Source organism: Pipra filicauda, unplaced genomic scaffold, assembly GCF_003945595.2.
Source record: "Pipra filicauda isolate LSUMZ 115617 unplaced genomic scaffold, ASM394559v2 scaffold136_size1984543_pilon, whole genome shotgun sequence".
NCBI lineage: Eukaryota > Metazoa > Chordata > Aves > Passeriformes > Pipridae > Pipra > Pipra filicauda.
In genome coordinates, this window is record NW_024103840.1 from 602,308 (window position 1) to 746,486 (window position 144,179).

Below are 144,179 nucleotides of genomic sequence, written 5' to 3' on the forward strand. Positions count from 1 at the left end.
TTCCAGGGTTGTAATGACATTAAAATCCCCTTCCGTGACTTGTTGTAGTCACCTATGAGTAGAGTTAATGTGCTGAGGCACAAAGCTGAGCCTTCTCCTGTGACAGCTCATCAGTATAAAGAGGCTCTCTGGCCACACAGGGATGTCTGGCAGCTCACAGCCAGTCTCAGGTTTCATGGTGCTGAAAGGTACAGCTCGGACAGAAGCAGGGCTACTGTGGGAGGAGAATGGTGTTCAACTGAGGAACTGGGCACAAGGAAGAGTTTAGGCACCTAAAAGTTAGATCAGCAGCTGTTTCAGGTGCCACATCAGCCTGAGTCTCCTTGAGGCTGCAGTTGCTGCAGTCATGCCTGGAAATGCAACTCTGCTTTCCTGAGACCAGGCTCCTGGGAGCAGGTAGAAAGGCAGAGAAGTGGGTATTGAGACCTGGCTTTCCTGAGCCTCTCCTTGCATCTGTTGTCTGCTTGAGTTTCTGCTGCCTGTTGCAGACATTCATCAGTGGGTCTAATGTGTCCCTGCACTGTCAAAGACTAAGTCAGGCATTGGAATAAGCTGCCCAGGGAAGTGGTAGAATTACCATCCCTGGAAGTGTTCAAAGATCCTGTGGATGTGGCACTTCAGGACAGGGATAGAGGTGAACAGAGCCGTGCTGGGTAAACAGTTGGAGTCGATGATCTTAGTGGTTTTTCTGACCTTAATAATTCTATGATTCTATATTTGTGTGTGTCTGGTTTTATAGAGGTACATTTTTCAATGAAAGTAAGAACTTTTAATAATGAAGCAGAGAGTATTAAAAGTTGCACTTGCTGTATTAAAAATCTGCTTAGTGTTTGCCTCCCAGTTCTGCTGTCTTCACTAAACTGATTAATATTTTTCTTTACTGCTGTGTCAAATCCTTTTTCAGCTAAAGTCCTGGTGACTCTAATGGGAAAGGGAACAAGGACATTTCCCCCCCCAACACAGTCAGCTGATTTATGCTCTATGAAAATGAGTAAGGGACACAGAAGTCTCAAAGGGTGTTATGGTGTGACTCTAGGAGAAAGAGGAGACATCAGCTGTGGTACTGATGGAGGTATTAGTTAGTGTTGCAAGTATGGGTTTGTGATCAGTTTCATCCATTTCCATAAAGTCAAAAGCCTGAATAACTTCTTAATAACTAGCATTCACTAATTATTACTTCTATATAATATATAAATATGTATTATATAAATATAAATATGTTGTCTCCTTCAGAAAGACTCTGCTCCCACGCTTCAGATAAAGACCATTTTCTGCTCTGATAACAGTCTCCATTCTCTCATTTATTCATGCGCACATGCCATTTGGTATCAGTTTTCCATTTGATGGCACAATAAAAGTCACCTAATTAGGTAACAACAACTTAATGTATTAACTACATCCTTGTAAAACCACAAGAAATTTGTGAGACAGCTTTACTGCTGATGTTTTACTACCGTTTGCTTTCTTTTCCTTTAGTTGTGTTTTGACCCTGAACAATATTAAAGGTGAAATTCTGATCCACTGTGGAAAGCAGTAGCAAACCTGAAATGACTTTAAGAGCCTTGGGATTTCTCATCTAGATCTCCATACAGCAATAAGAGGAGTTGTTCTCATGAGAAAGCCCGACTGAACCAGCCCTCCATGAGCAGTAATATTTTATACACAGGATGTGTGGATACACTACTTTTTTAAACAAAGTTAGAAGAACAATAGCAGTCTAAGTCTAGTACTCGGAATATGGGAAATGCCAGAAGGCAGATTCTCCATACAACCTAATTTCAGCCCCTTGTGTGCTTTGGTAATCAGACCTGTTGGTTACTGAGACTTTTTTGTTTTCCCTCAGACCCTAGTGAATCACAGCAACTCTGATAGAATAGCGAGTTGTTCAGTATTTCACTGTGTGGACTTTAACTCCCATCCCTAATGCTATTTAAACACAGTTAAGAGAACTATTTATTTCCTCAGAATTTATATCATGGCACTAGTAATTTTTTCAGTGTATTTATTCTCACAAGACCCATTATTCTCAATTTGCTCTCAGCATTGGACGTTTAGAAATAGGAACATCACGGGGGATAATTTAGGGTGTAGGCTCTGAAATACCTATTCCAAAATACCAAGACCATAGTTATTAGAGTTCAACACCATATGGTAAAAAAAATAACTCTCAGTTAAAAGGTTCAGTGACTTCAGACGTGAATAGGGTCCCTGATAGTGTACATTATGTGCAATATATCTGAGCTCAGCTGAAATAATTAATATCATACTAGAAGCCAGTTTGTCAGAGTAGGATAGAGTTCAGCAGCTTCTGTGTTATTCTTAATTAATATTGCAATCTGTCCTCTGAGTGAAGTGGTAGAAATGTAAGTTTTGTGCAAACTGATCTATAGTATCAGACACCTTGTAAATATGTCGTTATAGAGACAGTAATTCTTTAGGAAGAATGAAGCACTAGTATTACAGAAAGAAACCTCAAGGTTCTCAGTAATTCTTATGACTCATTTTTTCCTCTTGTGGAAATGTTCTGGCTCTTTAGAGTGCCTCTCTAACAATTAAAATGTGTTTCACTTACCCATTCATTTGTCAAGATGTTCTGCTTGATAAATACAAAACATGGCATTGGCTGGATATGTGATAGATATCTGAGCATTGACAGTTCCTCCTCAAGCAAACTGGGATATGGAGATGGCAACAAAAACGTTCCATTTGCCTTGGGAGAGGTCAGAGAGGTCAGCTAGAATGCTAATGGGGAAGGACAGTTCTGTGTAAGCACAGTGTCCTGAGGGTGTTCCAATGTTTTAATACACCATTTGTGAATATGTAGCATCCCAGACACCTGAAAAGGATGCTCTCAGGTTCTAAGGTAGGACCAGAAAGAAAAGATGGATTTGTAAAGGGGTATTGCCCCTATGGTATTTCACATATAATGTGATACATTTAACATTTAAATACAAAGTTGTGGGGTTTTTAAAATTTTCTATAAACATTTCACTGAAGTTTTGGAATGAAAGATCTACAGTAAGATCTGAAAATGAAACAAAATGAACTTTATTAAAGTACTTTACTGAGTACTAAAGCCAAGTGAATTACAGAAAATAAACATGTCATAAGTAGCATGAAGTAAATTAGATTATAATAGGATTACTGATATAGTTTATGAACAAGAAAGAATTTTTTTTATGTTTACCAGAAATACAAGGAAAACTAATGACAAAATGAAGACCAAAACCTGCAATTGCTAATACAGTTTGACTGGCATTTAGCTCTCACACAGCTGGATGGTCAGTTCGTTTTACATTTGGGCTTAGATCTTCAGGACATCTGAATGTTATTTAGTTGAATGCTGTGTACGGGTGGGAGGGAGGAGGATTTGAAGCCATTTTGGAATGAATGTGATCTTCATGCTAAATGAGTTCACTTAAGGGTAGGTTTAGTGGGAACCTGAGTCCATTCCCACAAAACTGTCAGCATATATCCCTTTGACATTAGTAGGAGCAGACAAGAGACCTGGTAGCCCCAGCATCTTGAAGAATCCAAATATACAGCTTGGATCCAGTTTCTCATAAACAATTTTTCTCTTTGGTTACCAACTCTCCGTTTTCTCAGACTTGACACTCTCAGCATGAAAGATGGCATCATAAGATCTGAGAGGCTGAAGATAGAGTAGCCTCCCTAAAATGTAACATAGCACAGATGCTTGCCACATGTCACTCCTTGAATTCACCCATAAACACCTATTCAGTTTTCCCTGAACCTTGAACATAGTCTAGCCACTCATTTTAGGCATCTGGGTAAAATAAATCTCAAATTGAAAGTTGACCTCATCAGCAAATGTCATTTATTTATATTGGATTTCATCCTTTCGAGTGGCCTCTCTGTACGTATTAGAGGATGAACAATTAAAGCCTTTGGTTCAGAGAAAGGAAGGGCATTGGAGGTCACCAGCACTATGTATCAGATTTTATCCAAGAAAACTTCTTTAAGTATGTTATTAAATCACAAAAATTACAGATTAATGCTCTACTAAGAAGTCAAAAAAATGCTGAGCTTGCTTCTGGACTGTTCTCTCATGCACTGGAAGTAAGGCTAGAGACTGGAGACAATTAATCTTGGAACTGAAATTTAAGGGAAAACATTTATGTGAAGGACCCTTAAGACACATTTCTCTAGGTCTTTTTCTAACTTCTCCAGAAGTTCTTGTAATACTCAGAAAAGTCTTTCAAATCATATTTCTTCTCTCATACAGCTGTAAAATTATTTTGTTCCTCTTGGATGACATAGAGGGAAAGTGTCTTCTGCATCAATAAGAATTTGACTACACAGCTATTATATAAAATAACCCTTCCCAAACTTTTTTGCACTCAGTAAACTTTCTAATCTTTGGGGAATAAATAATGCTAAAAATCTTACAATGTAGTACTTCTGCTCATTGGATGAGCTGGAGGATTGGGGTGATGAATGACCAACGCACTTTTCAAAAACACTGAACATTTTTTAAACCGTCATAAGTGCAGTTCCAAAAATTTTAGATAAACCTTGAAGCCATTAGGAACTGGTTCCCAACTAAGCCTACAGGTACTCAAACCACTCAGTAGGAATAAATGTGTGCTTACAGCATTTGGATTTTCATTTGCCATTGGCCGCCGCTGTACAGACCACCTGTGGAGGCTTTTGGAGAAAACCGCTGTCGGAAGAATATGTTAACGAACACTGAGCATGATGATGAGCATGGTTTTAGAGGTCACTAACGTTCTGGATTACAAAGCTGAAAGAAATTAGCATCACACCACTTGGAAATCAAACTTCACAGAGAACAAGTGGTCATGCTGCCTCAGGACACAAGAGACTCTGCCATAAGACATATGTGATGTGTCCTCAGGACTGGAAAATGACCTTTTCATATCAATGAGTTACACAGTGAAGACTTATCCCAAGGGTAGGCCTTGTTAGCAGAGCAAGGAATTGAACCCAAATCTGATTTGGCTTGCTCTTTGATGACTTGCTACCCTAAGAAGGCCAACAGATAAAATAGGCTGGAACATTTAGCTAAGTTCTTCAGCACTGGTAAATTTGACCTCATATAAGTGGGTTAAAACAACCAAGTACTCAGCTCTGAACTCCCATAAGCTGTTTTGTTTCTGAGCCTCTTTCTCCTTTCTCATGTGTGTGTCATAGATAAACAAACTGAGATTGTGAGACTGCAGTAACTGGGGGCATACCGGTAAAATAGACATATTTGGGTAATCCTATCAAATAATGTTGATAACATTTATTTCTGAAGCTAATATCAGAAGGCCTTTCTTGTACTCCAATGCTCTTGAAAACCAATTTTTAGTTTATTGTCTCTTTTAGCCACTGTAGCTGTCACTACTCTCTGTGTATCACTAACTAGAGCTTTGATGGCTTACTTTCAAACTTGAAAAAGTGCCTTTAACAACCTTACACCAAATGGAAAGAGTCACTAGGAAACTGAGTGCAGAGGCTGTGCCCTCACTTTATATAAGATACCAGCTACTAAACCTTTATTTCCTCTGTACTAATGTATAAGGTCTTCAATCAAGAATAAAAATTTGCCATTCAATTTTGTTAGACAGCTAAAAAGGTTAGGGAAAAAATCTTCCAGTTGCTGGTAGAAATTCTGCCAGTTTCTTATAATGAACTCTGGTACAAGAACTAACCTTAAAATGATTAAAAAAAAAAAAAAAAGAGGAAAAAAAAGATTTAAAGTTCACTTTATATCAACTACAAGCAAACAAACAAACAAATCCTCATAACTAACTTCTTGATGGACACATTGTAAAGGACTCGTGTGCATGTCATCATCATCATCATGGCTGGGCTTTGCGAACAAAGATTTGGGAAGGCTCAATCCACATTTGTTACAAGCACACTGGTGGCTAATGAGGCCAATACGAGACAGACATGTCTGATTGCAAAAGGCACAACAGAAAGACTCCTTAGGTGGTATATTCTGCAAGGCATGGTTCTTTCTGTGTTGTCTTTTCTCCTCGAGAGTGATCCTGCGTGTGTTCTCAAAGGAAGCAGCAGCGTTATAGTGTGTGTGTCAACTAGGGCACAAAATTGCTGTCAGCACTTGAAAATCTCCTGTACTTCATACAAGTGATATGTACATGAAAGCCACTTGAAAAACAAAGAGGAGTTCGGGAACAGCACAGTTTGCCCATATAAACATAATTGATGTGCATCTAGAGTTGAGAATGTACTTTTGGGCTAAATCTGTTTTCAGGCTTTCTAAGAAAGCAAAAAAGCAGTGAAGAGCTTCAAAGAATTACTGTAGTTGTTCAAGGGCTTGAAGCCAGCTCATCTTTAAAGTGGCCTAAAACCCATTCAGCCTCTCATGAGATAACAGTTTTCAGAACTCTTCTGCAGCTTTCTGGTGACACAAAGTCAATTTTTTCAACAGTTAAAGGAATTACCAGGAAGGTATGCACATGAATTCTGCTAATTAAATCTCTAATTACATTTCTAATTAGCACACAGCACATGCAGGTACAAGTCAGGATTTCTCTGTCCCAGCACAACCAATTCCACTCACTAAACAAGTCCCAGTGTGTACCAAACCAAAAAGGAACACTCAATTTAGAGGCTGAAGATTGTCTGTCCACAACATTTATGCAACAACCAGAATTAAGCAGCAAGTTACTATGACATTATGTGCATGAAGCTGCTACAGGCAGATCTTATTTCAGTTTAAGCACTGTTCACATCTGATACGAGCAGGTCTGAATGTTCTGGAGGGCTGGCCCCAAAGATGCACTGGGAAATTTGCCATTGCTTTACTGGAGCCTTTGTCTCACCCCAGATCTTGAAACATTTTCTAGAAACAACACTTCCCAGTGTGTTCTCTGGGGCCAGATGGTACAGTAAACATTCCCTAGCTTTAGCATGAATAGCTCTTTTGAAGTAACTGCCCCTTTAGACACACTGAAACAGCCTGAAACTCCACCAAAAAGTAGCTAAAAATAGCTGTCACATCAATAACTGATCTGGTAATGGGCATAAAAATCCATTTTTTTACCAGGTAGAGGATGAGCCATATTTCTCATCTTTTTATTGTTGTGAAGAGAACATTCATAATAATGATGCATCTGCACAGATGCAGCTCAAAAGGAGAATGAGTGAGGGATGCCACAGTTTCTCTTTCATAGAATCATAGAATGGTTTGGGTTGGAAGGGACTTTAAAGATCATCTAGTTCCAACCTCCTGCCATGGGCAGGGACATCTCATACCTCTCTATCAGGATAAAGAAGAGCACTCTTTTAGTTTTCCTTCTTTTACTCTAAAGGTATCAAATCATAATTCACAATTCTTTTCCTTCCCTCTTATAAATAACATGTAAATCACAGAATCATAGAACCAACCAGGTTGGAAAAGACATCTGAGATCATCAAGTCCAACCCTTAGATATGAACAGATAAGTAAATAAAAAGGAGAACACAACCCTTATTTCCTCCTTGGCACTTTAGATTTTCAAAGTATTTTCAGTTAACTCTGTGGAGTTCCCTACTTTAACACTGACTGACATACTTCATTCGTCAGCTTAGAATTTTAGAGCAAATTGTTCCACAACACAGGTGTCCCTTCATATCTGTGGAAACTTGTGATCTATTTGTTACTTCAGTTCTCCAGTATGAGTGTAAATATATCAAACTGCTTGAATGCTCATGGTAGTCAGTCTGGGAGCAGCTCTTAAACAGTACTTAATAAAAAAAAAATACTAACTCTACTCACCCCCCAGTTCCCCGTGCCCCTCTGCCTTCTTAGGAAACTTCAGTCAACAGGGCAATCAGACACATGGCAAAACAGCCATGCAAAAGCATCTGCAGAAGAAAATTTAAGTGTACCTAACCTGTCAGTTCTGCACAGTCTCATGCTTGATTTATGCACTGATTCTCTGAGTATTATCCAAGTATCCACTAGAAAATCCTATTTTTACAGACACCTAGCCTTGATTTCATTTGATTGACAGAATATAAACTTCCAGGATATTCTTGGACACATAGAGGATGTGACACACAGGCTGCAGCATGTGCAGTGGGAGGGGGTTATGTGAGATAATTAGAGACAGGGAAACCCACTCTCTCCTCTCTTGTGCATGTGATGGGATCAGTGAGCACAGCAGTGAGAAGTTTTTTATTTCTCCCAATGGTTCGACTTTCTCCTTTAGTGAGTGGGTGTACTCCAAGATTTATGTGTATCTGTAGGGCTCTGCTCTCCAGAGGAACATGAATTCACTATATTTCTGTCTGCTCAGTGTGCACTTTTGGGAAGCTTTATTTTTCTGAACTGGTAGTTAAGAATGGAAGCACAGACAAAGGAAATAATGTTAGGAATTGAGCGTGGAGTTAAGGAAACACAAACTTGATCTGCAGGGCTCCCAAGTACCCGTAGAGAAAGAGAGAAATGAGAATTATTTGTTGAAAGGAAGAGAGCAATTCTTAACTATAATTTATTCTTTTAACTCATCTAGTTTTCTAAGTCAAGACCCTTACCTTGAGGAAAGCAGGCAAGTTCATACCTCTCACAAAGCAACTTTCCAAAGTGCCTCACAGTTCACTTCTGGGGATTTCTGCAAGATAAATGTGGAGAAGTTAGCTAATCCCTACCTGGAGACATTTTGTGTCAGAGCATCTCAAGACAAACTCATCTTTCTTAAGGTGTACACACGCTACTACTGAATCCACTGCTGAAAAAAAAGGTATTAACCCAAATCTCATAATGGGCTCCAAAGGGTTTGTCCAACACTTACTCAAGATAACATATGACTCTTCTGGGAAGGAATACCTATTACAGAACGAAACTCACAGTGTCATAATGCCAGATGTACCGATCAGTCCTTCTACTCAACTAAAGTGGAGAAAGCATGTGTATAAGTCTGCCTATAGCCAAACTTGGGAAAGGCAAGAGATACCACAGGGTAAGTGCTTAATAATGAGATTCGTTCTCACTGAGATTGTAAATTCAATATATATTTTCCTAATCCATATTTCATTCCAAAGGAGTCAACTGACCGTTCAGAATTAAAACAACAAGCTGGTAAAAAATATCTCATGATTTTTTGTTCAGCATGGCTTAAGCTTATTGTTTCAGTTAAATATTTCTGATTTGGGCTGGGCTTTCATTTCGTAATTTGCAACAGAAAACTGAAAGCAACCTGCCCCCAGCATTATTCCTTTGACTATGGAGCAAACAAGGGATTTGAATTTCTCCATCATGGTGCTAAAAAGTAGGTATAAGCTGCGATGTTACTACAGGCGCCATTTTCAGTACTTGCAAAGTAAATGGGTCAAGATTTTAGTTGAAACTTGGGTCAATCTGACAAAAGACAGGTAATCTTTGTGGCTTTAATACGTAACTTTGGCCTACATTTCAAACAAATCTGAGGCAGCTCAAGCTTTGGGTTTAAGTGGTTTCATATGTCTCTCAAGTGCAGGTCATTTTCCTTAAATTTCAGTTGAGACTCTGAGTTTGCTCAATTCTGAAAGTCAGAGTTAAATTTAGGGGTATGAACCCATCTGGACTAAAACTGAAGGAAATATTGGCACAAACCTCAGCAAAATGAAACTGCCAAAACTTGAAACAGCTCTGATATATACATCTACTCAGAAAGAGAGTTTAATAAAAGTCAGTAGTTTGTCATCATCATAATCAATTTAATCTGTTTTACTCAAAGTTTGAGGGAAAGGAAGTAAATTTTAGGCACCTATGGCTTTATGAGCATTTTGACTAATTTAAAGAAAGCAGAAATTTAAAAATTTAAATCTTTGCTAAGCTCTTCTACATACTAATAAACATAAATTAGGTCAACAAAAATTAAGAAGTATTCGCATCGACAATAGAAAGAGGAGGGAAGAGAGGAGAGGGGACAAAAAGGACAAAAGAGAGAGGAACGGAGAAAAGAAGCCTAACATTAAACAGACTTTGAAATCCATTAAAATACAAGTCATGAATGTCTGAACTGGAAGAATTTTGATGGGTAATGTTAAGTTTGGAGAAGTTTTATGGCTTGCATAGGTTAATTTGCTCATTTTTTGAAGGGTGAGCTCAACCCATGGTAAAACATGAGACTGAATTGGGTTATTAATGTCACAAATTCTTTCTATTTCAAGGGGTTTTTTAAGGGTTAGAGACCATTACTCATATAATAATAATGCATAAAACAATACTATTTATCAAACATACAGAATTTCCCAAGTGCTCTAAATAACTGTTTAAAATTAAAATGGATTGCAGAAACTGAATAGACTGATAAAGTAGTGTATGTAACAAACAGCTCTAGCTGAGCTTTTATACCAAAAAAAAATCCCTGCTTGCAAAAATGTCTGTGTTATAATGTGACCATTGTTTCTCTGGCTAATTACTGCTGTCTATGCCGGTGGGAAGCCTTGCTGTAAAGCAGCAGGAGCATGCACCTCCCATCTGCATGGACTTTTTGGAGATCATGTAAGACAAAAAAAGAGCTAGGGAAAAAACATGCAAATGAAAACAAAGGTCTAGGTTTATTTTTCTAGGAATGAAATCAGTGGAGTATATAATACACTCTCTATATTTGTTGGAGTATGCACTCACACATGAGTTACTAATCACGGGTAAGAGTGTCAATGTGATAACCAGCCTTATGTGCCTGGTGCCACTCAAAATAGCCCCTCTGAACCTTGGACTATTTCCAAGTTTTTCAAAGAAAAATATGTTTTAACTTAAGCCATTTTCATTTTATATTTTAAAAGTATTGTTCCATTTCATAGTGGAGTTACTCACATAGCCAAAAGCTGACAGATATCTTATGCTTATTTTGGGAAGTAGAGGAGAAAATGAGCAACACCTGAATGAAGTACAAGGAAAAGATACATATGGAGAAAAATTAAATTCCCGTCATCGGAACCAGAAATATTTTAGAGATTAAAATGTGTTTATTAGAACTTGAAAAGATGTACCCATCTAGCAACAGAAAGAATCACACACTTGTTCTTGAAGCAGCAGCAGAGCGTTCCAATTTTACCTGTATATTTGTAGTGTTTGCTCCCTGCTCTTCTACAATAGCGCTGGCAAAACAGACAAAATAACTCCTTGGAATGAGCATTTCCCTGAATAGTCTTCACTGCAGTTGGAATTTAAAAGAAACTTTCCATGGAAAAATAAAGGGCAAGGCTGAATCCTTTTAAAATGTAAATCACAGTAGTGAAATAAAGAAAAAGCTTTAAAGACTTCAGAATGAAAATTGCAGAAAAGATGATCATTGAAATATAAGCCCTGTTTTTATGTTACTTGTATTCATTAAATTACATGTGAAATATAATTTTGAGGAGAAAAACAGGAAGCTGGAGATATTACAAGCCCATAGATTTTAAAAGCTGCCAATTAAAGGAGACACAAATCATCAGCTTTGCAAATTTGTTTTGATTACTTCCTGCTGACATCAACAGAAATGTTGACAGAAACTCTCTTGGGAAAAGGAATAGGACATACATGGAAGTACAGAAATTTAGCAAAATTCCTGAAGACCACAGAACATGTTCATTTTAGAACTTAGCACATTTTTCTTGCACATTCATTAAACTCATATTATATAGTTCATTATTAATTCAATCATCTCACTAATTATTTTTGTCTATGTGAACTCCTGTAGGAATTTTCTTTGTCATAAAACCTACAGTTTTGCTTCTTTTTGATCCATAAACAAAGTCTTACATTTCAAATGTATTGCAGGTGAATAGTAAGTGAAAAGTCTCTTCAAAGTTTCAAAATGGTACTTTTAACCTGCTAAAACTTTAAGCAAATCAAGTTTAGCAACCCAGATGATGTGGATAAGAGAAGATAGTCTTCCGAGACAATTAAATTCATCACCCCTTCATATGAACTTTGAAAGCCCACTGGAAATAATATTAGAAAAAATTACCCTATATTTTTCATAACAATTCTCTTGCTAAAGGTCTACCATAAATTTCAATGAAATGGTTTGAAAAGGTAGTGATAAAAGAAATTGTCCAATATACTTAGTAATTTGGGTCTTTGTCTATTTTTTTTTCCCAAATGTTGGCTATCCTTATTTTATCTCAAGCAAGAAGAGGGAACAACCCCCAACCCCCTATTTTTCATGGTTATTACAGTTGTGCGGAGTTTTCATGAATATATCCTCTTATAAAAAGTTCACTTACTTCAAGATTAGCAGCATTTTATTGAGTTAAAATGCTGTCACCATGCACTAGCAGCCTTTTCCAAGGCTGATGTGTTTATCCTACAGTAAAGGATGGTATAAGCCATACAAGTTCCCTGAATGATAAATTCCCTGATAAAGGAATGAATATGCATGTAATTGGCAAATACTACACCAGTGTCCTGAATAGCTCTATGAGATTGGATTAACTGAAGAGTTAAATTTTGAAAAAGCAGTGGAAAGAGCTCTAGTACTTAGTGCAGGAAGGAGATTCTAAAGCATAACAGAAGAAATAAGAGAAAAAAGAGGTTGGAGAGGAGACGAAATGTGTACTCACACAAAGTAACAAATGAAAAATGAGATAATTACTAAAGGATAGAAGAATTGAAGAGCCTTGAGAGGCAAGAGTAACAACAGGGAACCTGAAAAATTGTGTGAAAGAAGAAAGTAAAACAATCAGAGGCAGTTTTCACTTTTCATAGAAATGTACGGTGAGAATTGCAGTTGTCCATCTAAATAAATGTGGTATTAATTGTGATAACAATGAATAAGTACTACAATCAGAAGTGTAATTGCCATTCATACCACTGCTGCTCTGCTCCATCTAGGTTAAATGTCTCAGAGAACTGTTTAAAACAATGTTAATGTCTATTTGTAGTTAATATATATTGATAGCTATGTTTTTTCTTGATATATATGTATTTTTCTTTTAAATTGACCAAAAATGCTCTTTAAAGCATCTTTTTAATGTCATTGCCTGATTGGCAATGGCACTGTTACAGCACATGGTGATGTTTGCTGGTTACTTTCTCTGCAGTGCCAGTAGAAATTACTTGAAGAGAAAGGGCTCTGATAGAGATCATATTGCAGTTTACAGCCTGTGACCACAAAACCCAGCATCTGATCTCCAACTGGGTTTCAGTGGGGCGCCTTGTATCAATCTGTGTGCAGAGAGACACAGCAGAGGTTGTGTGTCTGTGGAAGCAAACTGAAGCACAGCGTATCGTGCACAAAGGTGGCTGTGGAACACGCTTACTGCAGCAGGTCCCCTGTGCTTTCCTGCCTTGGGATGGAAGGGTGAGAAGGCATCTTGCTGACTTGTCTGCTGAAGGTTGGTCAAATGACATCACCTCATGGCAATGAGAGACAGAGTGAAGAACTGATTTCTTCGGCTTCTGGCACCACAGGGAACAAACATGCAAAGGACCACGCTGAGGGCCAGCACAACAACACTTTCTCCTCTGGCATAACCTAGATTATATCTAAAAACTGTAATCCAAACACTCTGACCATGAAGCAAGTGTGGATTTCAGATCACACTCAAAGAATCTATGCATTTTCTTCAGCAGGCTTTCAAACACTTTTGAGTATCCACCCAGGAATTTGGTACGTAAACCTTTGACCTATGTTTTACATGGAGAACACTAGGGAGATTTGCTTTTCACAAAAAAAAGGACTCAGGCTTGAATTATGGGTTCCTGTGGCAGTTGGTGCCTACTGAGCACACACAGCACAAGGTATGGAATCTTTAACAAGTCTGATACCCTTAACAATTATATTTTTCTTCCTCTATGTTTTGTTTTCTGCATTTCTTCACTGTGGGTAGAAATTATCTTGTCCCCAAAACTTTTATTTCTGTATGAAAATATTAGATATTTTAGGCCTGTTCCAGTAGTATCTCAGCATATAAAACTGTAAATAAAATCATGTATACTGTTTAAAGTTGATCAAAAGTGTGAACAATGTGCTTGATGATGTGCTGAAAACCTAAATCAACGTATTTTGCCCATCAGAAACATGCCACTCTGAGAACTTGGTCTGCTTGAGATTTGTATTTGGGGGTGAGCTCCCTGTGTGTTCACTGGTACCAAATACGTGGCTGCCCACATAGATTCTTACTTTTTGAGGAGACTTTCTCAACAAAGCATCCACGCCCTCTGTTCAGCTGCCTGTGACTGAAATTCACAGAAAGAAAATACCTTGAGGGCACCATCCATCACATTTAACCACATTTGGTTAAAATCAAGCGATAGTGACAAGGCAGACAAACAGGATGCTCCAATGAGCTTCATTTCCCCATGAAACAAGGCTGAAATGAGCAGATCCTCCTACATGTGTGTTCATTTTTAGTGGAAGCTAACAAACATTAAGGCTGCAGACTAAACAGAAACAGCAATATGGAATATATCTCATCAGGCTTTGGCATATTTCTTGTCATTATTTTTAACCATTTTGCCCATTTTCCAGACATGATTTTATGTTCTCTGTAGGCCATTAGCTCAGATATATTATCAGTTCTGTAATTAATGCAAAATCCACTGATGTGCTTGGCAAAAACACACTGATTTGAATTGATTTCAGAGGGCCTTAACAACTCCATAATTGTACAACTAGTATCTGTGTCAATGTCTCTGGCTACTGTTAATATAAGTCTTGTCATCTTCATTGGTAGATGATGCTGCTGTGGACACAAAAGTAATGGAAAATAAAAGTTTTTTCCCGAGAGACACAGGTAAATTCCTCTATTTCTGTGTTGGTTTTTTTTTTCAGGTGTTTCTTTAGAATCAAGAACTTCATTTTCTCATATCACAACAAAAAGAGAGGGGAAATACATATATATACATGTAAATAGGCATAACTGATTTCTAGGCAAGGTATCAAGTATTTATGGTTGACAAACATAGATTAAGGTAAAAAAACTCAACAAACAAACAAAAACAACCCAAACCAGATTAAAATGTATTTCTTGGTATAGCATCTTATTTCATTGTGTTTTGTCTGATGTCTTTTAATGTTCCAATCATTCAGGGAATCTAACATTATGATTTTTAGTCATCATACTGTTGACATAATTAGGTGAAATTATGCTCAAAAAATATTAATGGCCTTTCATTTTTGATACAAAAAAGATGATTTTAACAGTTGCTCAGAAAGGCTGAATAGCTAACTAATAATTGCTTGGAATGTAAATTGAAGAAATACAGAGGTTCCAGTTCTCCTGCTGAGCTCTCTCTGGGCATCACAGGGCAGCCACTGTAGTCACTCTTTTAACCATACTTTAATGATATGCAGGAATTTTGGCTGATTTAACTGAGGTAGCTTATTCCATTTTATTTTTTCTTCTAATGTTGTTTTGGTATACCACATGTAATATGTATTTTTCTTCTCCTCTAACATTTGATATTCTAGTTAAATTAAAAAGAAATTAATTCCCATTGTGCCTAATTTTCAAAATGAAGCTGAAGAAAAGTGCCACTCCTTCCACACTCCCTTTATACTAATGGTGACTTTGGGGAATCACCACAGCAAAAATTGGGAAGTTTTCATGGAAAACAACAAATTCCCTTCCAAGTGTGTGAGATATGCAAAGAACCCTTGCAAGTGAGAAGAGCTTAGCAGAGATAAAACCATTTTTCACTGAGGGGATTCTTTCTTCTGCTTCACCAGATGATGATCAGCTCAGGTATGGAAAAGCAGGTAATGGAAAAAAACCTTCATATAGCATTCAAAACTAGACACTACTTCTCAGTCTTTTCAGCAAGAGGATTTCCTACTTGATTATGAAAAACAGCTAATATCCAGAAACTCAGCATCTTAATAGCACTCATTAATGTACAGACATCTATCAAAAACCTCTGCTTTGTTTCTTCTTTCTCAGCTGAATTCCATTTCATCTGCTTCTCCTGAATTCCATTTATTTTGATTAGAATCTATTTTCCCTATAAGACTTTCTTTTATGGAAGATATTTTTGGTCTTTGGTCATATTTCTTATGCCTTCTTAGCTTTACTAGAACATTTTTGTCATAGGATCCCAGATCCTGAGTTTCAAGGCTTAAATTATTTTGGAAACTTTCTTTATGTGTTTTTTTTTTTCTTTTGATCAATAAAAAAATAATTATTTCCCCATGTTTTCCTTTCACAAAATGAAAAAGCAAAAATGATGCCTCGAAGTGTCTGGGAACTTCTAGAAAATCAGCTTTTGCTCTTTTCATTTCACTTTCATAGACGTGACATCCAAGCAGGATCTAGATCTATGTTTTTTGCTTCTTTTATATTTTTTTTTTTTAATTCTGAGTAAAATTCTTTTACTGCAACTAAGAGTTCACAGGTGTAGGTTTTAATTTCTGAACATCACCTTACCAAAATTAAAACTATTTTGCTTGAAGGGAGAGATCTTTCAGTTAGTATTTGATACCATATCTATCAAAGCTCAGTTTTTCCCCCACAATTTCACTCCAAGTACATATATCCCGATTCCTACTTGCTCAAGCATCACAAAATAAAGGGAATTAGATGGAGCCATGGGCAGCTGACTCGTTCTGCCCTTTCCTCCCTTTTCTATCTGATGTGTGTAGAAATGGAACAAATGATGAAATATAACAGCTATTGGTAGTTGTACTCAAAGGCACAAAACAACTTTCTAGCAGATATCAAAGTCACTGAGATCAAAATAGTTTGAAGCATGAAATTAAAAGAATTTTTTTCCCCTTCCTCCAGAGCAGATGAACATAGTTTTGCACAAGGGAGAGAATGTAACTTCTACAGCTCCTTCTCTCCCTCTTGTATTTGCTGATTACAATGGGCATACACTTTTGCCAACTATTTGTGCTACAATGACCAGAGAAATTGTATACCTTGGTTAAAATAGTTCTTCAGTTGAATCTGTTTGTCTGGACACTCAGGTAAATGGCATATGGCTTACAGATTTTCTTCCTAATTTGTAGGGTAGTTCCATTTTAAGAAGTTATAAAGAAAAATTCAGTTCCCATCTACTTTACCAATAAAACAAAAGGGTTTCAGCTACAGCACTACAGAACTTTCTGGTTCCATCCATATCAGGAATTATTTAAGACAGGATATTCCCAAGTAATTTCATTAGTTCCTATATCTAGATACAGCTGAAGAGATATGGAGAGATGAAAAGCATTCATTTTTCCCAATTTTAAACTGAATTTTCCAATTTTACTGTTGTGACTCTTAGACAGTCACTAATCTGAGAGCTGCTGATAATCAGTCTGTCAATAAAGCACACAAAATTTGGATTCTGGCCTTAATCACAAAATCACAGAATGAGTCAGGTTGAAAGGGGCCACAGTGGGTCATCTGGTCCAACCTCCCTGCTCAAACAGGGTCATCCTAGAGCATATGGCACAGGATTGTGCCCAGATGGCTCTCTAATATTTCCAGTGAGGGAAATGACAACTTCTCTGGGCAATCTAGTGTACTGTGTTCCGGTACACAGGTACCTGCACAGTAAAGAAGTTCTTCACGTAAGGGTGGAACTTCTTGTGCATCAGTTTCTGCTCATTGCCCCTTATACATACACCTCCCCTTCAGCTACTGACAGACACTGATGAGATCCCCTATCAGTCATCTCTTGTCAAGGCTGGAGAGCCCCAGCTCCCTCAGCCTGTCCTCGTAAGAGAGATGCTCGAGTCCCTTCATTATCTTTGTCACCCTCCTCTGGATCTGCTCCAGGAGCTCAATGTCTCTCTTGAACTGAGGAGCCCAGAATTGGACACAGCACTCCAGATGTACCTCACTAGAGCTGAGTAGAGGGTCAGCTCCCAGGACCTGCTGGCTGAGCTCTTCCCAATGCACCCCAGGATACCACTAGTCTTTTTGGCCATAAAGGCACACTGCTGGCTCAAATCAGTTTACTTACACCTTTACTTTACTTACTTTACGTACAGTCAACTTACAGTTGACTGTACAATATGTATTTGGAAAGCAGCAGCCCAATAGGAATGAAGTAATCTCGAGTATATAGCATTTTTTGGCTGGATTTAAGTTTTGAATCCAGATCAAGGAGCAATTCAATCTGAGTTTTGTTTCATTTGAACACAAGTTTCAAGAGCTGGAGACAGGATAAACAGCTTATGGTTTTTGCTCATCCCTACTGAGTAGTGAAAAAAACCCCCAAACAACAAGCCCAAACATAACAAAGCCCCAGATACCCCCTTTTTTGAGACTGCATGTTCTGGAATTCTTGACCCTGTTTGGATTGGTTCAGTTGCTTTTTAAGGCAGTATATTCAAAGGAAAAGAAAGAAATATAAATTGCCTTGGTACAAATATAAAGTCTCAAAGACAGAGGAAATTTGTATCACTGTAATCTACTGAAGTGTATCTCATCAGATTTAAATTCTTCTTTTTTAATCTCTTCAGGTCAGCTTCACAAGCTAATCTCTGCTTCTTTAGAATAGAAGAAGGAATAAAGAAAAAAATAGAGAATAGGGGAAAAAAACCCTGGCACTGAAGAATCTTAACAATTCATCAAATATGGCTCTTTGTCAAAGCTTTTGTATGCTGTAAACTTCTGTAAGAGTGGTACACAGTCATCAGTTCATGGTTCAAAAGCATAAAAAAATAAGAAAGCTTGGGAAGCTTTGGAAAACAACATAATTAACTTGGGGAAAAGAAAAAGAAATAACTCATGCTATGTTGAGGGCATTAAAAAACTATTATTTGATATCATAACTAAGTCATGTTATAATTACAATCAGTTAAAGCCTCAAATGACATTTTATTCTCCATGGAGAAAACTGCTCTTTCATTTTATGCTCTCTTTTTGTTTTATCTCCAAACCATGATCAAAAGCTGCATATCTGTCAACTTCAAACTATGTCTATGAATTACAGCAAGAGAATAGAAATCATCACCCCTGGGAGTTTTTCAATGAGAAAGAGCAGATCAGAGAAGTAAGAGGGAAATACATACACATACTTTCCAGGATTTCTGGCTTTAAATCTGCATAATAATTTAAGGTTTTAAATGCACAGAGAGTAGTAAGTCATTGTGGTTTACTTAGAAGTGATTTTAACTTTGAATACATGGGAATACAATGCCTGCTACCTGTGTTTATCCGCAGATGCTGATAATTCCTGAGATGTGGGAGAAAAATGGAGTAATCATTTTATATCTATTACATAATATGTGACTGTATGGATTAGGTGGTAACTTTGAGCTGGCTATGAGACCCAAGTCAAGTCCTTATTAGTATAAGGATTTCAGAGAGGGTACAGGAAAAATGTTTTAAATATCTCTGAAAACGAAGAGCTAGGCAAGATCCTAGTCAGATGCCATGGATTTTAAATGTGTCTTTAGCAGTTCATTCTAGTAAATCACTTCTATGCAGTGAGAGAGAAAGGACAACACTTGAATTTACTTCCCTAAAATTCCATACCAACTTGCTATCACAGAAGAGAGGACATTTCAATGTTGCTTTGCAGATATAAGTTACTCACATTTTTCATACGTACATTTTTTGTGGTTAAAAACTTTCTTTCCTAAGTGCAGTTTCATTCCAGCCATAGGAATGGCTAGAAAACTCCATAAAGGGTTTTCACGAGAAGGTAGACATCGATAATATAGGTCTGTGGCTACAAAGAGGACAGAACTTTTCTCTCCACAAGTTGCCACATGTAGAAGAAAAGGGACAACAAGTACAAGTTTTTGGAGAGGTTTTATCTTAACATAAGACAGATTTTTTTTTGCCATTAGAACAATCATTCAGTGGAAGAACACATCAGGGAACATGACCTGAGTCTCCATCACTGGAGGTTTTCAAGACACCTTTGGGTAGGGTGCTGGATGATCTCATCCAGAAAGGCTCCCTTTCCCACAAAAGATTGGAGTGAATGATCTTTTGAGATCCTTTCCAACCTTGGCTATTCTATGATTTTATGATAGGTGATGTTTTGTGGAAAGGTGTGATTGATTTTGAATTTTCCTTTAAGACGTAGCATTAAGATTCAACACTCCAGGTTGATTCCACCGGCAAATTAATTTTTCTGGGGTAAAAACTCTCTCTAAAAAGGTTTCCCCCCTCCTTCTCAAAAACAAGTCCTAATTACACATTAATTTTAGTATATCTCCCTGTTTATTACAAGTTAAATTTACAAGATAAAGGAAATAACAGAGAAGTTACTCTTTTCCTCCCACAATTTATACCGAATAGAAGCTAAGGCCTCCTGAATTTTAGAGTCTTCTGAATAAGCTTGAGTCAATTGAGAGTTGACTATAAAATTCTAGTAACAGAAGCAACAGAAGTGATCTTTGAATTATTTTTGGTGGAAAATCTGAGAAGCTTAATCATAGATGCAGTAAAGCTGATGCAGGTTTTTGTCATGAAATGATAAAAAGTGAAATGCATAAATCTGGGAGAGTACTAAAATCCTCCAACAATAGGAAACACAGTAATATTATTTTGAAGAAACATTGCACAAAAAGGGTTAACAAGCATGTGGCCAAGATCTGTGGATTTCATAAAACATTTATAAAGAAATTAGGCTCAAATACTCCAGCATTTTTAAAAATTTAAACCACTGTATCTTTATAGATGACTGAACCAAGCCATGCCTGCTTACTGTAAAATACAAAATATAGATTCATATTTCAGGAAATACATCTCTAAACTTCCATGTATTATCTGTAGCAGATGTTGCCTGTGTGATTGACCATGCTGTTTACATTTAGTTGGAGTGAACATTCACAAAAGCATCTTTGTGTCACGTCAGAGGTGCCACGCACACACAGAGTTGCACATTTTGAGCTACTCAGACAAGTAGAGAATGCGGGTAGAAAGCAGAACAAGAAACACCACTAGTGACTGGGAGAGAAATGTAAGGAATTACATACATGGTTATTACTGCAGAGGCCCCTCAATTGAACCTGTCAAATGTGATTAGATGATGACTTAGATCTTGCACTGGGTTCGTGTTTGCCACCTTCAACGGGTTGGTAGCTCATTCAGATCCCTACATCTCACAGTGAGTGCATAACTCCTCTTTTAATGATGTCTCAGTGACAACAGAGGAGCCTGTGAACTTAATAAAAAGACAGGTGCTAACAGGAGTCTCCTCAAAACAGTGTTAGGACAGAGCTAAGCTCTGGGTGATATCTGAATGCTGGACCCAATATCACTGACTTCAAAAAGTAAAATACCAGACAAGAAACCAAGTGTGTCGTTCTGAAGCAAAGCAGTTGCCTGTATAATAGTTACAAGTTTTTCATTATCACGCAGTCATCATCAAAATATGTGCCTTGACTTGGAAAAGCAGCCCACCAGTCAAATAAAAAAAAAAGAAGGAAAGAGGAGAAAAAAGCCCTTTCCATTCCTCAAATGCAGTGTCTTTGTGGTTGTGTCCCTGGTTGTCAACACTTTCCTTCCCTATTGAAAGATTATTAGAAAAACAGGGTTCTACCATTGCCAGTGGCCTCAAAAGCCTCATTATATCATAAGGATAACCCCAGAGTGAACACAAAACCTAAACACTGACCATACAGAGCTCTTTTTAGTCAGGGTATGCACCCGTGCTACAGCCAAGTCTACCAGCAGATGAAGCTCATATAGCAGCAAACAGACAGAATTAAGAAAAGAGTAAGACGTTTGGCAGCTTTTACTAGTTTTTCTATGAAAATAAATCAAAGGGCAGGCAGGGGAAAGGATGTGGACCCAGACTCACTCCCTGCGTTCCCTTTTCTTTCTGTGCCTGAGCAGTTTTGTCTTCTGGAGGGAGAGAAACTGAGACTCATGGGAGGTGAAGAAAGGGATGAAGATGGACTCATTGGAAGCTTTCCTCATGAGATAATGAAAGGTCTTGTGGTCATATCTTAACCCCATCCCTTTAGAAAAAAGCTTAGAATGCTTTTATGGTTTTTTACTCTTGGACTAAAAGCCTACAGCTGTTTTGAAGCTTGACATAGTTCTAGCATATAATTAATACCATTTCCATTTAACTCACCAGTTAAATCTTAAACAGAATGCACAAGCTGTGACATATTACTGAAAAGAAGCAATGCATATTGGACAATTGACTTGGTGGTGGGCCTTTAATGCTGTGCCCTGGTGGTGTGGTGTCTGTGGTTGCCATTTTTCATTGGAGAAATGTCAAACAGTTCATGGGCCTGGCAAACATAACTATCACAGGCAGTCCTGCTTCTGCTGGCTTTCATCTTGTGACATGGTTGCATTTCCTTACAGATTATCTAGATTTATAGGCATATATGCAACTTACACTCTGCATAAATACATATCTATTTTTATAGAAATATATGTTGGGATATAGAGCAGGTCTGGTCACTGTCTGGTACAACATAGAATGGTTTGGGTTGGAAGGGACCTTAAACACATCTAGTCCAATCCCCCTGCCATGGGCAGGAACACTTTCCGCTAGACTAGGTGGAAGGTTGCTCAAAGCCCCATCCAGCCTGTCACTGAACACTTCCAGGGATGTGTAGTTTACTAGATAGCCAAGAAACAGGTAAATCAGCGTGCTCCAAAACTAGCTAGTTGTAATCTATCTTGGCTATCTGCATTACTGGAAGTCAGTCCTGCCACTGCAGTGTGGGTATACTCTTCAAACAACAGATTCACAAATGTGCAACTTATGTCTTATATGGATTCAACAGTATTTGGCAAAATTGTTTCTGTGATCATTTCTGTCTCTAAATTCTTCCTTTAGTGTATTAATGGAAAACAGACATGTAAAGGAAAACAAGCATAAGTAAAATGTTAAATAAATATTACATTTTTTGTTCAGTATTTCCACAATTCTAGTCAACCAACCTATCTGTAAATTGCCCTATGTATTTGAATCACAATTAAAGTTTTTCCAGTGAAAGCTGTTCCCAGCAGAAGTCCTGGTTGGTACAGATTAGAAATACCACTTAATGTTGTTAAAGCAGTCAGTTCTCACTAACAGCAACCAAACAGCTGGCACAGGCTGTATCACTGGTAGGTAAATTTGTATCTTCTCAGCTAAAAGCAGCAACAAATCAGAACATCCCACTCAAAGCAAAAGGGATAAAATACACGTCAGCAATAGCCACCACACAGGGAAATTTTAAGAAACATACTGAGGAAAGTTTGTTGAATCCTACTGTTTCTATTGGCTTTTTTATTGTGAATGTACTGTTTGAGAGAATTTTTCCTCTTTCCAAATCTTTGATGGAGGTATGAGAGTGATTGGGCCTTGCCCACAATGCAATCAGTTTGTACAAGTACTGCTCCAAGCTATTGTAACCACATTATGCTCCCCTTATGTTCTTTCCATCAACTGGCTATAACGCGGCTGGTTGGCTTTGAGTTGGGATTATTAGTTTTGAAAGCCTTGAAGGTGTTGGGCCTGGCTGAATTTTAGACATGTAGTAACACAGTACCTGCTCTTTCAAGAATCTGCTATCACTTCTGAAATTGGCAGGTGACAGTATTTTTAACTGTGGGGGGTACTACAATCTCCCTAAAAACTGATTTTACTTATTCCCTCCTAACTTTTAAAGCCTACCTTTATATCTTTAATTTCCAAAGGTGTTTTCAGATTGACTACTGTTGCCTCTACATTATTACTTCCCTTTCCAGTAATTTTTATTATTTTTCTTACTGGTTTCCTTACACTGTTGTTCATGTTTATATCTTGAGAACCTGGCATTACATTTTCCTTTTACTGTTTATAAACTTATACAATGTTTGTTCTGTTGTACATTATCATGAAGACAGAGCAAATGTGGTATGCTGAAAATAATATTGGGATTAGGTAATTGGCGATTTTTCAATATTGCCTTCTCTCTTGGGTTCCAATATAAATCTGTGTTATTTCAAACATGAATTATTGAAAGTCTTCAAACATGAATATTTGTGTGAGGCTTGAGAAGAGACTTCCTTTGCCACTTTGCTGCCACAGTCAGGAAATGCCTTACTGAACAACACAGCCAACATAACTGTATTATTTTAAAGTATATTGGTCTTTAGTATGAGGCCGATACTGAAAGAATGACAAATGTCCTTCAAACTGTTTATGGATGCCTGTTGCACACAATGGCATTCCTGACTCCTGAGCTCCAAATGGATATTTTTGGTTGGTACTGAGTGCAAGCTGGAGTAGAATTTGAAACAAATGGTTTTCCACAAAGAAATGAGCTGTAAAGACAGTGTTTGTGATGGCAGTCCCAACATCTGGGAAAAAGCATACTGGTTAGCTAGTTTTACATGAAACGGAGAATATGTAGATTTTTTGGGTTTTGTTTTCTTTTTTTTCTTCTGTGGCAGAAGGTCTGATTGAAATTTTTGTATTGAGAAGCTGTTTATTACTTGATACAAATTTACAAAACTTAGCACTATATTAATGAATGATAGGAATACTGGTTGGAAGGGACTGCTGAGCATCCTCTACTCCAACCTCCTGTCCTAAACAGGACTAAAACCAACCCTAAACTGAGTCAGATGTGTCTTTGTCCAAGCAAGCCTTGTAAACCTTGGATGAAGGTGAGTCTGAACAGCCATCGGTGGGGACAGCAGCTATCATCCACAAGAGTTTAAAAAAACAGAGCAAATTTAAAAGAAAACAAACTCATCCAACAACTTACAGAGCATTTTCAGTAAATGAGATGTTTGCTACAACATTGTTCTCTCCACCTCCTTAACCTCTGGGAAATGCTTTTTTTACTGGAAACCACAGCTTTTTTCTGGTGTGCCACCATTTTGTCACCAAGAAAAGAATGCAGCAGCAGCACAAGGCGGTTACTACTGTTTTATTAAATAGAGATCTTCATAAATTCCAGCTGCTGACCATGTGTTCCATTTTTTTTATGTCCAAACTCATTCTCATTTTAAGAAATGCTGAGCACACATGTGCGTACATGCCCTTGCAAGTCCCCAGGCTTTGCGTTGTGAATAAACCCTTAATGATGAAAGATCTGTTGAACGTACCCCCTTTCACCTCATAATTGCTGTATCTTTTTTTTCTAAAAATGAATCTGACTTTAGAAAAAGATGATCATTAGAGTATTTTACTTACACATTATCTAGCGTAGAAAATCTGTGGAGATAAATGAGGAGCTAGAGATTTCAGTCTGTAATCATAGTAATTTGAAGGGGAAAGGATTTTGCCCTGGCATCTGTATGAAAGCAGGATTGGAATTCAAAGGGAATGGTGAAGGGCAAGTAGGGCTTTGCTGAGTAAAGTGGCCAAGATTTTCACAGGGCATTTGGAGTAATGGTTAAAACCCAGCAGGCATGACATTAAATCTAATGTCTAGTTAGTATTGCTTCTGAATGCTGACAACTGCTATCCCCCAGGAGCCACATGGTAATTTTTTATCCTAGTTGACTTCAGTGGAATTTGGAGGAGACATTTTATGAGGGGATTTGATCCACTTCCTAGTTTAACTTTTCTAAATCCACCTAAAGACACAAACTCCCTTATTTAGGTTGCCTCCCCAATGGGAATAGGGAGAACACTTTGGAAGTTATGTTGTTTTGACTTTTGTATTAATATTATGCTGTAGATAACTGATATATCTTAAAGGCAACCTCAAGGAAGTGGCAACAAACCACTGAGGTATGAGAACCTCCATCTGAGGAGCTGAATTGCAATTCAACACACTGTCAGTCATAATCACAGAAATTGTTCATTTAATTCCTTAACCTATTGCTTAAATAGGAGAGCCTACTTAAATCTTATCCTTACATATACTCCATGAAGTCATGTATATTAAAGCACATCAAAGAAAGAAGTGAGACACTAAGATAGGGAGTCGTCTGCAGGCCTTGATGACTGGAGCAAACACAGCCTCAGGCAACTTCAATGCCAAAATAAATTGTTGCTTTTAGTACCCCAAAGAATACATAAGAAATATAAATACATTTGTATAAATAAGGAAAGGAAAACATACAGTGCAACACTTGTGTAATCCATTAAATTGTTGCTTGCCAGCTTTCCAATACAGTAACAAGCAACTAGTATGATCAGAGTATGAATAAGCCAGGCACTCAGTATTAGCAGGGCTTCCAAAATAAGGGAGGTAAAAGTCAATTTCTCTGGGGAATACACAAGAAATTGAGGAAGAAGGTTGCATTCATAAAAGTGACAACCGCACAAAAAGAATTTGCCATTTGTCTTGTGAAAATTATTTAAAAGTAAGGACAATATTCTTCTTGCAAGTTGCAATACTAGCCTTGAGAAGGGTTGGTTAATAAAAAATTCTTCAGAAAGCTATTTAAATATCTGCTTCCATATTACTGATATCTTATTTACGTACCAAAGACTGAGGCATTATGGTTAAATTGACTACTTCAAAAGATATATTGAAATATTTCATACTGCATTATTTTGAACAGGATTTATTTAGGATAAAGTTGAGTGTTGGTTCTTACAAGAAAAATTTATTTTAAGAAGAAAAGAGAGGGAGAGTCACCCCTTTGATTAATACTAGTAAGACTAAAACTAGGCCAAAATTCTGTCATTCTGTCATAGTAGCAGGGTTGGAAAGGATTGCAATACAATATTTTCTGAGGAGAAAACCAAACATTCATACAAATGGCTGGGTTTGGTTTTCAGTCTTAGAGTGAGGCTTCAAGCAAGGGCACTGGGTTTTTGTTGCAGCATGATCCTGTTGCTGGAGCCTCTGGGGACAGCGACAATGCTGTAAGAACCAGGATGTTTCTCAGCTCCTGAGTATCCACCAGACATTTTTCTGGCTCCTAACTGTGGTGGGACAAGGTTGCAAGCACAGAATGACAAGGGATGACAGCCTGGAGGGAGCAAGGGCATGTAGGGACCAGCTGCACTGGGGACTCACCAATTCCTCTCAACATGGACTACAAGTCTAAGCAAACTTGGGTGTTAACACCTCTGGAGTATAAATTAATAATTGCAGGAATAGCTAAGATCCCTCAAACAAACGAACCTTGGTGAGGTCAGCTTTGGATAAGGCATAATGAAGACCAGCCACTTAAAACAGCTCCTTCTACTCCATGCTGAATTATTGCTATATGCTGGAAAGGGAAGTTATCTTCTTCTCTGTGTACTTCTGACCTCATCACGCTGAGGAGCCAGAAGTAATATCTAAATTCAGTGTAAACTTTTGGCATATTAACCAGAACTGAAATAATTTAATGCGGATGCAATGTGAGGACTTTTTGTCTTCTCATTATTTGCCAGAGAGATTTGTATAGTACATGACCGTTTGTCTGCCAAAACCATATGCATCTCTGACAGAAATCACATTACATTTTGTGTCTTTTTTCACATGGACTGACAAATACATGATTCCTCTGTAGCATAGAAAAAATTTAGTTGGTCAGTATTTTTTAGAAACCTGAGACTGCTCCATATCTGTTTTCATATTTAGAAATATTTTTTTTCAGCAACTTTCACATCTCTGCTGACTTGCAAGCCTGGCTATTTCTGTACTTGAATTTAACTTACAAGCTGAGGTAAATATTTTTGTTTAAAAAGGTGGGAATCCTAGACAGTTCCTAACATTTAAAGTGCCGATTTCCTAGAGGAATCTACCTCTGAAAAATGTGTAGTTCAACCAAATTTGGGGGGGAGGGGGCAGGGATTCCCTTATCTTCTCCTTTCAAAAATGGTTGGACAAAAAGGCATCTCTGTCTTACTTAGTTCATGTTAAACCAAATCAGATTTCTGTCTTGTTATCTTTTTGTTTTTATTTCTCTTGAAGACTTAAAAGATTTTCACAACTTGCTTTTGGGACTGATATTTCTTCTACATTAATCTTTCAGTCTTGAAGCATTGCGAGCATGTGTACCACTGGCATTTGCTCATCACACTGGACTCCCTTTGTACGTTTGTGCAAATTTGTTTAGTCTTATGATGGGACTGAGGAGTGTTAATTCCTTCTGTTTTCCTGATGTGCTGTGAAGAAGGGCCTGATCAATGAGCAACTCTTTAAGTCTCTAGAAGGGAAATCCCTCTAAAACAAATCATATCAGAAAACACAGGGCTGCTGTTAACCCCCAGAAAGTTCTCAGAGATTTGGCTGACATCCTCACATTCCAAAAATCTTTAAGACATTTGTTCTTCTTCCCCTGCAGAGTAATTGCATGTTTAGGAGACCCCTCACATGAACCAGATTAATGGACCAGAGCAATGGACAGATCTTTATTTATTTATTGGAGAAACTGAAAAACAGAGGAAAAGAGGTACCAATAAAAGAAAGCTTAGAAAATATGAAAAAATTAATTGAAAGAAATGTGTGTTCTGTTAACCCTCATTCTAGAATAACATCATTTCCCCTGTAGGAATTTTGCTGAGAAAAAAACGGTCAATACAACACAGCTGGGCACTGCACAGGGATGTGAGGGCTTGGGACACAGCATTTTTCTAGCTGAACATAGCACAGGTAATTTCTAAACAGTGATTAACAAAAACATAACATGCATGTGTTTGTTGCTACCAGAACAGTTCATAAAATTTTGGGTAGTCGTAGAACAACAAACTTGTCTTTTTCTAGTATTCAGGGAACATATTCTGGTTACAGAAGCAAACCCACAGATCTTTTTGTAAAAAATGACATCTTCCTTGTACAGGGGTAGTTTTTCATCAAAGCTGCATTTGCATATTGCCATCAATGGCCTCAGAATTTCAGGAAACTCTAAAGTGAGGATTCCTATCTTGCTTCAGAATGCAGATCTCACTCCAATTACTATTGGTTTTAGGAAGAACTGCCGGACATCCAAAAGATACAACAAAACGCGGCCTGACAAGAAAGAGGGAGGGTGCATAAACACATGCATGTGTAATTTATATTAAGAGAGGAAATATTCCACATCAGACATCTGTTTGCATCTCTCAAATTTACTAGACCATCTTAATTTTCAAGCTTCTAGCTTGAAAAGAATGGGAGAGATATCATAATCTTTTTTATTTTTTACTTCTCTAATTGGGAACTACTTTTCTGTTCCTTTTGTAAGTGATTTAGTGCTCAAATGACAGCAAAGACTAAGTACAGTCTTGAAGAGAAAAGCACTGACAATCGGTTGTTGTTGGCATCATTCTTCCTGCTATACAGGAGTTTAACTAATGAATACAGTTCTCCTTCTCTTGGAATAACAAATTTAACATGAGAAAATTGCTTGGGGAACTTGCAAGCCAGAGTTACAATGTACAAGGCAAAAGACTAAGAGGAATCTAAATGAACATGGTAATCATTAAATGATCCCTTCTTTGAGGGTTTACATTGGAAAGCCTTAGCTGGCTTAGATATTGGAGCCAAGCGCCTTTAGCATAAAACTCTGGTGAGTGTGAGGAAGCTGCTGGTTTACTGCGGAGTCAGTCCCTTGAGAAAAGGTAGGATGTAAAGGAAAGTGTTTTTTTCATATATTCCTGAAGTAAGTTTCATAACAGACCTGAAGATGTAGCAAAGTTATTGTTCCCACTTGGCAGATTTGGAACCTAAACCACTAAGCAATGAGATCATTTCTATGAGATCAGCCCTTGCCATCTTACCTTGGAGCCCTAGCAGACAACTTCATCCCCACAATTATTCTTCAAGGGAAGATGATATCATCCCCCCACTTTATAGCTGGAGAACTGATGCCCAAAAGATTTAGCAGCTTGTTGGATATAATACAAATATTCCTTGACAGTTCTAGAAACTGGAACCAGATCTACCAAGCCTCAGACTGATACTTTAAACACATGCCCATCCTGGTTCCTGTCCTTTTGTCTGTTACTTAAGCTAATTTTACCTGATTTGGCTTTAAAACATTTACATACGGAACATAATCTTGCATTAGTTTTGAGGTAAGGAGCAGTAACAAATATGGCTGGTTGGATAGCACCAGCAATGGCTGTGACAGTCCAGAGCACAAAGAAGCAGAATTTCAGCAGAATTTTGGAAGAGGCATGTCCTATACCATGTGATTCCATCAGAGCTGCACACCGAAGATACTATATACCAGTTGTCTGATTGCTGCTAGAAAGAAGAAAAGGACATACGATGCCTAAGAGAATCTCTGTAACACACATTATAGGCAATTCAACAAACAAACAAAACACTCAAAAGGACAGAACCCAAAATCAAAAAACTTATCACAACAAAACCAGCATGCTGGAGGAAATGATCTCTGTCTCTCCCTCCTCATGAACTCAAAGGCTCTATGGGAAGTTGCTTTCATATCCCAGTCAACAAATGTAGAAAATCATAAAGATGTCTTAATTGAAAAAATAAATTACAGCAAGTCTGGGCTGTCCCAATCCAAACAACAAAGCAGTTCAGTTTATTTAGGGAAGATGGATTAGTGGAGAAAATTGTTATCAAACCACAAAATGACTAACCAGGGACATTCCTACTAAGAGATTTACTTCCCCAACACAATGGCCCAGATTGTTTGTTCTGGTTTTTATGCTCCCAGACCAGTGCAAGGGAGGGTGTGCAAAGCTAGGATAGGGCACTTAAATTTCTCTCTAATTCTAGTGCCATCATATAGTCCTTTGTATATTGCCAGGGAACTCTCTATGTATTCCCCGGGCCACTGTAGCCCCCAGGGTGACCAAAGAGTAGGAATTTTCTGGCCACACTACTTTCTTTCCTGGTCACATACTGTAGCAGTGATGAAAAACATCTGCTGAGGTTGTTTGCCTAAGACCAGAAAAGACCCACTGAAACGTGGTTGAGCTGGATGAATAAACACTGTTTGTGCAATTGTTTTATAAACTTTCAAAAGCACAGAAGGAATTTTTTGTCATCTTACGTAAAAACTGGGGGAAACAAAAAAAAACCCCAAAAGGAATGAGAAGCTAGTACAAGGGGATATTCATAAGTCTTTCAGACTTTTTGAAGTATACCTTCTCAAGTTTTCCAAGAGGAGTGAATAGCTATTCCTCTGGAAAAAAAAAAAAATACAGTTCCTGGAGGGATGATTTTGGAACTCTCTTTATTCTTATAAAGTTTGACAACTGGAATTTGGTGGCTAGCATCTCTTACCAATAAATGAAATGCCACTAATTTTATGAAATGCTGTGGAATTATCATTCCTATTTACTGATTAGTTTCAGTTAAATACTGTGAACAACAAAATAAAATCTGGGAGAAATTATATAATGCTGCATCCAGTTGGTGGCCGGTCACTAGTGGTGTCCCCCAGGGATCAGTTGTTGGGCCCAGTTCTGTTAATACCTTTATCAATGATTTAGATGAGGGGATTGAGTCCACCATCAGCAAATTTGCAGATGACACTAAATTGTAGGTGGGGAGCGTCGATGTACTGGAAGGCAGGAGGGCTCTGCAGAGGGACCTGGACAGACTAGAGAGCTGGACTGATTCCAACAGGCTGAGGTTCAACAAGGCCAAGTGCCGGGTCCTGCACTTTGGATACAACAACCCCCTGCAGCGCTACAGGCTGGGCACAGAGTGGCTGGAGAGCAGCCAGGCAGAAAGGGACCTGGGAGTTTGGATTGACAGGAAGCTGAACATGAGCCAGCAGTGTGCCCAGGTGGCCAAGAGGGCCAATGGCATCCTGGCCTGGATCAGGAACAGTGCGGCCAACAGGTGCAGGGAAGTGATTCTTCCCCTGGACTCAGTGCTCGTGAGGTCACAGCTGGAGTGCTGTGTCCAGTTCTGGGCCCCTCAGTTCAGGAAGGATGTGGAGGTGCTGGAGCAGGTCTAGAGAAGAGCAATGAGGCTGGTGAAGGGACTGGAGCACAAGTGCTATGAGGAGAGGCTGAGGGAGCTGGGGTTGCTTAGCCTGGAGAAGAGGAGGCTCAGGGGAGACCTCCTCACTCTCTACAACTCCCTGACAGGAGGTTGTAGCCAGGTGGGGGATGGTCTCTTCTCCCAGGCAGCTCTCAGTAAGACAAGAGGGCATGGTCTTAAGCTCTGCCAGGGGAGGTTTAGGTTAGATACTAGGAAGAAATTCTTTACAGAGAGAGTAATGAGGCATTGGAATGGGCTGGCCAGGCAAGTGGTGGATTCTCCGTCCCTGGAGGTTTTTCAGATGAAAACGGAGGTGGCACTCAATGCTATGGTCTAGTAACCAGGGCGGTAGTGGATCAAGGGTTGGACTTGATGATCTCAGAGGTCCCTTCAAACCCAAATGATTCCAAGATTTTATGATTCTATGAAAAGGCCCTCTGGAATTTAAAACTGGACTTCATCTCAGCGTTTTGTATTTGAATCCCCTTGTTCGTATGCACGCAACTCAGGAATTTGGGTGAAATTGAAGGTTTTATTGAAGAAAAGTTATAATCTATTAATATCTATCTATCTATCTACCTATATAATCTATCTATCTATCAATCTTATTTCTCTATCAATCTATCCATCTATCTATCTATCTAATCTATTGTGCAAGTTTCGAGCTGGCTTCCCACCAAGTCCCCCGAAACTCGACAACAAGGACCCGCCTCCCAGAGAGGGAAAAGGAAAAAAACCAAGCAGCCAAAGCTATAGCAAAAATATATATATATATATATATATATTTTACATATGAGACAGATACACAAAATGAGAATACCACACACCAGGAGCACTTCCAGGGAAGAGGGGGGAGGGAGAAGGGAGAAGGACAAAAAGGGGCAAGGACCGAACAAGTCAACCAGCCAACCGAAGGCAAACTAGCAGAAATCTCACCACTTCCCTTCGAACAGGCAGGATGGCTAGACATGGCCCTTGGCTCTCCCCTCATGTGTGGCAGATAACAGCAGTCACTGTAGGCCTCGGCTCCAGACCGAGACAGGGACCCACCATTCTCGAACCTCACCGGAAAGGAAGAGAGCGAGGTCCCTCCTGCTGGCTTTATTTATACCTCAAGTTACGTAAAGGAATAGCATGGAATACTTCCGTGATCACTTTTCTAGTTCCTTCCTGGTTACAAGCTGGTCTCCAGGAAGGCCTAGAGTGAAACCACCACATCTATCTATCAATCTATCTCTATCTATCCATCTACCTATCTTATAACCTATCTAATCTATTTATAGCCTACTGACTGTGGGCAAACTGTGCTCAACCTGTGAACCAGCCGAAGCCCTAAGGTGTCTTTCGGGGCCTCCTAGGCTGGTCCCAGGGATGAGCGGGTAGGCCCAGTCCGGCGGGCGCGCCTGGGGCAGGCGAATGGCTGAGGCGCCGTCCCTGCAGCCACGGCCGGGGTGCCTGCCCGTGCTGTGCTGTCGGCCGGCCGCCGTTGAGGCTCAGCAGGGTCACCTCCAGGCACCTGCCTGGCGCCGTGAGCCCGGCGCTGCTGCTCCCACTCTGGTGGGACACAGCTGCCAAGGAACAGCCTGCGCGCAGCCCCGAGCAGCCTGACCAACAGGGAGCGTGGCTGGTGTCGCGCCGGGCCGTGAGCAGCTGTGGCAGGAGGAGACGCGTGGCCAAGGGGCTGTTTGGGCAAGAGGCAAGTTCCTGCCTGCAGCGCCGGCGCCCAGGGCTCTTGCCAGGGCAGAGCGGGCAGCGCGTAGGTAGTGCTGGCGTCGAAATAGGCTTCGAGCCACTCCAGCACCTTCTGCTGGCTGGAGATGGCCTCCAGTCCCTCCAGGCCTGTCAGCTCTGGGTTTGCCTGGCAGATGAGAAAGGAGAGAGAGACATTTGTGGAGGAGATCTCCCTCAAGGTGAGGAGGAAGAACTTCTTGACGCTGAGGGTGGCAGAGCGCTGGCACAGGCTTCCCAGGAAGGTGCTGCAATCTCCGTCTGCGGAGGCATTGCAAAGCTCCCCGGACGCATTGCCGTGTGAGCTGCCTCAGGTGAGCCTGGCTTGGCAGGGAGGTTGCAGTGGATGATCTCCAGAGGGCCCTTGCAAGCCTAAGGATTCTGGGATTGGGTGCTTTGTCAAGGTCTCCTGTTTCCCCCCCCAGCAAATGCGTGCTGGGCAGCTGGCAGCAGGAGCCGCTGGGACAGGGTCGTGGGAGGTGATGGGGCTGCAGCAGTGCAGTGCAGCGGCTGGCCCCAGGAGAGGGAGGCTCATGCCCCTGTCCCATCTGATGCCATCCCCTCCCGTCCTTGGCATTTACCTGCCTGGCTCTGCCATCAAGCCATGGCAGGGAGGCCAGATGGTCGTGGCCCGTCTGCTCTGGGAGCTCCTCCTCCTCCAGGCAGTGCTGCTGCCATGGCAGGGTGGCTTTGCTCCAGGAAGCCCTGAGCTTGGGGCGGGCCTGGCGGCTGGTCCCCAGCCCCTGCGCAGGCTCCGTCTTGCTTGGCACGATGGCTTGGTGTCTGCCGGTGGCCTGTAAGCTCTGTTGGCCGGGGAGCACTGGCAGGCCGTCGCCGTGGAGGGCCGAGGCCCGGCCCAGGCTCTCCAGAGGCGCCGCATGGGGCTGGGTGTTGCCCGCCTGCGGGAAGGAAACGCAGGAGGTGGTATGGCATGGAGGCAACTGCCTTGGCACGGCATCCCCCAATGCCAGCAATCCCTGTGCCAGCCCTGTCCCACTGGTAGCCTCTCCCTCCTGCCCCATCCCTCACTTGGCGCCCTGTCTCCGAGTTCTCCTCACGGAGCTGAGAATTTGCATTCTCGGCAAGGTTCTCCACCTCTGTCTTTGGCATTCTCTGGCAGAGAGGTGCCAAAGCACCCGAGGGAGATGCTGCCTCCTGCGGGAGCTGCTCTCCTGGCACTGGGCACCCCAGGGCTCCCGCAATCCCCCCACGGCCAGGGGGGCTGGCCGCCATGTCACAGTGGTCTCCAGGCACAAGGCAGCCCTGCATCACAAAGCCCCGACAGCTCACCCCACACCCTGCTGCTGGTGTAGGCCTTCCACGGCAGAGATGAGAAACTTTAGAAAAGCCTTAGAGGCCTTCATCCTTGGAGCTTCACCAGATAGAAGAACTCAAAGAAAGAGAGGTCTTAGACCTGCAGTAGCTTTTGTCTGCTCAGGGGAAAGAAAAACTATCCTCTGAAATTTCAAACTGGAGTATGTCTCCCCTTTTAGTCTTTGAATCCCTTGCTCGTATGCACGCAAGTGTCCTGCTTCCTGCCGTGAAAGGCTTAGTTTTTTTTCCATTAGCCCTGCAGTGGTGCGGTTGGGGAGACGTGGCCGTAGCCTAACGTAATTGGGTACCCCCTGGCATCGTTGCCAGTGCTGGTGGCAAGCGACTCGCTGACTTCCGAGAAGAAGGACGTGGCTTCTGGTCGAGAAGGCGGGGGAAGACATCCAGTAGTGTTCAGTGAAACCCTGGGTCGGCAGCGAGCATTTTTGCACAGGAATCACTCTCCCCTTTGTATGCTTTTGTCTGAATATTGTCACTCTCAGGGTTTGTTTTCTTCTCTCACTGCTGTTTCTGGGAAATTCTTCTTCTCCCAAACTGTGATCTTCACATTTTGTGCCCCAATTTTGAAATCGATCCCGTGGCAGGGGGAAGGGGGAGGAGAAAAGAGAGTGCGAGAGCAGCGTTGTGCTTAAGGAGAGTCTCGGTGAGGGCACTAAATTGGGGAGGACCATTTCTAAACCGCAGAAACCCAGTTAATGGGGCTAAATGGAAACTTTGATTGAAATAGTCTGACAGCTGGATGCTCTCGGAGCAGCAGGCGGCCTCACATCCCAGAGCCCTGGAAGTTGATCCCAGACCCTGCCCCCAGCTCAGGTGCCCCCTGGCAGATGGAAGACACTACAGAAAACCATTCTATTGAATGATTCTTATATCTTAGACAGATATAAGGACCAGAGGAAAGAGAGCTCTTTTACCTGCAGTAGCTGTCACCTGCATCGAGGTAATAAAAATTATGTGGGATTGCGCCCACCCTCAGTTTATTTGTAGATGACACTAAATTGGTTGGGACTTTTGCTGTGTGGAAGGCAGGAGGGCTCTGCAGAGGGACCTGGACAGACTAGAGAACTGGGCTGATTCTAACGGGATCAAGGCCTAGTGCTGGGTTCTGCACTTTGGATAAAACAGCCCCCTGCAGTGCTACCGGCTGGGCACAGAGTGGCTGGAGAGCAGCCAGGCAGAAAGGGACCTGGGAGTTTGGATTGGCAGGAAGCTGAACATGAGCCAGCAGTGTGCCCAGGTGGCCAAGAGGGCCAATGGTATCCTGGCCTGGATCAGGAACAGTGCGGCCAACAGGTGCAGGGAAGTGATTCTTCCCCTGGACTCAGTGCTCGTGAGGTCACAGCTGGAGTGCTGTGTCCAGTTCTGGGCCCCTCAGTTCAGGAAGGATGTGGAGGTGCTGGAGCAGGTCTAGAGAAGAGCAATGAGGCTGGTGAAGGGACTGGAGCACAAGTGCTATGAGGAGAGGTTGAGGGAGCTGGGGTTGCTTAGCCTGGAGAAGAGGAGGCTCAGGGGAGACCTCCTCACTCTCTACAACTCCCTGAAAGGAGGTTGTAGCCAGGTGGGGGATGGTCTCTTCTCCCAGGCAGCTCTCAGTAAGACAAGAGGGCATGGTCTTAAGCTCTGCCAGGGGAGGTTTAGGTTAGATACTAGGAAGAAATTCTTTACAGAGAGAGTAATGAGGCATTGGAATGGGCTGGCCAGGCAAGTGGTGGATTCTCCATCCCCGGAGGTTTTTCAGATGAAAACGGAGGTGGCACTCAATGCTATGGTCTAGTAACCAGGGTGGTAGTGGATCAAGGGTTGGACTTGATGATCTCAGAGGTCCTTTCCAACCCGACCGATTCTATGATTCTATGATAAATTCAATAGAGCCTATATTGTAATCTGTGGTAAATTCACATCAAACCTTAATCTAACTTTGCATTACCAGTTTATCATGTAAACAAAGAACTATACAAAAATATGCTGTCCTTTTACTGCACTTCACAAAATATGTGGTGAAAAGCACAGGGTGAAAATATATTTATGATACGACTCCACATAATCCACATGAGCGACTAATACAAGTATCCATAAAAATGAAGATCAGAAGAGAATTGTTTCCCAGAGTAATTTGTCTGGCATTAACTGACCCAGGACAACAGATGACTATTCAGTGTGCTGCCTCATGTGAAACCCAACTATTTCCCAAAACATAGGAGGAAAAAAATAAATAAAAACAATATGAGGAAGCAATTGATATTATCATTCCCCCATTGTTTTCTACCCTGCAAACCAAAATAACTCGAAGGACAGTACTAAATCCCCTGATAAAATATCAAGAAGTCATAAGCCTCTCGAAAGCTTTTTGTTAAAAGAGATAAAAAACTAGAAAATATCAAGAATACCACACAGTTTATTTTCCCAGAAACAATTTTGTCACTTAAGAAATTGTCTTTGGTGGCGTCATACACAGGCCATGTCAAAAACATAGTGTCTGGAAGCAGTTCCACTAAGCCCAGCTGGGCTCTGAATCTAGATCAGGATGAGATATGTGCACAAATATTTCTTCTTTGCCTATGCCTTTCTTTTCCCATGAAGAAAACCAAGGCACATAGGAGGGATCTGCAGAGCTGAGGCTGGACCTCCAGCAGCTGGCAGGACCTCAGGACAGCAAGGGACATGTACCACCATGTGCTCTGAGACAGACACCAGCCTCTCAAAGAGATTCACAGTTGGTGAAAACAGAGAAACAGAGGATTAGACCATCTTGCCATGGTATCTCCTTTAGCCCCCACTTTGCCCCTGGAAAAATTTAGCAGGGCACACTTTTTGGTCTCTAAAGAGAAAACTAAACAGGTTCCAAGGCAGGTGGGAGAGAGCCAAACTCAAATCTGAAATGGGCATCTGTGATGCCTGTAGTGTAGCGAAGGGCACAGATGTGCTATAGTCCAAACCACAGAACCTGCGTCCTGCCAGGGCAAACAGGGTTTGTGACAAGACTTATCATTTCTCTGCTGTGATCTAGTCCTGCAGTCATTTCAGTTTAATACAAAGTAAGCACTTGTGATGATTAAAGGAAATGTACAGTTGGATCACTTTGTTGTTCAGTGGCCAGTCATAACACAAAATCTGCTGGTTAGTGCAAAAACACAGCGTTTCAGCCTATGTGTGGTTACTATCTGCTCCAGCATCTGGGTTGACGCAGTGAGCTCTTTGACATGGACCAACAGCGCTGTTCTACACCTTCATTAGTGCTATTCTCACTGCTGCCAGCAGCATTGCATGTTTATCTCCATAGAAAGAGCTTATGTGCTTAAAGGAAACACAAGAGTTTATCAACAAAGTTTGCATAGGCCACTCTGGTCTGTTATCATCCAGGCCCTGAGCACATCCCTGCCCCTGGGGATGGCCCTGACAAACCCCATGTAGGGATAGGGGGCAACCTCTTTGGGGCATAAGCCCCTTCAGCTGCTGCAGTGGGATTTCACATCCAGGCCCTCCCCAAAAATCCTTGCTCTGGCTGTCTCCCACTTCCTTCCTAATTCCAGCCCTTCCAAAGCTGATAGTGTACATTCACTCTGTGCTGTTTGTTTATCCCTCCCCCCGTAGAAGCAAGCTGTAGGACCTACAGTACAGACATCTGATTTAAATAAGATTCCAGAAAGGAGGCTGGAAAACTGGCATCGACATCCACACAAGAGCAAGCTCCTAGGCAGAAAACAGGCAGTGTCACTGGGTTTCAGCCTGTGCTGCCTAATCAAAACCAGGAAACAGGGAATCTCAGCAAACACTGCTCTGCATGCTGTCCTATGCTCATTTCTGAGCCAATTCTAATGGCATGCCCAAACCCACTTACCCAGTAATGCTGCCCTAAGCAGTGCCATCACAGTGACTTTTTTAAAGAACAAGGCACTTGGCAGACTTATTTCACAACCTCATGGTGATACCTAAATGGTTACTCTGGCTGTTTCCACTTGTGATGCAGCTGTCAAGAAAAGCCCGTGCAGCACTTGTGTGGAGAAAGAGATGACGAAAGGAAACATTTCCCCTTAGCAATGTGGAAATATATAATAATGGCCAGTCTTCGCGAGCGAAGATTTGGGAAAGGTCATTAACCCTTCCAGCCTGCGCAGTGGATTTTTAGGTGAGACACAGCGTGCGCTGAACTGAGCCCACCCTTTAGTCCTGAGGTTCATCTGCCGGGGCCGAGCAAAGCTTGGACAGTGGCAGTGAGGTCCCCAGGATGTAGGTTTGTTTAGAGTGACCTTCTCTTAGGTGGATTGCCTTCCACGGCTGACGAGCTCCACCTGCCCAGGGGGCCGGGAATCGAACCCGGGTCGCAGCGGTGAGAGTCAGACACTCTAATGTAATTACTACTTAATTGTATTCGGAGCTATAATTTCTGTTTGTATATACATGCAAATAAATATGTATTTAGCAAATACTTCAGAGCATATAGGTAGAGAGCGGGGAAAGGAGAAATCTGAGATGCACTTAAAAAGTAACTTTTAACACTTTTGAGAATTCAAGCTGAAAAAACAATAGAAAGGATATCTGCAGCTCACAGTTGACAAATGGATTTTTTAGACTGAATTAATGCTCTGCTTACCTATTCACTGTCTGTACAGCCTCCAGGAAAAACACAGAAGGGACAGAACTCCAGATTTAGCTATGATAATCCCAGTGTGATTCTTCTGCTTTCCTCCTGCTCTTCCTTTTACATTTTTTTAAGTGCTTTTTCATTACTATTGCTCTGATGTTCTTGATTTGGGCCCCACTCTGCAGTTCTTCCTCTTATTTCCCCTCCTGGTACCTTCAATGGAAACACACTCTTTTCTCTGCTGCCACTTTCAATTTGAAATCAGGAGAGCTGGATTTGGTGACCCTGAAATACAGGTGCTCCTGTAAGTACATAATGAATTCCACCTGAGATGTTTCAGTCCTCAGTTATGCTCCCACCTCCTGTTATCTGCTAGCAGGTATTTCTGGGTATTGCAAAAGACTCCTTCAATGCTTGGTAATAGTATAATACAAAAAAGACAACTTGTTGAGTCATGTATGCAGAATTCATTGAACCATAGAATCACAGAATGGTTTGGGTTCGAAGGGACCTTAAAGATCATCTGGTTCCAAGCCCCCTGCTGTGGACAGGGACACCTTCCACTAGACCAGGTTGCTCCAAGCCCCATCCAGTTGACCTTGAATACTTTCAGGGATGGGGCATCCACAGTTTCTCTGGGCAATACTTGTAATATATGGATAGGAACTGTACCCTGGAGCTTCAGCTCTGTGTCTCCCTGTCTGTGTTCCTGGGAATCATAGAATAGTGATCCACAAGGATCATTCCTTGGCTGCTCTGTGGCTGTGCTACCCATGTGCAATAAATGAGAAGTAGTTTGGATAGATCACAAATACACCTATTGATTTTCCTCTTTGTGGCTGGTGGCATGATTTAAGCCTCATGTAACACCTTGTTTCACTGAAACAGGAGCTAACACTTTGAGATGGTGATAGATGATAACCTTTAACATGTAAATGTATACTTAACTCCCCCTTCCCCCAAATCGGTGTGTTTTTATACCACTTTCCCCATGGGAAGAGTTTTCTCTCAGTAAAAGCTTTTCTTATTGGGAAAAAGAAAAAAAAAAGATATTTGGAAAATATTGGGTAACTATTCATTTATGCTTTAGAAATACCTGGCCAGTGTAGGTGTTGATGGTGCCCAGGAGTTAAGAGGCATGCATGTGTTAATATCACTGAAGTTGCTGCAAGTTATTTTTGCGAGTAGAAGAGGAATTCAGACTTAGGAAGGCAGAGAGACCCAGTGTGAATGTGTGGGAAGCACAATACTTTGCTGAGATTCATAACAACAGGGCACTACCAAGGAACTTTCTTTTCTCTTTCTAAGTTGTGTTCAAATAAACAGTAGGGCTTCAGTTCTTCTCTGACATAGGAATAGATTTATCCTTCTTTCTCTTTCTTGGAAGCCAAGTTAACACAGACAGGCTGAATAGATTTCCAGGTTCACTAATGACCTCACAGGAATAGAATAATGAAATCATATCTGCGTCTTTACTGAAGAGAGACAGTCCAAGCTTACACAGATCTAATTATTGCATTTCTTGAAGATAAATTGCAGCCTTTAAGGCGTCTCGCAATCACTTATCAGGCAGAGCTCCATGGGCACCAACTTTCATTTTTCTTCAGTACAGTGATGTACTGCCAATATTTAACAAGGGGCTCTCACTAAAATTTCCCTATTAATCTGTTCTATACCCCTGTGTCCCTCAGGCACATATTCTTGCAGAGAAGGAAAATAGTAATGAAGAAAATCTATTCATTTATTTTTACATTACTCTTTAAAAATTTTCTGAGGGTCACAGCCAAAGAGGAAAATGAAACCACTTGGCAAGCTAACCTCTATTATATGTACTTTTGCAGGAAATGTTTATACTTCAATTCATTCCTGTTAAAAAAAAAGAGGGGGGAGGGGCAAAAAAAACCAGCTGAAGCACTTATAAAGTGGTATTCGACTTGTGATACTGGTGTTAGTAACAGCAAAGATATGGAGTTACCTTTCTGTGAAAAAATGGAAAACTCGGGAAAGGCATCCTTTTAAAAAGTTTGAAAAGGAACAAAACTGGTATTCTCAAGTATGGCAAGAACAACAATTAGCTGAGGGGGAAGAGATTCTTCATGAAATGCAGTGATCACCACCTTACTGTACTGAGCAATTCCATTCATTCCAGTGGAGTGGAGTAACATACAACTAAGAAACAATAATATATACTGGACCACTCTGTATTTTTAAATAGAAATAATTCCACTTTTGACTGTGTACAAGGGCTGGTCACTAGATAATATAGTTACAAGAGGATGAAAGGAAATCACTCGATTTAACAAGTACCTAGGGGATGCCACAGTTCCAGTAGTGTTAGGAAATCATCCCAATACTCCTTTCAATTTGGCTGCAAAACCTTAACTAGGCTCTCAAGGAACACCAGGGATTTGCTCCAATGATGTTCACTTTTTCTCTTTTTTTTTTTTTTTTTTAACTAAATCTGACAGTGTTTTCAAATTGGCTAAATCTTTTACTTGTATTTGCCTTAAGAAGTGACCAGAGAAATTTTTTTAGGGGTCTATAGATTGATTCCAAATGTAAAACAATTGCTACTTTTTTGTTGTTGTTGGTATAGCTGGTAGGAGTGTTAATGCCCTTCTATGATTTAGAAGGAAACAGAACTTTTAGTTCTTTAAAAAAAATTAAAAACTGTTCTTACTCTGAAGTGAAAAAAATCCTTATTACACTTGAAAGTTCAGAGCTTGCATGAACTTTTCTGTTATTACTCACGTCTTACTTGACTTTTTCAAAGAACTGATGTGAAAAATATTGGGATGACGTGACTACTCATCCCAATAATGAGCCCCGCTTCCCCACCCCAATAATTAACAAGTAGCCACCCGTTATTAAGCAGACCAAATATTTCAAGAAGAGGTCCTGCTGAGTTGTCTCTGTTCTGAAACAGATTTTACTTCAAAATTGAAATAATGAGGTTCCCCTAAACTGATAAGCAGCTCAATCAAGCCCACTGCACTGGATTCATAAATCTTAAGCAGGGTTTAATTACGAGCAGAGTTTTCCTGACAGAGCCAATAATGGGGCCTTTTCCTCTCGCCTGCTGACTAGTTGTGGTTCCCATGATTCCAGTAAATCTCTGTAGACCTGCCTGCAAGGAAAACAGTTTGAAGTTTAGACATCACTTAAAAGGGAATTTGAGGGAGTTGCAAAAACAATGCCCCGATGAAGGCGGCTGTTAAACACTGGGGACAGACAGTTGAAAACAAAACACCCAAGCAAGTAATTAGCAAGACCAAATCACTTCCAATTAGGCATCTCAACAGCAATCCTATGTGGTCTCAGAAGGCCATTCCCTTTGAAAGAAGAAGGTCACCTCTAAAAATATACCCTTCCCCTACCTAGAGGAAGCATTTGAGCAAGGGAAGAGTGTAGAAAGCAGACTATGACATGTAGGATCAAGTGCAGCCTTCTGCAGTGGCCCATGTACCTCTTCTAGTGCTATGGGAGCATTGACAAACACTCTAAACACATATATTGTTCAAAAAACATGTAGATGTGGCACTTGAGGATGGAGTTTAGCGGTGAACGTGGTAGTGTTGTGTTATCAATTGGACTTGATGATCTCAGAGGTCTTTTCCAGCCTTAAACTTTCTGTGTTTCTGTGAAATCCTGATCCTGTCTGGGGATACTAATAGCAAGATTTAGTATGTGAGAGAGAAAAAGTCATGCTGAAATAAATGGGATTAGCCAGTATTTCTTCTTAGCAAAATCATAACTCTGACTGAGCTGGCTCTTCTGTATGACTATTCAAACATAGCAGTAAACTGGCTTTAAAATTTTTTGGACTAGAGAGACTGATAACTGCAGCACTTCTTGAATCAGAGAAAAGTTAGAACTAGAAATTCCAGTCAGTCAAACAAGTCAAACAAGTCAGTCAATGCAGAGGTCTTTGTCTTCTCTGTTAAGTAGGAAATAATGTTGAACTGCTGAAATAACAGTATTTAATTGAAAAATCCTACTATCATAGACAAGCCATCCAGTTATCCCATGCTCTACAAAAGGAAAAGTAACAAAAGGACAGGTTCTTCTAAAAGAACTCAGATTTAACAAACCCTTCAAATACAGCTTACAGCAAAATGATACAGCAGGGGGTTCCTTCTCTTCTATACCATCATCACTGCTTTAGAGCTACCAGAGTCTGGAAAACAAAGCTCAATGAAAGCAATAGAAATACAGTTTAAGATATCTGAAGACTTTTGTGAGTTTTACTCTATATTCAATTTAAGTCTCAAGACTAATATGGCACATTCCTTCTTTGCAGAGAGTGCATTAGATTTTAACTGATTGTGCTGTGTGGACTTGAGGGAAATCACTGTGCTGTGGTGTTTCACAGATTACACAGGGTACAAGCCAAAATATTTGTTATAAAAGCAACCATTTGTTACATTTGCAAATCTTTATAGGCCATGCTGGGGAAAAGCAAATTCAATACTACTGGAAACATTCCTGTCATACACTGAGGAGCTGGAACACAAAGATATACACAGAGTGATGAGTCTTGTATCACATACCTTCAGCACTCAAAACTGTTGCATGTCTAACACATACCAAATCCATTTAGGGAACTTTTGTTTTTGCTGGGTGGTATTCCAATGAGTTCAAATTAGCCGTGAAAAAAACCCCAAACATTATGGAATGGCTTCCAGTTTCACTAAGAATGTGAATTGTTTACATCTTCCCTTTCGGATCTCCCAACTAACCTATTTGTTTAATAACCAACCCCTGAATTTCAGCCTCTGTTTGTAGTCTCAAAATATTTTAGGCTCTTCTTGAAATTATTAGGACTCTTGTCAGTAATTTGCGTATGATTTAGAACAGAGTAAACCCTCATGTATAGTGAGGATGCTGGAAAGAGCTTCTTCATATCATGTGTGGGCTTGGTCCCTGCTTTATGAGTTTCACAATTCATTTTAGATTTCACGAACCATTTCTAGAAATTTGCTGTAGGTGAGGAAAATGTTTTTGTGTATTTTGTATGTCCATTTCAGACTCTCAAAATGTCCCTCAAGTGCTTACCCAGGTGTGGTATGTTCTTGTATAATCTTCCCACCTTTCATTTTCATTTTGAGAGAAGGTCTATACAGATTCCTAGACCCCCCCATAGAGTCTCTTTAGGATTTTCTTATGGAATAAACATGAAATAGAGAAGTCAGGGTTTTTCTTTAGTAGTTTTTCACAGTTGGCTACAGGGGAGATATATACGTCTTTGGCTCATCTCCAATGACCCAAACAGAAAATTTCCGAGCAACACCATACCTTATTAAGATTTCTCCTAACCTTTTACTGTGACATAATTTAAAAGGTACATTAAAGTTTATTGACTCTCCTCACCAGTGGAAAAGTCCTGCTGTCTGTGAATTTTCTGCTAGGCTGTGAAACTGCAGGAATATCTTTCTGCTTCCCAGAGACTAAATGTAGCTTTGATTTGAGGACTGTGGTCAAACCTGAAACTATCTGACTTTTGGTGAAAGACGAACATGTAAAGAAATGGAACAGAGCATAAAGGACCTTGATTTTGCATAGAGGGGAAAAAGGAGTTGTGTTGGGTATGTGGAAAGAACATCTGCAGCCAAGCTCTCCCAACTTCATATTTAAATCCTACCCTATGCATATGAATGGAAGCATTAACCCATCCACTTTGTGTAATGTTTCACAAGAAAATTAGGCACAAAAAAGGACCCAAACTTATTGGTGATTGCCATTTTATATCACAAGCCAGAACATGAAGCAGCAGGATCATATTCCAGCACTCTGGAATGATACCTCTGACTTTGCCCTCTGCAAAAATAGATCACCACAGCTCCCCTCAGTTACACACTCTGACATCGCCAGCGTTTGCACACACATGCACTGCTGCCCCTCTGAGCATAATGGCAAAAGGCAGACTTGGCTGGTCAATGCCATAAGATAATTTAGCTGCATTCATTTTGTAGTAGCATTCATTTTTTGCATGCATTTGATGTAGTGCTCCAAGCTGTGAAAAGCTCATGACCGCTAACTACACCAGAAAGAAATTTATGAAGTCAAATGAACTTCAGCACTTGAGCCAAGAAGTCAAAATATCAAAAATCTACAAAAAAAAGCAAACCAGCTTTTTTTTTCCCCTCAAACAAAAGTATTTTCTAGTGTAGCTGTGGATATTGCAAAAATAACTGAAAAGGACATGAAATAAAGCTGGCGTGTCAGTTTAGAAAGTTTCATCTAGTTTTAACTTCATAATTTAAAAATCTACTCTGTCACTTGCCACATGACATTTGCATATCAGAGTCACCTTAAATAATATCTGAGTTAACACTTGAACTTCCCAGAAAGCATAACACTTGAGTATATGCATAAGATTTCCTCATCTTTACTTAATTCTGGCCAGGTAGTGATGTTTTGAATATGTTTAATGTGTCACAGAGTCATCCAGTTGCATTATAAATGTTTTCTTAAATGGCAGTTTTGTCTTTTTCTTGCTACTCTGCAAACCACAAATATTTGTAATGTCTTTCAGAAGCTTTATTTTTTAGTCAGGCTCTGCTACAGTCTTTAACCTTGCCTTTTGCTTTTCAAATGTTATACCTTTATCAGCAGATATTGGCATGTAAGGTCTCACTGCCATCCTGGTATTCATTCCAGAGAAAGAATTGACAGTCTGATTAATCCAGTCTAAATCCTATGCAGGTGGCAGAAAACAGTGGTGCTGTACCTGGCACAAGTGGACATCAGTTTCAGAAGAGAATCTCCCCAGGAAGAAGTGCATCACATTACACGAGGGACTCTGGGACAAAAACGGCAGGGAAAAGCTTATAGCAACCCTTTCTTAACACTCAAGCAGATTAAAAAAAACCTTGAGACGTTCACAGCATTGCTTTAGTTCACCTTATAAAGCAAACTCCTTTGCAGCATCCAGGGACCGCAGGAATTGAGCCTGGAAATCGACACCAGCTTTCACAGGAGCTTTCCCAGAGCACAGAAATATGGTAATAAATTAAAGATGTAACATTGTTTTAATAGAGAGAGAGTTTGAGCTGACAAAGTCCAGCAATTTGACCATACACTTTGCCTACAGTTACTTGGCACATACCTTGAGTGGGGCAGCGCAGCATTTAATTTAAAGTAAATGATACAGTTGTCCAACACAGAGCTCACATTAAAAAAAAAAAAAGTAAGCAAGGAAGAGACCCACCACTGCAGTTCTCCATGCCTGGATGATGAAAATTATTTATATATTCTTTTGTAGAACTTGACATCCTCAGCATACAAACAGAACACTTAACTGGTTTGATTTGGTGAAACAGTATAGTGCTAGCAGAGCGTTACATAAATGTGAAGTAAGCAGCTCTCCTAAACTTAGAATACCTTGAAAGAGAGTATTAAACTGAGGATTGCCAATTCCCAGCTGAACTGCAAACCATTTCTCACTTCAGCTGATGAAGTTCAGTTCCATTCCTTGCTGTTTCAACCCAGCAGGAAAGAAATGTAATTTCAGACAAGAGCAACAAATTCACAGTAGAGGAAAATAAGTATGCAGCATCATGGACACTCTGCCTTTCTATATATTTGCTAAGATTTGTAGTTCCCAATACAGTACAACAAATAAAGAACTCTTGCTTTCTGCCTCCTGAACACTGGAAGATTTGGCTTCCACATGTTTCTGTATTGTAGTCAACTGGGAAAAGTTGTAGGTTGTTTTGTTTGTGTTTTTCTTTTGTGGGACAACAATTACATTCCAGAAAGAGTGTTTTAGAAACAGAGAAATAGTAAACTCTGTTACAGTCTCTTTCTGTTACAAAACGGTCCAAAAGATGAATTAGAACTTCCGTGAGGTGCCTAGGAGGTGAGTAAGAACAATGTTCTTTCTTGTTCTTGGCAAATTGTCTCTTCCAATCTGACTTTCTGTTTCAAGCATGAGAACTGCAGACCCCTCCTGAGCTGTGAGCTCTCACAGCATGTTCTCTGCAGCTCTCTGGTAGGGTGGAGTCCACATAATTGAAAGGAAAATGCTGTGCATGCTCAGACAGGCATTTCACACAGGACCAGAGAGGGAACTCTCTTCCCATTGTGTAGGTCTAATCTTTCTCATTTTTCTTCCTCCTTTGAGTATACCTTTACTGCTCTGTATTCTTTCTCCAACGTCCACGCCCCTCTTCATTACTAAAACCACTTCTCTGATCCTCAGCAAGCCCAGTCATTACCAAATCAATCTTCCTAATCCAAAATAGTTTTTCCAAGCTCATTTTGTATATCCACAGAATACTTCCTGATCTCTGTAAAGAGCTGATTTAAAGAGCACAGAAAAGAGTCATTTTTAGTGAGCAAATTTAGTCCTTAATTCAAAACCTAATAAATTTGTTGCCTGATCTTACCCAGTAGGTCTTCCATGACTCACACATATATAGGTGAGTTTAACAATCCCCAATACTCACCATGACTTTCTCAGTGAAAATTATTCAATTTTGTCGTACCTGATCATAAGGAGGTATTTGGTGTTTGGTATCATAGTCTTTTGACCTTTTCTTAGTGTTATTAGGAATTCTGAAGAAATCTTACATTCCGTATATTTTTTAGACAGCAGTTTTCCTTTCAGTACCTCTTGATTTGCCTTATTTGCACCTGAGGTAGCTTTATTTCAAGTTCTGGACAATGACTCGTGCCACTATAACTAATTTGAGGATTAAAAACTCATCCCTAAATAAAATAAAAATAGAAACATTCCAATAAACTATTACTGTACATGCTGTCTTCTCAAAGAAATAAAAGGTGTTACAAGAAATATTCATTCTTACAGGACCTCAGAAGTCTTAAGAGCATGCAAGTGCAGCGTTCTTGATTACACTTCAGTTTTATCTCTCCATCCTCTCTAAAGAAAATTACATTACTGTTTCATTTTAAAACCTGGGATGCTGCCAGGCATTGGTGCCCATTCATTTTGCTCAGTTTCCTTTTATGCAGTGTATTCTTTCAGTGGTGACTATATCAACAGATTTCTGTTGTTCTTATTTTATTCAACAGAACAGGAAACATTTTTTTTCTCTTTTGTATTATGTTTTGGAGGTTTCAGTGTTGCAACTACAGCTTCAATATTCAATGTGCTAAACAAATAACAAAGGGTAGATGTTAACATTTTAAATACTGCAAGTACAGTACAGGAAGATAAAAAGGCTATCACAGTTTGCAGTGCCTGGTGGACTAAGACTAACGACTACAACAATAAAAGATAGATTGGGTTATTTCATAAATGGCCTTGAAATCTGAGGCCATATAAACTGGTCAGAAGTAACTTCAGGGGGTTACTGGTTTAAATGCATTAGCAGAATAGTCACTGCTCTTATTTTCTTTATAATATTTACTGTTCAGTACAGCTAATGCAAAACACTGCTAGAGTCACAGTGAGGGATTTGGCAGCTAGAGAAACTTGGAAAGTCTAGCAACTACAGTTTAGGAATGTGCCATGCACACAAAAATAAAAATGCTATCCTGCATACACATATAGTAGCATGAACCCAATCAAGAATTACTATTCCATCACCCCCATTTACTCTAAGTCAGTGTATTAGTTTTCTTAAGACAGCAGCATTTAATAGTCAGATATTCCAATAGTATTTCCAGTTGATAACAGATACGAAACTGAACTCTATTCCCTACATTTCCCAGACAAATTTATTTTCCATACATCCACCTTTGCCATTCACATGGACTTTATTTTCCACATCAGTTGAAGACCATCCACATGCAGAATTTGCTTGAGTATCAGTACAGACAACATTGCAGCACTGTTTTAGGAATCTCCTAGCTAAGCCATGCTGTGCTAGCAAGGCTCGAGAGCACAAAGCACTTCTGGTATTTAGCATCCTTTAAAAAAGTGTACAAAAGAAGAAGGTGAAAAAATGAGAAAAGACCACCTATTTTACCTAATTTATTAGGTAATGGCTATGAAATTTGAATCTCCATCACATTTTCTTCAGCCCACATTTCCTTTCAGGAACATATACTTCACAAGATCAATGACAACATGAATGAAATTCAAAAAGTCATTTTCCCAGCAGGGAGCAGAAGAACATAATCCAAGAAAGATATTGTGTGTTAAGTGATGACAATGACAGTGAGAGTTAAAGCCCTGAATACAGGTACCAGCCCAGAAAATCATGTGGTACTCATAGCACATTTTGAAAAAAAATAAAGAAAAAGAAATCCAGACTTTAGTTCTGTGAAGACATGACCTTTTTAAGGATACCTGTTTGCTATCAACCTCACAAACTCAGTGCTTCACAGATATATTATGCACTGCAGGATTGAACTCAGGAAAGGGACTTGGCTCTGCTGCTCCAACCCACATCTGTGCCTTTTAAGTGATCTTTTAAGAGAAACGTGCTCATTAGCGATGCTATGGTAACACCAAAAAAAACCCATGAGCAATTCAGGATGACCAATGACAGTGATAGCAGTTGTGTTGGTGAGACTTGGAGAGATCATGACTCCCAAAGGTCCTGAGCTTTAACCTATAATTTTTTAGAGTTTTTTTTTAGGGGAGTACATCTTCAAGATAATTCGCCTGTGAAAATGCGCTAAGAAAAAAATTAAATTAAGATGCAGAATCTCAACTGGATTGAATTAGATGACAGGATCATTTCCCACGTGCCATCTGGTAATTGGGTGTATGATTTGCAGGTTGGTTTCTTATTTGAGACGTCAGGGCTGCAGAGAATCTTACAATGAGTTCATATATTTATTTAATGCAAAGCCCTTCCTTTTACCTGAACTGCAAATGTGAGACTGCTCAAAGCCTTTCCAAAAATACATCTTCCTTGAGGTGAACCTTCCTTGAACTGAGGACCCAGTTTCTTTCGGATATCATATACCATTCATGTTTCCCTGAGCTTTACACTTGGAAATGCTCTAATACAGAAATCACTCACCCTTGAGTGACTGTACAGTCTTGGGGGTGGGGAGGTTGCTGTTAACCCCATTCTGTGACACAGACAAAACCCACACAGATAAGGGAAAAGGTGTTAATATGTGGAACGCTTTGTCTAAGTAGTCTCAAAAGTTCCTTTTCCCTCTTCTCATGCAGAGCTTTGTCCCAAGTGCATAAGTATTGATGATTCAATGGATTCTGTGTAGTAACTGCCACACTCAGAGGTCCAAGGTGTGGTAAGAAGTACAAGACCAATTTTAATTATTACTGGAAATACATTCTTCACACATTCAGGGTAGTCACTGATTAAAGAATACAAAGTGTTTTAAGGAAAAAGAATATAAAAACCAGTCTTTTGCTGTTGGTTTGTTGTTTGGTTTGTTTGTTTGTTTCTAATTGTGTTTAGAAAACTATCCTTTATTTTAAGTTTCAGCTGTATCCTGAGTTTTTTGGCCAAGTTTTGTACCCACAAAATGGAGTGTGGAACATCCCTATAACTGCAGGAGGGAAGGTCTGTTAAATAACTGAGTAAATAAGTTGTCCCTTCTGAGGGAAGATGGTGGATGAGCCTATTCTTGGTGTTCTTAAAGTAAGCACAACACGCTGATCTATCTGTGAATAATAGCTGACTTGGCTGAGAAGGGCAGAGAGGATCAAGTAATGTTTCAGGTCAAGCTTTCAGACACTTTGAAAAGGTAACAGAAGGATTTATTCATTCAGAGAAATCCGTAGTTTTTCAAGTAATTGAAGGCATTTAAGGCAGGAATGGCACACAAAAGAGAAATATTAATTGTGCCAATCATAGCGCTGTTGATCTATTTTTACAAACCACAGACACATTTATACATAGCTGTTCCTTTGAAGCATTTGAAGGCACCATTTTTTTCTTCCTTATCTGTGTAACTGACGTCTTCATTCAACTCCAGCCAGCTGTTGTGCGAATTTTTAATCATTTGATTTCTTTCAGGGGAAGGCTTAGTCTTTTGAACTCCAGGAATAATTATTATTGCAAAGCAGTTTTCTCTTTCCAAAGGGACTGCTTTGGGGTCACCACTGCTTCCAGCCTCTCTGGGCAGGAGAACAATGAAGCTTTGTTGGTGCTGGAACGCCGTCCCTTCCAAGGGGGCTGGTGCTTTTTCTTTCTACGCACGCCTCTGCTTGTTGAAGTGAATTGTGCCAAATCAAAAGGCTTGAAATTAGCACTTCACTGCCTGCAAGTGTCTGGAAGTTAATGCTAAATCATATGGGGCTAAGAACCTTTTCTACATCCTTATGCCCAGGTATACCCTTCAGAGTGCAAGGTGGCTTATGAACATAAACGACATATTTATGGTAATTTTCTCTCCTCATTAAACACAATCTTAAAAAAGCATATTTTGCAATTTTCAGCTAATCATCAAACAGAATACGTACTATGCATTTTATGAGAGAAGAGCAGCTATAATTCTATCTGGGAAAAGGCTACTTTTCAGTGACAGGAGCATGGATTATTAAGGAAAAGGGATGGAAGCTGCAAAAAACACAGTAAGTGCTGCTGCCAGTAGTAATCTTGCCAGTAAATGATCCTACTGACTATCAGACATGCAAATGGACTTAGCAAATCCAAATGATTCTATAAGCCTGACAATTAGCACAAAAAGTAGATTTTTAACTTTGCATCTTCATTGCATGTTCAAAAGCTTGACATGCAATCTTGAGCCATACAGAATCTCTCTTTATCCAATCCCTTGAAAGAAAACACAAATTACACTAAGTTTAAAATATTCTTCTTGACTCAGTAAATAAGGAACAATTTTTTGAAAGTTAGAGGAATCACATCTTCATGATTTAACTTCACAAGAATATTGTCTTTATACAATACTTTTACACAGAGGGGGAGAATCTGCTTGCAAGAGACCAGAATTTGCACCTGCTTTGTTGTGCTCCTTGTTGGTGTACATTGCAGATCAAATACAGATTAGAACTTTGAGGTTCACCCTTAATTTCTACTGTAGCTGTGGTTACTAGAACGACCTCATCCAGTGACTGCAGTAGCACATTTTAGAAGCAGAGCATACAGGATGTGTGAATATCCTCTGGTCTACCAATGCCCAAGTCAAAAGCTGCCTGGTAAGGGTCTGTGGAAGGAATGAATGCTGCTCACATCTCTGAAGATCAGTAGGAGTTTCCCTGCCATGGACAACTCCATCTACATCCCAGTCAGCAACACTGGAAAGTAGTTTTATTATTTTCGTATGGGAGCAGAAGATACAGAAGATCTTGAAAAACATATAAATAATGTTTGCATCCCAAGCTGTGTCTTTAAGGAATGTGAATAATGCTTGTGATAACATGATGGGGTGAGAGGAATGGCTGAAAAGCAGCATCATAGAAAACACTGCAAGGAGCAACAAAAGGTCACAGAAACCGCACAACTCCTTGTGCTCCACAGCTGTATACAGGATACATAAATAGTTTCCTAAAAACTAATTAAAGTCAGGAGTGTAATTTGAAGAACTTTGTGTCAAGACAGAGACAGAGACACTGCTCTCATTCATTAGCACCCAGCACAGCCCAGTAAATGTGGCTTCCAGTGGGTTTATGGGCCAGGGGAACTCTGCTATTTCTAGGCACAGATGTCTCTATTTTGCCCTTGCTCTGTTTACCTGACAATCACAGTTGGTGAAAGGAAACCTAGTCAGATGCTAATTCCAGTCAGGCCAAAGGGAATATGAAGTTGGTGAAGTTGCTTCACTGCTGGGTTCTCTGCTTTCTTTTCTGCATAGAGGACAGTTACTATTTTTGGGATTCCTCTTCCAGCCTGTAGAATTTTTTTGTTATTTGTTTTTCTATAAAGGCTGACCCAGTCTTGTCATCAAGAGGTTCTTGGGGACTGTTATAAAACCCCAGTTACACATCTCCTCTGTCTAGGAATGATAACTGCCATTAAATTTTGCTACCCCACTGTACAAAACATACCAGCCCTGATGAACTACAGACTTAAAACTAACCTTCACAATCTCAGAACCATACATAAGCAAAAGGAGAAAATGGGATTTTAAAGCGTGCAAAAATTTTTTTGCCTCAGGTTGTGAAAGGTGGAAGCCCAGGCCATGCTGAGCAGCAAGAGATGCTCTAAGGTGCCCAGCATGTTGTCAGACCTGCTACAGCTGTGGGAACAAAGCATGTTTCTTGCCTGGGTGCCTGACCTTGCTTTCCTTGCAGTCAATGGCAAAACTCCTCACCCATTTTAACAGCACAAGATCGAGCTTTCTGCGGCCATATTGCTAATTCATTTGATAGTCCTAATTAGAGCTACATATAAACTGCCAAATGCAAATTTGACTCCAGATACATATTTTCCAATGTCTGGTTTACCAAGACAAGAGGGTTAGTCCTGAAATACAGAGTCAATTTAGATAAAAATGTTTTGTAATTTTAAGACTATTTAAGACCAAAGATTCAAGTTAGAATTAATATCTTTTTTTAATCTTTTCTAACAAGAATAATGGGGAAAAAGTGCGGCAAACACCTTCCACTAGACCAAAAACCTGGTCTAGCAGAAGGTGTGCCTGCACATGGCAGAGGGGATGGAAAGAGATGATCTTTAAGGTTCCTTCCAACCCAAACAATTCCATGATTCTATGATAAAAAAGTGTAGAGTATGATTGAGATCTACTACAAAGACCCATTCCTTTCATGGAAAAACAGTAACTTACAGAGGAATGCAAGTTTCTCTGCACATAGGTAAAAGAGAAAAATTTATATTAAAAATTACAGTTAAGTCCAATAAGATCCAGGGTTGAGAGACACAAACCTAGCACAACACTAGTTTATTTCACAGGCAAATCTCTGTGACTGCTTTCCCTATTCTGACAAGTCTTTCTGGTACTCAGTGGGTTTCTAAGTATCTTCACAGTAGGAGGTTTGAATGGGAACATCCAGTTTTTCTTAAAAATTCACCAGTAACTGGTGCTCAAAGTAAGCTGTAGGTGCATGGCACAGTATCGTGGTATTTAATTGGTCTTGGAGTGGTTTGAATCCCAGTACAGGAGCCATTTGCCTCATAACAAGGTCCTTGGTCTCTATCCTTGAAAGTAGGAACAGCCTACAAAATCCAGATCCTTGTCAAAACCCCTAATTTTAAGTAGGTAGGTGAAAAGTGGAAAGGAAATGCTAAATATAAATTAAATCTAATACCCCAGTGATGTATATGTGACATGTTCTGAGGAAAAAATAGTTAAAGAAGACCAAAGAGGGTCACGCACTGAGGTTCATTTTTATAACCATTGTATAAGATTTCTGTTGGAGACTGAAAGTACATTAAACAGTCATGGTCTGTCAGTGACCTTATATTTAAGAGCAGAGAGGTAATATGGGATTATTGGTAACACATTATTTTACAGGGCATCAATAACCATGTGTAAGAAATTACCATAGAATTACAATGTTATTACATGGTTATTTGTGGCTTTGCCAAATGCAATGTTACTTGATCATCCTTGGATTAATGGGGTGTTGATCAGGTTTGGCCATTTACCTCCATCCTGGGTCATAAACCTGATGTTAGCTGAACTAAGTTCCCAGCCTAGCAGTCATAGCATTTAACATTTCTTTCCCTCTGCAAAAATAAGTTGATGTTGGGAGGTCAAATCACAAAAGACTCTGGTCCTTAAATGCAGAGGCTTTCAAGAAGACTTCATCAAGACCTTTTCAATAAATGCATGTTATTTTATATTCCCCATAGTCTGTAAACAGATTCTCAAAGTCTGGAAATTCATATTTTCCCAAACTGTTTTAATTTTTCCATCAAGAAAACACTGCTTGCCACCACCCTTCTCTGCCTTGTAAATGGAAATAAAATTAATAAGCTAAATTTCATTTAACACACAACTTTTATGAAGGCAACATTCTTGCAAAGCCCAGACGTTTTGTTTGTTAAATTTTGATGCAGGTAAAGCCAACAGACCCTAAATTTGGTCTTGGAAGGCTGTAGAAAATCCTTATACACGTCTGTGTGCATACACATATTTCACAAAATCACAGAATCACAGAATTAATTACTTAGAAAAGACCTCTGAGATCACTGAGTACAACCTATGACAAAACACCACCATGTCAACTAGACCATGGTACTAAGTGCCATGTCCAGTCTTTCCTTAAACACCTCCAGGGATGGTGACTCCACCACCTCCCTGGGCAGTCCATTCCAACATCTAATCATCCTTTCCATGAAGAATTTCCTGCTAATATCCAACCTAAACCCTGCCTGGCACAGCTTGAGACTATGTCCTCTCTTCCTGTCACTTGTTACAAGGGAAAAGAGAGCGATCCTCACCTGGCTACAACCTCCTTTCAGGGAGTTGTAGAGAGTGACAATATCTCACCTGAGCCTTCACTTCCTCAGGTAAACACCTCCAGCTCCTATACACACACATATATATATATATATATATACACATACATATATATCTGCACTTAAATATGCACACACACACATATACACATATCCATGTGGTAATTAACGTTTGTTCATAGGCTCATAGAACAGAATTGGAGAGGTTTGAAAAGACCCCAAAGATCAGAGTCCAACCACTAGCCCAGCACTGCCCAGCCCACCACTAAACCATGTCCCTAGCATGGTGAACACTTCCAGGGAAGGCCACTCCACCACTTCCCTGTTCCAATGCCTGACCGCACCTCCAGTGAAGAAATTCTTCCTAATATCCAATCTAAACCTCCCCGGTACAACCTGAGGCCATTTCTTCTCGTCCTGCCACTTCTTACCTGGGAGAAGAGACCAATCCCCACCTGGCTACAACCTCCTTTCAGGTAGATGCAGAGATGTGACAAGGTCTCCCCTGAGCCTTCTTTTCTGCAGGCAGAGTACCCCCAGCTCCTTCAGTGAATCCTCACCAGATTTGTGCTTCAGACCCTCCGCTCACTGATGGATGCCATAAGAAACTATAGGTGAGCAAGATGTTTAGACCAATGCACTGCCCTTGTGTGTTTAGAAATTTTTAAAAGAAATGTCAAGCTCTGGACATGAGGCTTTGGCACAGGGGATGGCCATCACCTCTGCAGCTTAAGCACTGATAGCAACGGGCTGTTCCCATCCTAGATTTCTGTTTTCCTAGTCTTTCTCCCAAAACTAAGGCAGGTTGAATCCAGCCCTGGCACCAGCTATTTTCTTTACTTTACATACATCAATCACAGAGCATTTAGGTGACCGGGTCCGAGAGAAGCCTAATAGTATCCTGCAACATTCTAGAAAGTTCACCACAGTATAGGCTTTCTGTTCCTTATGAGTGAGACTTTAAATGTAAAGATTTTAATGTAGATACAGAATTGAAATTCCTATGTGCTTAGGTTGGCTTTATTGGTATACCTCACAGCAGCAATAAAAATAAAACAATTTCTAAAGACCAACTGCAATTCTAAAAGAGATTGACCTTGTCTTCCACCTCACTGAGTAATAAGAGAAAATACTGTGGTCACGGTGCCTTGTGCTCATTTTGTACTCACTTTACAAAGTTGTAAATTGAATATATTGCACAGTCCGGGTCATACATAGCGCTCATTTTCTGGTCAGCAAGGGTCACCCCATACCTCACATGACCTTTATTGCAGTCTGATGTGTGAGAAACTATTTATTTTTAATCAAAGACATGCTGTGAAAGACTAGGGAAGAATAAGCAGCAGGGGTTCAACAGCACACGCACAGTCCTCGTGGCTTTATTTCGCCCTGCCAGCGATTCCCCCTGCCATCTTGAACAAACTAACTCCTTGGTATCTCAAACTCCCCCAAATCCCAAATGCAATAATAATGCTTCCTGTCTCTATAAGTGAAGGAGGGAATTTGCTAATATCTTAAGCCACTTCAGCTTCTCAGCTGAAAAGTGCTATTCATACTCAGATTATTATATTTGGAGCTGAGGATAATGTTGATAATTCAGCTATATGGCATGTCTATAACTCAGGTGCCTTTTTTTTGCTTGAAATGTAAAGCTCTGAGCTAACTGAACGCCTACCGTCAAAGCAACTGTCATTTTTCATGTTGATGCAGCTGTAATTCATAATTTCTTTTCCCTAATCCTATGAAGATCCAGAAGGGAGAGGGGAGTAGTCACAGCTTCTTTTTGTGGAAGTTGCTGTCTCCTCAGCCAGGAGGCTGCTCGGGAGGGTGGGCAGGGGCTCTGGTAGGACTGGCAGTGAAAGCTCTCATCACCAGGTTTTAATCAAACCCACCAGCCCTCCTGCAAGGGGGTTGTCTGTCAGCAGCCCTGGCAATTCACTGCTGAAAATCCTCCTTGCTCCATAGTCTAATTCAGGAAACAACTCTTCTTTAAGAGTGTTAACATTGGCATCCACTGCCTCATTCCAGCTTATATTTTAGCAAATAATTTCTCTTTCCTTTCACCAAATTCATCCTCAGTGGAAATTAGAAATATATATTGCCATATTCTTGAAAATTCCTGAATAAATCAAGAGCTCGGTGATTTGAATTTATAACAGCACCATCCCTCACTCCTCGAACCCCTTGAACACTTAATCCTCTGTCTCTCTTCCATTTGAAAGTAATCTACTGTGTATAAAATCACCTCAATTTTCTTACCAAAAATATTAGTAACATGGCAATTTCACCTACACAAATTTGTCATTCCAGATACAGAATATTTCTACCTATTATTTGTGTTGCAAAAATGTTGAGACTATATCACCAAAGAACATATGCAATTTCCACAACCTCTCTCTCCACCCAAAATTCCCTGTTTAATGATTTCGGTTTTGAAATTGCAAACCTCGAAATGTTAAGGCCCTGCTTACTGGAGTCACCTGAGTAGAAACTGCAGGGATTTGAATGTGGTCTAGCAGATTTTAACCCCAAATGCAGAAAATGTTTGATTTTGTATTCCAATTAAAAAAAAAGAATGATCTCATAGTGGAGTTCTAGCTTGATAATTAACTGTCAAATATAGGAATTTAAAGTAATAAAGGTGCAAAAGAAGAAGAAAAAAAAGACTAATCAGACAAAAAAGGTTTTGGCTTTTTTTGACATCGGGTTAAATAAAAATTTTTGAAAGTTAAACTGTAAGTTGTGAGAGCTTCACAAAGCTCCTTAAAACAAATGCGGCTGTAAACTAACTACTATGGGGTAGAAAAAAACCTGTTGGTGTTACAGAAGGGGACTATTCTATAAAGGAAGGACCATCTGCTTATGGTTTTTGCCATGGTGTAAACTCTAAAATGGCCTCAAAATGGCTTAGTGGACTCTAATTTATATTCAATGTTATCAAGATAGCCATGCATTGAGTGTAATATTCATCAATATTAATGTAATATCAGTAATATTAATAACTACAGCCAGAATTATGTGCAGAATTAGGACTCCAACCTGGATGAAATCTGTTGTAGTCTCTGCTCATGTTATTTTCCTTTCTGGGAGAAACTATTCATCTGGAAAAGGAATTAAAAGCTGCATGTCTTGTAAAAATGGAATAAACATCAGAAGATGTGAGGAAATTAAAAAAAGAAATATGGACAGAACTTTGAGTACAGTTTTTCATGGAATTCCCCATAACTTCATATAACAATAATTATACTTCATAATTTTGTATAGTGATAAATAAGTATTTTCTCTGTGAAAAGTAAATATTATTATTTCTTGAATGCTATGCAAAAGAAAGAGGGAAGAATCTAAAATGAAAGCCAGGCATATTTTATGTTGATTACAGTAATAAAATCTCAACCTCTGCAACCATCGGAATCAATGTTACTATAGGGGTCTGACCTAGAATTCACTGGAGTCTAGGGAGAGATTTGTCCTGACTTCAATGGGCTTTGGATTAGGTTCTGCAAGAACAGCCAAACCCTGCAAAAATTTGTTCTGCCAAGTTCAAAACCAGATCTTTGAATACAAATAAACCTGAACCTCAATATCATCTCTTCTTGCAATAAATTCTCCTAAGTTCATTGGGTAGAAGAAGCTGAGATTTCACAATACCTTAAAGCTCCATTTCCCACATTCCAACAGAAATAAAGAAACCTCATGGGGCTTTACTAGTTCCATCTTTTCTAGTCTCCATGGAATACAGAAGAAAAGGCTCCTCACTCTTTGGTGGAACTCGTCTCTGTTCCCACGTGAAAGTGGGTAGGAACCTCTACCACAATTACAGCTCTCAGGGCGGGAGCAGGATGAAAAACGCATCCTTCTCTTATTTGGTTTCCTCAGAGATTATGGATATAAATCCCATGCCCAGATGGAAGAGATGTTTGCTTTTTTTTTTTTTTTTTTTTTTTTTTTTTTTTTACCCCCTCCACAACTTCTTGGCTCCCATCTCTTACTTGGAAGTCAGTTTTATTTATTTGGGGGAAGGTGTAGGCTGGACAGTTGTGGTCGTATTTCATGAACATACAGTCCTATGACTTTAATTGCTCTGGGTTTTTTTCTGCTCATCATTTCCCTACTGCATTCACTCGTCACTGCAAAACCAATAAATCCCAAGATTAATCCCTTGGCTCTGTAGCATACTGAATGCACTCAGTGTCCTCCAGAGAGCTGGGGCAGCCATCACACCTCCCTGACTGCTCCCTGTCTGCTACATTCCCGTCTGGCACTTGTAATCCCAGCGCTGGACTGATACTACCATAGAGATGGTCTCGGTGTAGCTGGCAGGTATTCAAATGCAGGTTTATTTAGATATTATGGCCCTGATTAATAACATGGGCCAAGGGATTCTGTGGGGATGGCTGGTCTCTCTATTGCCACTGGCGTAGGGTTTAAGGCTGGGTTGGAAAAATAGTGATCTTCAGCTTTTACTAGCTTTTTCATTAGTTGAAAAATAACATCTATCATTACATGGCACAGATTTTTTCTAACCAGCTCTTCCAGTAGTAGTCCTCTGCCAATAATGAGAACTCAGTCAACTGGCTCATCGTGCTACACAAACAGTTTCGTTTATGGAAGACAAAGGGACGGTACTTCTGCTTTCATGAGTCACAGTTAAGTCTGAGTATCACATGTCCTCTGTTTACATATGAAAACCACTAAAAGTAGCAAACTGCAAGGAAATCTGTAATAAATCTTTCTGTTTCCAGGAGAAACTGATACTGACTTTACTTGTATCTGACAAGACAATGTTTTGATTTTCTGTAAAAGTTTAAATATGTGAAGAAATCATGGAAAAGCAACTTGGTTTCTTCCCCCTCCATTCATTAGCCATAACTAAAACTCAAAGCTTATATTAATTCTGAATAAATTACTTTTTGTGGAAAAAAAATTTAGATGTGAGCAGGAGATACTCTACACAAGGTTCATGTGTCATTAGGTAACAAAAGCATGTAAGAGGTACGACAAGTCAGGTTTTCTGAGAAAACCCACTAAAAAATAGTTATGACTAGTATTTTAGTGGACTTCAGAAATATGCATAAAAATAATTCCCACACAGGCTCTCTTAAATGTATGCAATACTGTAGCTCCATAAGCCACTGTAATACCTGAATTTAGCAGTCATAATCCCCTACATTTTTTCTGCATAGTATATACGTATAAATACATACATACACATAGTTTTTCTGTTTTAAATACAGGCCACATTTTAGCTTCCTTTCTGTGGGTCAGGACAGATGGATTTAAGTTAGAGTAACAATAAACATAATGTATCTGTCTGGTCAACATGAACAAATGTCTCCGCGCGCAGCTTTCAAGAATCTACTTCAATACACTCAGCTTGACAATTTTACCAGCTCTGATATAACACAAATTTAAAATATATGGTTGCTAGCTACAGAACATATGATTCTTTCCAACTAATATATTCACTGTCAGCTTCCTCCAGTTTTAGCTGCCAGAAAGTTTCTCCTATCCATCAAGGATGTTTTCATTAAAACTGATCAGCTGCTGAAACTAATAGAGTGAAATGGGACACCAATGATTTTTGTTCTAAAATTAGCTGCCTTTTTTTTTTTTACAAAAATATCATTAATTTCACCCACAGATCTTTATTTCCATTTCAAAAGCAGAACCCAACCATTATGTATAAGCGTAAAAAGGTGGAAATAATGGGAGAAGAATTCTGATTATGAGCGTATCCCCTTACTTTCCCAGTATATCTGTAGTCAATTTCTGTTATTTCCAAACACTGATGAAAAACTTTTTATCCCAAGACCTACATATCTGTGTTAACCACAATTAAAAGGAATTGGAGATGCCTTTTTTTTCCCCTTGGACAAATCTTGCTCAGGAGAGGATACAACCATCGGTTTGAAGGCAGCTTTCAGACAGCCACAACAGAACACTGCAATACCCAGGGCTGCTCCCTGCTAATGCTTCCAGTGTTGACTGTCTAATAGACCACCTTGCTTTCCCTGCACTTACTTGCAGACTACTCACGCCACAGAAAGGAGGTTATTTCTATAAGAAAAGACACTTATTTGGTTAAATTCTACTATTTTGGGGCAGGTGAGAGGGAGGGAAGCATTTTTTGTACAAAGAGCCAGGGAAGAGCATCCTTTTGACATTAGCTTGCTTCTTCCCTGGTTGTATCAGCTTGTGTATCCTGACTACAGCTGCTGCTCAGCACTGGCTCTGACACATGGGAGTAGCTCCATGCAGCAATTTGCTCAGAATTAGAAAGAGGAAACTCAAAAAGACACAGCAGACAGAGACAATGTCCAAATGTTTGGAGAAAGAGAATTTCTTATGAGGATTGAACTTTCTGTAACCAAAACTACTTAGTTTGCTGTGAAGACTGTTAATTCACTGACTTTTATTATTTTAATATGTCTCTCTTAAACTAACAATGTATCAGGAGCCAAATCCTCAGCTGAGATAAATTGATTTATCAGCCTACCTTCACAGTACCCTTTTTGCTCCAGCCTGCAGTGTTAAATCCCACTTCAGCTTCACCAGTAAAAGCCTTTCCCAAGTTAATGTGTGGGAAGTACAGAGGAAAAGCTTTTTCCTGTTGTTGCTGATACTGCTCAGAGGCTTAGCATGGATTTTTCAGGCTAAGGATTTAATTGCAATGTCTAATCTGAGTTGTCTTTAAATCTTGGATGATGTTTATTAGACAGATATTTTCTGCTTCTTTTTCCAAAACTTAAGCATCACATAAACAAGACTGTAAAGCTGGAGCCTCAAAAACCCGCTCTAGGCAGATCAGGGAGACAATGGCGTTCCTAGAGGAGATTGTTAAAACCTGAAAATAGTGTTTCTAGGAATCTTTGCCAAAGCCCTTTGGAACCTCTTCCTACAAATGTGACAAACAATAGGCTGTGACTGAAAGAGCTTGAGAAACAAAAGGTTCAGGACGTGAAATGCTTTTACCCCAAATAGCCTGACCGAGTAACAAGTATTAGATATTTATGTTCTATAATGCCCACACTGCTGTAGGTGGCGAGACAGGAACGTGCAGCTCCTGCCCAGAGACCTGCCTGGGCAGAAAGGCTTTCACCACCCTCTGCATGGAGAGGGATGGTAAAGTTTCCCTCTAACACATACCTCTGCAGAGCAGTCTGGTCAAAACAGTTTAGTGACTATTTCATTCCTTTTTATACTTCAAACACTCATGAGAAGTGGCACCAAATCACATGTACATGAAGAAATGTTGCCTGACACTGAGCATCAGTGGACAACTACATTTTTCTGTAATAGGATGTGTTCAAAATCTCCTCCAGTTATATTATTCATGATTTTATATAACAAAATGCAATAAACCCCCCATTTATTCTCAATTCTATTTTTAATAAAACAAGCAAAAATAAACTTGATAAGCTCATTTTGCTAATTGGATTGTGAAATGCTGCACATATTCAAGAATTATTTGGCAGCCAGTTAAATCACTAACAGAAAATCCTTGATTTTTCTAATTTGCTTCAAAGTCTGAAATCAAGTTCTTTCCATATTTGCTTTATGTAGTGAAACATATCACTAATTCCAAATGAGTTTCACAGGTATTAGGGTTATACAGAGTGTACTTCTTTTAATAAATGGGTATAAACTGAGGCACTTGATATTTCAGATCATCCAATACACAGGCTTTATTTCTAAACTTTTTTCTTCTATATAAAGCCCTTTATATCAATTTTTGGTGTGCTGACCCTGACAGCATTTTCCCTCACAGTTTCATATTTTTTTTGGTGTGTCTCTCTGCATTTGATAGGAAATATGAGTACAATTTCTGGGGATTTACAGCGGTATAAATGACAGGAATATTGAGCTTAGAATATCACCAGCTCTTCTCAAGCTACTGTCTTTCATCCTTCCCTAATACTTTTTCTGTGGTTAAATCTTACTCATGTTCCCATTTGATTCAAAAACAAACAAAACCCAGTTATCTCTGGTGAAGTCCTGCAAATTACAACCTTCTAGCCTAAAATGATAACTTAATCTTCCAGGAAACAGCACAGACAGATAGTTGAGCTTTGGGGAACAGTAGATCACTGTGGCATGTGAAGCCAAAGCTTCATCCCTTCACATGTCCTGGACCAAAGGACACGTGAAGGGATGCAAGGGCCAAATAATTAATTTTGCTTCTGATTTTCACACAGAAGGGTGTTAATGCATTTGGCCTCAGGTGTTCACTCTGGAAGAGCTCTCTGTCATAAAGGTGGGCTTAATTTTCCACTTTTAGTGAAATAAGAAAGTTGGATTGTAACACGAGTGAAGCAAGTGTTGGTACCAGCCCTGTGTGACCCCAGGCTTGGGGATGCTCTGCTGGGGATCCACTGTCCCCATCGCTCTGCAGTTGTTCCTGTGCTACAGACAAGCAACTTTCTATTCCTGTTACTGCGGCTGTTTAAAAATACTGCATCCCAGGACTGAAGGAGGGAAATTGCAGGCGCTCAGCCGGCCCTTCCTGGTGCACAATGGCAGGAAGGCTCTGCTATGGTTTCTGTGGGACCTGGGAGGCCTGATATCATTCTGTGATAGAAATACAGTGAGTGTGCGGGGCCAATCCATGTACGATACGTGAGCTCCGTGTAAAGGACAAATAACGCGGGATACGTTAGCAGCTGCGCTATGAGAATGTCTGGTCTGCCGGTAGTAAATGCTATTTAATCCTTGGCATCTTCACACATAAAACGCATTTACCTTTAGCAAATAACCATTATACTTATGCTTCATACCTTTTTTCTTCCCTCACAGGTTGTCATACTGAACTACTATGCCTTACTACTGAGAGAAAACATACCATGGCTGAGAGAGTTGGGGTTATCCAGCCTGGAGAAGAGAAGGTTCCAGAGAGACTTTAGAGCACCTTCCAGTACCTGAAGGGGCTACAGGAGAGTTGTAGGTGGACTTTTTGCAAGGGCATGTAGTGACAGGACAGGGGTAATGGCTCTAAAATGAAACAGAGTAGGTTTAGATGGATATTAGGAAGAAATTCTTTACTGTGAGGGTGGTGAAACACTGGCAGTTTGCCTAGAGAGGCTGTGGATGCCCCATCCCTGGAAGTGTTTAAGGACAGGTTGGACTTTGCCAGCTTGGTCTATTGGCAGATATCTCTGCCTACGGCAGGGGGGTTGAAACTAATGATCTTTTAGGTCCTTTGCAACCCAAACAATTTCATGATTCTTGCTGCCCATTTGAGAGCTTGTAACACTTCAGATCTCAGATATGTGACTGTTTTGAGAGTCAAAAACCATCACCAAGACACCCACAAAAAGGAAAGTGATCCCAAATCCTTCAGAGTCTCAACCCCCTATTCTTTCTGACATACACAGTGACATATAGTATGTGGGCCTGTAATTAAAATTACTACAGAGACAAAGCAAACAAACCCCCAAACATACTAGAAACATCTAATCATGGCAGAAAAATTGCACTACAAAAGTATGCTAAACAAAACACTTATTATGAGTACCTTAAAAACAATGACAAATGCAAGATTGTAAAGATCAACGATAAAAATTAAACGTAAAAAAACCTCAAAACAAACGTCTTCTAAATTAATGACAATATTTATAGAACAGATCTAAGCACAGACCTAATATTTAGCTTTATTTAAATTTTGGCTCCCAAGAGAATTAAAAAAACAGCTGGTATTGTTGATCTAATAGCGCCATGTCGTCCCAAGCAGACGATGTAAGGACTGTGTGAGGTTCAATGTCAACAAGCTACGGACTTGGAAATATTGAGTTTACTATTTTATTTTATTTTATGTTGTGCTGCAATGAGAGTGGAATTAGATGAAATTCTAGAGCAAATATACAATTTAAACCCTAATTCATTTAGTCAGTTGAAGCAAAGGGATAAATAAATATCACCCCACTCAGTACAACCAACTGAACTGTATAGTACAACATCCACAAGGAGCATCAGCTGGCTTGGGAACTTTGTCCTTTGGAGTTCACTTTGGTTTTCAGGAGAGATCTTTAAAACTAAGCTACAAGCAACATCACAATCCCGATTCAGTTCCTCATAAGTCACCTATGGAGAGGAAGCACTTTATTGTCTGAGTTTTGAAAACTTTACAAAAATTTGGCTGTCTAGACGTTTATTTGTGGACTATAATGTCTAACTTTTGGCAATGGAAAAGTCACTTAGGATCCTTTCTCTTCTAAATAAACATAATTCAAACCACCACCAAAAAAAAACCATCAGAAAAGCTTTTTTTCCTACTGTAATCAGCCTTGTCCTGCTGTAATACATTAGTAATATATTAGAAATGATAATTATCTCCAGTGTGACATTGTGGTCTCTGAATCAGATTGTTCAGTTACAGCTCTCCACAACCTTTCTCCACAGCAGACATGTATTCAGTGATCCTGAGAAAATATTTGCAGCTTGTTCAGCATGAAAGGACCTATGTAAGAATCAAGAGGTCCTGAGCAATCTGGTCTAGTCAAAGATGTCCCTCCTCATTTTAGTGAGGTTGGACTAGATGACGTTTAATGGTTCCTTCCAACACAAACCATTCTGTGATTCTATGATCAGTGAGAACTAATGAGGACTTTGCAATCACCTTAGACAGCTTCATAAACTGCCAATATAAATTTATATTTCCAAATTTACACACACATGTACATATATCTGTATGATGCTGCAGACAAAACTAAAATCTATTTGCTCGTGCCAAAGCTGATTCTATATTGCACATACAGAATTATATAAACCACTTACATGCCAAAAGGTTTGGAATGTGTAGGAGGGGACGAGAGTAGCCAGTTGCCCCCCCAGTCCAGTGCACATATGAAAAAACACCCAAAGGACTATTTGAGTGGCACAGTACCCAGGCAACAAATATTTAATTAGAGTGACAAACAGGATGAGTGCCCCCTGTCCTTATGTTAAGGGAACAAAGCAAAACACTGGGAGGGAAGCCTCTGTAACGCCTCAAATGCTTCCCTCCTGGAAGGATGTTTCTCCCCTCCAGCTTTTCCATCTTGGCCCTTTTCCATCTCATGTGGAACAAATGTCAGAATAATCCTGACATGGAAATCTCTTAAACATGCTCTAAAATCTGTCCTCACATGGGAAAAAAAATAAAAAATTCTGATACATGCATCAGTATGGGACTTCCCTAATTGACAAAAACCTGGAGATAAATACTCTTACCTGCCGGGAGTGCCTGCCCAGGTCTGTGCCCAAAACTATGCTACTGCTGTGACATGTTTCTTGGAATAAAAAGCTATGTAATATGCCCCTTTTTCTTCTTTATATTCATTCATACTGAGAGCCCATAATCTTTTACTAAGATGAATTTTTCTAAGAAATAACTGAAAAGTGCTTCTTAAGCCCATTTTATAGGGAAACTTACTTTTTTGTTTCCAATCATTGCATATCTTTATCCCCTCTGGAATGATTTCTCAGTGATATATAGTGCTAGATGCTCTTTACCATCAGTTTCTTGGCATTGAATTGCACTCAGTTTAGTTTCTGACACATCCGGTCAAACAATAAAGTTTTTGGAAAAATTTGAGCCCTGACACACAGGAGCTGTACATAAATTTACTTTAATGTTCCTAACGGCATCTTTTGCATTCAGGAGACCATTTAACATCACCAGACTTATTTTCTTTCACTCTTCTACGTTCTCCTTTTTTTGGATCACGCCAGTGAGAGGAGCAGAAATTATGGAAAATCTCTGGGTTACATTTCCTATAATATCCTTGCAATCTAATTTTTTTGTTGTCTGAATATAGAAATGGCCTCTAAAATAGCTTACAAACCTGAGTTTAACCTTCATTCTTCAGTCTAACAGTCAAGGATTTAGTCTTATTTCTGCAACAATCGCTGTTTCATATAAGCTTGGGAATGACCTGAAGTCTCACCCAAAGTATTTGTTTCAGGTCTGATGACAATTTCAGTGTATCTTGATCTAGAACCTGCCATATTTGCTGTAATGTTTAGATGCAGACAAAGAAATTAGTTAGGGTAACCCTAATTCAGCCCTAGCAGTTGACCTTACAAGCACAGGGAAAGCCCCTGAGCTATATTGAACTACCACCTCATGTCATGAAATATGTTGCCACACAGCATTTTGCTCTTCTCTGGACATGCCATCTCAGACTGAATATTTTTAATATCAAAGGTCTCCTCCTCCTTGTTAGCTGTTGAACCACACAAAAACCTACATTTGCTACATACACCTCTAATGCATAATTTAGAAAAGATAAGCTAACATGTTGCATGTGAGCTGTAATTTAATCAGTAATTCCTTGTGGAGTTCTCATTAACCAGAAACAGTAGGAACAGTCATAGCCTGAGGTACTCCTCCCTGCCTGCAGTTTTATTTTGTTTTTCTGCACATCTGCTTCCTATTGTGCCTTTTAGTACTAACACCTTGAACGTGAATGATTCCCCTAGGCTTTCTGGCTGGCCACCTTGCTATTGTTTTTCTCCTTTAAAAAATAATGGTAGAAAAATCCCCTGACCTAAATGGTTCAGTTCTCCCTTAAAGTACTACTGTCTTCACTGAATCTTTGTGATAGATCATATTTACATAGTTAATCTTTAATGAAGGGAATTCAGTATTTGCTTTGTGTTCACTGTTGCACATCATACAAGAAATACAATTTGACATATTTTTTTCTTTACTATAAACCATAAATTTTCCTAAGATCATCCTTTATGTCTGTGTGTATGCATGCAGGATGGTCCAGCAATATAAGCTGATTGCCAGAAATCCAGGCTCAATTCTTTCCACCAACACAGACTTTACACAATTCACCCTTAGCTAAGCCATTCAGAGTTTGCCTTTCCTGTATGCCTGGGTCCATATTCCCTGAAAAGGGTTAACCTGAAGTTTGGCACTGGTAACTCATCAGTGAGAAGATGGAGAGTGTGGTACTTCACAGGACATGCACAGGAACCAGCTGTGACAGCTGGCCAAAAAGGAGCAAGAACACATCTGAGCAGCTTCCCCTAATACTGGTATCTGGACTGGATCGGACTGCAGGGAGGTACTCAATGTAATAAATCAATTTCTATCCAAGATTCCCAGCCTATTTGACCTGCAGCCACTTCAGCAATGGATGAGAAGATAGATTTGGATGAATGTGGGTACCTTTCAATGCAAAGGCTGCAACATGTTGAAGATCCTCTGGCTGATGCTGTCCAAGCTTATATCAGACCTCCAGATGCTATTGCTGACACAAATAAATTGGCTGCTGGGGTTTCTTCACCTTTCTATTGAGCAGTTTTTCATCATAAGAAAGACAGCTTTTCAGAGTCAGAAAAGAGAATAAGACTTAATATGGCCTCACAGCACACTCACTAGAGAGACCAGAGACATGAATTGTAGTTTTTACCCTAAGACGTGTTTACACTTTAACTGAGAGTTTAATGGAAAGTACATTGACCTGGCCTAAGTGCTTCTGCACCCATGTGCTAGGAAAAAAAAAAGGCAATGTTGTAGGTCCCTTCCATTTTCCAGACATTTCCTGCTTGCTTGTTAATAAAAAAAATTTAAACCTTCTCAGTGACTCTTCACACTTTTAACTTTGGTGGAGTTTGCACTACAGGCAGAGAACTTTCAGAATCTGCATATAGCCTTTCAGAGCTAGAACCAGAGCCAAAAATGCTTTGGACTGTTCAGAAACTATTTATATTTCACCAATATGGTTTTCTCACACTTACTACTTAATTGCATTATAAAAGAATTCCTCCTCTGTCATGACTGGTTCAAAAGCAGGCAGCACTCAAATGTTCTGCTCTCTGCCAGACTGTGATGCTTGTGTGAGTGAAGAAGAGAAGCGCTTCACTCCGAGATAGGCACGCATTGCATTTGTCTTGTCTTTGTTTTTATGAGGTCTACTATATCAAACAGGATATGTCGGAGGCCCCAATTTAAGTACACAATTCATTTTATGCAAATGTTTATGAGCATGACTGAGTAGGAATGGCTTTGCCATATTAGGAGCTAGGAAAAAAGGAATAGTTTGAATAGTATGTGTCCAAAAATCATGAAGATTCAACTACAGATGTCTCAGCAAAACTCTTGAAAGGAAAACAAAAGTCCAGATAGGGGCAGTGTTGTTTATCAATAAAGTTCATGAACTCATTCATTCCTTAAAGGGAGGCAAAAAAAGGCCAAAAATGTATTTATAAGGGGAGAAAAGGGAAAATGTTTTAATTTAAAATCACAGTGGTCAGATTATGTGCAGTTTAATAGATTATGCTCATACAAAAAAGTTTGTCATAAAAGGATGGAGTCTTTCTGACAAAGTGTCTCCTATAGCAGTTTATTTCTTTTTCTATCATGAATTCCCAGTAAACTTAAGAAGGCAAGATCCTACAGATGATGTAGCTGCTCAACACCAAGGCTTTCAAAATGATGCCAAACTTGCAGAGCTTTCAAAGCTCCATTTCCCCTTCATTTGCCACTTCCTGCACCACTGTTCTCCATGAGGTGCCAGAGCTTTATGCATTCCATGCCAGCAATGCTGTGAGGAGATGGAGAGCTGGATAAAGACTCATGAAAACAGCTCTCTCAGCTCTTTTATAACTCTTTTTGTGAAACATTGCTTGATCAAGAAAGGACTCTTCCTTTGCCAAACAGGGAAGGAAGACAGGTTAGAAAATAGAAATCAAAATACACCTCACTTTCTAAAAGAGTATCTTCTATTAGTCCCTTCTTCTATAAAAGTAACATACCAAGTGCCAAGATTATGAAACCTTTGTTTAGAACACTGTGGGTCTGGCTGGTTTCCACTTACAAATCACAATAATAGAAACACTGCATAAAGAAAGGGCCAACAAGCTGAAAATTAGAGCTGGAACGTGCCATGCAGTGAGTTCTGGTCCTGGTGGTTTGTGCCCACTGACCTAACACTTCTTCCTTTTTTTCCACCCCATTCCCACTTGCTTACTGATTTTTAGTTTTGCAAACTAAACGTCACCCATCATCTCTAGCAATTTAGCCCTCAACAGTTTCTACCTAACAGGTCAGTGCTCAAATTTTTCATACTTATGCAAGTTCTCTTTGGGGGTGCATTTCTATTCCCATGAACTTCTTTATCTGACCAACTATTCCAGATTCTTGCAAAATATCTTCCAAGAGATATTTGGTCTCTTAGATGCTGCCAACTCTTGTTTCTCTGAAGCTATTGCATTTAGTTTGAGTTCCAGTGCACTTTTTGAACGCTTTTAGTTACAGAAACTTCAGAGCTTTTCCCATTATGCTTGGTATTTATGCCCCTAGGCCTGCAAATAAAACAATACATGAAGACATATTCAGATGTTTCCAGACTCAAATTCTTGTACAATTTACTTCAGTTTAGAGAAAAAAATTATTTTACATAATTTTCTTCACTAACTGCTTGTATCAACAGCCTGGCTATACTATGTTTCCCAGCAGTCTAGTTTGCTCTATCATTTCAACTTGGTGAGTTATTCATAGAATTCTCTGTGAAACAGAGTAAAAGAAACCTTCTCTGTGAGTATTGCCCATAATGTATACCTTGTTCTTCAGGAATCTCACAAACATCAATTATTCGGCATTGACCATACCACAGTGGAGAAATAAAAACATTTGTTCCAAGATTTTATTCCTAAGGTTTTCTTACTTTTTTTTGGCATTCACAAATCACTGTGACAAGTCCGAAGTCCTTCAAAGTCTCTCAAGAAGACATGTCAAAAGAACTGTAAAAAGTAAGGCTTCAGAAAACATCTGATTCAATGTATTTTCATTTCACTCCTTATTCTTCAACTGGTTATGACATCCTTAAAGAACAAAAATTGAAGAGCAGACCTTTTTTCTTCACCAAACTCTTTCCTAAAAACAGCACTGTACTGTAAGCAATTTGGGGATGTTGCATATGCTTTCCTTAAACTTTCTACCAGAAAATAAATTTAGGAGTTATAAATAGCACATGCACATATAGAAAAGAGTTTACCCTTAGGCTTAATTTTATATGTAATTTCAGTTGGTTTCTGTGTTTTGTGTACATTAGAAAGCAAGTTATATACAGTGTATGGTTGATATTCTTAGTTTTGATAATGGAGGAGGAAATAGCACTAAATCATTTTTATTTGCTGAAATATCAAAAGCGCTTTAGCTGACATAACATCAGGGAAGAATTTGCTGTGACTCCCAGCAAGTTAAAAGGTACCATTTTCATGGAAGGACGGCAGAGATGAGAAACTTCTTGCTTTGCTCACACTGCTTTCACTTTCCTCAGCTGCCTGACAAGGCACTTTTGTTCAGCTAGATGTAGACAGAGAAAACTTGCAGACTTGCAAGCTTTCAGAAGGGAATCAAGAAGCAGGGAGTGCTCAGCAGCACACACGACTGGATGCTGACCTTAATAAAACTTCCTCTTCACAGGCAGCCCCCAGAATTTGGCAAGCTGAGCTTCCAGGCGCTAATTAAAAAGCAGCCGAGCCAAACGTGTTTGCACAAGTGTCATGGTCACACTTCTGTCTTCATGCTAGTTATGTGATCAGCATCAGAACTGCTCATTAGAAAGGCTTTTTGAACTGCTCCGGGAATCCAGCTTTGGCAATTTGGGTGACAGCTTCTTCAGCTGCGTGTGCAATTAGGGGATGCATAAATGAGTAGGCAGCTGAATTATTTTCCCCATGTCTGTGAAAACAAGGTTAACCAAGCACATAATGGATGCTGAAGGAAAATGACAGTCACTGTTTATGTATTTCTGTCAGGATGAAAGATAACTTTTCACAACTGCCATGACATATCTCATCTTGAAAATCAGTCCTTAATTACCTTCCTGATGCTACAAGCAGCCTCACTTAGGTAGAGTCAACATGCTATACAAGAAGAGATTTCAAAGAAGTGTTGCTCCAATGCTTAACCCATAAAGCCTTTGCAGGGATTGGGGAACAGCAAGAAGGATCTCAGCTAGGCTAGATATGCACACCAATAACGTGCCTCTCCAACTAGTTTAGTAGTGGAGGAGAGGTGATCAGGTTGTCAGAAAGGCTTTTTGGGTCCGCCTACTTGCCCCAGGTAATTTCATCTACCAGATCCTGTGTGAGACAAATGCCAGAATTATAGAGGGCATTATAAAATGTCACATAATATTTATTTTCAGAAGTAGTATGACTGGTTTTGGATTTTACTCACAAGTATCATGAATTTTACTTACATTTCCTTACTTACATTTCCTAACTGCTGCTTCTCTGCAGGACACATTGCACAAATTCATTTTAAAAAAAGGTATTTCTGTGAATTACAAAAATCAAACCTTCACCTTTGTGACAGGCTTGCAAAGAGAAGAAATGACACAAGGCTATGGGAGAAGAAATGAAAGGAGCTTGCTACTTGCCACTGAAAAATGTGGAAAGGTGGATGGATCATTGGTTATCTATTCCAATCTGACACCTCTTACATTAAAGCATATTGCAAGTAAGAACTGTCTTTGATATCAAGATTGAACAGCTGAAGGTAAATGTGTTATACTTTAATCCATAGGAGTTCAGGTCCAAGTTATACAAGATTTAGAGGATGTTTAACACACAACCCAAAACTGGAAGAAATATAAGGAAGGAATAGTCAGATATGGACAGTATTAAAAAAAAAAAGGGGAGAGAGAAAAAATACATGATCGGTGCTTGTTTTTGGAAGTCTAACAGTGCAGACAGTTTCCAGATAGTCCTTTCAGAGGTGAAAATTCAACTTCTAAAACTCATCAAATCTAATTAAGAAGCCATTAGGATTGACCACCAGACAGTTTTGGGAAGAAAAACACACCTTCTTCTGTCCATCCATCCATCCCTCCCTCTCTCCCTCCCTCCTTGCCATTAGAACTGTTAACTATTACAGCACTAGAGCTGCATAACTCTGACAATTGAAAGTAGTGTGGGAGAGTATAAGGCTATGAGGGATGAAAAGATAAAACAGCTCAATGTTTTGTTTTCCTTGCAGTGAATTTTGTGGTTCTGTGCAACTCAGGGGCAAATTAGAGGCTTTACTGCAATCATCACCTGAACCCCATAGTTTTCAATAGCCAGACTGTTGATGCCTTAAGACCCTTTGAGTCTTTTTTAATCTCTAAAGGGGGGACTGATGCCTTAAGACCTTTTTAGTTTCTTATTTTTCTAATTTTGTAAGCTTTATAAGTTTTATAAGAAGTAGAAGTAGATTTTAGAAGCAGCAGCCCTTATTCCTCACCCTTTAGCACAAGTAGTTTACACATTCCTCAACCCTCTTACCCCATTCCATGCTCCCCATATCAATTCTACCCCTGAATTCAGTAGCAAATGTTTAGTCTTTTGTCAAGGCAAGGCCTATGCTGTTTAGAGAATACTCATATCTTGGCCTGAACAATAGAACGCAGTCAAGAACTGGGTGACCGTGTACCCTCTGTACTCTGAAGATGATGAAGAAGTGCTCCCAAAAGCTCCCAGACCCAATTCCCAGAGGGTGGACCACGGGGTGGACCAGGGCAAAAGCTATGGGATGGACAAAAGTTGGATTGATCGGGCAGTATCATAAAGTGTAACATCTCAGGCACGGCCTGTGCGTGTCTTGTAACATCTATGCCTAGGCACAAATTAAACCCTTTCCTTATCTCATTCTCAATTAACTGCTTCAGAGTTTTTTTTCCTTAGCACCATTAGGCATCACTGTCAAAAAGCTTCCTGGTGAGAGTTTCTGTTGTCACAAAATAACTTCAAAATGGGTACTTTACACACCGTAGAATGTTAGAACAGCCTAAAAAGACTTGCTAGAAGAAATCATGAAGTTATTCTGAAGAGTAGACATCCACAAGGAATTTGTACAAACTGACTTAAGTGCCAGTAAAACTGAAAGCAAATGAGATCATTCTGCCTTCTGTATATGTTACTTATTTTACAGAAGCCATATTTTGGGTGTTCCATAGAGAACTCAAAATACGTTTTATAAGCTCTTCTTCTCCATCCCTCTTTCATGAAGTCCTGCACCACAAACCCATAAGAACAGACTTCAGAGAAACACACACAGCTAACATGAACCCTCCTCCTCTCCAAACAGTACTTAGTAATTAGGAGCACCATTGCACTGTCATTAGAACAATGATTGAGATTGCAAGGACAATCATGGAGAGACCCAAACTACGCAGCTGAGAACCAGATCAGGATGCAACACATTCCTAGCACTGAAAACAATGGCTTGTTGGATCCAAAACCTATAATAAACCCAGTGCCAACTATTGCAGCAGACTCCAATCTGGAGCAATACATTTATTTTAAATAAATACCTCGTGTGAGAGTGGGCAATACATATGTTTTGGTTACTTTTCCAAGGCAGATGTTGTTAGACAGAGACTCTGAATGCCCCAGGAAGTGTCCTGGCACAAAAATATTTTGTAGGTTAAGAGGTCAAAAGTGGGTGCCCCTTAACAGGGGAGGGCTCAGTTTATCAAGTGACCCTGCAATTTGTCATGCTGACATCATTATCCCACAACATCTGTTTCAAACATACTCTATATAACATATATATATATGTAGCAAACATTTTCCCAACTATTTTGTACTGCATATGCATGTTTATAAACTTACAGACAGACACACACAAAGGACTCTACTCTTTTTCTGTTTCACTCTCCAGGATCACTCCCATCAAGCACACAACAGGCACTGGTAATGTTTGTGTATATATCCAGTTTGAACATCAAGAAATTAATTGTTACTTTACAGTATTATCTTAGATTGACTGTGGCAATGCATGTTTCTCCCAGTTTGTATCTAAGCATCTGTGTCCACAAACATAACTGGACATAATATTCTTCTTTTGTCTCTTTGTCTCAGGTCTCCAAGACCATGGAGTCAATTTTCTCCAGAAAACATCTCAGAAGTATTGATCATAGAATCACAGAATGGTCTGGGTTGGAAGGGACATTAGAGATCATCTAGTTCCAAACCTGATGTTGCAGGCGGGGACACTTTCCATGAGACCAGGTTGCTCAGAGCCCCACCCAGCCTGGCCTTAAACACTTCTAGGGATGGGGCAGCCACAGCTTCTCTGGGCAACCTGTTCTAGTTCCTCACCACTCTCACAGTAAAGATTTTTTTCCTAATACCTAATCTAAACCTACTTTGTTCAGTTTAAAACCACTCCCCCTTGCCCTGTCACTACATGCCCTTGTAAATAGTAGGCTTGTTTCTTGTAGGCTCCCTTCAGGTCCTGGAAGGCTGCAATTAGGCCACCCCAAAACCTTCTCTTCTCCAGGCTGAACAAAAGCGGGTATTTCAGCCTTTCCTCACAGGAGTGGTGATTCATCCCCCTAATAAACTTGGTGGCCTCCTCTGGACTTGCTCCAACAGGTCAACGTCCTTCCAGTGCTGGGGACCCCAGGGCTGGATGCAGCACTGCAGGTGGGGTCTCACCAGAGCAGAGCAGAGGGGCAGAATCACCTCCCTCGACCTGCTGCCCACACTGCTTTGATGCAGCCCAGGATACAGTTGGCTTTCTGTGCTGCCAGCACACATGGCTGGCTCACGTCCAGCCTCTCATCCACCTGCACCCCTAAGTCCTTCTTGGCAGGGCTGCTCTAAGTCTGGTCATCCCCAGCCTGGATTGATACCAGGGGTTGCCATGACCCAGATGCATTGATAATGCCAGCTTACCCCATAACATCCCAAGACAGGGAACTTTGAAAGGAAAGTGGGTGCTCCTCTTTTAGCTCTTGGTCATTTTGCCTACTTGCTGAATGTGCTTTCCTTTTACAAGCAGTTGGACAACAACGATAAGAAATTACCAGATGCCACTGAGTCACATAAAACCCACTAACCCAAAGAAACATTGGAAACTTTAAAATGTGATCTACATAGAGAAAAGTCATCGCTACCCAGACGATCATGAATGAGTGAGAATGTTTGCTTCAGAAATTTGAACCAAGTAGTGCTCTCTGAGAGGACCTTTTGGCCTTTACAGAAATGTAATTTGTGGATTGATGATAACTAGGCACAGTACTGACATTAGCTCCCAGACACTGCTAGACAATAGGAAAGTACAGGAAATCCATAAGCTGAATCTTTCTCCTTGGGGGATACACTTTGTCTGACCTGGAAACCACACACTCAGCCCTGTCTAAAAAGGAAAAGATTAGTCACTGGTAGGTGGGCTCTCAGTCCTACCTTGCATGAGCCTGATGACAGCCTTTCAAGGACGGGTCCTTGTGAAAAGGGACTTGGCTGGAAAACAAAATATTACAGTGAAAACATTACCATTTGAGCTCCTTCATACTTTCTGTCTAAAAGCAAAGACCACATACTCAAGTAGGATGCAGAATTAGCATCGGCAGAGGCAACATTCCCCTATTTAACCATTAGTATCTAACTGCAAATTTTATTATGTTATTAATCTATAGCTCATAAGGTTCTCATTAACATTGAATCTGAAAAATTAGGAAAGAGTAACTGTCCATGAAATTATTGGGAACTCCTAAGTGCTATGTATTTCTAGAGTGTCTACTTTATCTCTTCCAACTTTCCTGTTAATGGAGAAGAAAATCTGTCAATACATTAATTGGATTACAACAGTCCCCAGATTTTTTCACTCTGACTGCATTTGAGTAATATCACTTTAGGTTAATAAAAATAGTTACTCTCTGGATTTCTTGTCATCTCTTTATACTGGGTTCACATCAACAGCTTCAGATACCTCCAGTATCACTGCTTCAGCTTTATTGTATGAGGAAAGCAAGTGCCCTCGAACTATTTTAAGTGCTTTTTTTCCCCATTACACAGGGCTTCTCTATTCCTCATCTGTGTTTTCCAGCTATTTCCTTTGCTCATACACTTTCTCCATCCCATAACAGAGTAGTTCCAATCCTGCATAGCCAAGTAAACAGGCATTTGGGGCCAGAGTAACGCACAAGAGAATCCAACCCACTGCAATGACAGCAGTGCAGGCTTCAGCATAAAGGAGCCCTGATAAGCAGTTCTGTCTCCTGTGGCACCCCTGGTTCTGAGGTCACTCACCCATGGCCCTGTGCCAGAGATGCATCCAAAGGCAGGAGATCTTCATCCAGCAGGGTTAAGACAACTGCTGAGACTTACACACCTTAAAATGGCAACTGGGGTTTCTCCTTTGAGATGTTCATAGATTTTATAGCAGTTTTCAACCACCATTTCTTCTTTACTGGAGCTTTCCTGTTTCTTACTGCCGGTTTTCACACTTTCTCCTATGCTTTGGCCCAAGAGCTCTTTTAAAGGGACTGAATAACATTTCCCACATGACATATTGGCAGCACTGGATCCTTATTATTCTTTAGGTTAAACAAACAGTTTGGGTAGGGAATAGGTCTAGGTTAACTGAGGTAACAAGAGGAAGGAGCAGAGCTGCTGCTGAGCCCAAACACTTGGTGGGTGGCATTTGCTTGATTCCAAATTGCACAGGATTGGCAACCCAAGGGTTTTACAATCAGGAATCAGGACCAAAAATCTGTGCAGTTTTGGCACTGAGGTCACAAGCCAGAGTTTGGGGGTGTTTTTTTATGGCTTTCCTCCTTAGATAGGAGATCTAGCAATTTATTGTTGCTTTTTGTTTTTGTTTCTTAAGTAGATCTGCTTATCTCACAAATATTTGTCTTTGTAAGTCAAGGCTTGAAGACAACACCCAGTGGTGATGCCACCAAAAATCTCCATCTGCTCCAAAGGGGATTTTCCACTTGCAGCTTGGATGGATCTCTGTGGAAAGATATTGCTTTCTTTTAAGGAATGCTCTGATCTCAGCATCCACTTATTTGGGGAATCTCACAGGATTTATCCTGGTCATTGCCTTGCACAGGGACAAAATAATAAAAGTTACAGCTTTCATTTTAAGCAGATCTTGGTGTGTGGTATGAGAGTTGCTGCTGTGTCTGGACCAGATGGCAAAGTTTCATCTGAGTCAGGCTTTTCCAAGAGACAGGTAAATCCCTTGGTAACTGCAAGGAGGAATGGTTGAATTTCATTGTTTGTACAGAAGCCCATACACATACTTTTAAAGTAAACCAGCCTAGGTCCCCACAGGGTCTCTCAGCTTGTTTACTTTCAGACTCCTGGAAATTTGGGGTGGTAGTTTAATTGGCTTGTTACTTTAGTCTCCTGGCAGCTCCTCCAGTACCTTTTCTCACCGTAGCCTTGCAAAAAGGAAAAGAGGGAACAAAAGGGAAAAAAAGAAAAATTAAATCCCATAAAGATAACACAATAAATGTTGCATCAGCAGTTTTCTAAAAGGATTTTGTTGTTATCGAAACTGGCAGACATTAAACAGACAGAGTCTCAGAATAATTGATATGGGCAAGAGGGTAAGCATTTAGTCTCCCGGTAGGCCAGCCACCTGTGCAAACAGCACTTCCAACTTCTATTTCAGTTGCTGGCTCCTGAACAGTCAATTATTTAGGGCTTTCCAGAGGTTTCAGTGGTAGAGAAAAAAAATAGCCAGGTCTGTGTTTGAAAGGTAGCTTTATCAGCATAGGCCAGTTGTGCAATTACAGCCTGTGTCTTTGTTCCTCTGGAGGTGACCGCAAGTTTCAGCAAGATGACTCTTTTGTTTAACTTTTGGGGAGTAACAGTAGTACCATTTGTAATGTTCCCACATTCCTCATACCCCACACAATCCTTTCTTCCTGCAATCTCCCTGCGTACACTGCAGAGGAACAGGATGGATTCAGTGAGACACAGACCATCTTATCACTTCCTTTCCTCCTAAAATGAGATAAAGACTCCTGAATAACTTCTAATGAGTGATTTCAGTAGTAACTAAATACCACTGAAAAGAAACTGCTTGCTAAGATGTTTTCCTGTAGTGGAAACTTTCCTGAGCTATCCTTCAACAATGCACAGTAAAATAGAGAACTCATGGATTCAGAATGATAAGGTGAACATATTTATCTTACTCATCTGGATTAGACATTAGTGTACATGATACATATTGTTTTACCTAAGGCTAATGGTAACAAAAACAATAAGAAAACAACAACTAGAAAGAGCTATATATCCTCCTGTTTGGGGGAGAAATAGAACCATTAGCTGCTTAATAATATTTTGGTTATCCTGGTTTATGATTTCCTAAGTGTTTGTTGCAAGGTTTCTTGTACCCACGGCAAAGGAAGATATCTGATTTCAGAAACTTTTGATGATCTATGTTATGCCTTGTTCTGCACTCTCCTGGGGATTTTGAAAGAAACTGTGTTACTTTTATTTAATGAAATGAATCCTTTTACACAAACATAAAATAATTCATGTGGGAAAACACATTTCTAAAGTGATGTATAAAATGTTTGGCTCTGATCTGCTCATTAGCACCCAGGAACAAGGTTTAACAGTCAGTGTTGACAGCTCAGTGTTCAGTGGTGGTCAGGAGATGAAATATCAAATCATCAAATATGCTCATACAGGCAAATATTTTCCCTGTGTGTTCTTCTCCTTCAAGGATTGTTTACGAGTCACATACTTGTAATTCTACCTTTGCTTTATATTTGATGTCTCTCAGAATTGATTGCTCCAAATTCTTCAACTTCTTTAAACACTGTTGCCCACGACCCACTGTTGCTTGTTTGCTTCCTATTTTATTTGCCCAGTAAGAGACATGCCCAGTCCCTTTATGTCCTACACAGTTAATGTTTTCTTACAAAGTTTTTGACTGCAATCCCAAAGTTGTTGATTGATTTTAGGGTCAAAACTGATGCTGCTTTTAACCAGCTAGCATCCTACTACCCTGTTGGTGTCGTTTGACTCTGTCACGGCCAAGTCGGGTTTAAGACTGTTTGAATCAGAAGTGCAGTGGTCCAGGAATGGGGTTTCTGGGCACAGCTGGAAGCACTGCCGTTCCACAAGAGCAGCCACTGACCTGCCCCAGTCCCTGCTGGCCATACTCACAGGAGTGCTCTCACTGTCCTTCTCTCTCCCAGAAGGACCTGCTCAGCAAAAGAAGGAAATCCCTTTTTAAACATATTTTCTGGTAAACCCAGAGACAGTACAAAGAATGTTCTCTAGACCAGACACGGCATGGTTTTCTCGTGGGGGAACTGAAGTCCCATCATTTCAGCAAGCAAGGTGATGGATCTCACAGATCCAGCCAAACCTGAGAACTGTCTCTCAAAGACCACAAGCTACACAGGGCTCTCCCCAGAACAGCGCACTGCACACCAGCAGCTACTTCAGAGACTACTAGCGGAGACTACGGAGCTAAATAAGCAAGGGAAATAATAAACAAAAAAAGAAACAATGTTTCCAAGTTTCAAGCCAAACTACTCGTTCTGACCTGAGGAAAGACAACCACCAGAAAATTACTGGTGCCTCTTGGTCCCAGCGTGATGTTGTTTCCCTTCAGACACATTTGAGAGCTTTTTATAGCTCTAGTGACTCAAGGGGTAAAATTTCCACTATATTCCGTAGTAAATTATTCATAGCTCACTTAACAAAATAGATTTATTACTTTGTCTTCCTGTTAGTGCACAAATCCTATTCCCTATTTGTCCTGCTATTCCCAGTAACACTTCTGTCAAATGGCTATATGTCATGTTCTCCTGGCATATGGCATTTACAACTTTGGTCTTAAAACATTTCCCATTATCACCAACGTGAGAGATGGCACTGCATTATGCAAGTATGATTTAAATAATAATGCAAGGTTTAAACACCTTTTAGCTGCATAAAACGTACTTGTTTTTTCATTTGAAATATTTTTCCCTTGAAACAGTGAATCTCTCCCAGGGATATTTCTGTATGCACATCACTCTGGATGCATTTCCCACACTCAAGGGGTCCTACTAAAAGCTCTGCTGTGATGCCTGTACATATGGTATCTCCTCACTTGTGGAAACCTGTGGAAACCTTACAGATTCCTTCTGCTCCATGCTCCATATATGCAAACAATGCATACAAAACTGCACACAAAACACGTGTCGTTCCCTAACTTTCCAAATAGTTCCCTCTCAACAGGGGTCTCAAAAGATCTTCTGTGATTTCCCCCATGTCTGCTCTTGTGGGAGCTGTCAATCCCAGCTGAAGTGCTGTTGAACACATAGCTGTGACTGCAGAAAAATAAGTATGAAACAGCACAAGGGAGTTAAACTCTGACTTTCTGATTAAATTCAGCACAGTTGTTTTCAATAAGCAAGCAAAGCTTCAGCTAAAAAAAAAAAAAATCTGTTTTCTGCTAAAAGAGTAAACTTAGATAAAACCTTTCCAGCAAAACTAACCATTATCCGTGAAAGTAAATGGAGACCAAAGTGCATCAGTTTTGTTTGCTTCACATGACTTTTTTTTTTGTGGAATCCATCAGGCAAATGCTACCCTAAAGTATTCACAGAGCACAGTCCTAACAAACATTTGGCATCCATCCTGTAGCAGCAGAACTTGTAATCACCGAAGAGATTTACACGGTCCAATCTGCCTTGTTTTGACTGGTCAAAACCAATCTTAATACAGGGTGCTGGTTTCTACCAAGTGTCACTCATCCCTAAAGTAATGGTTCTAGGGCAGATATGTTAGGAAAAATCACAGTAAGTGAAGATTGGATATGCTATTTAAAAAGTAAAATCACCACAGCAATGAGATTGTCTCATTTGGAATCTTCGTCCCATCACTGATATTCCCCCTCATAAAATGACAGATACTTCAATTACTTTACTCCTAACATTTCTGTGGTGTGTTGGTTTTCTCTGGTGGGTAAACAAGTACTCCCCTATTCACTCCCTGATATTTTTATAAGAACCTTTTTATGTGTTGATATATGTTGTAAACTTAATGTGGCCTGGCTCATTTTAAACTGTACTATGAGAATACCGTGGGTTCATTTCAGAGGCTACCAAATGGAAAGTACAACTTTACAATACATTTTGTTTTTACACTCTACCTTTCCCCATGGCTTTTTAAATTTTATTTTAATTTCTAGCCTTTATGTCCCTTTATTGATTTTAGAAGACCTGGTGTGTCTACATCTTCCTCTTACTCAAAAGTCGCTTTCATGAAGATCACAAATTATGACTTGCATAATTTCTTTTCTTTTCTATCATTGAAACAATTACAAAAAAATAAGAGAAAACATTTGTTTAACATTATTTTCCAAACACAGTGTTGGTGAACAGTAAATCATTTTTAGCCTGATGAAACAGCTTTGGATCTGTCTTGTCAATGGCAAAACTGCAAAATTCACATCAGTGATTCATACAGTTTTCCAATTATTGGAAAATAAAATGGTTAAAAGAATAGGAAAGCAGGTTCATATGTGAAAAGATTAATTTCTAGATGTACCAAAGTGCTTCATGACACACAGTTGCAGATATGCTATTCCATATAAATGCTGGCAGGTGATATAATCTTTGTGTTTGTTGTAGTAAATGGGACCCGTAGTCTCAGGTGTACATGACTTCCAATTTTTTTTCCTAAAAATGGAATGGAGGACCTTGAAAGACCTTGCAGGATATTCACTTTCAAGCTTTTCATATCTCATGAGAACCGTTACTGGGAACTGATGTTCCCAGTACACTCTAAAAGTCCTCCTCAGCAGACTCCAAGCCCATATAGAATCATAGAAATCTGTGATTCTATGATATGCAGAAGTTTTTGTGTCTACAATAACTATACAGAAAGACTAAGCATTTAAATTAGACTCTGAGAATTAGACTTCATGGAAATCCTCAGCTCCCAGATAAATATCACAAAGGAGAGATTTCTCTCCCTCCAACCCCAGCTGCATAATCTGTTAATTCATCTTTTTCCATTTGTGAGGCAGGACTCCCTCCTTCAGCTTTACAGACATGCTTTTGCCACATTAGAGAAAAAGATATCAGAAGCTTCATTCTGTCATGATTTCTTGTGAAAGATATTTTAATTGCATTTAATTGTCCTAGAGTATTTCCTGTGTCCCCAGTCTGAAATGGTGGGCTTACCCCCTCCCCTAGGTATCTAGAGTTAATAAAATAAGCAATCCTTTTCTGCATCCTTATCTGCCATCTGGACATTGCTAGGGTCAGTAATTCCCTATCCTAGTGGAAGCACAGATGGATTTGGGGAATTAGGGCTTCACACAGATTGTGATGTAGATTCCCTTAAAATAGGAGCTTTTGTTTTTAAACAAATTAAGTACCTCCTCCTCTGCTTGGTTACAAAGACCTTTTTCCAATATCCAATCACATATCCATGTAATCCTTTTGTTATTGCAGTTTCAGTAACTACCTCACTGACAGAAATTAAAGCAAATCTTTTTCTAGAAATGGTGGGCAGGGAGGCAGCTTCACCAACTCACTGAGGCACTGGGCTGGAAGCCTTTTGTACAATGTCTGGCTTGACTGTGCTATTTTTGCTCTTTTCCTATTATTTCCTCATGATTTGCCCTTCTGTGACTCCTTCTTCGGATCTCTGGAAAGTGCTTGAACCTGGGAAGGAGTTTTTGGAGCAAGATAACTGAGGCAGAAAATGAATCCTTCACCAATCCTTCACGTGACAGCTGTGTGCCATCACTGCTGCTCGGACACCAAACTACTGTCAATGGGCTTTTCCTTCATGCGTCTTCACTATTAATCTATTGGATCCAAAGAATGTTGCTGCATACGCTGTGTTTTTAAGGAGCTAATTTCAACCAATGTGTGATATTTGCATGGTTTCCAGAAAACACATCAAACAAAAACCTAGTCATGTTTTTCCTGATGATTTAGAGTTGTTATTAAATTCTACTTCCCTTTCTAATGAGTGCTGAAGAAAACCAGTCTTTTTTTAAAAATTGTTATTTATGATGTCCATGGAACAGAAAGTATGTCCACGAGACCAGAAAAAACCTTATACTCTTCATGCAAGCCACAACTTTAATAGTCAAAATGTATTAAAGTCATTAGAAAGCCCAGTAAACTAGACAGCTACAGCAAGCTAAAAAAGGTTACAGTCCCCAAAGTTTGCCTCGTTTAAACTACATTCATCACCAGTTTGGAGACAAACATGCATTTAGACACTTCGTCTGGCTGCAGAAGTATTTTCCAGCATCTATTATTTTCTGTCAGCTGACAGCACTGAATCTTCCAAGTCCTGAATTTAATGCTGAAAGTAGAAACACTATTCCTGCTTTCCCTTGCTGTCCCAATGCACCCTCCAGGCTCCTGCCATGCTGCTAATCCTGGGGTGGGATATCTGTTGGTGTCGTGGGCGGTGCTGGGGCCCCAGGGTAGGAGCTGATGGGAAGGTGACCATCTTAGATGATGGATGCCCTACACTACTGCTTTTCTAAATGGCATGGGACTTCTGCCCCAGCTGCTCCCTCACCAGTTCTTATAAAAGTCATTTTAACTTTCACTGGGCCACAATGATGAGAGAAGGTGAGCAAAGAAGCCATACGTGATGTTTTGGCCTTGACCTCTGTGGATACTCAGATCTTGGTGCATGTTATCACAGTGACCCAATTGCAACTGATTCAGTTAAAAGCTACAAAATATTTAACTCTACTGTTTAATCTATCTCCAAAAATCTTATTCAGTATTCTAGGAAGCAGATTTTTTTTTTCGTTTTCGTACTTTACATTCCATTACGAGTAAGGAAAAGAATTACAATAAAGTTAAATTCCTCTCATTCTTTTTTTTGCTGAGAAAGCAAACTCATCACAGGTTTTTAAGACAAAAAGAGCTTGAAAAATACCTGTAAAGCAGAACTCCAAACTTTGACCATGGGAAATGATAAACAATTTTTTTTTTGCTATGTTTAAAACAATTTTGTATAATTGACAGTTCTTTGATTGAGAACTCAAGGCCAAAAATTAAATAATCCTGAAAGTCCACTTTAAGAGGTGGAGAAGCATGCATATACAAGCATTCCCAAACAGGTATGCCTAAGGTGGTGGTAAATCAAAGATCTAAAGGATGATTCCTCTCTGTACACATAGAAAAGACAAAATAACTAATGCTCTTAATGCTCTTACCCATTTCTCCTACCTTTCATTCAGCTTTGGAATAGACAAAAGCACACGAACATGAAGAACATAGAATCATGGAATTTTTTGGTTTGGGAGAGACCTTCATTCCAACCCCCCTGCCATGGGCAGGGAGATCTACCACTAGACAAGGTTGCTCAAAGCCCCGTCTAACCTGGCCTTGAACACTTCCAGGCATGGAGCAGCCACAAGTGGCCAAGGGAGGCCAGCTTATTCTACACAATGAAAGGAAGGCAAGAAATGCCTTGACAGCACAATATGTGTAGACAAGAGTTTTGGTGTTGAAGATTGTTAAGACTTCTCTATTAAAGCCCTACAGTGGCTGACAGCTAACGATAGACTGACACAGCCTTGACATAGACACCTTCAAAACTGTGAAAGTTAAACATTAGAATCCCTTATGGAGGAGGTGGGTGAGCTTTGACGTAAGACCAGACAACGCATCAAAATATGCTTTGATCAGTTTTCAGGATCAGTTCTTCAGTCTCTATATGTGTTATGACTGAGACAAGACCCTTCCATTTATCACCTTCATTCCCTTTCACTCTGAAAAATATCTTTGATTGCAATGTACTATCACATTTAACAGCTACACATTTGTACAGCAACTGTGATTGAATCCTGTTTAGGAAGGCTCTCTATTGACTCTGAGCAGAATTATTTTTGCTTGAGGAATAAGCCTGCTTTGTTCTTCTCTCCCCAGAATCAGCAACTGCCAGCAGTAGGAGACAAGGTGCTGAGCATATAGGACAGGGCTCTTTGTCAGCAGAGAGAAATCCCCTCGGTCTATTGAACATTTAGTACCTCTTTCTTGGATCCCACCTATCTGGGGACTGAGGAAATTTTCCCACCAGACAGAGGTAGGGAAACACTTCTGGCTTTCAGCTTTCTCTGCAGCATGAAGGTGGAAGGAAACTCTCTGGGCAATCCCTCTAGCCCTCCACTTATCTTCCCAGTGGGGTCTTTTCCTGTGGAGTCACGTTTTGTACTCTGGACACTAATGCACAGACTGAAGTCTTATAAATAAAGTCTTTGGTCTTGACACAGAATACTTGACAGATGCACAATGGTGTGTTTTACAAGTCTGTGCAAGGTGATCTTTTGATCTCTTCTTGGCCTAAGGAACAAATATTTAGATATGAAAACCATTGACTCCCCAACATGTACCTCCTCTAGTGACCTACATGCTGTGAGCAGAAATACCCCAGGCACTTATTCTTTATGAGCCTTCAAGCAATTTGAAAACATCACCTACACAATTTTTCCAATCTTTACAAAGAGTTTGAACCCAAAAAAGAGACATGGAGTTCATTACTAAAAAACAGGCAGTGCTTTATGTAACTGCAAGGTATACAGTACCTCTGTTCTTCAATTGCACAGTAATTGCTGACTGTTCAAGCTCATGGAAAATGTTTAAAGCCAAGTTCCATGAACATCTCGTGTTTTTAAAAGACATACATGTAGTACCTTTATTTGCACTATAGCAAGCTGGATGTTTTAGCATGATCTTTTCTGCTCCAGTTGCAACCCCAATGGAGAAGCACTGCATGTTTAAAAACAGTCTCAAATGTGTAAGGCTGGCATATAAGCATATTCATATGGAATCTGTTTCAAACACTGAAATAGGATGCTCTTTATACTTATTTGAGTATAAGGGATTTTGATTTTAAGGGATTTGGGTGCAGCAAGTACATTAATCAACTCAATCACTTGATTGTGGTCCTTGTAGTGAACACCAAATGTGCTTTCTCTATAAATAATAAGAGAAAATTACTTTTAAAGTGAGCAGTGTATCTAGTATAGACCTCAGGAAATGAAGTCTATTTCCCCAGTCTTAAGATGTAATGAATTTGCCTTTTCTCTTTGGAAATTCTTTAATCCTTTTTACTTGTCTTTTTTTCCCCCCTAAATTAGCACTTGGTAATTTAATGTGAAAACTTCTAAAATCCTTTCCTTTTTCACAAAGATATCCATAAAATTACAAGAGTTATTTCTACCTACTCAATGGCCTCAAGTGGTTTCTGTTTGATTCCTGTAAACAGTTTCAGCTACAAGCTCTGGTGTGTAAATATCCACCCTTTCAGTCAGAGTAGAGGGAAAGCAGTGCAAGTAGAAATTATATTTGAGGATTGTATGATTTTCTCAAAGAGAAACAAGAACTGAAATATTTTCATACCTATGAATTATTCAAATGCTCCAATACTCTGCTTTAGACTAAGTTTGCTTCTTGCTAAGGTAGTCTAATAATGACAGTGAACTGAGAGAAAGCTTCTTAATCATATACCCTGTTTCAGCTTAAAAAACTATTTGATTTAAAATGAAAAATCTACACAGATGTGTGCTTTCAGAAACAACATCCAGTTTTAGGTTTACATGGGTGTGGATTAACAGATTTTAATCAAGAATTGCAGCAATTACAAATGCAGAGTCACAATTCAGTTACCTACTCTATGCCCACTAACACTGCGTTTTATAAACACTTAGTTTTCTACGTGAGTGTAGAGACAGGATGGAATTTGGAAGGAGAACTGATGTTTTTTTCAGTGTTTCACCCAGCTGATCTGGGTGACATTTCAAGACGATACAGATGACCTCTTCAGTGAACTGAAGGAAGTTTTTTTCAGGTTAGGTTTCGGATATTGCATGAAATGCTAGTCTCAAGCCATTTTCTTTATCTGACATGGCTCAAGCCCATGCAGAAAGGTCAAGTAACTTGCCCTAAGTGACAAAGTGACTGAGTGGCTCCTAGACCTCTGCCCTCAGCTACTAGACCTCCCATGCTCCTCAGCCACGTCACACAGAAATTCAACAGCCTATGCCATTAGGAAAGTGTTACTGCCTCAAGTCACGTCTTGCCAAAACTGTGTCTGGAGGGGGAAGTCAGTATCTAAAGGTGTAGAAAAACATGACTTTTGCCCTCATCAACAAGCTTGCAAATGCTTGTTTTCCTTCCTCCTCTCCCCCCCATCCCATCTGGTTCAATAGCTATCAGTGCATCTCCCCTCACCAGCAGCCTGCCCCTGCACCAGCACCTTTCCAAAGACAGCAGATTGCAAAATATACTTCTGCTGTGGGGCTTATTTCTTTTCAGTTGTAACCTCCTGACTCACTTAATAGACTAAGTATCTGGGATGGAGCCCAAAACTTTGTAGCTGGATCCCATTTTCTGTCCCTTAGGGCAATTAAGTCCTTCAAGCAGTGCGAGCAGTTTGAGACCCCTCTAGTGTTGCCTGCTTGATCCAGGCGAGGCCATTGAAAAAGAGAGAAAAAGCCTATTCTGTTGAAGTCCTTATGTTCCCAGCAAAATATTGTTGCTTTGTTTTAAAAAGTGCTCTTAAAAGATCTCCACATATAATATAAAGCAGTCAACCATCCAGCCCCAGACTTTAAGTGTGTTATATGGACAGGTTAGTCACAGGGTTCCCACTGACTTTAATAGGAGTTTCGATACAAAACCTATTTGCAGGGTATTGGTAATCTGTACATTCAGATTACCAAGAGAATAAAGAGAAAGTTTTAGAGAAGTAAAATGTCTTGAGGGGTTTGAGCTAGTGGAAAAACTCTGTGACGTCATGACAGCACAGCTCAGATCTTACATTACTCTTGAGTGTCTGAGTGGGTTGGTGAAGCCAAGAGTCCAGAGCTCTGGTATGAGATTTTACATGCTGTCTTATTTCCATGTCTGAAGAGTCCTGAAAATGCCCCTGCAGCATTCTGAAAGCCTTTATGATAGCAAATATGTGAATAGAAGAGAAAAAAATTTTCTCAAGCTGTTTCTGATGGTAAAATGCAATACTACTTTTTAAATTATAGCTATCTTTGAGGGAATCTTAGCTTATTAATACTGGTTTGCCACATATAAACAGAGGCTATTATTTTCCTAACCTCTCTGAATATTTAGCATTCCACCAGAGGTATTTTTTTATTGGCTTGTGTCATAAATCTCAGTGTCATGGGTCTTTTGTGCATACTAAAAAGTTAAAGAGATTCACCAACTCAGCAAAAACACGCATAACTGTAAAGCTACAAAACCAGATTGTTTCTGAGATTTTGGAAAGAAAATAAAAGCCCAGAATTATGGCTTGATGGGATAAATCTGCAAGAAAACAACTGCATTAGCAGTAGGTATTTATAAGTGATTAGGTATGATTGTTAGAATGATCCTTTGGAAACCAAATATATTGCACTTCCAAATACGATGCAATACATCTCTCTTTCTCTCAAAGGACTTATATCTTAATTTTAGACTAGACACTTTTAGTGTGTAAGTGGATCAACTCAAAGAGCAGATCACTTTTCCCATTAAGAATGTGAATATTTTAGCAGCACCACTGTGCTTCCTAGTGCCCTCATTGCCTCTGTTTTTGGAGATACTACAAAATCAGTAAGTTTTTCTGTCGATGCCCTAAAAAGAGAGGGGAATAAGTGAATTACTTGATTTCAGAAATCATTTCAACCAGTCTGTCACCTGCAGAGGATTATGAAGAGGTTGCTGTACAAGGAAGGCAGTCAGCTATACAATGGCAGCCTAGATTGCATACTAGACAACAGAGGTAGCTGAAATTTGATAGTGTGTGAAGAAAGAGCTGGTAGATTTATTCAAAATGCGAAGCAAACTGGCTACACAAAAGTAGGAAAAATAATTTTAACAGATGGTTGTTCAGGAGGGCTCAGAAAAGAGAAGATCACAAATATCACAGTAGGGCATGCCCAGGAGATAAATAGATTAAATGGAAAGAAAATATGGATTTTGCTGCTCTGTAGAAAAAGCAGTGACAAAATATTCTTATGTCATGCAGTTGGGATGAACAAAAAAAGCAGATGTCAAATGGAATCGACTGGGAAGAGTAGTGTCTGTTCTAAACACCGCAGGAAAATATATCTAAAAAAAAAACGATATATATGTCTGTGTCTGAACAACTGATATAAGTGGCAGAGTTTTCCGGGATTCTGTTCACTGCTTATCTAGACAGGAGACCTGGCCAAAATGTGCTGTACTGAGGCTCCTTTTTGGCCAACATTTCTGCACTTAGTTCCATGGAAACTATGGTACGGACAGGTAGGAGGAAAAGGCCTCAAGTGCACATCCAGATTCCATCCCATCCCAGATCTGGGATATGTCCAGGACCTGCACTTGGACCCAGAAGCTAGGAAGCACTGCCAAATCCCGCAATATTCACATCATCTTATCCCACAATATTCACATCATCTTGGCAGAGCGCAGGAGGATCATGAAACCATCAGTGTGATGCAGCTGTGAAAGAGGCAAAATGTTCTCCTGGGATGGAGCAGGGGAGGAATTTCCAGTGGAGAAAAGGAAGCATTAATGCCTTGGAGAGACCTTGTCTGGCACAGTGTACTCAGTGTCCTTCGCGTTGGAGGAAAACTGACTTGCTCAGGAAGATGTAGAGACAAGAACTACCTGGGTGAAGGAGAGACTGACACTGAAGAAATCAGTGGAAGACAGAGCTGGGTATTTTAATCTCCCCATAAAGGAGAAGTGATCACTATTTTGACACTTGGGGACATAAATGCCAGCAAATTCCCATCCACTTACTCCTCAGAGCTTACGACCATCCCCTGCTTTGCCTGTCTGGAGGATTAACAGCATCACCACCAGCTACAACTTGCTGCTGTTCTCCCCTCCATGCCTTAGCTACTATTAAGGTGAAGGGAACTTTAAGGTTTCCCCAGTTGGAGACATGTTTGTCTAAAATAGCTGTGTTGTTCAGGCCCATATTACTTGCTCTCTCCATAAATTTAGCTACTTGACGGTGGTTTTGGTTTTAATTTTTTTTCTGGCACATGGCATTTGGTCCCACAACACACCCAGTGGGTCAAGCCAAGAATGACACTTAATTTTCGAGCAGCCTTATTGATGGTATTATAGCTAATATAAATTATACTGAAATATTTAAAATAGCAGCAAGTTCATTTTGTTGCCCAAAAATAGTATATGAAGGACTGTGTATTTTCTTTTAATCATTTTCAGTGAATAGATAAACACTTTGCAAGCAATTGTTTCTCATGCAAAGCCAAGACAGGTATTAGATAGCAGAGCTTATTAAATATTTGAGTTTGGGAACATTGATACACTGAGAAATGCTATGTTTTCATTCAAAAAAAAAAAGGCAAACCAGCCAAAACCTCTCTAACGAGCCTGACAAGAGCTAGACACTTTTTAGGAGGAGACACATCTGGGGTAAGATTATCGATTTGGGCCCCCAGCCTGGTTTCACTCTGGGGCTGCCAAGTTTGCCCATCTGTGCATACGCTTTGTGAAGTGTTTGCCCTGTGCAGAGAGCCTTCAGCACAGAGATCACCATCCAAATTCCACTTAAATCCTCAAAACACAGCCCAAAACAGACTTAAAGTGACATAGACCCATGTGCAAACTCTTTATAGAGGAGTAAACTAGGTCATTTTTCAGGCATTGACACCTGCGTGCACAGCTGATAGATTCTCACACCTGGCTGAACAGATGATTGAGTTTGCACCTGGAAAATCCATTTTAGAAACGAGTTTTGCATGTATGAACTGCATGATGTTACAGTCTCTCTAGGAGTTTATGCATGAAAAAGACCATGTGCAGGACTGGTAATCTGAGGTAAAGGTTGTCTCTATACACAGGACAAAAGAGAAATTGGGGATAAGAGAAGTAGAATCCTGTGGATCTCAAACCTTATAAAAAAAAGTCTGGAAGCAGGTTTCCCCCCTCTTAATTCCATCAATACTTGAAAACCACTTAAGGCTGCAGCCTAACACAGCCATGTGTTGACCTCTGTGTCTTTTCCAGACTTTGCCAAACTTTTTAAAGTCTTCACACCCTACAGTTCTGTATCTCAGATTTCCCAGTCCGAACTGGAACAGACAAAATTACAAGCACTCTGGTCCATTGCATCCTTCCTCTGACTGAGCAGCCCTAATTTTTCTTCCCAAATCAATGAACCAAAGTCGAGTGGATGCCTAGACAGCAATCCTGAAGCTTGCCTTCCCTGCTGCTGCAGTATAGAGCTGTGATGGGATACACAGGCACAACCCCAAAATGGCTGAGCTGCAGGGGTGGAAAATTAATTTCACAAACATCAATCTGAAAAGATTCTAACTTAATAATCTGCAACCATATGCTATGCCCATGGACCATGGGTGGAGAACCATGCCTACTCCAAACTTAAATGGACCAGAGCAGACAGAAAATCCTCCTCTTAGTTTGGAGCCATTATTTTCCTCATCTTCACCACAGTACTGGATTTATATTTCCATCTGTCAGAAATAAGATGCAGCACTTATTTGCTCCATCATTTGCACTAAATACTTTTGGTTTTCAAAACGTTATCCAAAACACTCTGCTGGCAGCAGTGCCTGGAAATAACCCATGCAGGAGATCCCCATAAAGATGGTGACATGTCAGAAGAAGGAATCTATGTATTTGTGCCATCACTGTTGCTATACGAAAAGTAGGAATTAAACAGAAATGAAACAGAGCAGTCAAAAGGCTATGACAGTCAGGGAGCATCAGGATTTCCTGGAAAGGCAGTGAGAAGCACCTCCAAGAATAATTGGTGAGACTATACCACAGTGGATATCCCTCACCATCCAGCACCTTGCTCAGTGAGCTAGGAAATGCCTGGGTGCAAGCATCAGTTTGGAAACGCCAATGGAATTTTGCTCAAGAAAGACAAAATAGGACTGACCCGTTAGGTGTGAGAATTGGCAGCCCAGCTGCCTGGAAAATGTAGAGCTGGTGGAGGCCACGAATGAAACAGAAGTTTCTCCGCTGCGCCAATCAATCATTTAACACCTTTGTCAGTTTGTGCTACCCACGTAACTTTAGCTGGATGTTCAAGTACAGAGGCTAAATATAAATTTGTAGGAAAATGTGATGCCACGTTGAGTGATGCCTCACTTGGGTCTGAATAGGTCCCTCGTTTCTAGGCTCTTCCATCTAGTTACTGCCGAAAATAAGTGTGAACATGAGAAAGGAATAAATAGGAGGAGAAGTAGGAGGAAAGATAAAAAGAAATCCTTTGTCATTTGTTGGTTGCAACCACAGAAAAAAAAGAACATAGCTCCTTTATCTACCTGTGGGTCTCACGGCCAGATTCTTCTGCCAGGCACTAAGAAGCAGATGCAAGAAAGACATGGAAAAGAGTTTTATTCCCTTTGTTTCATAACATGAAATGATTGTAGAGATCTGTGGTTTAAGGGAAAACAAAAAAAGATCCACCATATCCAAGCCTATTACAAATACGTAAAATGTTATTCTGAAGTGAGTGCAAATGGTGAGCCTTATGAGTAAGCACTACACTCAAAACCATTCCTAGCTGCCATTTATTACCATGTCAAAATTGCTGATTCCTGGAACAGTACTTTCTGTCAGTCCTGAGATGCATCCAGAAATTTCAGAGTAAAGTTGAGTTTATTTTCCCTAGTGAGGTCATCAGTCAAAATTAATTCTCAAGTGGATTTGCAAAAGAATAGCTTATTCAACATCTGTAAATGGCTTTATTGGTATTTAGAAGAATTAGAATCATCTCCTTTTCTGCTTTTCAGCAAAATCTGAAAGGCTATAGGGGAATAAAAGTCACACCCCCTCCCCTCTAAAACCAGCAATTATGATTTTGAACAAAACCCAGGAACAGATCTGCTGACAAAGATCTTAGTAAAGATCAGAATGTTTACATTTATATCTAGATTTGTGCCTGAAAATGGTAGTTACATCTCAGTGAGGCGCACTCTCCATCCTCTGCCCAATGGACATTGGGTCTCCCACATATGAAGATCTGCTCCAGCAGCATGAACCCAGATCTTGACCTCTCTCTGAGGTCAGGGAAGATCATCATGGTCTTGCCTGGCGGCCCATCAAGCCTGAGTCCTCTGCAACTTCACTCCCAACACTCAAGTCAGATGGATTTTTATGTCTCCATAGTTTCAGTGTTTGCTTTATCCGAAGAGGAGAAAATGATTGGCTTTGTCTATTGTTTGCAGACACCAGGCAGAAGGATGGGAGCATTTTTCTTCCCATCCTTCTTTTACCCTTCCCCCAGCACCTCAATGGGTTTTGGCATCAGAGCATCAAACTGCAACATCAGCTTATTACATCTGACCACTTGATTTTTAAAAGTCCACAAACACAAAAGGCTGTTGAAGTTTTTTCAACTTAGCTTAGCATCTGTGCCCATCAGCTCCTGTGTTTCTTTGTAATAAACTTATTAAAACTGTGTGGTTTTGTTCTGTGGATTTATTACTTGGATGCTTTTCAAAGTCCTAATCTTGGGTTTTTTGAGACCTTAAAATGTTAGAGAGTTCGGGCTAATCTTTTTGCTTTTATATTCTCATCATTTTGGTCCATTAAAAACAAAGTATAAATAATTGGTTTTACTCCTATCTGCTCTGCATAAAGTTTTGATAACTTAAATGCAGGCAAATTCTTCTTTGAAGCCAATTAAACTGAAGACCTTTGTAAAGAACAGAACTTGAAGTGGAAAAAACCAGATATCATATATAAAATAATGTAGGATTCCATTCCTTTTACCACAATAATAGCCTTGAAGGGTTTGCTTTCACAAATAGTTCAGTCCCAGTGAAAGTGATATAACTCAGCTGAAACCCGAGCAACAGCTCTGAACTTTGATTCACTCTTTTGCTCAAACAGTTTAAACTTTCAGCGATGTGTGATTTAATAAAGACAAAGTGGAACTGTCTATCCTAGCTGCTACCAAGTAATTTAATACACCCTCTTTTCAGCTGTAGATAAACAGAAAATACCATGACAAGGCTGCATCAGCTATAGAATTATTCACTTGAGAAGGAGACTGATCTTGAAAGTCCTTCTAAAATAAAATGAATGCTGTTGCTCCCATGAGCTCATCCTCTCCAGCTGCAGGGCCAGAATGAGGTGTAGGAACTGTGGTGGGGACCAGAGGGGATGGTGTCCTCTGCTGTACCACAGTACTGTGTGACAATGTTGACCTGCCAGCCAGAAGTTTGCTATCATTGACCCAGATTAATTAGAAAAGTCTACAGTTTCAGTATGCATTCCAAAATATAGGGGGAGAATAAAAAAAAGGAAAAAAAAAAACAGTACAAGAACTGAGGGAGCTGAAATCTTAATATTTAGATATTTCCCAATGATTTATACGGGATTTATTCCTCCATGTTTATCTGAAGCTCAGAGAACTGACAAAGAGCAAACCAACATGCCTTATTCCCAGATTTTACTCCCAAGGCTGACTTACATAGGAAGTATGATGCCACTTGGTTCTTCTGCTCGCTCAGTCAGTTCTGGGCAGGTACAAGAAAACCTGGAATAAATACAATTTTTCCTTCTTCAGTGTGCTGGTATGGTTTTAGAGGGGTACACACAGTTATCTCTGTGCGTTTTCCATTACTGCCATTTCAGAGGGTAACTGATACAAATCAAGGGGTGGTTATAAGTTTATGTATGGTTTTCTATATATAGAACACCCTATTCCTGCATGCCCACCATCAGAAATCAGACCTTAGATGTTAATAACCAAAAGAGCCAACACCCTGGGGCAAACCAGACGTTACCAAGAATAGGACGAGAACTTTCTAGGAATTTTCTATTTGACTATTAAATACCATATTTGCTCCCTTGCTGCTGCCTTTACTCAAAGAGAAATTCTAGAGGTATTACTTTGGCTAAATGAAATTTATTAATTTTTGAACATTAAATTTGCAAGTTAGTTATAAGAATGAACACACAGAGATATTTTGGTCAGTAACTCCAATAATCAGCTATTTTATATTTCTTTCAAAAGCATTCTTTTCATATGAAAAATGTTAAAAGCAAGAAAGAAATTACTGTTTTTATTCTGGACTCTTTCAGTGAAATGAATTGATTGATTTTGATGGACTTATGCCAATAGATGTTTGGTACAAGGAAAATCAGGAACAGCCCTGTTTTATTGTGTTTTGGTTGGTTGGTTGGTTGGTTTGGTTTGGTTTGTCTGTATATACCTTTAAAGAACAGCTGGCAAAAGTACCTGACTATCTGTAATCATTTATTAAACTAGTGTCAAAACTCATATGTTCACCCCATGAGGCAATTCCACAGCTCTAGGAAATGGCACGGGAGAGATAGGAGCTCTTCAAAGGACAGCTGAAAATAACCAGTAGGCAATCCAAACTGTGATGATAAAATTATACAGAAAATTCTTCAAAGAACAGTGTTATTAAAGGTTTCTCCTAAATGACCAGAAGCGAGACCTGGCCATTAAAAGTGTTGTTATTATTGCTGAGATAATTAGCTTCCAAAAAGCTTCTTGGAGTGTATGTAACTTCCTTTCTTCTAAGGAGAATTAACATTATTTCCTCTCAGAAATTAATTTCATTTGTCTTCTTTACAACAGGGCCAAAGCAAACATATAAGAAAATTTGGGACCAAATAATACTTTTTTAAAGGCAAAAAAAGGACTCCTAGTCTTTAATGTCTTTTTACATCTAAAACCATACAATTCATCATGTTCTCCTCATGGAGGAGGAAGTTTCAAGCTAAGTAGAGAGGGCAGAAGTTGCAGAACCATGTTTCCTTCTGCTTCATATAGTAGACATATTGAAAGATGATCTTTGGTCCTGAAGGTAAAAGAATAATCTCCCTTTTATTAAAAAGGTGAATCAGTAAGAAGAAATAGGAGTTTTACTTAGATATTAAGACAGTACCTGGGATAGAGAAATTCAGCTTTAATCCCTATTTTTAAGCTCTGTTTGCTCCTTTTATCCACTAAATCTTCAACAGGAACAGGAAATGCCTATGCCTAATCCAGGTGTTCCAGAAGATGCTGTCGTTAGGAAGTTGTTTTCATTCTTTTGGTAGCTGTAATTGCAGTATTAAGTGAAGCACAGCTGAATTCTTTCAGCTCATCTCCCTCTGCTCTGATGAGTCTTTCCACTGCCTCACTATTCCATATCAAACTGTATTTCTTGTGTCATTTACTTCTGGTCCTGAGTAGCATTCAAAAATTACAGGGGAGAAATGCTACCTTGGGTATCTGAATTCCACCTGCTGTGCATGCCCTAATGTGAACATCTCATAGCTGCTCACTACTAATAAGGGACTTCTTAAAGTACAATTTCCTATGCTGAACCTCATGGCTGTGGTGTAGAAGCAGGGAACCTTCCACCACAGGGTAAAAAGTATTACTAGGGTACAGCTGCCACCTCTTTGGGAAATATGTTTTGAAAGAAAGCAGTGAGTCTTGCTGTATTTCACACGTAGGCTAGCATGGTAGATGTACCCATATATGTGGGTACATATTTGCACACTCAGGCAGGATAATTTAAGGAACACAGGTATCAAATACTTGCAAGATGAAATCAGAACATGAGTTTCTAAAACCAAAGCACATCTGGCTTGCAGAGGTTTAGAGGACTGTTAAGCAGTCAAGTCCACATTTGGCAGGCTAAAATTTCAGGTTTGGCTACTAAGCCCTAGCAAAGAGCTGCTGGAGATGCCTCCTGCCTTTCGTGGAGCTAGATCTTCAGTTTTGTAGAGCCTGAGGCCAGGAGATAAATTTTCTGATCTGAGTTCTTAAGTATTTCTTGTTTTTTCCCCCCCCCTTTAGCGACATGACTGATTATTGGAATAAGGCAGGTGAGGAGAACGCTTGCTCATGGTATTTACTGCTTTTCTGTTACTATGACTTCCCCCCACCTCCTCAAATATTTTACCCACTCACCAAAAAGTAAGTACCTGGAGAGGAGCTATTAGGCACATTTGCTCTCTTTCACTGAGCATGGTATTGAGTCCTACCTTGCTCGCAGCAGAGCAGTGCAGTGGAGAAAAAACATGCTGCTCAGAACCCTCAGTTAGAAGGAGTCAGGTTGGAGCAATAAATAGATACCGAGTTTCATCTCTGGGTCAGCTCCAATGATGCCCATAACAGAAGTTTTTATAGCAAATGTGGAATTTTGCCCCGAAAGAGTTTTTGTGACTTATTGTAAATGTGAAGACTTAGGTGATTTCCCAACTTAAATTCCGTCTTTGATCCCATTAGATATAAAAAACCCCCCATTGTCAGCACCCAACATTGGTGGCGTATACCTACTGGATGAATGCCTTTCTCCTGTTGGGCTGCATGTCCTAGGACCATGAGGTCAGCACACTGGTCACGGTTTTATCTGGATGCACATCTTCTCTGTACCTGGAAAAGTTACTTCAGTGCCTTGGTGTTAAGCTGGCATTTAGCCTTATGCTAGACATTTTATTTCGGAGTCCTTTATTAAATTGTCCTTGTGTGAGGATGTTTCTTCCTTTCAATCCCTCTAGGGCTGGTTCACCCAGGGTTATTTACTCTCCAAATAGCCATATCAGAAGCTTGTCCGCCTGATATTAAGTTAGTTTGCTTTAGCTGGATGAATTCATGGGCTACTTTGTGTGGGTCTTCAAGGTGCTACAACTCTAAATTGTCTAAAAGCTCAGGTGCCTGTTGAGGTCCACGTATGTGCAAAAGACAACAAAGAAGCTTCAAGTTCTGGGTTACTGAGAGTCCTGGAAACACAGAAGCAATGATGTCCTCTGGTCTGCCAAGGGAGCCTTGACATGGACATCCATTTCTACATCCTTTGAACATTTGCGTTGCAAGGAATGTGGAGCATGGGGAAGACATGAGGGCTGTGGGGAAGCGCGGCTACATCCCCTTTGGATCTGGTGGCTAAGCACAGCAAAGCAGAGACATAAAACAAGGAGTAGTGTGTATGAATAAACCCTTCTGGGGGAACAAAGAAACCTCTGTCTGGAATCTGACCCTTATGGCAAACCCTTAAATGATAGCCATGTTCCAGACCTGGGTTTATTGACCTAAAATTCTAGGCACATTCGAGAGCATTTAAGAGAGGCATGTGCTTTATGTCACACTTATCTTTCAGAACAGGAAAAAGGAGGACAATTGGTTTTCCTCCATGTTTCAGTTTCAGCCAAAATCTGAAAGGAATAATAGACTAGTATTGAGGTCTCCTCCTTTAGGCAGTTTTTATGCTAGACAAAATTCAAACCAGAAACTATCCTACCATAAAAACAAATGTAGAAAGATAAAAACTTTGTAGCAGAAAGTGGAAAATAATAGTTATATACTGGATTTCCCCATAGATGTTTGAGTACTGGTATGAAAATCATGAACAAAAAGAAAAATAGCTGTAACATTTGGATCTGGACTGACTGCACTGAAAGTTTTGATTTGGCCCCCAAAATTCTGGGTTGTTAGTAAGGGATGTCTCAAGACTGTGAAAATCTCACAGTGAAAGAATGTGAGATCAGGTCAGCAAGGGAACACTTCCTCACTATGGCACGAAAGGTTGAATCTGGAGGTATTAACCAACTCAACAACAGAGCTCTACTGGGGTTGCAATAATATCAAAGCCAAATGTGTCCTCTTCAAAATCAGTTGCCACACTGAAGCTTTCTGTTCACTATTTTTAATATGAGGAAACTGAACTGAAATCCAGAGTTATGATGTTTGGTTTATTAATTTACTCTGCTTACTCAACCTCATATGTCAGGAATCTCAGAGCATCACCAGAAGTACAGATGTCAGCAGTTGGCAGCCAGTGATTTCTGGCTGTTCCGAGGTCATTTTTCTCTTGGATTCCCCTGTGAAAGGTTTCAAATTCACCATTAAACAATATCACATTTCATACCTGCTTGCTACTTCAGGTCCAGGAACTAAAGTTCTCCTGAACAATGTAACAGTAAAAGTCAGAGAGGCTGTTTGCTTTTTGGTGTTGGATGGTTCCTAGCTATGACTGCAGTGCCATAAACTGTTTGTGCCTGTAATCAAATCATACATCGTAAAATAGCCAACACACACGTCTGCTTACAGATGGATCAGAAAAAGAAAAAAAAAGGAACAACATGGTTAATTTTTTTTAAAAATCGGATAATAATTAAAAACCATTTACTGACTTAGGTTAGATTTCAAAGCAATATTTTGTGCTGGTTTTATTTTTACTAGCAAACACTGAGTTGCTAGATACACCCAAAGAAATCTATTTCATTCCTGTATTATCACTTCATTACATTTATGTACTTGGAGCTTAGCTTGAATGTGCAGGATTGAACAGCAATAATGGTACTCTCTACTCCAAATAGCTGTAAAGTTAGGACATTTGAAGGGAGTGAATCTGGCTTATGAGACAAAAAGGAAAGTTGGACTAAAAGTTAGTTATTTTGATACACGTTGAATAATTTGCAAAATATGAGCAGTTCATGTCATAGATATGGAAAGAGAGATTTCTCAGAAAGGTGAAAGGTCTTGCTTGTGCTGCTTTAGTAGTGAGCAATGATAAGGCAAGAACACACAAAAAATTGTTAAACTTTGTTTTACAAAAGAAAAGGAAAATTGTGCTTTTAGTGGAAGATATACTGCTTTTCCTAAAGTGCCGCTACTGAAAAATCCAGCCTTTCAAGAAGATCCCACTGGATTTCAGTGCCACAAGAACAAGTGAGGCAGGAGAGACTGAAGGATGTGAGGGTTGCAATGAGCATCAGGCAGATGCACAGCTTCCTTCTGTGCCTGACCAGCAGCTGTGCAAACCCCTTTGTTTTGGGAATAAAGCACTCAGCTGGTACCAAATCATACAGCTCACTCCACAGTTCTGTTGGAAACATATCTCTGAACTGCCTTGGACATAATGGTACTCTTTAAGTGTACGTGTATGAAAACTATCTTGTGATATATTATTAATAATATGTGTTAAATATATAAGAATATTTTAGCTATAATGATAATATGATAATAAATAAAGCAAAAAACCTTAGATATAAGATAAAAAAAATAATGTATATTAAGTAGATCTGTGTGTCTAAATACTCTCAGCTCCCAATATAAAGTTCTTTTCACCCTGAAAATCTGCAAACAAACATGCATTGAGCATACCAGAGGTCTGTGATGTCACTCAGACAGAAATGTAATGGACACATTTCATCATTTATTATGATTTATTATTTTTTAAAGGTGGGAAAATCCACAGCTACTTTTCTGTCATTTAATCAAAGAGTTCATGAGGCAGATGAACTTAAGAGTGTCGGGCTATGAGCTGATCATCTGAGTTATTGCTGATGAGCATATTCTACAATCAACAACAATTAATCAGTTAGCTTAAAAAAAGTTAGTATACAGTTAGTTAGTATACAGTGGTTTTCACCTCCAATAAATCAATCTGTATAAAAACATAAACATACAAGAAAATGTTTATAGATGGAAACTCTGACCTAAGGCTTTAAACAGACTCAGACCACCAGAGTTTTGTCCTCTAAGGATTTACGTGCCCGAGTTGCCTAAATGGCACTGGGGACTCCTCAGAGCAAAGCCCTTTGTGTCAGGAATATTTAGCAAGTGATATTCAATGTTAGCAGTGGCACTCATTCCAGCAGATGTTTTTAAATGAAAGGACAGAAAAAAAGTAATGGAGCTTTTTTCCTACAGCTATTAGTTGGGCATTAGCTATGAATGGAAGAGGAAAATAAGGGAAAGGCCTGCAGCAATCAACTGAACTAAGCTGCTAAAGTCAGAATAGACATTATTTCAGCAGAGAAAGAGCTTCTATTCAAGCAACATGAAACCAGTTTTGCAATTTAAATAATACAAAATGCACAAAAAGAGCAACAAAAGATTATGATTTATATTATTATTTGTTTTTCCAACTTCCCTTGCAGAGGAACAATTAATTCTTCTGAAGGAGGTGCCAAGCTCAGGTTTTCAGACCTGAAGAGAAGGGGAAGGAGAGTTGTCAACACAGTTGACAAGTCCTTTTAATGTCTTTACTTCAAAATAACATCAATGCATTTTAAGAAAGTATATGTTTGTATCTCTCACTGAAGCATGGTTTATACAACATGTTTCAAGGCACACTTCCATCAAGGCAAATCAAATACACAAATATGTATAAAATAAAATAAAATATATAAATGTATTTAAAATACTGTTGAAAAGAAATGAATATTTATTTCACAGAGCACAGGATATCTCAGAGCAAAGGGAAAATATTCCATATTCATTCATTCATTATGGAATGAATGATTCGACGTGATTATATAATATGTTTTCTCAATGGGCTTTCTAATATAATCTATATTATATAGGCTTTCTAATAATTATCAATATTATCATATATTCTAATAACAATATATGGGCTTCATAATAACAATCTATATTATTCATTCATTATAGAATCATTCTATTATTCCATAACATGTTCTCTCAGTGGGCATTTCAGCATGTTAATGCAAATTTTCACATCAAGTATCTCACTGCACTGCTAAATTCACAAAAACCATTCCCATCAATTTTGGATTAGGATGGAAGCAGACACAGACTTATTGCATGGGCAGCACTTCAGGTGAGGATGCTGCAACCAGGTGCCAGGGGCCCTCCAGTGGCTTTGGGAGCAGAGGGATGAGCTGGGACATAATCTGCCAGGCCTCTGGCACTCTGCTGATGGCAGAGGCAGCGGCACAGGAACCTGCCCACGCACAACAGGCTGCAGTGTCAGAGGCAGTCGAAATCACCAGCTAATTTTTTTTCCTGGTCTGCTTATAGAAACATAGATAGGTGATTACAGGGCCTGTAAAAGCTGTTTACATGACTTTTATGACTTTGTTTTTTAATGGAAATGGTATATTCTGTCATTTCAGCTGAAAAAGCTCAAACATTTACTTTGGAAAGAAATCATAAGGAGCCAGAGCTGCCACTGAAGTGCAACAAAGATAAACATTACTTTATGGTAATTAATTGATTAGGCAGATAAAAAAGTTTAAAACAAAACAAAAAAATCTTGTAAGCCTGAGGGTTTTTTTTTTATTCCTCTGCCATGAATTGCCTCTTTATCCTTCAAACAGGGAGAAAATAAGTGGATTATTTTTGGTCTCTGGCACCACGTATATGTTATAAGCACTACTTTTTTTTTTACAGCCTCTTTAGCTCATTAAGGTATCAAAAGTTTCACTCAGCTTTATTCCATGTAGGATGCTGGGCACTGTTGGACATGGGATGCTTGGCTGAAGCTTCAAGTACTTTACTTGCCAAACCTCTAACGAGAAGTTTGCCTTTGAAGTCCTTGCCTACTTGCTGGAGGACCACTGTGTCCCAGTTCCAACCAAAAAGCTTAACCAGAAAAAGGTTCTTTGACGCAACTAATTTTTGGAGACAGAGATTGTGTAGCCTTGTGCCAGGGGATAAAAAACCACGACAACTCTTTGATTAATCCGATACCTGTGTCAGCAAATGGATTGTTGCTTTTTCAGCAGCTGTCTGCTGTGAAAAACGGCTCTAAATCAGTTGGTGACATTAGTTTCCTGGTTCCTGAAGATCTTAAAAAGGAGCAAGTGAGAAAGCCAGGTTCATATCTACCCTGGAAAAATATAGCAAGAGCTTCATCACAGGGTGGCAGCTTTCTATGGTCATGACAGAGCGCTGAAATGATGATCTTGGAATCATGATTAATGGAGGAATATGGATTACAATTTGGAAATATATTTTATAATTTTCAAGAAGAATCTTTTTATTAGGCTGTTAACAACTAAGTTTCAAATATCCCTGGCCTGGAAATGCATAGTGGTACTTCATACTTTGCCAAAAGTTGGGGGAAAGCAGTTGCTCTTTGCATGTACTGTGAAGACCTCCAGGAAGACAAAGTTTTTGAATGAGTTTGTTATTGAAACCCAACAGGGAATCTTGTGGTGACCCATACTAGAGACTAAAACGCCATAACGTTGCCAGAACAAAATTCACAAGTCAGATCATTTAAAGGAACTTCATCTCAGGTGTCCCTATTTACTTACCCATGTTAAGAACTGTTGTTCTGTTGTTTTGTACTGGAGATCTGGACCACTGCTCGTATCAGACACAAGGAATTGCAGTCTAAAAGTGGACTGCAGTTATTCAATGAAAAAGAAAGAAATGTGGTATCATATGGGACCATCTGAAAGCCCTTGAACAGCATAATTGTTTAGTAAACCTTATAAATTGATTATTCCCTCTCCATTCTCGTTAGTCTTTCATAGAAATTTTATCAGTTCTAATAATCTCTACTTATTTCTTCTGTTGATCCCCTCGCATTTCTTTTTAAAGCCATTTCATCCTTTTTTCAAACTCTTTAGGTCTCATTCTTTCTGCAACATACAAAACTGGTTTGATTTACTGAATATCGACTTATTTTTATGCTTCTCAATGTTCTCATGTGGAATGTATTCTGGATATATTCACACAAAAACTTACAGAGGATCCATCCTGTTATGTGATATTGTTCCACCTATATTTATATTTTTTACTTTCATAGTATTTGAATGTCCGAGCAAAAAAATTAGACTTGTAACAAATTAGAGTTACTCAGAATTGCTGGACAATGACAGGTAAAGACTCCACTATTTTAAATTAGGAGACTTCCCTTGAATAAGCACAAGGTTTTGTGCATTGTGTCTTGAGAGAGTTTGACATGACTTTTTTTCCCTCAGGTGTTGAGTATGGAGCCTTTAGGTATTTGCTTTCTGACCATACTCAGCAGCTGAGGCCTCTACAGAATTTCTTTAAATAAAGAATAAAACCTAAGGTTCCTGTTGTCCTGATCACTGTCTTTCAGAGCAAGCATTAGGACACTTCTATTTAAAGCATGATGTCTGGCAAACCTGAAGAAATTAATTTAAATAATATTCTGGGAAAGACATATTACAAATGGAATTTCACTAAATTAAAGACCAAATGTTTATAAAAGTCACATGAAACTAATGGACTGAGAACATTTTGCTCTCCAATTCATAGTGACATAATAGAAAAATAATAATGGGAAAAGAAATGTTAAAATAAGCAAGTAAAAATTTTTGTTTGCTCTCAAACAAAACATACACAAATTTACATGAAATCTTGAAGACATATGTATATATATAGAGAGAGAGGGTGTCCTCAAAAGCTTTGGAAAAGCTGTACTATAATAATTATGCCTTTCATGTAGCAGTTAACATTTTTCTGTTTTACAGACAGTTAAGCTAGCAGTTACTACTCAGTCATCACATTAACGTTACTGTTCCTTCAGAGCTTTTTCTCTGGCTCCATACACTTCATGCTCTAGATACTGCAGCTCCCAGTACTTAAAAAATGATTTACACAGATTACACAATGCTTCATTTATGTATAAAAATTATACAAATGCACTGGAGTATGAATTGGCAAAACAGAGTCAGCTTTATGTAGTACATTTTCCAGTTTCCATACTATTTTCCTAATTCTGTCAAGTTAATTCATGTACTGCTAGACACTTGACTTTTAAACAGACTCCTATTGTTGGTTCAAGAGCATTATAATGAGTGTTATTTGTTCCCCTTCATTATTATGCATTTGTAGATGGCAATAGTCATATTCCACCAAAGGAAAATAGTTTCCTACCATAGGAGAACCCTGGTTCTTTTCCTCAAAACTATGTGTTTTCCCTCATGAAGAGAAGCCTCACAAAGCTTAACCATAAGAGGGAACCAAGAAGACATACCATAGAATTTCTCAGACTAATCATGGTACTATTGGTGAAAACAACTTTTTAATTATTTTTCCCAGTCATGTCTTTTTACCAATCCTTTCCTAATCTTCCATTTCACTTTTCACTGGACTGGGCTTTATATGGCTGCCAGATGATGTTTCAATTTAAATCACTGAAGTAGCCAAAGATTTGACCATACAGGTCATGCTGAAAAATAACTGGAGGCTGTGGTTCGCTGGGATAAATAAGCACCGAGACCTGCATCCCAGTATGCAGAGTAACAACCAGTGAAGGTCTTGGCAGCTGCCAGTCTCAAAAAGAAAAAAGTTTGGAAGCATATCCTATCTATTTTTAACAGAATCTGAAAATTTCCAGCTGTTTCTGGGTGGTTATTATAAAGCTGGTATCTCCCTGGGTATTTCTGTCCCCTCTTGCTCCTCTTGTACAGCTTGGAGCAGCAGGATGCCCACCTGGCCACCAGAGTCAAAGCACCACACCCTGAACATCATCAGGATAAGAATATTCCCCTTTCTCCCAAATGTCTTCATTCTGTTCACACCTATCACCTCCATCTGCTGACTTTGATGAAAGGAGTGTCAGATGCAGAATCAGTAGAATATTTTTATTTGCAGGAAAGCACAAACAGGGTGCAGATGAATAAGACCTGAGCTTAAATTTGAGAAACTAAATTGACCTTTAGACTAGATATTTTAACATGATCTTCCTGTTGCACTTAATATGAATAATATAATAATTAATGCTGAGCCTAATAGTTAATGTAGCATACTTATTTTCCCATGCTTAATGTCTTCAGCTGATGCATATCTTCATTCTTGAAGTCTCAAGCTCACCCATCCTGCTTTCCCCATGCTGTGAACTCTATTGGAGACAGCAGTTAACATCACGCCTACCTTTCCCTTGGCTCCCATGGCTGAACCATCCAGCAAGGATAATGTCTGTCCCATAAACAGAAACACATATCAGATGCAATGAATAGTTCAAGAGCTACACTTAAAAATATTGATATAAAAATATCAGTAAGTTTAATGGATTTTCACAGTTGCGTTTGTGCTGATGACCTTTGAGTTTGGCATTTCCTGGTTGTTAAGGATCTGTGAAGCTCAGGGCTGGTGGTTTCACCATAACTTTTACCCCAGCTCATCATCTATGAGCTGTCAGCAAATGCCCTCTCCATTGGTCATTACTCCTTAACTATGTCCAGTGATTTCATCTGTGAAATGCAGCCTGGGTGCATTTTAAAGCATTATAGGAGTATGTCAATGAAAATATTAGCTATGACCTTTTTTTTCTCTCTAATGGGTGCTGTATGCTATTTGCACTTCTAGAGTAAAGGCTATTTCAACTTTTTTCCATTATACAATTCTCCCCCCCCAATCGTTTATAACCATGCAATAAAAATTCACTCAGTTTGAATCTTGGCAAACAAGGTTTTAAGTTGGAAAAAAAGTCACTAAAGCCAAGTTGGACTTTAAAGAGTGTAAACTGAAGGAAACTAAGTTTTCTTAAATACATTTTTGTGCTTATACAAATGAAAACCAGATTAATTCTTTATATTTATTGAACTTTGATTGCCATACACAAAATGCATTCACTATTGAGTTTGTTTTCCTTGGTCCAAAAGCATGCAAGGTATGTTACTTATTGTCAAACTATGGAATGGAGCAAGGTGGTACCTAGGATAGAAAAATAATCATATGAATAATTAAGTTAAGCTTGAAATAAAGCTCATAGTATGAGGTTTTTCCAAGGTTGTCTACTTAAGTGACGAGGCTAAGCATTCATTTAAATGAAATGCAAACTATCTACCAGCCTCAAAAACTAAGGGGCCCATTTTAGCTCACCATGGATGATATATCATATTTTTATTCATCACTAGGATGCCTTCAAGGAATCTCTGGAAGCAAGGTGCTCTGATACATCTCCTGGTTGTTTTAGAAGCACTTTTGAGATTGGTGAAAGACTGAAAACAGCCAGAACCTCTGGATGAGTGCAACTGAAGAGTCACAATGGCACTGTAGCTAAAAGGATGCTGTTAACAAAACCTTAATTTACTGTGAACTAAACGAACCTCTTATTGATACCATGTAGGAGAGATTTATTATCTTATCATTTTGATCTCAGTGAGGGAAGGTGCTGTTACCAGAAAAGCATCTCAAAGAGCTCAGAACTTGGTCATTCAGCTATGTGGAACTGGTAAATGATGTTTTAAAGCCAAGTAGATAAAAAGTCTCAGTTCAAAAACACATGCAAGGTGTCTCATTTGATATCTCTCTTATGGCTCTTTCCTGTTTAAGCATGAGAGCTCTTAGCTCTGGAATAACTCCTGAGAGGATTTTAGTTGCAATCATTGTAAAAAAAGTGACAGACCAGAGGCTTAATTAGAGATGAAAAGTTATAAAGCATTTAGTTCTATTAGTGATCCTCGCATATGAAAATAAAAGTGCCTGAGGAGGCAGATGAGAGGAAACATTAGCAGAAAGCCAAGATCTAAAGCGAACCCAATGGTGTCAGGTCTCATACTGAACTCCAGAAGTACTTCTCTTGTGAGAGACGCCCTGACCTCTCTTCCGAGTGTGACAAGTTCTCCTCTGTCCAGTCAAATGCTGATAATTTTTTTAGGACCTTCTTTATTTTCAGAGCAAAGAGACTTTTCAGCAATCTGCACTTCACTGCTCAGCCAGTGTAGAAGTCAGTTTCTGGAACTGAGTGACCTTCACCCATCCCTATTTTCAGTTATGAGATTAACTGCAAATACACCTGAAATCTATCACTTCATCTGTTACACAGTGAGCAAAGATGAGCAAAGTCTGAACGGCCAATTTTCCTTTTTACCTCGTCTCAGCCTCAGCAGGTATTTACAGTTTCATATAAAGGAAGCAACCTTCTCCTTTTCTAACAGTCACTAACCAAAGACATTAAGATGATGAAAGCTGGAAAAGAGCATGGGAAGGAGAGAGCAGCAAGGTAACTACTGTTCTGACTACTATTTATTCCCATTCTGAACACATAAAGGATTTCCTACCTGTTCATTTACTTGCCTTTATCATGTTATCAACTCTGTTGTTATATGGTTCTTCCAACCAAAATACCTGATTTAGGAATCTGAAGAAGACTCCTCAATGCAGTTTGACTATGTATTTCCTCTCCAAAATAACAAGTCTTTATAAAATGCCCATGTAGAATTGAAAACTACTGCTTAATGATTAGAATAAAGGTCTAAGAGTCACAGCTTCTGATTTTTATTGTTAATATTGCATCATTAATGTTGCCACATGGTTGTTTTCTGGCTTTCGCAAGTCATTTAGTTTCTCCTGACTTCCAACTTTACACTAATGTATGATGTATAATATACCTAATATATATTATGCAGAATGCATTATATATTTTATAAATATATAATAAATAAACAGGCAAGGTAGCCAGTGTAAAGAACTCTAAAGACCTTCAGTAGAGGTACGTACATGCAAAGGATCCAAGACGTATTTACCAACCACAATTTTAATGTTCCATCAATGTATTTCAATACATTGTGTGCCATTGATAACAGAGAATTAAAGGAGTGCAGTAAATTTTCTCAAGAGTTATAATCTATAGATGTCTAGCGTTGCACCAAGAATAAACTAGTGGAATATAGTCGGTATTTCTCTTCAGAGATTAGTATTCATGAGAAAGTAAGAAATGTATTCCATTTTGTACTGTTTCCCACAACAGTCTGACACGAAATACATTATGAGAACTTTGGCAAGCCCCTAATATAATAAAATATTCAGTTTACAAAGCAGAAAGTGTGCCCCATTTTCTTCCATAAATCTACTATAATAGGCACTTGTGGCAAAAAATACATTTCTGAACACAGAGAAAACACAGATTACGGCATAATCATGATGTAATTGGTTGAAAGCCACCACGGCTGTTTTCTGCTGCAAGTCATATAAAAGGTTTGTGACTATTTTAAGTTCAGGATGAAATGAAGTGAGAGGAAGCCTCCACAGATTTAACTTTGCTGGAAGTCACATGAGCAGATGAAATGAGATCAACTTGTAAAGTCAAGGCAAGCTGTGGCTGGAAAGATTTCCTCATGGCTCCTGCATTAGTAAGCTCAGAGGAGAGCTAAAGTGATGTAGACCATTACTATGCAGTTAGTGGGCTGAACGCATCATGCTTATTTTCTACTGTGCACTCTTACATCAAGTTAATAAGGTATAGATGGGAGCTCATTCACTGATCGGTGTAGCAACATAAACTTGAAACATCCAAAATACCAGTACAGAAGTTCCCAATCAATGCCACACATATGGCTGTTTCTATGAACCAACAGGGGAATTTTTCCAGGAAGAAGTATTGGAAATCACTCACAAATGTGCTGCATCGATCCAAAACATTTATAATCATTTGATTTTGGTTTTGGGCACAGGGTTTCCATTTGCACATGCACACAGGCAGACAGATCCTCCCTGTCTCCCTCCCTCTCTCATGCTTTCTTATAAAAGCAGTTGCTATTTCCTGACTGGCTTTCTTCCAAATTTGTGAACTAATTTAATTTGGCACCTTTTAACTCATTCCATTTTGCCCACTACAAACCTTGCCTAGGAAAAAAAAAAAATCCCCCATCGGATTGAAGGAATGAGGTTGACAGAGAAGAAAACTAAACTACCAGGGAGCCAAGTTTACCAATGCTGGTGTATAAAACATGGAGTCAACAAAAATTCCGCGTACTGTGTGCAGTGTGCTTCCACAGAGCCAAAGGTGGGAGTTAGAAATGATACAACTGTTCTTGTTTGCAAGTTTCCCAGCCTAAACCTTACATGGTACCTGAGTGACATTACTAATTTGGGGCCCCAACTCAGCATCTGCACACAACCTTTTTTGGAACTGCCTCTCACCTCTCTGAGCATCATTATGTGGGGCAGATAAAACACTCAGGAGACTGTCCATGTTGTTACAGGATACTGCCACAAACCCATGTGACTGAGTGGAAGATCCTGGAACTTTCTGGAGGTTTCCAGATGCTGTGGGGAGGGAAAGGCACCCACACTGCTCTACCAGGTGACAATATCCCCCTGACAGCAGTGAGGAAACTACAAACCAAGTGTGACTGTCACAGCTGGGCTGCAGCACTGGTGTTGAGTCAGCACAGCTGTGTGCTCCCCCACCTCCCTCCAGCCCAGCTGTGTGAATAGTGTCCCAGCATCACATCAAGGAAATGTGTGGCTGCACTGAACAGCCACTGTGTTTCTTTCCAAAGGACCTCTTAGAGCAGCTCAGAGCAGTCCTTCAAAAGGTGTAAGTGGTATGAATAGTTCAAATTTTTCTCTTACTACTAGGAAGAAAATAACTCAGCTTCTCAGTCTTGGCAGTGTAAAAACATCTTAAGAGGAAGATTGAAAATACCTAAATTAGATCAACTCAATCGTGTCTTCTCCAGTAGCTGAAGGATCAGGATCCATCATGCAACTGATATACAATTTATGTGGCACGATATGCATGTTGTTTAATGCACCACCTCAGAAGAATCAGTGTGACAATATTTCTGTACCATTTCCAGGTAGAATAAACTTAAATAAAAGTTATATAAATAAAAACAATCCAGAAATCCAGATGAATGGCTTCAGTTATACTTCACCTGCCCCAAGCTGCCATTGGAGCATGGAGGGGGAATATTCAAATGTCCTCATATCCTCAAATTCTTTGTTGCACAAGTTGCATCCCCTCCAAGCCAGCTCACAATATCCTTGCTGACAGGAATACCACGAAAAGCCAGACAGTCCCTAACCCAGGCACAGGGCTCAGAGGGCCTGTGCCACAATCAGGTCTTCTTCATGAAGATGCCCAGTGTGTACAGTCATGGTTCTTGCTTGGAAAAATCATAGAATCATAGAATCGTTTAGTTGGGAAAGATCTCCAGGATCATTGAGTCCAACCATTAATCCAGATCCCAAGTCCATCACTAAACCATGTCCCCAAGTGCCACATCCACATATCTTTTAAACACGTCCAGGGTTCATGAATCAGTTCCTTCCCTGGGCAGCCTGTTTCCAATGCTTGGCAACCATTGCAGTGATGAGATTTTTCCTAATATCCAATCTAAACATTCCAGGTGCAACTTGAGGCTGTTTCCTTTTGTCCTGTCACTTGTTACTTGAAAGAAGAGACTGATTCCCACCTTGCAGGGAAGTTTGGAACCCAATTAAGTGGATAGTATTTGGTTTTTCAGAGTAACTACAGCTCTGCACTGAATCTCCTCCACAGTTAACCACTTTGGGGTCAGGAGTGGAGTTCTTTAATGTGCCACATGACAAATTCGGGAGTTGAAGCTGAGGTGGCAGAAATAACCAATCCACCCAGAAGAAAGTGAGGCTTGCATGAAATTATTCATGAGCTCCTGCTGGAATGAGCCCGGGAAAGTGCACATGACTGGGGTAGGGTTAACAGTCTTATGATGTTCTGTGATGAGATTATCTTGTATAAACAGTCACTTGAGATTAATCTCTGTTATCACAGTTACTCTTGTCAGAAGCTGAACCACTACAGTGATGTTACACAGGACTTGCACATTTTCACGGTTCCAAAAATCCTCCTCTTCCACAAGGACAACTCCCAAAGGCACTAAGATTGTTGTCACAGTAAATTAATAAAAGCCTAAACAAAACTCCCCAAATTGCTGCTGCCTTGTAACCAGAATTTCCCAGAGTTACCTATCAATACTGGGGATGGAAAAACAGGAAAGTTTTTACTTCTCCATATGGTGCTAAAGAGGAAGAAAGCTGGGAATGGTCCCACCTCGCCTGTTTTAGTGGACAGCCATCCTTTCTCCCATCTGCATCTGCCTGACAAGCATGTTTGTTCTTCTTAAGATAAAGTTCTCTTTCAGTTTCTGTAAAACATTTTTATGAATTCAGAATAACAAAGTGAACAGGTAAACTGTCTCAGAAAGACAATACAGCCTCTCCGATGACACATGTTAAAATATTGAGAGAGTTGGAGGACACTGGTAAAAGTAGGAGCATAGGAAAATAGTTTTCCACTCACTCAGGAAAAAAAAGAATGCAACATTCAGTTGAATGTAATACTGACACCACCGTAACTAAAAGCTAATGCTTTGTTACCCATATCTTTTCAAAAGCTTGATTAAGCTTTATTCTCAGATCATCATCCATTGAATCCTAACCTTTTGTAGGATATCTAAGAGGGGAGTTAGGCACCCACTTGCAGGAAAACAAAAACGAGTGGAAATCTCATGGCATATGGACTGCCTTACTAACAAGGATGTACAAATAGTTTTTTTCAATGTATATCTGTAACTTCTAAACTCACTTAAAGAATATCCTACTTAGGGAATGTCATCTAAAGCTTACAGAATTTGCTGATTTTGTTTCATCAAGAATGTTTTACCTGAAAAACAGACTAAGCAGGAGAAAGCTCAAGAGAATCTCTAAATACTGTGTTGATTAGAAAATCTCGTTGGGTAACTTTGTTAATTAACCTCACTAACACCTTTTTCAGCAGAGCTGTTTTCCTTCTTACCTACACTGACAACCCTCTGCTTTAGCAACATAACATTCTTAAACTTGGAAAAGAAATTCAATTCTAAAATTTCTCTTCAATAAGGCAAATACCACTTATGTCTTAAACATCTTTTCCAGTCACCAGCTCACAGTCACTTGAGTCCATTCTAACCAAGTCTTTCCATTAATACCAGTGGCCCTGGTTTGAATATTGTCATTAGGAAAGCTTTAATTTTTATCCTTAGATATAATGCAAATTGTAGAAACAAATAAAATATAACAATATACAAGAAGTATATAGTTAAATCAATATGTTACTACAGTGCTATCATCTAATAGTTGCAAATTATAACTTGTAAACCTGTGATATACAGAGGTCCCTCCGAACAAAATTGTTAGAGCTCATTAATAAACATAACTGAGTACCCATCTGTAAACAAGTACACAAATCAAACAACCTTGTCCTTTTCCTTTGTTTGCCAAATTTAAAATTTTTACAGCCTTCATGCCTTTCAATACCTTTTGTCCAAAGGAAAGCTTCTATACACAGTACCTTCATATTGCTATATGACTAATAAACTCTTTTTACCACTTTACACATATAAATAAATTTAAACTGTATTTCATACATGTATGTCTCTCTTTGAAATGAAAACTGAAAATTATTCCTCTCCGCTTTATGTTGAAACTGACTTTTTTTTCCTCTTTTGTTTGTCTGTTTGTTTGTTTGGGGGTTTTTTGTGTCTAGAAACAACTCTGCTTGAAACACTCAAAGCACAAGGCTGTTTTCAATACAGACAGAAGCTTTGGGGAAAATTCTCTACATTTACTGAAGGTTGGTAGGGCTGGCAAAAGAAATAAGGAGCAGCTGCAAAAATTACTAATGCAGAAGGAGGCAAATCATATTAAAATAATGAACTCAAATACCTCTTCAAATTGTAGAAGTTGAGGTGAGGCAGTGATTTACCTGCACCTCCTCCAAACCAGCTCTGAGAAGTTGTGAGGGCATCGCAGTCACACTGGCCTGAGCTGGTAAGAAACCAGAGAGGGATAAGAGACATGAGGCTATGAAAGGGAAGCATTATCACTTTTCTCTCTAGTCAAAGCACAGTCTCAAGGTGTTTAGTTACAGCAAAAAAGGTGCCAGATCATCAGAGGGAACAGACTATGATGAGAGCCATAAATTTATTTAGATTAACTGAAATTTTCAGCATTTGGCTTCAAGCAGAAGAACTAAATATTTTTTCTTACAACTAATCTGTTTTGACTCTATGAAAAACATTTTCATTGCAATGAAGTTATTAAAGTCTTAGCACTTACTGTTTTGTAGTTAATATAGGAACTTTTTTCTCTCCCCCTGCTAGTTTCTCCGCAATAAATTTCTTTACACAGGTCAGCTCTTCACTCTCGTTCTCTTATTACTTCATTTAAGAGAATGATTTATTTTAAACCCCAAACCAAACATAGGATTGAAGAGTAGAGGTTAAGAAATGAAATAAAAAGAAAACAGACCTTCACCTTTCATTATGCTTGTCTTAAGTATCCGCTTTATTAAACTTACTCGGTGTTTAAGTCTGGTTTATTAAAAACCATCAATGTTTAGTTTATGCTATTTTTAAAGCAGTCTGCACTGTGTAATATTTAATAGGCTGTCCAAAACCCGGGTTTTTTTCTTGTTGTTTCAAAAGCAAACAAAGTTAGAATGCTCCAAGACATCCATTTGTATTAATTAGTTAACATTCACATAAAGCTTAGCCAATATCATATCAAGTTAATTTTATAAACCAAAATCTGAAGTGTGTTTATTGTATCTAATATAGCTACTCATTAAAGATATAATCTAGTTCTCTATTAAAAATCTCAGCATAGATTGACACTTACATCAGCGTTTAACCACACTTTTTATCCATATGAAAATCTCCTTATGCTGCCAAGATCACGTAAAGAATTATCTGTCAGTAGTAACCTGATTTTCTGTTCCACCCCCAAAATCTCAGCTGATACATCAAGAATCCCTTTAATCAGCTTCTTTTTAATATTTATAAAAATATATAATATAATTATATATATATTGCACTTGTTACAATCAGTGGGAATACTGTTAAGGATTTAGTTGAGAGGAAGGTTGACTTACAGTGAATTTAGAACCAGGATTCAGCAGCAGACACTACATTTAAAATGTTACCTCTGAGCCATTGCTCCCATGATATCCACAGGGAATGCTATCATTTTGGTTATCAAGTGCTATTAGTTCTGAATCAGTGTAATCATAGCATCTCCACTGCATCATCATTTTTAGAAACAGGGAGTTTGGTATGAATCATGTGCATCTCTTATTTGGTATTGTTTTTCCCTATTTCTTAGCATGACGCAGTTTGGAAAGCTACAGCAAGACGCATGCTTCAATCCAGCCAGGAAAGTCCTGTTTTCTCTAGTCCTTATAAAATGAGAAGACTGCTTAACACATGATAAGAGCAGCTATATTTGATACAAGCAGATCTTTCTCAGCCGTGAATAGCCAGCAGCTATGACTGTAAATACAATGGATAGCACAGGATAAATTTATTTGTCTAAACACAGCACTCTTTTAGATGCTGTAAGACATGGCTTTACTGCAGTCTGACCAAAAGCAGAGAGCAATGTTTTAAACCATTGGCCCTGTTGAAGAGATACCTCAAACAGCAGTGTCAGTCCCAGCTGAAACCTGTATCTTTGGAAACCTGTATCCTCCTGTCCTGGAGACAAGTCCCTTTAACTGCTCTCAGCCTGGAGCAGGGACCAGTCAGTCCAGTATCTGTCAGGACCCTATGGGAATTCACCAGGGTGACCACCAAGTCATCACTTGGTTCCCTGCAGCTATCCTACCTCCACCCTCAGCCACAGTCAGTCCATTGCCTACTCGTTTCCCAGCTCCCAAGGGAGACCAGCAGACCCACGGCGTGGGTGGCTTGCGGCCCACACAACTTCTCCTTCCCCAGCCTGATTTAGGCTTGGCTGTGTCCAGCATCTCCATTTTGCAGGACAACTTGGTCACACAGCGATGCTTCACCAAGGGCAGGGGGTTTGGGACCCACCTGAAGGACCCTCTACAGCCACCAGCAAGGACCAACACTGTCATCAGGGACAGCCAGGGGCACGATGCACGTACAGGCAAGCCCATGCACTGTCCTGTCCTGTAACTCAGCCTAATGAAGCACAGCTCGCTGAAAGTCCATTTCCCTTCCCTGTAAAAATGTATCGGTATTTTGCAAAAGCAAACAAAAAAGCCCCCAAATTTGTTCCATGTCAGAATGAAAAGTGGACATTTTTAAATTCCCAGTAGATAAAGCTGTGTTTGAGCAAACCCAAATTTCTGGACCTCACAAGTTGCCACACAGCAGAGTTGTTGTTGCCCTTCAGTCAGGTCTAATTATGAACTAATTGAATGAGTTTTTGCCTCAGACATTGCTGCAAACAGCCTTGAACTAGAGAGTCATAGCCAAACGTCTTCATTTGAAAAGCTGCTCCTGACTCTATACTCAAACATATTGCAGACCCGTTTGGAATGCCCTGGAAAGCAGGTAAATAATTGAAAATTTGTAGCTCTCAAGCTTATCCCAAATCTAATGTTTAGCATCTTATAGAAATAACAGAGAAAGGAAATAAATGCAAGAAGGAGAAGTCATAAAAACAAAGCTCTAGGAGGTTCCCATGTAAGGTCACCAGAGGAGTTGAGAGGGTTGTTTTTCTTCTTCCTAATAGAGGAGCCTAAATTTAATCTCTCTTTTCATTTTCTACTTTACTCTGTTCTTTTCCTCTCAACCTCCGTCCTCCTCCTCCTCCTTTCTTTTCCTCTAGTCTGAAATTCCATTCCCAGCCATATGTTTCTCATTGTGGTCCACCTTCCATTTTTGGTCATATAGCAAAATGTGGTTTGAAGCTCCAAGAAAGTCAGAGCATGTTGACACAAGGACGTTGGATTCTAGGTTTTGTCAACACTGAGCTGAAGAGCTTTGGGCCTTGAATCAATTTTAGCCTCCTTGACCAAGGAAACCCTGCAGAGAGTCAGACTAAGATCAACGAGAACAGATTTCCAAGTGAACAGAGCCATATAAGTATATCTTGCTCAACAGGGGAGTGTTTTTTATTTTCTGTATGATCTGCCCTTGCTCCAATATTAAATTCAAACACTACTCGATTTTGCTTGGCATGCAGCTCTTTGCAACGAGACCCAAAAGTTTTCTTGTAGGTGATAGACAGTAATAAGACCCTTAAGACAAACTTGACTTTCAAACATCAGATGGCTTTTTCCTAGAAATTGAGATAAATAATAAACCCAAAACAACTCCAGGTTCTCTAGGTGATTTATTCCAAAAGCAACAGGGCTGGCAAGTGACAGTGTCTCACTCTTTTCCCAGATGACCTAGGGAATTTCCTGTTGGATTACTGTACTCCTAGACATCTGGGCATGTGAAGTGGGTCCACCAGCTAAAAGTCCATCCCCGACCTCGGGATTCAACTAAAAACATGTGTATAAGGCTGGGTAATGGAAGAGAGTGCAGGGGAAGGAGAATTAAACTGATGTTGACATTATTTGAAATGTGCTTTAATTCATGCTCTGCCAGATAGCTGAAGATTAATCTCAAACTGTTTATTTTAATGTATCATATTTCTGACTTCCAGCTAGTTATCAGCTGGTGTAATATAAGCTTTAATTTTGGCACCACCAAGTCTTCATTGTGTTTACATTTTCACTCACACTTTCTTTGGTTCTATCATAAGCAATTTCATGATTTAATGGCACTTGCTTTCCTGAATAAGAGCCGGTGTAGTTAATTTTTGGAGGCGGAAGAGGGACTTTTTATAAACTACCTATTGTCCATGTGCAGTTGCTTGCAACACTGAGAACTTGAAAGATCCCTTAGTCATACGTCCACTTCTGAGGGAAAGTGAAAATGAAACAGAGGATTATCTGTTTTTAAATTCTGGATTAAGGATCAGGCTGATCTGAACAAATCTGAAAAGTTTTCATCATTTTTCTAGCTAACACTCCAAACTCCACATTGAAAATATGACACTTTCCTTTGGTTCAAACAGAGCCATATTTTATTACAGAAAGAACCAGGAAAACCCTGTCAATATAAAATCATAGCAACTAGAAAAGAAAAAAAGGTATTTCGCTGAACAGAGTTACTCTAGCACAATCCAGTCTAGGAAAGAACCAGGATTAATTTATTTGATTCAAATATTTTTAATCACTTAAAAATATTGCTCCTTTAAATTAGTGTACACTTAGAAAGGCACACCCTTGCAGATCCTGATGGCCATGGATAGGAAGTGCTCATTGCTGTCGCCTCACTGGTCGCATAGTCAAGAGCTGCATTCCCGTGTTTCCTGGGATAGGACTGGCTTCTTGCTCCCTTCATCCTGCCAAAGGATGAGCCCAACTCTGTACTGAATTTACAACTGATGGTCTGTTTTTAGGATCTGTGGCAGCTTTCCAAGATGACATATTGGTGTGTTCAGATGCCTCTAATGAGCGGCAGCTACATGTCTAAGAGGAATTTTTATAAAACACATGTACATAAAGCTCAAGGAATCATGTTTTACATGAGGTAGCACAGTCTGAAGATTCAGTCTTTATAACCAGGGCAATAACGCCAAATAGTCCCAAACTACGCTCCAAGTATTACAACTTGCAAAACACTGCAGGACCTCACAAGTGTGGAGACACATAAGCAGGAGGCAAAATACATCACGATTTCTAGCCAGCTTTCTTGGCTTGAGAAAATTTCCCAGCTAGAGAAAGTTACTCTGATTCTGGAGCACACTAGAGAAATTCAAACAGGAACCGTACATCTTGAAGATGCATGAAACTATAAAAGTATAGACAAAACTTTTTGTACCTATGTCTACAGATTTTATCCTCTTGGGACAAATCTCATATAGCATCTGTGGGAGAAAATGAACTGTGTAGAGGTAACGAAAACAGAGAACGAGAAATTATAAAGAAGGCAATAAAAAGAAAAGAATAGGAGACGACTCTTAGACCTCACACAGCCTCCGTTAAACAATGGGGATAAAAATCTTCCAGGAATTCAGCAAGATTTGAGAAGAAATAGAGGGACTGCTGGAACAAATGGCTGCTGGCTCCAGTTCCATTGAATGACCTTGACTGTGCACATTAGAGCTAGTTGTTACATCAGGCACTGAAATAGAGAACAGACCATAAAAAACCCTGAACATTTCCTCCCATAAGATTCCTTTGTTATAGGGCTCTTTTGTAACATTTAGTAATAATTTCCTCTCTGACAAATGTTCTTGTGCAAATTATAATGCCATTATGTTCTGATGCGAGCTTTTCCCTCGTTTCTTAGTTAATTCATCTTTATGGAAGCTCTTCAGCTGCCAGCCAGTACTGGAAAGTTATTCATTCCAAGTGACTTTAATAACGCATGGGAGCTGAGGAGAAGTTGAACAAACTCTCAAAATATTTCTTTACCAACACTTGAATGAATATTATATTTGTCCTCCAATTTCTATTCTTTGCTGGAAAACCTTCACCTGGATCTCTGCCATAGTTCATGGGTTTTTCAGCTCTGACAAGGTAGGTTGCCAGTAGGAAGCATAGGAAAGATGGGGAGTGAGTCGGCTCTTTATTCGCCATTTACATGCTAGGTTGATCATAGAGTTACTGCAAAACCTCTCCTCTGCTCCTTTCTGCACAAAAAGTGATTTTTGTTACACATATAGCAGGGCCAAGGAAATCAGACAAAGGAAGTGAGACACAGGTGGTTGGCCACCATCAGCTATCAAAGTAAAGGGGTTTCAAGACAGCATGAACTTACTGCTCAGTTATTAAATCTCTTCTGATTGTCTAGATCACTGCTCTCACACTTTCTTCCTCTATTCTCTGGTATGTCCATAAGCCCTGGTTCACCCCCTAGGTTGCACTTTAGTGGTGCCAAAACCTTCATAAATTATTATTCTCTCTGCTTCACTGGCCGATAACCTGTGCTTAGTCTGACTAAAAACTTGGCAAAAGGTTGTAAAATGACTGATGCACCAGAAAGACTGACCTTGGGAATACCTTTAATACGCACACAAAATGAGGTAAAAAATGTTTATAAAGTAATTTGTAGGAAAATCAGATTGCAGGAGTTACCAGATTTTTGCTTTAGATTATCTGACATTCAGTACCTGGCAGCCACTCATCTGATCAAGAAGAAAGATACCCTCTCGTTCTGAACAACCTCAGAGGAACCCCACAACCTTACTTATCCTAAAGACAGTTTTCTGGGGAAGGGAATATTTCACTCTTTTGTAAGTTTCCAGAAAGATTCTTCTGCCTGGCTGTGAAAATCAGCATGATTTCTCTTTTCTTCTGTTTAGCTTTGTTCAAGTTTAACACAAACAGCTTAAATTCTGTGTGGTTACTGGAACAAAATATACTGCCAAGGACTGAAACTATTAAATCTTTTCTTTTATCTGTTCCTCATGGATATCACATGTCCAGACAAATTAGATTGTTCATAACAGTCTGAGCTTAATAATATTTTCGTTGTTAAAAGGAAAATGCTTGTGATAACATATGTAGAGATGAACCTCTCCACAGTGATTTTATAGCATTTTTTTCCAATGAGGCTAATGAAACAGAGTTATAAAGCTGAATACTTTTAGTCTTGCAAGACATATGCATTTGCAGTGATACTATGTTTAGAAGCTTGCTCAGGGACTTCAAATCATAAAATTATGTATTTTCTTTTCAAAAAATTAATTACACCAGAGGACAGTTTTGGATGGCTGGAGACCTGTTCAATAACATGATCAGGCAAGTGTTGCCCACTTAGTCGTGCTAGAATTAATAGTCTAAGTGATAGGGCTACTACTTCTTCACGAACAGGGGCCACTACATTCAGCATCCACAAGGAACGAATAAGGCATCCCACGTGTGAAAGAGTGGGAGATGTCCCTGCCCATGGTATGGGGTTTGGAACTAGACAATTTTTAAGGCTGCTTCCAACCCAAAACATTCTATGATTCTATGTTACATGAGCAACATGGGAATCTAATCCAGCACTTTATCTTGCTGAAGGGCAAGGACAAAACCCAGAGCATCTCAGGATCTGCTGGAATGAAGCTGTCTCTGAGGCTGCATGGCTCAGTGCCAGAAAACACAGGACCGTGTCCAAACGGATCCAATGCATTCCTTTGCAGTAAACCAACCCCATATGAAGTTCGAGCTGGACCGCAGACATTCCCTGTTGGGATGTCTGAGGAAATAGGCACAGTCTTAGTAGTAGAGTAGGCATAGCCTTGGTTCCGTGAGCAAGCAGAACCCTCACAAGAGGTACTATTGAAGACTAGTCAAGGACCAGCAAGTAAGAGTGGAAACGTGGTTCTCATGCAAAACTTTCCTCTGCCTGTCTCCACAGGCATCCTTCAATGCTTCTTCTCTGGCTTCTCTTCCCTTCTTTGAGCTGGCAGGAGCAATAGGAAGGAAAATGCTGTTTTGTGTAACACTGTCAGCAAAGATAACCTTGTTTGTCAGCACAGGGAATTACAGCAAGTGTCTGTAACCACAAGCTGTGAACTGAAACAGCAATGAAGTGTCTGGGTTCCTCTGGCTGTGTCTCTCGTGCTCAAAACACATCTGATTGCTGCCATTGGCCATGGTGGGTTGGTAGGAAGGCAAGGTGTCCTCTCCAACAAACAAGGAACATATTGGACAGGATCACAAACGGTGGCCAGATTGAGCAGAGGACAAGACTGCAGTGTCACACGGTGTTTCTCACCAAAATGGAGTTACATCATTAAGGCATGAATAAACTAGGTGTCTAACTAACTAAAAATTGATCAAGTATGAAAAGGAAATAAGATGTTATGTTGAACTCATAGTGCATTTTAATAGATGAGACCCAAGCTGTTTTGTTATATTTTTTCAGAGGTCCAAATAATTCAGAGAAAAATACGGTATCTAAATGACAGGTTTTGATGAGGAGACCAGGAAGGCAGAGGGAAGAAACTAAAATGAGAAAGCTTGAAATAAAATAGGTGCAAGCCACTAAAAAACATGCACTGTAAGAGGTTCATATGGAATACCAAAAGCTCAAAGCTTGCCTCTCAGTTGAATTATAGCTCAACTTGGTTGACTAAAGACCACTTCTGTGTACAATTACTCCATGACTGCTGTTTGTAAGTGCTAGACTCCATTAGTGTGGTCTTGAAAACCTAAAGGAAAAATAATAATTGTCTTTAACATTTCTGCTATTAAACAAGCTAATAATTCAGATTCTTTTAGTAGCCATCACTCCAGCCAACTGACTAAGTTTTCTGCTGTCTTATTTGTGCAGACACGAAAACCTTCACAGCCTTACAAGAAGCAGCAGCCCTCAATCCTCAGTCACACCACAGCTAAGCAATAGCCTGACACACTGATCTATTCTTTCCTCACTGCAAACTGTGATAAGAAAGGACCATCTTGCAGTTTCTTGCTGTTTCTCTTTTTGTACAAGAAAAAAAGCCTACCATCAACCTGCTCTCTGCTGGCAACCCAAGAGTGTAAGAGACATCTTTCTAGCAGGAGAGCTATAGCTTTTAACAATTAATACATCAGAGTGTAAATCTGACTACTCTGAAGCCACAGTCAAACAGAAAGTCTGTTTATGATATTTTCTGTGTGACATAGGAGAATTCAGGCAAATCCCAGATATATTTGCAAGTTACACGAGGTTGTATCACAAAGTAACTTTGGGTTACACAAGGTTTGTTTGTCATAGTGGTATCAGTTCTTGTGCTTGGATTCATCAATTTTTTTTCATGCCATTTTAGAGTTAGAAAATCATTCCAGCATGCTGAATGATTTCATGAGGTCAGAGCAAACAAACCTCAGAGTGTAGCCACCCAAAGGAGGGAGGGAGCAGATCTACTGATGAAGAAGAGGCTAAACTGCTCCCTCTTACCTCAAATCACAGCAACATTTGAAGCTCTGCTAGTGACCCCTGTGCCCAACACACTTTGAAAACCTTTCAATGCCTTTCAATGGCAAAGTTGCTGATTGGGATCATTTTAGGATGAGTTTTATGGTATCTGGAGCAGAGAAAATACCTGTTGCCCTTGTTTAATTTTGTAATTATTTTTTTTATTAAAGCTCTAACTTGATATAGAGTTCAAGATTTATAATTTAGCATTTATCTTTTAATATTTTTGAAGGGTTTCATTAAAATTTCTAAAAGACCACTCACTTTTGTTGCATAAATTAGCATGAAATTCGTTAGCTTTCCTAAAAAAAATGAAAAAATTAAAGTGTTAAATTGCATACAACAACAATTAAGTCATTTCATATCCACCGAATTACACTTTCCTAAAGAAAAGGATATTTACCAGAGTAAACTCTAATTCCTTTCAAGAAAAACTAGTAACAACAACAAAAGAGATTGATGCAAATATTTTAGTAGCAGCGGTATTGTTGCAGCTGTAGTGGTCTAAGGGCATAGGAGAGGAATCATTAGTAAGATGCAATATCTTTTTATTAGACTGACTGACACAGCTGTAAAACACTGACAAATCTTGGACAAAGAACACATAGCTCAGAAGAAAAAGAAAATCCAAAAATATGGTAAATCAAACATAGATGTCCTCATGCCTCATAGAGGACTTCTTCAGACAGAGCTCCACTGGGGCTTCCAGTACCATAAGGTTTCACCCCTGCTGGGGTTCAGACATTGCACAGAACGGTGTGACAGCAGGGATCTAACTAAATACAGCTGTACCTGGGCATGCTTATCATTTTAAAAGAAACACACTGATATGTCTGTTAGAAGAGGTTATACATCAGAGCCAGGATAATGAGCTCCAGGGAACAGGCTAAGAGATGTCACTCAGTGTGATTTGTTCTCCTGGAATTTTATTTATGACTGCTGTACTTAAAAGCACACTGAAGTGCTGGCCAAAGGCAGACTTAAATCTAAATTTGGATTAACCCTGACTAAAGTTTATCCTGAAGAGGATGACTTTGTATTTATATCCAAGACTCGAGTAAACTGTTTTCTCTCTCATCCTATCACTGCACTTGAGCCATGTGGAAGAAACTGAAATTTACTCATCTACTAAGGAAGGAAAATATGTTGCAATGATTTATATTCAGACAGTCCCATTCACTTGTAATGAAATGTAGGTGCTTATCAGTGACATAAAATTTAAAACCTGAAACTAAGTTCCATGCATTATGGGCATATCCAGCAGCTCAAGCACCTTGCACACTAAATCAAGGTGGCATACTACAAAACAGCAGCCAAAATCAGGACTCATTTCAGAAGAAAAATGTGATGAGGGATCACTAGTCCATCAGTTCCATCTAACATTACAGAATGTCTATTTTTGACTGGCCTTTCCTTCCTACACATGCTTCTAGCAGGACTCAACTCCCAGTTCTCATGAGTTTTCCAGTCAGCTTGAGACATATAAATTTGTGCGTAAACATACAAATCCCACAATTCACATGTCATATGTTCAAAACAATTTGCTAATTTCGCTTTCTTATATACATAGATACAAAAACCTCCCTATCCTGTTTAACAAAATGCTAAATTATACAGCTGCAGAGTCATTGATACAACTGCATTTCTGCATTTAATTCGGACAAAGATGACAGAAGAAACAAAGGAAAAGAGTATTCTCCTGTTAAAGAGCAAACTGAAAGAAATGCTTCTGAATACTAGAATTAATTTAACCCTACTTGTTTGAAATGCTCTTCACAAGCATCACAATGTTGTTTCCAAAGAAACAAACAGAATTTAGATGTTGCCCTGAAGCACATTTTTTTTTCAAGTTACAAAACCAGAAGTTATTGAATGCAATTGAATGTGTAAGCTGGTCACCATGAAGACAATAGAAACCCAAAATCAGGCTAGAAATTGGGAATTCAGTTGGGAAATTCATCAACCACCCATTTCCATACAAGAAAGGAGATTCCAGAAAAGTTTTTGTTAGAATATGAGCTAGATTTAGCCTCAATGTAAAGAGCTCTTTTAAAAACATATTTCTACATTTCTTGTTGAATTGGTGAAGATAGTGTTGAATAGGAGCAGTGTCCAAGAATATACCACTCCTCTAGAAATGCCAGGTGCTGAAACCAGCTTTTATATGTATTGACATCGAGGCAGCTTTTCAGACCACTTGACACCATGAGTGGTAAGAAAGGGTAGAATATTAAGTCTCTGATTTTTTTTGTTTGTTTGGGTTTTTCTTCCAAGTTAAATAGAAAGAACAGAAAAAAAACTATTTTAAGAGAGGGAAAGAAAACATTTTCCCCCAGTTGAAAATATTTGAGCAGTATATCTGACTGAAGCATTTTGACTCACATTTTGTTTTGTTGTAGTGGCCACTCAGTTGAAGAAAAATTACTTTTGTAATTTGTCAGATCATCACAAGTTTTGAAGTTTTCATCATAAAGGTGTGTATTGAAATAAGAAACTGTTCTTTTCTCTCCCCTGCCTTAGCAGGTTTAAGTACATCACAAATCTTTTTTTATTATAAAATGCTAAGTCAGGGGAGAGAAAACAACAGAGGATAAACAAATAGCATCTCAATTTTGTACACACAGGTGGTTTTATATTTCAGCTGTAATATATATTAATATAGTTTCTGTAAAGCAACATCTTAAGCATTAACAGAACTTTTCCAACAGCCTTTTCTGTCACATAACTACAGCTGTAGTAACTTTAGGTTTTATTGTTCATGACTATGCAAAGTATGCCTGACCATCCGATAAATCTTCCTCTCTAGACTTTCGAGTTACAAAAGAAATGGTTTAACTCTGTTACCTTCTTCTTTCCTACTGAATATGTTGTAAAATACTTCAAAATGAATTATTGTGTAACTTCTCAAGCTGAAGTTTTTATGTAAATAGTCCACACACAATTTATAGCATTACTGTTTGTGTAACATTCTAGCTTATTGGCATTTGTCCTATGAATATACTGTTTTGGAAATTATGCACAAGGGTTATAAAACATTGTTTTCCCAATACACCATTTAAAAAAAATAAAACTTAAAAATTGGTCTTGAAAGACTTGTCTGGTAAAATATTTTAAATTGAAAGATCAGGGTGAACATGTACTTTCATGAGGTAAGGAAACACTAGCTCCTTATTAGAGTAATGACCTTTGCAATTGTATAGGTATCCAGTGAAGGCCACAAGGCTTTGGGACAGTAATGAATATTATTTATATTACAGAGACCTTGGAAGTATTGACCAGCTCATACTGACAGGAAAAATAGCCATGGCCTGAATAAATACAATCCAAGACAGAAAAAAATGGGTGTTGAAGGAAGCTGGACAAAGTGATGGGAAGTGTCCCCACCTGCCTAACTTACCAAGGAGAACAGACAACATCCAAATCCCAGAACAGGGTAATTGTCCTGCGTACTGGTGACGCTGAGCCTTTAGTGTTTTTCACATTGAGGCATAGGAGTGTTTGATCCAAACGAGCAAACACACACGAAGCAAAAACACACGCAGAATAAAAGTTAAAAAAACCAGAAATCTTGCCTGCATGGTAACCACTAAAGGATGTTATTGCACTTCAAATCAGTCAAGCATGATTCCTTCAAATTAGCCATGAATTCGTTGTGCACTTAGTGCACACACAGCTTAAATATTTGCAACTTGTTTGAGTAGAAGCACACAGCATGTAAACATGCTCAGTAAAATATTGAATACAATTCAGAAAAAACAGTGCTGTCTTCAGAGTGCTGTCTGTGCTCAAGAAGAGCAGAAGGTTTCTTCATTCATATAATGGCCATTTTTTTGTTTAATCCCTGAATCTTTCTTTCTCTGCATTCCCTCAAGTGTAGCTAAGGCCCCAGAAGATGAAAAATACCAGCAGCCATGCCTTCCCTCAGGAGGAGGAGGTTGTCCTTATACTAATTCAAACCTGGACATAAAGCAATAAGAATTAAATGATTCTATATACCCAGAACAACAGGAGACTCATTTTTGTTCTGCAGCACTGTGATTTGGCCACAGACTCTAAGTGGATTGGGAAGAGATAGTGTTTTATCTTCCCAATATGTTAAAAAGACATATATATGACTTAAAAACACAAAAATAAATTCCAACAAACAGCGTAAATAATGGGTGCAAGAGGAGCAAATGAAAGAGAGAAGTAATAAAAAGGCTAAACTAAACTCTACAGAAATTACAAAGGTCATTACTACCCATAAATAACTTATTAGTTTCAAAGTCATATCAATCTCATGATTATTAATGCAAGCTTTTAAAATATCAGTGATGTGGTATCACTAATTTCCATTTGTTGGCTGTGTTGGACTTTTGCTTTAAATGCTCAGTACAGTCTTGATTCTGCAACGACAACAACAAACTAGAGAAACTTTCTTCTCATTCTTAACTCCCTCCCTCCCATATCTACATTCCAGTGGAGATGGAAAGTGTCAATTTGGATTAGGTGTTTTTCTCACCACAGAATATAAATTTCATCATGACACCAGAGAACCCTATAAAACAATGAAACCATTGAAACATGTAATTCTTCAGATCCTTACTAATAACATGTAACTTAAGCAACTTGGGCAGTGATTTTGAGCAACGTTAGAAGTCATGTGCTGAACAGAGGCTTCTTAAGCCCCTTTGGCTCCAGTGACACTTTACCATCTGCACGAGGCTGGGAGGGATCAGGATTTAATTAGGAGTACAGGAGACATCAAGCCAGCATTTTAAAAGCCTTCAGGCTCTAGGCTTCCTTCGATCACCTTTCCCCCTCCAAATCTAATCCTTATGTCTCAAATTTCACAAATGCTGACACTGCATTTTCCATATCCAATAGGTCATTACACTCTCTTCACACTGTTGCTTACCTGAAATTCATAAAGAAGAGCTGCTAAGAGGGTGCTACATGAAAGAGAATTACGTGATCATGTAATGAAGGAGATATTACACGCAGGCATAGGAGGGAGAGTGTGTTTTTATATCATTAGGTGTCCCCAGAACACTAATTTGAATTTCTCTTGCAGCTTTCACACTATAGTGGGGAAAGATAACCTATAAAAACACCAACAGAAAACAAATAATCTGAAGTCTTAGAAAATCAAGTAGACTCTGCTTTACAGAATAACAATCAGCTTCTGATTCCGGTAGTATAGGGAAAATGTTTCCCCTTGTACACTACATCAGAAACCATATTCTTTGGGATTAGATCTGTAGAAGAATCTTCAGTTTTAATCCCAACCTAGCTGCATCTATTTGCATTCAAAACAATGGTACTTGGTGCTCTTAAACACTTGAAGTTATCTGGCTTCTATTGATCATTGATTTATTGCATCAGTACTGGCTAGGATTTGACATTTGTTTGAGACTTCGAGTGTTGAAACATTAACTGTACTTTCTGAGCAGAGCAAAGCCATCAACGTGTCTCCAGCATCTTTAAATACTAAATTACTCTAGGAAGTCAATTTTAAAATTTCACCATCAGACCCCCTTTTACCATACACCATACCCATGAATTCCCATTCCTCCCTGGATCTCCTAGGTGTTCTCCTACCCACGCTGTGACCATCACCTCTCACCACTTTCAGCATGTCCCTGTGCCCTGTAGTGTTGACTGACATGTCTGGTCCCTCAGCTCAGGAGGGAAGTGATCCCAGGGTACCAAACTTATCAAAAACTAAGCCTGACCTCCTGCAACTCTTCTTGTGTCTGCCTTCATTCTCCTGGGTAAAACATGTTCTTCAGATTATACTCTTTATAGGTATCACAGAATCACAGAATGATTTTGGTAGGAAGGGACCTTAAAGCTCATCCAATTCCAACCCCCCCTGCCATGGGCAGGGACACCTTCCACTAGACCAGGTTGCTCAGAGCCCCTTCCAGCCTGAGCTCGAACAGTTTTGAGGATGGGGCATCCCCAGCTTTTCTGGACATTCTTTCAAATGTGACTCTTAAGACTCTGCCAGCCTGCTGTCCTGCTTTAAAGGACTGGTTTTACCCTTGCCCAGCAGCGTGGGGATTAGGCACGGGAGGCAGGAGGGCAGACAGCAGCACATCAGGCATGGCACAGCACAGCTTTCTGCTCTCTTGCTCTGCTCAGCAGGCATGTTACAGAAGCTTGCTCAAAGGCTTCTGCCTAAAAGAAAGCCACAATCAAGGTTTTTCTCTCTTTCAAAGTCAGCTGTTCTTGCTGAATCCAGACTACATGGCCTTATGCTTTCTTTGTGGGTTTTCTGTGATGTGATGCAGCCATGTAGTGCCTTCTCTGTTCACCTCTCAGAGCTTAATATCCAAATAAGCAAATTAAAGAAGTCTTCATTCTTCCCAGACATCAGAAAAAATGATATCACCTCGAGCCCACATGTAAACAGATTTCTCAAATCTTTTCAGAAATTAATCAGAATCAGTAAACACTTCATTTCCTTCCTTTAGAGAAGCCCTCTATCTTAGACTAGCAATGCTACTTCCAGTAGGAAAGGCAGCCAAACATTTTCTTGGGTTTAGTTTTTTTACTATTTTGTCTACTGAAACAGCATCCGGATGGTTTGCTCTCTCCCAGTTCAGGAATAGCAGCTCTGGCAACTGCCACAGCCCTGAGCTGCAGATTAGATACAGCCAGAGCTCCTGCTACAGCAGCAGTCAAAGCAAGCTGTGCACATCCCTCAGACGTGCTTCAAGGTGCTGACTTTGAACCAAGTGTCTGATGTGTTTTACTCACTCCAGGAGATGGGCAGAGACACAAGAGAGACAGCCTATGGGTCACATATACACAGCCCTTTCCCCTCCCACCTTCATCTCTGCAGGCAGAAATGGGGCTGGGATCAAACAGGAATAGTTCAGCTGCTAAAAATGTTGCTACAGGAGAGTTCAACAGGTATGACTGCATCTACATCTCTGAACGAGAGCTAGATTCCTAGAGAATTTAAATGTTTCATTCTGATTCATGTCAGTCATTAGATTTAGTCTAAAGATATAAAAGGTGATAAACTGTGATAAGCAGAATTACACGTAAAATCTGCATGACTTCTAAAAGCTTAGCTGAGTTAGAAAAAGTGGGTTATCTGTTATTTACAGCGGTCAGCAGGAAACACAGAGCAAGATATGTGCTTGTAAACTCCTACCCTAACCATTTAAGTGCAGCGTCTTATCAGCACCTTTGTTTGAACTGACAAAGACACAATAACCTTAGTAACTTAGATTAAAAATAAGCTTAGCTTAAGTCAGATACCATGTAAGATTACAGTTATGCTCCTGTTCAAATATTGCCTTGGCCAAATTACAGAGGTAAAAATCCTTTTTTTTTAACTTGTTACAAAAATCCCAAAAGGGATTCTGAAAGAGAGGAAAGAAACAAAGAGAAAAAATGCTGAAGTTTAAGAAAATCCTTAAAGTGGAAGTAAGCAAAAGATACATTTATGAGAAGAAGAAATAATAATAATAAAATAATAACGATATTATCAATAATAATACCTCATTCCTTACAAAACCTTTAGCATGAGCATCCCCCTTTCGAGGTCCTCCTGGCTCAACTTCACAATCTCTGTGGAGGTGAAGCTTTTTGACACTTCTCAGAAGAGCCACTGGCCTTCATCACCATCTCCCTCCCATGCTGATGGGCTGCAGGTGGCTCAGACCTCTGCAACAGGCAGTTGTTGCAAAGGGAATTTCCCTGAGAAGAGCTCATTTTTTAACCCTGCCAGATCCTTCTGCAAAGGAATTTGACCCACCACTTCCTTAGATAAGTCATACACACCTGGAGAGCACTTAAAGGGCACACAGAAACTGCAATCAAGTACCTTTCAGTGTTTATGCCACTCTCCTTAGCAGCAAGGCCAGCAATTGACAAAAAAGTGACCAAAAAAATGGCCTTAAACTCAAAGGGGATGGGTTTACATTAGATATTAGGAACCAATATGTTACTGCGAGTGTGGTGAGACACTGGCACAGGTTGTCCAGAGAAGCTGTGGATGCCCTGGAAGTGTTCAAGGTCAGGTGGGATGGGACTTTGAGCAACCTGGTTTACTGCCTTGGGACCATGAGGAGCCCCCGGCCTGGGCTATGCCCACACAGGGTGCAGGGAGAGCACTCAAGCCAAGAGATGCTGCCTTCAAAGCCAAATCTTGCTCTGCCTGAGCTCAAAACTGGCTCCATGTAACCACCAGATGTAGATGCAGTTCATGTCCCCTTCTCTGACACTGACCAGCTCAGGCACAGGCACGGGGCTACACCACTGGGCAGGGACTGTGAGGGGTCCAACTGGCTGGAGGTGTCAGCCAGCTCATAGACTGGTTTTAAATTTGGCCATGCCACATACCAACACTTGAGCATCCTGACATCCGTCCAGGACTCCGAATCCTTTATTCATTAAGGTGCAAAGATATTTCCATCCTGTTATAATTTAGAGGCTTGTGCTGGCTCTTGGAGGGGTGAATTAAGCCAAGCTATTTTTCATTTAGAAAAATAAGGCAGCTGTGCCCACTTTCCCTTTCCTCCGTTAACAAGAAGCTCCCATCCAGCTTATGAAACACCTAGGCAAATTTATGCTTCTGCTTTCCTAGACCTCCTGATTTTGGTAACAGCCTTTTTGATAATATCCAGCCCTTTAAATCTGGTCCCTCACAGCCAGGAGCAATGGTGCAATCGATGACAGATTTTCAGGAGTCAGCTGAACATGTACATGCATCCCAATATTCTTCCCACAGCTTACCACCAACAGCTTATCTGACAGTAGTGCTTTCACACTGAGCCACTGGAAATCGGGACAGAATAAGGCCCTTCCACTTTACATGGAAATAATTGCACAACCAGAGGATGGAGTGCAGCTCTATAAAGCAGGTGCCTGGAGGGTTGATCGAGGTTTCAATCCCTTACTCCAGTGTTTATTTTTATGTTTTTAGTATTCAAAATTCATAGGGTGAGGTATGCTGCAGCAGCAGCTCCTGACTGGATGTTAGAAAAAATCAATATGTCTTATTCGGACCAGAGTAACAGGTCACGCTTGTGAGCATCATTTCAAGTATATTTAGTAATTTAGGCATGGAGTCCTGGCTAAATACAAACCCATGTAATTTACAGTGTCTGTAAGCCAAATGAAATTTTCAAAACTCTGTTCGAGGTGGATTTAAAATCCAGTTTTTAATAAAAAAGACGTTTGCTTTTACAGAACTGGGCTCTTGGTGACTGTATTTCTCTGCAGCTTTGGCATGTGTGCTGAAGCAATTGGGGGGATCATGCAGCTTTCAGCAAAGTCCCTGCCACTTGTTGGCGGCTTTGCTGTGCTGGTACAAGTGCTCCAGGGCAACTAGAGGAGGAGACTCGTTCAGGAAAATCAGTATTGCCTTGAGGGATCTGCTCAGGCTGTGGCACTAGATCTCAATATAAACCCCAATATATTGGAATTGCAGTGAAGGGGACTGGACTTTGGGAACTTTTGCTAGAGCAGATTCCTGATGTAGGTTCTCCCACTCTTGTCCAAGCCAGAAGAGTGCAGAGTGGGAGAAATCTCTTGTATATAAGCATAGAAATTTCCATATTGATTTAAAGTAGTGATCTGCTTTATCCTTTCTCTCAGATGATAGCCAGTGGGAGAGGTCTCAAAAAGAAAATAAAAGTGGAAAAAAATGTCCCTGAGGAAAACACTGAATTAATAGCCATCAAACAAAGCAAGTAGATTTCTTATTCTTTTTCTCTTTTCAGTCCCACACTACTTTTTAATCCTACAGCTGAGAATTTACAAAAATGCCTTGATTTCTCAATTCCTGTGAGATCTTTTTATCGGTAATGACTTCTGAGAACATCTTTCACGTACTTGTTACAACCTGCCAATACATATGAGTGTGTTCATGTGTGCATATTTTCTAAGTTTTTTAAGTGCTGTCATTGTGTTTTGTGGGATTCTGTTAAATAAGCCAAGAAAAACAGAAATAGCAGAAACCAGCTATTTAAGGACAGAATAGGAAAAAAACATCATTGATACATAAATTTGAAAAACAAGGGGAAAGGATTTATAGTTTTCTGCTGCAACTTACAGAGTCATGCACCTTGTAAGGAATATAAATATCAATATTATTAATATATTATTAATATAAATATTAATGCCACTCTTTCAGCAGTAAAACATCTCTCCCTTTACCCATTCCTCTGGTGACTGATTGGCCACCTCCTCTCATTGCACTATTTTAAAACTTGGGTACACTGGACACAGCCAAAGCCATAGAAAATTACCCGCATTTACTTTTCACCTGTCAAATTCTGAAAAGTAGGAACTTAGGCAGGCTCCTTCTCAACATCCATGTGGAACCACGACAACATCTCTATTTCTGAATACAGACAGTTTCTCCCTTGTTAGAGACAATTCCTTCCTGCTATTCTTGAACAGTGGTTGAAGCCTGGGACTTGAGTATTTTATCAGCTTAAAAGTATTTTAAGGCCTACTTTTTCTTATGCTTTTGGGGGATTGTTACTGAAAAATCCTTTGCCAGGTTAAATATTTGTGTTTGGGTTTGTGAGGCCAGAGACCCAATTTGCTAATGTTTAATATTAATCCAACTCCCATAACCAAACAGAGATTAGATTGAGACACCCTCTCAGAAGTATCACAAAAATTTGCTTGTGTTTTATCTTCTTCTGTTATCATTGAGGATCATTTTCCCATACAAATTAAAGCTACCAAAAAAACCCACTTGAATTTGCTGTGCTTGAATAATTTCTATAGAAAAGCCAATGTTACCCCTGAGCATTGATCAGAGAGCTCCGATGGGACTGGCAACAGCCACTGCTCTCTGTCTACTGGGAAGTTAATGCCAGATGAAAGCTTTTCTTTATCCAAAGCTCAGATGTTCAGTTAAATCATTACATATGTACATTATATTACCTATTACACACGACACAAAATATTCGCCTGATTTTAATTAGAGCCATGTTATTTGACTATCAGGGGGAAACCAGAATTAGATCAGAGTACAAAAAAGAACAGGTAACATTTAAACAACATCAGAGTTTGGCTGTAATAAGTGCCTGTCTCAGTGGTAGCGTGTAGGTCCATCCTTAATGACTTCCAGCAATTTTCACATTAAATTTCCTTGCTGTAAAGAAGAAACAGTGGTAAAAAACCCTCCAAACTGCTTTTTTTAAAATGGAGCTAGACAAGCTCAAGAAACAGTATCAGTATATCAACCTTATGATAACCCATTCCATGGCTTGAGGATGTCTCGTATAGATATACATACACATAGCATAAGCCAGGCTGGTTTTGCTGAAATCAATGGGCTTGCTAGAGTCACAGCAGGAAAAAAAAAAAAGCCACATACTTTTTCTAACTGCCAGGTGTTAAACCATCCAACAGCAACTCAGTTTCTGGATTCAGGCATTGATTATCAATATTTTATTAATATATTTTTATATTGTGAAATAATTACTTATTCAATATCTCCCATGAGGGAAACAGCTTTCTTTTTGTTTGTACTACTTCAGTCTGATCTCAGCCCATTTTGAAGTTGACAAGCACAGAGACTTTTATCCAATGATTGCCAAAGTGACTTTCAATCACCAGAAAAATACGTTCCCAGATTTACCTGTCTACTGCAGGGATTCCTGCTACATTTGATGTAGGGTGTGCTTTTCTTTTCCCCTACAGGTTGCAGTCATTTTCATTCTGTTTAGAATTGAAGTGGTGACCAGCAATAAGTGCTAAACAATGAAGGACTACTTTTGTTAGACTGGGGATTCACAGAAAATTGTTTTACACTGCTCTGTGGAGAGCCTCAATTGAAGAAGATGAGCTGGCTTGGAAGGAAGAACATGAGGGTTAGGAGCATTTGAGCTGTTGACACCTTTTGCCTCTTCTCCTTTCTTGCTCTTTTTCCTCTTGCTTTAAAGCTCCTTCTGCAGAAGATCAAAGCACCAACAGCTGAGTTGATGTTAATGGGTTAGGCCATACCTTAAAAAATCCCTGAAATCTTTACCTCTTTTTTTCCCTGAGAAGAGTGCCCAGCTGAAAGTGTATTTGACACTATTAGCAGAAATTCCATCTGCTTTCCTAGGAAAACACTCTTCTAGCAAACCCACTACAGTTATTTGTGAAATGGCCACCAAACACCACATTGCACAATGTCTTTGATCCTATTGCAGAGTAGGTACTCCAAAGTAGGAACTTTCCACACGATTAAAGTAATATTGGAGACATTAGGAGTTAGTGTTCGAGTCCATCTGTAACCCTCCAGCACCAGAGCCCCTCTGCCAGCAACAACCAGACCAAACCCAGCTTTGATTTCCTGCTTTTTTTTCATTCTTATTAGGCTATAACATCATCAGATTATGTTTCTTGTCTCTAATTTGATGGACAAAGACAAGCCCAGAAAGAGAAGCAGAGCTAAGTGAAGCAGGGAAACCACTCAGGGGTCAGGACACATACAGGGAACAGCTGGATCGTGAACATGACTAGGCTGTGAGTGAGCTCATGCAGCTGTGGCTGGGGGAAGACAGCTCTGAGGCTGCCCAAAATGTCACTGCAAACAAACTCTCTATTCCCAGCTGAATCACAGCTGTGTGGTTAGAGCCTGTGGTGGAAATACAAGGGAATACACCAAAATGAATAGCTATGGTCATGAAATCACTGCAGCACATCCAGTTCCCCCCCACTGGAGAATACCTCGGCACTGCATCCAGAGATATTGCACATGCCGTGGGTAAACCTTTGAGTGATTTATCAAAACTTTAAGTGTTACATTTGTTTATAGAAAGGGGTAAATACTTGAAAGTTTGCAAATTCTTTCCAGTCTTATCTGAATCATCATAAACTTCCTTAAAAGGTAAGTTTGGGACTACATTTTCATGATGGGTTTCTGGGATTTTACCATCTATTCTGTTTGGAAAGGCTCAACAGCTTTGGGCCATGCTGAGACACACCTTTTCTCACTTTAATTCAAGTATTTTCAATAATTTCAAGTAATGGTGTCTTGCCAGAACCTTAAATCACTGTAAATGATCAAGAAGCAAGCCCATGCCTATGTGGAATGTATATACATATAGATAAATGTACAGTTATTTGTCTTTATAATATGTTCACCTACTTAGCAAAAGTAGATTTTCAAAATAAAAGAATAACATTTAGTGTTCTGGTTTTAAACACTTTTTATTTCCTTCAAATTAGCTGGTTTCTTCCGATGTTATTCAACGAACACAGAACCAAAACAGCTCAAATTTTACTTGTAGGATAACTAAAGGTTTTTGACTCACTTTCATGATTCCGTTACTGAATTGTTATTTTTGTTTCACTGTTAATCAGATTCTGCTCCTGGTTACCACTGAGCATGTCTGAGATAGCGCAGCCCAAGACACTCAGAACTACAGAAGTCAGGTTTGAACTCCAGCAAAGCCCACACGGGGAAAATTTGGCTGTCAGCAGATAGATTTTGGAGCTGCCATGGAGCACACTGAGAGTGCCTGGCTTGCTGTGACACACTGACTCTCTCGGGTTACAGTTCTTCTGCCCCCTCCAGACTCTGCTGATTTTCTCTCCGATTAAAATGCAATCAGTTTACCTGAAGTATTAGGGGAAAAAAATTGAGGGATGGCAAAACCTCAGTAGTGTTGGGTCATATTTAACTGGTACTGACTGAGAGAAGTCAACGAATCTCTGCAGTGCAAATAGTATTGAAAGAAACATAGGGAGAAACTGAGCCTCTGTCACTTTTAAGTTAATAACTTTTCGTTATTAGTTACGAAAACGAGCTTGGCTGATGAGTGAACATGTCATTTGGAGAAATAGGGCTTGAAGGACTGGCAGTGCAGTTTGTCTGTAGACAAAAACAGTTTGCAGTTTGTCTGATAGACTAAAACACAGCATAAATAACCACGGCAATGCCAGCCTTCAGCACCATCACAAACTATTTATCAGCAAACTGCATTTAACTGAATGAGCAGTTTTTCTTGTGGATAGGCCACCTCTCAAAGCAGAGACTAATTCTGCTGATGGATTTTCCCTACCTCTGCAAAAAAGGCATTATATGCTTGATGGTGATACCCAGCACACCAGCGGAGTGTCGAATGATGCAAAATGTGTCAGTGCTTTGCTCCTCTTTTGCAGGCAGGGTACCCGGGTCCCAGATGGTGCTGCCAAGCACTGGCATATTGGCAGCCCAGCAAAATACAGAATTTTCTGAGCTATTTTCACAGGATGTCACACAACTGTATGCACAAAAGGTTTCGATACATTTTGCATCTGATTCTGAGCTCAGTTATCTCAGTGTCAATTGGAAATAACTCCCATGAAGGCAATGGAGTTCCACTAATATGAAAATAATGAGAACGGAGACTCGAGCTGAATTCTCCCTCTCCCTTATTTTCTGCCAATTACTGCCTTCTATTGGGGCATATTTTACCTTGTGAGGATACAAGTTTGAGGTGGATTTCATAAACCAGCACTGCTGTGTTTTGTCTGTCACTGAGAGCAGCAGTGTGACTCTGCAGCCCCAGCCCCATCATTCCTGCTCACCACACCAAGGTGGTATTGACTAGGGAACTCCTGGAAATTGATGGTATCAGCTGGAGAACATCTAGAAATCAATATCACCTCACACCATTCAGATAATTCGGCCTAAGAAAAAAACCCGCAAACACTTTTTCCAAAGCACTGAGGTCTGGGTAAATTGTTCCCTTCACTCAGTGCTGCTCTCAGTTTGTCCCTCTGAAAAGGATTTCTCCATTTTTGTTTGCATTTCAAGACTACAGAAATGTAAAGCACTTTGGAATGAGGTTTTAGCTTGATAATCTCCCTCCTGAAAAATGTAACCAAGTGTTCTGTGGCCTGATGTGATAACAACAGATGCCACATAAGTTAAAAGGAAAAAAGGAAATAGGAGAGGAGAAAGTCACAAACACAAAAAATAAAGGGAAAATGGGAAAGAAAGGGACCATCTGAACAAACTGTCTGCAGTTTGCTAGTTCCTCGACAGACAAAACCAGCTTCAGCAAATACTACTTTGGATGGTTCAGTACTGTTTTCTCTCACCAGCATTTTCTGGAATGATTCTAGTGGAGTTTTACTGGTCAGACTGTCAATATATACAATGCTAATACAATAATAAACATCCAGAGTCATGACTCCAGAGCCAGGCTTTGAAAGAGGAAAGCTTTGGAAACACAATGGTTTACTGAGGGTAGTCCCCCTCCCACCTAATCCCAGTAAGCTTATTTATTTTTTCAGGGTCTTCTTATCATGGAGTATTAAAAACAAACCTTCCCTTCCAAAAAAAAAAAAGAACCACCCAGCAACACAAAGAGGAGTGTTCTCGCAAAGACAATGTGCAGATAGCAAGAATAATATTGCTATTTTTTGCTGCTTTAAGGTCGAATGTTTGCTTCCAGCTAATCCATAATAAGTCTATTTCAATGAACTCATTCACCACATAAATGCCAGGAGACTCTTCCAACAGCATTTATGGAAATAGACCACTTTGACAACGCTCTGCTATGCTTCCTGTTATTATGAAAGCAAAATAAAGTAATTACTAAAAGCAATTAGGCCTTGATAACTCCATATTTTGGAATCACTGGATGCTGACTTAGTTTTTTTGATTTTATAGAAAAGTTTAGCCAGGAACTATATAACTGATAAGATATGGAAGTGCCCTGCTTAATGTAAGAAGAAGCTGTGGATGCCCTATCCCTGGAATTGTTCAAGGCCAGGTTGGATGGGGCTTTGAGCAACCTGGTGTAGTGGAAGATGGCAGGGGGTAAGAACTTGATGGTCTTTAATGCCCCTTCCAACCCAAACCGTTCTGTGATTCTCTGAAGGGCCCATGTGAACAGAGAGTAGAGTTAATGTGAGGCTGCTTTGAGAGGGTTAAATTTCTGTTTGGCTGTCCCTCCATCAGCCCTTTGATAAGTGCTACATGTTCTCTGAAGTTTTTCCTAGATTTAGAGCTTCTAGCTATAATTGATCAGCCATATACAGATCACAAAAACTGCTAAAAGAAGTGTGGTATAAACAAGGGAGGAAAGTCACCCAAGACCAGGAAAGTCAGAACAACAAAATGTAGATCAATCAGCCCAGTTTTTTGCAGACTGTGGAACTAGGAAATGGGCATAAATGCTGCCCATATACCATTGCTTATATCTAGGATTTGGAAGATAATTCTTTAATTTGAGGAGGAATCAGAAAGGTATCTTGAAAGGGCTGTATAGCCTGAGTTCCTCTAGGTGAGACTTGCTCTGGCAAACGGTGCTACATCCTCCTGATATGTTACTGACATGAGGTTCAAATGAGGCAGATTTGGTAGTTTTTTAAGTGTCAGGAACTAATAATTCTCTTTGGTTTGGTAATGGAGTTTTCAGCAAGAATGTAGCACTTTTTAAGTAGGGAAAGGACGGGAGGAGAGGAAAAAACACAGCTGGTGTCCTTGGGGAAAAAAAACAGATAGTGGCAAATTTGCAGTGGGGAACTCCTTGTGATGTTCTTTCATGTGGTTCTGAATCAGACAAACTCATTTACTCAGCTACTTGAGCAGTTTTGGTTAGTGGGTGACCAGATCATTATGATGTAAAACATAGTTTAAGTATATATTTCTCTTTGTTCTTGATTCTTGACCCCAAATCTCACTGGACCAGGTAAAAGCTAACTCAACACATCCCAGAGAGGCAGACCCAGAGAGGCAGACCTCGATAGAGCAGGTTTGTGGAAAAATCAATTTTCATTAAGGTAAAAAGCAATAGCATCTGTTTGGTTATTTTTGTTGTTTGTTTGTGTTTTTTTTCGTTTGTTTGTTTGTTTTTTTGTTTTGGTTTTGTTGTTTTTTGGTTTTTTTTTTTGGTTGGTTGGTTGGTTGGTTGGTTGTTTTTTTTAAAAAATAAAAAAATAAAAGTTCTGCTCTGTGTGTTTTGCACGTTTATGTTGTCTTATGCACACAAACCTGGAGCACAGCGTTTGACAGAGCTCTCTTTATAGCAGCTGCTTATGGAGAAATAGCACCAAATGAAAAGCAGCACACAAAGACACCCATTAGCTCGTTCTGCAAGACTGAGAGTCCAAAAGAGACATTTGCTAAACATGGTGTGTCTTTCAGCACAGGCCTGGTGGAAACATTAAAACTGGGATCAGCAACTACCATAAACATGAGCTCCTTTAAAGCATCTGAAGACAAGCAGTTTGTTTGCTGTCACTCCCAATGCTGGAGGTCTTTCCACAGACACGGTGTAATGCTGTGTGCTTAGATTTTGGGATAGCAGATAACTCTGAACTGCAAGAACATTGTGTCAGGACCTTGCACCGAACGAGATGCCCGTGGAGCCTGTGCCCATCAGGTAGTTTTACTGCCTTATTGTGCAGCAGCCTCACCTCTCCTTTATTTCTCTTCTGGTTTTGCTCTGGGTACATCCAGCAGCAATGTCCCTGCTGTGCTGTGGCTCTCACACTAATACAGTCTCCCTCCTTCCACCAAGCTGGTGCCCCTTGCACTGCTCTGAGGTCAGATACGACTCTGGGAAGTCCTGGCCTGGGAACGAGGAGTCCTGCTAGATCTAGTCTGTGAGCTCCACTGAACACCCAGGGGCATACAAGAAGCCAGGTTTGGTTCTCTTCTGCTTGATTAGCTTCTGGGAAGCCAGCTGGGAAACAGAGATGGCTCCAAGTGGGCTGTGAGCATAAAAAGTCCTGTGTTGGCTCCAAGGCATCACAGAGGTTCTGGATAATTGGTGGCTGGACGCAAACTATCAGGGATAACCTAAATCACCTGACCGGCTCACGGAAGCTCAAAGATCTAAACGTTTGGGATGCACATAGTTTGGAAATTATCAGAACCACAGAACATCCTCACAACATAGCATGGCTTCACCAGACCCTCACATCTTACTTCACCAGCAGGGGACCCCACAGCTTGGCTTGTGCTTATTGTTTTATTATTATTACCTTTATTATTACTATTATTAATTTTGTTATCATTCCTTTTATTATTATTACCTTTAATTCTGTGATGAGCAAGCAGGTATGGAGTTTATATTGCCAGCAGAAGAGCTGCAAGGTGATCCCTGAGTTCCAGGAGCACTCAGTTGTACTCCGAAGGGCCATTTCCCTGCTATAAATGCCAGAAATCAGGGGTAAAGAGGAAGGAATTTGTCCTACCACAGCAGCTCCCAGGGCAGCAATCCTCAGTGACGTATGGAGTGGAAAATATGTCAAAGCAGTTTAGCAGGAAAGCAAAAAATCATCATGAAGAGAAGGGCGGCTGAGTGACAAAAGAGTCATGAAACAAACATCCAACCACAAATAATTTGTTGGTTTTATTTGTTCATATTATCCTGCTGACACGGCATGTTTTTCCCTGCTGACTGCGCTTGCCATATCAGCGCTGAAGGCTGGCAAATTTCGAGGCTCCTTTTTGTGTAACAAAAGTGATTATTATTAATAGCAATTCCTTGTGTGTCACCCATGTTTAAATGTGACATCAGTATAACGAAGAAAAAGGGACCATGAGATTAAGTAAAAAGATTAAACAAAAAAGTCTGTGTGGCAGTTGACTGCATCAAATTTGGCCTAGAACAAAGAAAAGCAAAGGAAAAGGCTCACACTGGAAGCTGCATCCTGGTGCCTTTCAAAGGTGGACAAGGATTTCTCTCTTCCATGTGGGTTATGTCTGGTATGGAAGGTCATCTGGAAGTCATGTGTGATCCTCTCAATCACTTTTTAGTCCTGGATAAGCAGGGGAAAGAACCCACTAGGACGAAGTAAAGCACAATAAAGCAATTAAGACCATAAAGGGCCATTTAAAAAGAACCTTAAAAGTTTTGTTCCACAGAACTTTTAGAGTTTACGAAAATGTAAAGGACCCCTTGAAAACATTAGGTTGCCTGCTGCTTTTTGTTTAGGAATCTCCATCCAGCCATCACAGGAAAGATACACAGCCTCTTGGACGTCTCCCTAACAATTCTCATTTTAGGTAATGTAAATAACATTTTTTACATTAACATCTTATTTATGTAGAATCTTCTGTCGTAGCAGATGTCCTACAGCTGTAGGTGTATAAAATACAAAGCAGGGCCGGGGGTGGGAGGGGAGGATTAATCTCTTCCTTGTACTCAGGCAACTAAGGAGGCAATTCAGTGGTGCTTTGGAAATGTTATCAGTTAATATCACACAAGCCGGATATCGGACCCAGAGCTGAAGCTCTGTTTGCTTAAGACACAGTTTGTATCACTCATTGTCCTGCATATCATATTTTTAAGTCAAAGATGTAGAAGTCTAATTATTTTTAGAGAAGCAAAATCTTTTTAAGGTAGAATCATAGAATCACAGAATGGTTTGGCTTGGAAGGGACCATGAAGATCATCTTCTCCCAAACCCCCTGCCATGGGCGGGGAAAATGACAGTAGACCAGGTTGCTCAAAGCCTCATCAAACCTGGCCTTGAACACTTCCAGGGATGGGGCATCCACAGGTGCTCTGGACAACCTGTGCCAGTACCTCCAACCTCACAGGGAAGAATTTTTTCTACTAATGCAGATTTCCCCTACTCTACTGCATCTACTCACAGATGTCTGGGGACCTGTACTGCTGCTCTTAACTAACCACAGAGAATCAGCTCCTCAGCTGCTCTAAATCAGCCAAGTGCCATTGTTTCCAGCAAAAATAGGATAGTTTTGCCCCAGGACTAATAACCCTTCAGAGCAAAAAAGGTATTATGAAGCAGTTAAACCCAGGAATCTGCACTATTTAATCTTACTGAAACCATTTATTATAGGCAGATTTTAGCTCCACAACCTGTTGCTTGTTGTGCAGGAACCCTACAGTTTCTCTCACTGTCTTTTTTTTCCAGGCACTACAGACTCTGCAGCTTTGTTTTTCACCAAGTGACAGTGTCTCCTGCCAAAGGGCAGAGAAGTGTTGATGAGACAAATTGGAAAAGGTTCTCTTAGTTGTCATACCACAGCTTTTCTCTTGTCACTGACATTTGCCAGATTAAAAACTCTCAGTGCTCTACAAGAGTAATTTATAAGTGTAAAAAAATCCCAATTCTAAACTAGCTACAGGGAAACCCTATTAAAAATCCAGGACAAAGTGTACTGCATGAGCAGAACAGTTAGATATGTGCATGCCTGGCTATTTCATGGATGGAAAAAGAAAAATTGACCCAATTACAGACTTGTCATACTCCACTTCTTTCTTCAGAGTATTGAATGTCACTTAAACCAAACCAAACAGCCAGGCTCATTTCCCGTGACAAACATCCAGGGACATCTTAAAGTCAAAACAGAAGCAACCAAAATCAGAAGGCAGAGGAAACTTTGACAAAGCTTCAGAACCTTGTCAGATGCAATTATTCAGTGACTGCACTCAAATCAATGAAAAAGAAGGGCCCCCTTTGCCACAAACAGCATTGAAAAGTTTCACAGGAGATGCTATTTGCAGCAATAGCTTAATAAAAAGCTGCCCTAGGTTTTCATGCTAAGAACAGGTGAACAAAAGCAATACTGCAAAAACCAAATGGGGTACAGAACAGCAAAATACCAACAGAAACTCTGCTAACACTAGGAAAAGACTCAAAGTGAACGGAATTTAATATCATCTCCTTTATAATAAACTCCACTTTACTGCAATTAAAAGCTGCAAAAATCAGTTCTGTTAAAGTAATGAGAGTATTTCTTACCTCTTTCACATGGCTTGAGCTGAAAACTACTTTGGGAAAAAAAATGGACCAAACCCCTAAATATAACAGGATT

The 144,179-nt window shown here is 39.6% G+C and overlaps 1 protein-coding gene across 1 annotated transcript; it reads right to left on the reverse strand.

Annotated features, from left to right (window-relative positions):
* Positions 1–32,818: 32,818 nt before the first annotated feature.
* Positions 32,819–34,481, reverse strand: LOC113988610. The gene is made up of 3 exons (XM_027722394.2): positions 34,374–34,481; positions 33,926–34,243; positions 32,819–33,474 (listed from the first exon to the last, which is right to left on the reverse strand). The coding sequence occupies exons 1-3, from the start codon at positions 34,452–34,454 to the stop codon at positions 32,971–32,973; spliced, it is 903 nt and encodes a 300-aa protein (XP_027578195.2). The 5' UTR covers positions 34,455–34,481; the 3' UTR covers positions 32,819–32,970.
* Positions 34,482–144,179: the final 109,698 nt, after the last annotated feature.

What these genes read in the sequence shown, in the direction of transcription:
- LOC113988610 (XM_027722394.2), bottom strand. Translation starts at nt 34,454, where the DNA reads ATGCCAAAGACAGAGGTGGAGAACCTTGCCGAGAATGCAAATTCTCAG. An exon ending in ACTCGGAGACAGGGCGCCAA is followed by an intron (nt 34,244 to 34,373) that starts GTGAGGGATGGG and finishes TCCTTCCCGCAG; the next exon opens with GCGGGCAACACCCAGCCCCA. An exon ending in TTGATGGCAGAGCCAGGCAG is followed by an intron (nt 33,475 to 33,925) that starts GTAAATGCCAAG and finishes CTCATCTGCCAG; the next exon opens with GCAAACCCAGAGCTGACAGG.